The following is a 102,397-nucleotide window of genomic DNA, read 5'->3' as shown; positions in this document are numbered from 1 at the left end:
GGCTCAGTAGCCCCTGTTCCACTTCTGTGCTCAATGTCTTATCATGGACAGTATTGGAGCAATCAGATTGGTTTGTGATTTTATTATAAGATGTGATCGTGTTATTAATGGATGGTGCGGTCTGTATCTATCAAGCCATTACCGCACTGGGAAAGCTTTTGTTGGATTTTGTGCAGCTTGTGTCATTGAAGAAGTGAGTTATGACCTCGGCTCAGCTGAGGACATTGGAGGCAAAACTATTTTTCAGAACTGTGATGTGGGAGTTTGCTTCTTTCTGCACCCTTCATGATTTAAAGGCTGAACTTTGGAGGTAATTCAAATGTCTTCATAACTGTGTGTGTGTGTGTGTGTGTTTGTGTGTGTGTGTGTGTGTGTGTGTGTGTGTGTGTGTGTGTGTGTGTGTGTGTGTGTGTGTGTGTGTGTGTGTGTTTGTAGGACTCAGGAATCAGCATTGGTGATATCACAGAGAGAAAGCTCCTGAGGGAGAGGCTGCAGTGTAAGCCCTTCCACTGGTTCCTCCAGAATATTTACTCTGAAATGAGAACATACACCGACACCATCGCCTATGGTATGGTGAGTGCATGCTTTCATGTCTCTGAACAATGAGCTGATTTGTTATATAACTGGGCAGTAAGGATATCTGTACTGTTCAGATCATTTCCACTTTCAAGAGTCTAGATGCCTCGTTTGAATCAATGTGTTGCCAGGTAAATTTTCCTTCCCAATAGTGTATAGTAAAAAAAAAATTAAATACTATATTCCTGTCTGAAGGCAATCTCTATTAACATTTGTAGTTCCTCCATTTGTTACAATCGAAGGCTGGCAGGGAAGTTGGCTAATTGCCATTCTTTTGTGGGGTAGAATAATTAAGAGCTCCACAATGAGGACAAAGACAGGCTAAGCTCCAGGGCTTTCTGGATAGCATATTGGCCATTAGCAGGCAGAATGAGAGAAATGGCTTCAGAATTTATAATCTGCCCTTTTCTCTCTGGTTGTTGTGGATAAACAGAATTGGCCTGATCTGCTAGTTTTGACTGTTTGTGTGTGTGTATGTGTCTGTGTGTGTGTGTGTGTGTGTGTGTGTGTGTGTGTGTGTGTATGTGTCTGTGTGTGTGTGTTTGTGTCTGTGTGTGTGTGTGTGTGTGTATGTGTCTGTGTGTGTGTGTGTGTGTGTGTGTGTGTATGTGTCTGTGTGTGTGTGTGTGTGTGTGTGTGTGTCTGTGTGTGTGTGTGTGTGTGTGTGTGTGTGTGTTTGTGTGTGTGTATGTGTCTCTGTGTGTGTGTGTGTGTGTGTGTGTGTGTGTATGTGTCTGTGTGTGTGTGTGTGTGTGTGTATGTGTCTGTGTGTGTGTGTGTGTGTGTGTGTGTTTTTGTGTGTGTATGTGTCTGTGTGTGTGTGTGTGTGTGTGTGTGTATGTGTCTGTGTCTGTGTGTGTGTGTGTGTGTATGTGTCTGTGTGTGTGTGTGTGTGTGTGTGTGTTTGTGTGTGTGTATGTGTGTGTGTGTGTGTGTGTGTGTGTGTGTGTGTGTGTGTGTGTGTATGTGTGCGCACAGCTAAAGAATGACTTGAGGCCGGATCTGTGTGTGGACCAAGGGCCAGACTCTGACAACATCCCTATCCTGTACCTCTGCCACGGCATGACTCCGCAGGTTAGTGGTCAGTCTGCTCTGTATTGCCTGCCCCTGACTGCCGGCCCTTTCCTAGGTCCTTTCTTTGGCTAATCTGGGTGTCATTCAACAATAAACTTTGTAAAACTTTGTTAATGTCCTGAGATGCTGCCTCACTCTACCCCTTAATGGATTGCTGCTGTTTTGGGTACACTGTCAGTCCTAAATTGTACCCAACAGATCAGCAAGTGTAGAAAAGCACTGATTTTGTAGTGCCAGCAACTATCGAGCTTCAAGCGGAAAGCTTTAATCTTATGTGAATTTATGCCCTCATCTTATGTAAATTGACTGAGTGACTCTCAAATGACTCTGCCTATATCTGTCATATTTCATTGTGCTTTTTGGAAAAAGTGATCTGGTGCAAATTCACTGTCCATCAAGATGTTTGGAATGTTCAAAAACTGTGGAAAGAAGTGAAACCAGCAACACTCGGTGACTAGAGTATTCAAATCCACACTTCATTTTAAACCAACATGATTCAGCACATAGGCTTTAATCAGGGTTGAAGGGAATAACGGTGGCATAGTAGCTGTTGTAAAGTAAGAAATGTTGGTGGTTTGTCTTTTTATGTTTAGCTCTTGGCTCTTGACGATCTATTTTCCAAGACATGTAAGAACTAAATAACAGCTGAAAGTTGCTTATTTCAGCTCTGTATTGGCTGAATCTGTAACATCCTTAGTTCTGATTAGAAGATTCTATTAAGATGTGGATGTTGCACCCATTTTAGCGGTTGTTTATAAATTATATTTCCTATTCTTTGTGTATTTGAGTTTCTATGCAATCATTATTCCCTTCAAGCCTAATGAAGGCCTATGTGCCAAAATGTGTTGGTTTAAACTAAAATTTGGATTGGAAATCTCTAGTCATCAATTGTTGCTTTTGTTTCTTTTTTTCTATATTTCATCATGCTCTTAGTGCTGCTCAGTCATAAACATACACTTAATTTTGAATAATTGGAAGCATATGCATGGATATTATTTAGTTATTTCCACACTAACACATTATTAGTTGGAATACATTATGACGGCAGCAGAAACAATAGAAGTTGCTCTACCGTTCACTAGGCTGCACTGGCCCACGCATGTCTCAGCTGTGAGCTGGCAGGCTATTTTAAGCAATGCCATATAGGAATACTCCATATGGATTTAATATAGGTATGATAGGCAAATGGCATGGCATAAGGAAAATGAACAGAAAAACCACGAGTGTAAGATTAAGCCCAACACGTGAACTGCGCTGAACTAAAATAAGTGTGTTATTTTGGATATTTTATTATGTTGCTTTTTATCTGTAGTGATTACAGAGAGTGTATACTTACAGAAATGCATTCATATTGTCTGTTTTTGCTTCTTTCTGATTACATACCGATTTACTGTTGTGAGTAATCGTGAAAATAATTATCTTGCTAGACGACACATTATGTACCAGCTGCGCAGCAGTTACAGGCATTAAGTGGGAAAGTGTATTTGTACATCTCCATCTTCTCCGTACTCCAGGTAACAGTCAGTCTGTCATCTACAGCCTAGTTAGGGCAACAATATTATAAATTGTGACTCAGCATATGTCAACTGTTGCTTTTATGGAAAAGTCATTCACTAGAAAGCACCTCTCACTTTTCCTTGTGATGTTTTATATCTCCTGGACTTGCATTTCTGTGTGTTCCTTCCATATAACAAATGACTGCAGTGTTTCATGGAGACATGCAGGACATGTTTTCTTGTCGAAAAGAGAAGATAGGCCTCCTTTCACTTTAATCCATAAAGCAGTTCACTATTTGTCAGTGAAACTCCACTGGCCTCCTAGTGCTGTTTTATACTGCTTGGTAATACTGCATAAACTATCTTCGTAAATACCAGCACAACCATCACAAAAAGAGTTGCCCAGCACTCTGTCCAGTAGGGGTAGCTCTCGCTGGGAGATGAGGGTATATCCAGAGTTAACTAATGATTGTAGATGATAAGGTGCAGTCCAGCACTGCTTCCCCGTTATTGGGCCACAGCCAAGAGCTGTTGGTTCACCAGGAAATCAGTGGGAACTGAGGTGTCTAGTGTGATAGAAACAGAGAGAATTTGTCAGTATGATTTTGTCCGTTCAGCAGAAGTACTACCACCTACTGATTTCATGCATATGTCTACACACACATGCATAATTTGAGGAGACAAACTGGTGCCAAGCAATGCACTGCAGTAGTCCTGTAGCCAGCTAACAGCTTTTGAAAAATATGTGTGCATTATCTGTATAGCTTGTGAAATGCCACTGTTTGCCTTCACTAGTCCATCAGCTCTGTCCTAACTGCAGCCTGAAATAGCTAGATGGTTATCTGCTCTATGCTTATGCTGTTATATGCATGGCATGTACGGACAGAAGCATTATTGCTAACATTTGAGAGATGTACACTGTTTCTTGTGTTTCTCAAATTTAGGAGATTTCCTTCTCAGCAATTACACAGTTTTGGTTCATTTAAATGCGTCTTCTGTTTGCTCTGAAAGTAAAATAGCCATGGAATTTTAAAATATTGTGCATATAAACATAACAAATAGTAATGATTGACCGATATATCGACAGGCCAGTATATCAAGATAATATTGTACTTTTTCAGGATATCGTCATCACCCACCAAAGAAGAAGAGGATGATATCCAAAACAAAATCATGATTAAGACAAAGTTGACTCGTATGATGGTAGTGGCATCTATGCATCATTTAGTAACCGCATGTCAAAGATGGTGATAAACCTTATTTGTTTATTAAATTAGAACATTTGTTTTCTAGTTTCCATGCTTAATTTAGCGTTTATTAACATTTTATGTTAAAAATAACTGAACACAAACACAATTTTAAAATTTTAGTATACTTCTTTAGCTGTGTCTGATTCACAAATTGCAAATAGTGTTAGCTATTTCACTTTGCAAAGTACATTACCAATGGTTTCATAATTAAAACAGTTATTAAACAAATATATTATCAGACATTGCACATTTATGATCAGACAATCAATATGAATCAGTTCTGTTCATTTAAAAGTTAATTCAAAATTAATTTCTCATCATTAAAGTTCATTTAGCTCAGTTTTTGGTTTCAGTGCATCAGCTCTGTGTTGAGTGCTTTAACACTTTGGGTATGGTGAATGACATGGCTGTCGGGAATGATGTGCTATAACTACTACCTTATTCCCTCAGCTACAAAATATAGCAGAGATTCCACTGATGTTTTTATCCAAAGCAACTTACAAATACAACTGAGTACAAGTTGAGAGTTAAGGGCCTTGCTCATGGGTCCAACAGTGCCAGCTTGGCAGTGGTGGGACTTGAACCAGCAACCTTCCAATTACTAGTCAACTACCTTACCCACTGAGGTACCACTACTCACTGCCAGTCAAGTACCTTAACCACTGAGCTACCACTACCACATGTATAAACTGGAGTTTTGTTAATTTTTGTTATGATTGCTGTTTTCTGTGAAATTTACTAATGACTGTTGAAGAGTGACTTTTTCAGTTTTCTATGAACCTTTCTTTGTCATGTTCAAATGTTTTGTGCGACTATTACACTCGCTACACTGTACATCTTCTTAAGATGTGAAGAGCTCTCATTTAAAAATCTGAATGCATTTATGGTTCAGTTAGATGTTTCACTTACAAAAGCTGCAAAGCCATTATGAAAGGCAAATTAGTTTAAATTAATTTCTTATTGTGCTTTTTAAAATAGGGTTACTGTAGACTGGTGGTCACATGTTCAGGTGAAACGTTCAGAGTTATGTTCCTAGAAATCCTTTTGTATACAAGTAAAGCATAGCAGGCTGTTAGTTGTGTAGTAAGGTTGTATGAAAGCTGATGAAAGCTGTGTAATATTTGCCTTATATCAGTCATTGGCCACACTGATTTACAAATTGGCTTTGAAAAACCTTTATTGGTTGACAGCTAATGAATGGCATTTATCTTGTCTGTCTGTGGATTGTGATCTCCCTTTCACATACAGCATTTTCTTCCATTAGTTTAGCAGCAATAGAGCACTACAGCACTGAGCATAAAACCTGTTTCTAAGGCAAGAAAACTATGTGAAGTTCTTCTCTTTTGGCTTTTTAGATGTCTTTTTTTACTCCTTTGCCATTGTTTTACTCTTCAGTGTTGGTGAAAGGCTCAGAAGGATATGAACTGTTCATTTTGTGAATACACTGTTGCTGTGGTTTTCCCCTGTCTGTTTATCCTTTGTGTCCACAGGACCTTTTCCACTTAAAAAAACCCTTTTTAAGTTGAATTCGTACCTTTCCAGAGTCCACAGATTTAAACAGTTCCCAGGGGGGAGAGGGAGAGTGCTGAACATCTGCTGGTAAAAATAGCATACCATTGCAAGTATTGCAGAAAACATATTCTGCCTCTAGAGACACCAAGATCAATATCGACTCGCTTCTGTCAAGGAGAGCGCTCTCCGTGGGAACTGCGCTGCTGCTTATTTTAGGCAGCAATTCTTAGCGATGCTTCATATGTTTGCAAGTACAACTGTCTGTCTTTTATGAACAAAATCCACACACTCGATTCTTTTGCATATGTGGGCTCCTTTCCCAAAATCATCACCAAAATTAACATTTTCATATGGCAGAGCCACTATCATTGTTTTTTAGCACTTACAGCCAAGATTATCTGATTGCTCTAATGCCTCCTGGGGTTATTGTGGAAAATATGCCTAGAACCGGTCACATGGTCAGTGAGTCTAAAAAAAGTGACATGAAACCTAATGAAGGCTACTCCAATGCTTTTAACAACACAAGGTTTTAAATAACCTTACAAGCCTGAATATCCTGACAAGGCTTTAAATATTCCGACTAGCCTGAATTCTCCCAGAAGGGTCTTGTTTTCCAATTGGTACATGGACTAAAGTATCATTGTCAATGATTAAAGAGGCTTAGCGGGATGATATTTGCATTAATGATCCAAAGCAAGCACATAGCATGTTAAAGGATTTAAAGCTTCCAGTTACTATCACCACATGCTGCTCCTCAGATATCTTCATTAACACACAAGGCAGTTAATTCCACATGAATTTTAGCATCTGTTTTTGTAAGATATTGTAAGACCTGGAACAGGTCTTGTATTTCAGACCAAAAGGCACTGCCAAAAGCTGCGCTCTGATTATCATCCAGAGGACAAGAAAGGCGTAGGGAACGAACATTATCATTCAATAAATGTAACCTGTCTTGAACAATCAGTCCCTCATTAGCCCCATAGTGTCATAGTGACAGTCAGCTGAGTGCATGGCCTTGAGATTGAAAATTTAAGTCACTCTTTCTTTTCGTGTTGCACAACTGTATAATGAGTAAGATACCCACCAGTTAGTGAACATCTTTAAAATGTTCACACAGAAACACATCTCCACATTCACATGCACATTTTTTTTTTTTAATTCATGCTAAAATGTACTTTTCTACTTCTTTAGGTATGCATGTAATGCCTTTAAGTTGGAGAACTGAAACCTGCTTTCCTGGCTTGTTTCAGAATGTGTACTACACCAGTTCTCGGCAGTTACGCGTAGGCATGTTGAGTCCAACCATCGACGACGACGATAACAAGTGCCTGGTGGACGTGAACGGGCACCCGCGGCTTCTTGAGTGCAGCTACGCTGGGAACAAGCGTATGAAGCTTTCTTGGCTATTTACTCAGGTCTGCTCCTGGCCCACAATCCCCTGCTCCCCTTCAACATCCTACTGCAGGCTGAGATATGCTGCAGAGCAGTCACATGATGTCATATGTGCTTATCACACAATCAGCTGTCACGCTAATGTGTAGCACATTGCAGCTGTAATTCATTAAACAAAGAACAGTGAAAAAAAAAGAAAACATAAGCAGATAAACAAACCAAAAAATGTTTTTTCACTTTATGTTAATAGTAGGATGTAGTCTCCCCAAAGCTGTGAACTATAGTTTTAACTCAGAATTAATGAATCGTTGTACCCTGCAGAGTAGTTACTAAGGAAGCTAAAAGCTAGTGATGTACTGAACATGTTAAAGGGGTGGTGTGTATGGTCAGACTCTACAGTTAACCTGCAGTCATTTTTATTCCAAAAGGCCATCAGCATCCTCTTTACATTAAAACCCATTATTCTTCAATGAACCACTGCCTCCTCATACACTGCATTTGGTCTTGCCTGATCATTATAGCACTACTGCTTTAGTAGAAAATGTGGAGCTCTCTGTCCAAGTCAGAAAGGTTTTGTGAATGTCATCTTCCAAATGGTAATCATTTGCTTCTACTGACTGTGCATTTGTTTGTACCAGCTGTTATCATCCATGTCAAGATGAAACTGAAAAACATGAGACTCACTTGGATGTTTATCAAATATTAAGCATCTAGAAATCCAATGTACTTTCTGTGTGCTAGTGCTATGTTCTCTATACGTCATCTAATTAAATTCCGATTCTGGTCTGGAATATTGCAGACATCTCCACTTCCTCTGTTCGCCTCTCATCTACTTCCCTCAGTAACACGAGCGGAATAATGTCTGATCCATATATTGGGTCTGAGACAGAGATTAGTATTCCAGTCAGTTTATGTTGGGAGCTGTCATCTCGAAGGGTGTGAACTGCATCCCAACTGTTTATTGTGGCCATCCTCTTAAGGGAGGAGCTAGAGAGCACCAGCACAGCCCAGCACAGTCATGCAGCACTACTGGCAATCGCAGCCAGGTCCAAAAGACATCAGTCTGGCCCTGGGGGGAAGGTCTAACATTAACTCCTCCAGATGAGGTGACTGCGTCGCATGGCCTTTTGACACACGCAGCTCACGGGGCCCAAGGTGGAGAAAAAGTGACCAGTCCCAGACTCTGAATCGCTGATAAGGAGGCTAATGAGAAAGTGAGTAGTCTTTGGATTCAAGGGACACACTTCAAAAGGAGTTAGAAACAGCCTGTTTTTATCTAATGTCTGTGCATATATTTCTGTCTGCTTGACTTTATACCCAAAAGCATAATTGTGCTTTCCTTAACAGACCTGTTTTCTGCTGAGATATTTAGTTTAAGAGCTATTTAAGAACATTTGGTACTGCAGCTGGGTAACAGTAATGGGGATAGGATTCATCTGAAGAGTGATGTTAAAGTGAATGTAACATGAGCACATCACACAGCACAGCAGCAGCAGCTATGTGTGAAGTCTGAAGCTGGGTTACCCTGAGCAGGACTCGTGATGTAAAGTTTTGACATGCTACTCCTGCACTGCGCCAAGCATAGCCTAAGACAGGTGTGGCAGAGTTCAGAGGTTCCAAAGCTCAGAACAGCAGTCAGCCACTTTACTCTAAGTATAAGATATTTTTGATACTTTTGGACTGATGCAAAATATAGATCGACCTGTTTGATTATGGTCAGGTTACTTTAAAAAGTATTAGGTTCGGTTCGGATTGTTTTTCAGTTGATGTGTTGATAGATTTTAGGTAACAAGATCGTATTTGGGTTTGGTTGTAGTACAGTAGGCTGGAGCAAGCTGTGACCTCAGCATTCCATGGAATCTCAATTCCATTTTAACTATTAAATATCATTAAATATTTCTGTAACAAGACTCTGGCCCGTTCCATGTGGACAAACAGGAGAGCTAAACATTAGAGGGATAACATGGACAATACATAGGGTTGAAAAACTTTTATTCTAATTACACCGCTATTAGAAGGAACAAACTTGCCATTTGCTGGAGTTCTGTAAAATAATGATAATTGTAATAGTCTTACATTGTTCAGGGTGGCCAACTGACTATGAAGATAACGATTAAGTTAATGTATATGTGTATGTATAGATATATTTATTGTAATAAGGTAAGGGGAGTTTGGGTTCAAAGCATATACCTACTTTGTTCAGTGATTGTAAGGGTGACGACTCAAAAGAGTCGTGCCTAGAATTGAGAAGAATTTGTAGTCTTTGGTTCACGTTATTGGAGCAGGTAATTTTCCAAGTAGAAAGGGGGAGGATAAAATTGTGATTATTGGCTTTATGTGTCTGGATATGGGTATATTTATTTTAATAAGGGAATTTTGGATAATGGGAAAGTGTTTTAAATGATAGCCTTTATTTTGAACCATAGGGGAGAACTATTATGAATTTAGTCATTTATGTATCTGGAATGGTCCGGTCTAAGGGGCGAAGACTAAATATAAGGAGTGGCGTTGGAAAGCAAGAGAGAGACACGTTGATTGAATGCCATAATTGGAAGCACGTTAGGTTACCTTATTTGGATTTAATTCTCTGTTGACGTTGATGACTGAATTTATATATATATTTTGTCAGCTTTTGGCATCATGCTCCTGTCACTGGACTTTTTGGGGAAAAGAAATCTCCATCATAATTACTACCAGAATCGCCCTCTGTTTGGTCTCCCCCCGCTATCTTGTTACATTAAATGGTACTGTATATTATAGGTACTGGTTATTATAGGTACTGTATATTAAATGGTACTGTATATTATAGGTACTGGTTATTATAGATACTGGTTATTATAGGTACTGTATATTCAATGGTACTGTATATTATAGGGACTGGTTATTATAGGTACTGTATATTAAATGGTACTGTATATTACAGGTACTGTATATTAAAGGGTACTGTATATTATAGGTACTGTATATTAAATGGTACTGTATATTATAGGTACTGTATATTAAATGGTACTGTATATTACAGGTACTGTATATTATATTGAAAGCCTTTGGTGTTATTTCCAATACAAATCACTTTCATTTGATTTCATTAAGGAAGACTGCATATAAAGCAATCACACATAAGTGGAATCTAGAAGAGAATAAAACCCCTGTTGCACTGACTAGCTGGCTGGTTTGGATTAACGCTGTCTGCATAATTGCCCTGCAAAATCAATGCAATGGACCCCGAGGGGTTTTAATGGGGCATGCCTGATTGTGCTTTAAAGATAAGAGAATGGGTACTGATTTCTAAACAGAGAGAGGAAGTGTTTGTAATTTCTTGAAATGGCTTTGGGTAGGAAAAGGGGTACAAATCCATTCCTACATTCACATTCACTCACTGTCCATATTTAATTATCAATTATCGCAGCAAAGCCCTAAATAAGAAGCAGCAACTTTAAAGAGAATAGTTCTTTTTTTTCCCCTACTTACTCCAAATGTAGTTGATTAGACAAGTTTGGTGTCTAATCAACATCATCCAATTTTTCTTTTAGTTTTGTAGCGGAACTACAAGGTTAATGCAGTTAATGAGTAATATTATCTTATTACCCATTATTGTTAATTAATCTCAGATACATTATCTTATGTGATTTTTGACACTGTACAGCAGTTATCGATAAAAAATAGAGAAAAGTATAGTTAAATGTTGTACTTGAAACTACAGTCACTTTTTTGATTGTTTTTAATTTGTTTTATGAAACTGTTTATTACAAATATTATTAACCCCATAATGTCTTTTGAATGAAGTTTGTTGGGAATTTACCATGCAGTTATGCACAATGCTAATTGGTGGGTGTATGCTATATTTCCCTTACTAACTATAATTGCCTTGTAGCTCCAATGTAAAACGAAAGCAAAATTTGGACACCATACATGGCGTAGCTAAATGACTACATTTGGGGTTGTTAAAATATTGTGTAAATTTAGGATTTGTCTAACTATTCCTTCACATGCATGTTTGATCCTGAAACCATCACGTTCTAGCTCTTCAACCATAGTTACGCTCCATGTAGATTTGCACAGTAAGGCAGGAGGAATGCTTCTGTCTTTATGAGATTTGATTTTGGATGTGGGAACATCTTCGCCCATAGCTCTGACTTTCATCTCTCAGCTGTTCCCGCGAGGCCCCCTGAGTAGTGGATCATAGAAGATGCTTGAAGGCTCTCATTCTCAAGCATAACTGTTCTTCTGACATTGTTCTGTACATGGCTAAGGACTCCACGATTAAAAAACATGATTTTCAAGGTTCTGTTGCAGTGCATGATGTATTTACTGTCCATAAACTGTATATTTCAAGACCTTTAGACAAGATTTTGATATGACTCTGATTCAGTTGTTCAGTTATCCCCTAACCCATAGCTCTCTTCACAGAGAGCAGGTGCTGTTATAGATTAATTTTACAATATCACTAGTTCTGAAAACTTTTAATACTCCCACCTTTACTGATAGTTTGACAACTAATAAAAGAACACCACAGCAAGGTCAGGGAACCAAAATAAGATCTCTCATGGTGATCTGTCTGCTTATGGTGACCTCATCTCTCCTCCTGAAACATGAGGCTACCATAATAACGATTGAAGCATGGTGACCCCATGAGGTCATAACGACTTTCTGGTGACCTCATGAGATTTTCTGTCTCTTTTAGGGGGGATCCATACAGAACAAAGAGTCAAGCCGCTGTCTTGAGGTGGTTCAGAGTGGCGAAGCAGAGTACGGTTATAAGCTCACCTTAAAGAAATGCACTGACCAAAAATGGACAATTACCAACATACTGACTGGTAAATTTCTCTGAGATTGTGAAACAGTGGTGAATTTCGATATGACACTGGATTTTTGATTAAACAAGACTAAAGCAAACTTTTTCCCTTTATATACCAAGGCCATGTTTAGAAAGGCATTCAAATCTGTTTTTTCCTCATATCTAGTGCTATGTGTATCTTGAATTCTTAAGTAAAGTGTGACATGGATGACCTTGTCAGCCCAGCAACATTATGCTGACACAGCCCTTCCCACAAAGAATAACATGTTGATCATTTATGTAAACAGAAATCAAGCCACAATACAAGAAAAATCTATTCAAGCATCGTTGTTCTCTGTCTAAACATGGCCTTGGTGACTGGCGAGTACTATGTTATGCTACTGGAACCTGTAAGCACCTTGATGTCTTTGTCAATCAACTGAAATACATGGTAAAAATCTCTTTTATACAGAATTGATTTAGAGCAATTAGTGAGTGTTTTCAGAATTGCTTGAATGTATTTTAAGATTGTATGTCATACAGCTGTATTGAATGAGTATTTTTGCTACTGTGTAGCATGTGCTTGCAACATTCCCATGTTCGTTTTGTCTGTTTTTTTCCACCCTCTTGGCATCTCAGGTGCGTAGCTAATGCATATGATGAAATTCAGTTCTACAGTTTTGAGGGGCTTATGTCACAAAATGATATTTTGTAAATGTAAATAGTATTTATAAGAACTTTAATAAAAATGTTGAAAGAAAAAATATGACATTCTTTACTGTGGTGTTTTGGTTCTATATTGCTTTGTTCTGAGCCTTTTTTAACTTTTATCCTGGTATGGACTCTGCTTTGACGCCCATAAAAGGAGCTTTATGATGGGCAGAGATTAAAGATCCTCCTTAACAGTGCAGACAAAGCCATTTTCTGCACAGTGATAATAGTAGTTCTCCTTCTTTAACACCCTGGAGACAAACCTTCCACATTAATCAAAAGTAACTTGAGGGGTCATATACCTAATGGAGGCATTAACCCATTCTAGCATAAAGAGCATTAGATGATTGTAAAGCAAGAATGACTTTGAGCACTATCTTTAAAAAAATAAATAAATAAATAAATAAATAAATAAATAAACAATAAGATGAGATGTAGAGAGCCATTTAACCCTTTAGCTCCACCAGAATCATTTCATGAAAAATACACTCACTAACTTGTGAAACCAAGGCATTGAGATATAGCACAGGTGACTGTTATTGGTGGAGTGTATGAAGGAAAAAAGAGTACAATATTTGTGTATATATAGGACTGAACCCTAGGAATAATTGTAGCATCCGGAATCTTTTATGGCGAAAGTCAGATGGAGACAGGGCCAGAACAGACTACAGCATGGTACCTTTAGATGGTACGATACGTTGAAGTACATTTCAAACATTTCAAAAGCTCTGCTGATGACTGAGGCCAGACAAGCACCTATTTTCTGGCAAGTGAAAAGGTGAGTGCTTACTGATGCTGGTGTGCACCCAGCAGTATATGACTGGGAGGTGCCCCTCCACGGATAATCGCCATCTGTCTCCCTCACATGCTCATTAATGCTTCTGTGTTTTTTCTCTACTCAATAGCCCTATTAAGATTTTTTTTTAATCTGTGTTCCTGGTCATTATATTTGCCTTGGCCTAATGATCTTGTTGAGCAAGAGTATGTCTGTTTACTGTCTGTCTAGTCATATACTGAGATGTATTTATTATTTTTGATATCCTTCCAGATAATTCAACTTGTGATGACAATCGTTTTCATGGCCTCAATGTCCTATGAGTTCACTTTGAAAAATATTACACTGGATATGAATTCCTATACAAAATACTCTAATTGAAACATTTTAAATCATACAGAAGCACAGTGAAACTTCTGCAAGCTTTCTCACTGATGCTACAATCTTCATCACATCTAAAAAATATCAAAATTTCACATCTGAAATGAAAAGATCACCTTTGTCCTGATAGACCCTGAAGATGAAGAACTAAAATAGGAAATAGATCGTTAGGACACTGAAGGCCACTAACATGTTAAAGCCTCATTCAAAGCTAAAATACACAGAAGACCTTTCGGCTTTGTCAGAGGTTTAAAGTATGTGTACACTCCCTCTTGATTTGAAGAGGTTCTACTTTTGTATTTGTGAAAAATGTATGTTCCCTGCAGTATGGTTTGACCTCTTAAGGTCAGCACAATCCAAACTAAGCTTCTCCAGTAAACTGAGAACATTCTAATGTTAGAACATTAGGATGCTGAGAAAACATCTTCACAGAGGAGACCCTTCTAAAGACATCCCTAGAAACATACACAGGCTCACAAAGCCAGAATTTGGATTTTTTTCTGTGTTCAAAAAAAGACATCCCTGTTTTTGGGAGGGATGGGTGGTGTATTTTAGGTTTTATCTTATATGAGTCACTTCAGCAAAAGTAAGACATTGAAACTATAAAAAAGAGTATAGATATGCATGTGCAAAGGTAAACAGATTCACAGAGGGATGAATAGAAGCTTAAAACCAAGACCAAGTCTTAAAACCAAGACCAATTCTAAAGGTGATCTGCTAAAATACTACTGTAAATTAGTGCTAATGCCAAGGGAGATGTACATAGCTAGAGACACCTGATATTCAAAGGCTCAGTTGTTGATGACTTCAAACAAAAACAGGCCCAACAAGGCAAGGTTATTTACAATTAGCACTGACCACAGGGCACAACTGAACCTTGTGCCTGCCCTGATGATGATAGTGTTGAGCTCTTTCCACACTGGATTGTGTTTTATCATTGACTTACCAGATTTCATTTATGCCCCTAGCTTGTTAATTTTGAGCCCCTTTATAAATCAAGGTTACTGGGGTGGAAGAGCCTCCATTTTGCTGTTTATGTGATGACAATATTAAAATGTTTTTCACCAGTAAAAGCCAGGAGCCTCTTAAGTGATTGTTACCATTCCAGGGAAATGTCAGGTCAGCAGTTGCTAACCTGGAAGTTAGAAGAGGCATCACCTTCTGACATTAATAAACTACAGTATCTTCCAGAGAGCACACATTATGTGATTTTGTCTACTGTATGCAGCTCTGTAGATGGAGCAAAGCAATTAAGAATTATAGTGAATACAAAAATTACTTTATCAACCTCACATAGCAGCAAGGGAATTACTTTTGGGCAACACAGCAATTTGCTTAACCTACTAAGTGCAGAATATGCATCATATAATGTATTATAGTAAAAGTAATGTCAACTACAAAGCACTGCCCACTTTATTAGAAACAAAGTCTGTAACCCATCTGATGCCATGACTTATTTGAGTTATCCTTTACGGCCACAGGACCACTGCAGGGTTGTGGCACATTCTTATCAACATGTGTAAAAAATCTTTTTTTAAAAAGGAACACTACTGTTAACCATTTAACCAGCACTTAAATGTGCACACAGAAAACTGAAACAGGGATGAAGTGAAGCTAGGGAGACACAACCCTAAAAACACACATACATGCCAACAGTTTGTAACTGTATACTTACAAAATACACCTTTACAAGTACTTTAATACACAGATACACTTAATAGAATGTAGGTTAAAAAAAACTGGGTGTTTTAGTGGCTGGTTATCCTACATTACTGTACATAACATGACTATATTTTGTGCCAAAATATAGGCTTTAAAACAATAGCATTTAGTGGTGGCATATCCCATACATTTATTTTATTGGTTTATCTTAGAAAATAATGTATGTTGCTGTTATTTGATGTCCTGAAACGAACGCTCACTAGCTTCCTAGGGCATCGTCCCCATGAGTCTAAATATCTTTTTTTTTTAATATTTTTTAAGTTTAAAGAAAGTCCAAAGACAATGTTCACTAGAAAAACTGGTATTTGGAGAGCTCTGCTGTATTCCTACAGTGTTTTCTGAATGTCCAGAGCTCAGAAAACACAATCACATAAACCCACCAGACCCATTTACTTATGCCTCCAAGCCATATATGAAAGTTATTCTTCTGGCTCTACGTTGTTTGGAATGGGACCAGTGAGATGGACTGTATTACTGAAAATATTTGCAAATTGTGATACTTGCTGAGTCCCAAAGCACAGAAGTTAATTCTGGAAGGGACATATTTAGTTTTAGTGGAGGTGTTCATCTCAAACCTAGGCTACTGCAACTCGCTACATGCTAGTCTTCCTCTAATGGCCAACAGACCTCTACAACTCATCCAGAATGCAGCGACATGACTAATCTTCCATCTTCCGAAGTTCGCACGTCACGCCACTACCGCGTTCCCTGGCTTCGAGCAGCTGCCAACATCAAATTTAATCCCCTGATGATTGCCTATGAAGCCAAAAAATGAACCAGCCCCTCCTAATATGACTACAATGGTCAAAGACTTGTCTGTACCTTGAGTACTGCAAACCTAAAGTACGTCACTGTAAGACATTAATCGAAACTATTCTCTGTCCTGGCTCCCAGATTGTGAAACAAACTTCCACTGGCTGTCAGGAGAGCCTCTGGACAGCAAGAGTTTCATGCAGTTTCATGCAGTTTCCGTTTGTCGTATACTGGAAACTATACTTCATACTACTGCGGGGACCAGTATCTAGTATACAGTATATACTGAGTGCAGTATGTAGTATACAGTATACAGTAGACTATTTCAAACAGAGCCTTATTCTTATTATTTAGCATTTGGAAAGAAAATGTACTGTGACTGGCACCTAGTGGTCACTATAAAAGTCGCCTAGCCTGCGGGTAAGGGCGTGGTATAAATTACATTACAGCATAGTTATTTACAGAATATATGTTTTGGAACACTGGTCACTGGCTTCTAAAATATATGTATAATTTAATCCTACAGTTATCTAATCCTATTCTATACAGACGTCACTGCTTAACAGGAACGTATGCAGCCTGAGATTTTACTGTTCAGGAACAATATTTCCGACGCACCTTGTGTATTTCCGGTGAGTTAAACGTTTACGCAAAGGTTTTACTGGATTCGTTTTAGTTTTTAAAAGCCGTGTTTTGACATGTCTCAGAATGCACTAAGAATATTAGCTACAGAAATTTGTAGTTTTAAAAAAACTCTGAGTGTCGGGTCGGTTTTGCGAATAGTTCGACCTTTCCTGAATTACAACAGAAACTTCTGTGACGCTGGGGTGAAGAACAACGTTGAGCAGCCATTCGACGTTTCCTTACTTGAGTTCCTTGTATGTCCTCTATCCAAAAAACCTCTTAGGTATGGTCCTTAATGACTTGTACGGTACCAAAATTAAAATTCAATCAGGCACATTTAAAATTCCTTTTTACGGAGAATTGTTTCTTGCGTTTTTCTAACTGCAGCTTAACAACAGAAGTACAGACTAGCTTCATGTGATATTACACAGACCAAATCCTGCATACAAAACCGAGTTACGTATTAGAATACTTAAGCTAAAAAGTCAAAGTAAATGTGTATAGAAAAAGTATTGAAAGTTTATCTTAAATGTTGTACTTGCACACAAATGCATTTTGCAGTTGGAGAAACATGGAACTCCGGTTACACATTTTAACATGGTTTGGCTGTTTTTAGGTATGAGGAAGCAACAAATGAACTAATCAATGAAGAGCTTGGCATCGCATATCCCATAAAAGACGGCATCCCTAATATGATTCCTCAAGATGCACGTTTGATAAAGAAGGCAGGGGGAACTGAAGAACCCACTCAATCTTAGGTGGATTTACCACGTTAACCTGTTGTTGTTCTTTTCTCATGCACTAAACAAAAACTGCTACAATGCTGTTTTCACTCTCTACTGTAACTGTACTGGTACCAATTCTGTCCTTATTTGGACTCATGTACTCTGCGAGTGTGGATGACAATTTCCCCCAGGGTTGCACAAGCACGAGCAGTGTCTGTTTTTATAGTCTGTTGCTGCCAGTCACAATACCTGTTTATGTTTTTTTCCATATGTGGAAATGGATGGGAATCAAGCTTTTCCGACACAATTAAAGTATTGGTTTAGTTGCACGATAAAGGTTTATTTAAACAATATAAAAGTGGTCAAACTTGCATTCCTGAGTATATCAAGCTATATGTAAAATCTTGAGAACACTTAAGTGTACTAATAAAGAAATTATCTCTGAATAGCTATGGGTTACACATTTTTTATTACCTCTTCATACTATAAATTATTATAACAATTCTGTGTGTGTGTACTGAAAACAGTCAAAAGAACACAAAGTTCAAGGAACTTGAAGTTGAAACATTTTTCATAAACAAATACACAACCTTGAATTTTGGATGGAGTGGTTTCTCTGCCACCAATGCTGCTTACTTCTTTGAATTCTTCTCCTCATTCCTTGTGAGCTTCATTAAAGGTGACCTTGGCTTGGGTAAATCCCCCTCTCCCTTTACCTTAAAGAAAAAAGACTCATTAAGTCGTGTCTGAACCACCTTCAGTTGGGTCAGGTCAGCTTTGGCCTTTGAAGGAAAACTACTGTCATTACTTGATGTATCATCCGTTATCTTAAGTTCTGGATGACCTAGGTATTTGGCAGGTTTACTGTCGTACTGATGTTCTTGTCTGGCTCTGTTAGGTAGACTCAAGTCCATTGCTTCCTCCATGCACATGGACCCTGTGTTCTGATTATGAAGCCTGAAGGAGGTAGCAACTGCTGGGGTGAAGAAGTTTTCTGTCTGAGTTGAAGCTTCAACTGTCTGCTTGCATGATGGCCTCTCTGGTGTTGATGACCTGCACAGCATGCTCTGCTGGTATGTTGGAAGAGCAGCAGCTTCATTCATGCTGGAATTGCTGCAGATGTCTACATATGAATCACAGAAGGACTTCTGTGTGATGAATAGGTCTTGACTGTTGATGTCCTCACATGTACTTTGGGACTCCACACCGTTTTCTTCAAATGGCAGCTTATTGCGGCTTTCACTGTGAGAGTACACAGTGTAAAAACGGGCAAGTTTGTCTGTGGAGGAGGACTGTGCTTTAATGTCATCTCTTACTGCGAAAGGATCTTGAGATGTTTGACGTTTAGGATGAATTTCCTCTGGAAGCAGGTTGAATATAACCCTCTTCTTTTTTCTTACCTTGTCTTTTGGTATTAAGCTTTCATGATATTTATCTACAATTGGCTGCATGTGCTCCTGTTTAATTGATGCTGATTGGACAGCAAACTCGAGCTTGTGTATGTCCACAGCATGATTACCGTCTTTTGGCTGTCTGCGTTGCTTTGGGGCTTTTAGTTTCTTGTGCTGTGTCAGCAAGAGTGGGACCTCTTCATTCAGTTTCAAGTATGTTTTTTTCTTCTCTTTTCTCTTCTTAATCATGGGCATTTGTGTAAAGATATTTGAGTCACAGCAACCTGCATCATCTTTCAGACACTTGCGATGTTTTGTCCTCAATTTGTCTTTATCCCACTTTTCCTTTTTCAGTTTCTTGGACTTTTTCTTAGCATGTTTGTGCTTTTTGCTGTCTTCAAAAGTATTAGCTAACAGAATGCCCCCTACTTCTCTCATGGGAGCCATCTCCTTCTGAAAGATAAAAGCAACAGTTTTGTACAGTGTTGACTTTGTCATCCACTTCTGATTTAGTTATAGTATAACATGTTAGTCACATTTCAGTTGTGATGTAAGTTTAGTCACATTATACTCAATTTTAGCTTTTTCAATTTTAAAATAACTAAAAAAAATGTAAAAAAAAAACAAACAAGTTTTTACTGGAGACAATTAACCGTTACTTTGAAATGTGAAATTGCTGGCCTCTTTATAACCGACATAAAATGCTGCCATATGAGAAATGACGAATTTTAAACTGACAAACGAAGACATTCAGCATACGAATAATCACTCTAACTGAATATGGCCAAATAAATGCTGCTTGCAATGTTCAATACTGTAACTTATCATGCTGCTTTTACTGTTAAAAACAGTAATATCATGTAGGTAAAGCTCGGCGTTAGCTAGCTAACGTTAGTTACGGTAACGTTAGTTACTCTACCAATTTAACACTTACAATAATGAAATGCAACGAGGCACAAGTTAACTTGACTTTTTTTTTTTTTAGTTTTTCTGTTTCATTTTAATAGAAATTTACGGAAAACTTAAGCTAGTTAGCTCACTTACCTCACCTGTTGACTATTGCGGAACGATAGCAACTGGTTAGGTTTAAAAATGATAAGAAATGAAAACTTCTTTAAGACGTTATATGTGAAATACTTTTTAAGTAGCTATGTAAAACCTTTAATTATTTTATCCGGATGAAGAAACAAAGAAATTACCTGGACAACGCCGGAAAGGTGACCGCCTCTCCTTCTATACTGATTTATTTTCGCGCACTTCTCTTTTTTGTCCGGATACTTTGAGCACGCACGTTGTAGCGGCGCAAGCTATATTTGGGCTAAAGAAATGGATAACATGTAACAAGATGGTAACACGTAGCTATATGGTGTTAGTGGGGTCAGCAGGCTAGTTTATGAGGAGAACAACGCAAAAAATGTGATTTTGTCCATTAATTTGGCTAATGTCTATTCACCGGTTGCCCGGGAAATGATGGGTAATTACATGAACTCTCTGCCCTCTGAATCAGTGCTACAGTCCTCTTTGCGTCACCAGAGGGTCGACAATGTTTCCTGACTGAGACATGTATTTTCTCACAAAAGGGGGCACCCTCCCCATTGTGGTTTGTTGTGGGAAAACGTCTTAAAACCTTTTTGAGCTGTATCACGTCAGCAAACAATAGTCAAAGTGATTTCTAACCTCTTTTAAGGCGGGGTTCAGTGAAGATATTGCTCTGAAAATACCTTTCCAGGGCACACTCACCGACGTCTGCACTGGTCTGACTCGGAGTCAAAATATAAAATCTCACTATTTTACACGGCAAACATCACTATTTTACATGGCTAACATTGCTGGACAGATAAAGTGACATGTTCAGCCACACTAGGTAGAGCTCTTGATTTCCCAGATTGCCCTCACAAAAATGTATAGAATTTTATTACTGGAAGAATACTAGTCACAAAACTAAATCCATTATTCAATTAGCTGTAAATACCATGGTATTTATGCATGCAAGCACATTATACATGTAAGATGAAAGCTTCAGGAAACAAAGAATATGATTACTTAAGTTTGTACATTATAGTAATTGAATAGTTGTGTGTCTGTTATGAAAAGCAAGATATTTATGTCTGCATTGAATTCGGTTGCTGACGTGTTCACTGGGCACAGCTCACTGTTTCTGGAGGCACAGGCTGCAGGTTCAGCTAAGATGGTGCTTTGTGCTGTGCTGTTGGCAGACATCACCATGGTGCTTTGTGTGGGTGATGTCAAGCAGATTTAACATTACAGCCTGTGTGTCGTCAGAATGCGTATTTACAGGTGGGTGTCCCACAAGCCTCTGCAAAAAGTGGAGGGCTTACTCAGTAGTCCCCTTCTATATTGTTCTGCATTGCAGCCAAATGTGAAATATTGTACTCTATGAACTGAAAAAGATCCATTCCAGAAATTCACATGTACAATTTTTATTTGTGCAGTGTTGTGTCTTCTTCATTATGCACTTTGCATAAAGAATATATTTTACTTTAAATTCAGTTTTAAAGTTCCCAAAGCACTGAATCAGATGCAGAGGGAACATTTAGATACTAATGCCTGACTGGTTGTCTAGCATGCATTACTTCTGATGGAGAGTCTCATTTATTTTCCGCTTTTGATGCCCCATTCCCCTAAGGCCTACACTATGTCTTTTTCCTGAATTCCTTCCACTACATTCCATCTGACTGTGTCATGGAGGATAAACCTTAAGGTTTTCCGGTGTTTTAGAATGTGTCAAGAGCACTCACACCTAATGGCTATGCTAGTGATTCTATTTTACTTATTATTATTAATTTATTTCAAAGTGTACGTTCAATAAAATCTTTGTGCAATTATATAGTCTTTAGTATATACAACTTTATTAAATCTTTGTTTATTTTGTATGTCTGGAAATATTAATGTCTACAGCATGACACTTTGATGGTCTTCTGACAGCTCTCTTATGTGTGCAGGTTTAGACTCACTTCAAACAGCACAGTCAATAATTTTAAATCCACATGGAAATCATCAGTCCATGACCCGGTCCACAGGTTGTCATTGAATCTGCATTGAATCACATAACATTATTACATAGGTGTGCATTCACTCAATGGCTTACATGTTACATGTTTGTTACATGTTATTTAAATCTAGCTGCTTTACTTATGAGTAAGATGGAGCTTACTGGAAGGCTATGTCTGGTCCTTGAGGCTTCTGGAAATAACTAAACCCTCCCTATATGCGTCTTGCCAATTGGACTGACATTGTACATGAAAACATTGAGGATATCTGCAACGTTGCTGGACTTCAAGGCCCATCTGACTCAGAGGAAGTGGAGCTTTTCGAAGATTTCCCGGACAAAGCAATGTTATTTTTGCTTACTTGTGCTTGAATCTTGCCAAAGCTATTGCAAGTAGTCTGTTATTTCATATCTGCACTGCAAGATTTTATTTTGATTTTGCTGAGCAACCTCCATGATGTTCAGGGAAGTTTAGGCATATCCTCTCATTGTCAATACTGGCCTTAAATTACATGAAAATTTTTGAATGTTGTAAGACACGCTTCAATTTCATTTCCTGTCTTTTTGGTAGATGAAGTTAGGTACCAATCAGCCACAACATTAAAACCACTAACATGTGAAGAAAATATTGATTATCTTGTCACATTAGTACTTGTCAAGCAGTTTGATATATTAACCAGCAAGTTAACATTCAGTTCTTGATGTATTTGAGGTTGTGTATGACAGAGGTAGGCTGGTCAGGGTGCTCATGTTGGCCCCTGTCCACTGTCCAAAGTGGCTATAATGGGTATGTGAGTATGGTGAAAGTGTCCTGGTCTGATCAATCACATTGACTTTAATATCATGTGGATGGTCAGGTGTGTGATGGTCACTTACCCCAGGATGCACTATGGGAAGAAGGCAAGCCAGCAGAGGCAGTGTGATGAACACTCTAACACATATTGTTTGTTATTGTTTTCCATTGCACTTATCGTCTGATATAGAGCTTATGCTTATTTTGCATTTCTAGGTATCAGCAATAATTCCTGCAGTATTCTAGTTCAATGGTATCTTGAAATCTAACCTACTGTACTGGCTAGAATACGTTCTATGAGAACATGACAAAGCACTTTTGTAAGTCACTCTGGATAAGAGCATCTGTTAACTGCCAAAAAGGTAAATGTGTTCTGCTGGGAAACTTCGAGTCTTGGCATTCATTTGGTTACTTTACTTTAACAAGTCTGATCCATGGAAGCCTCACCTCACACCATACAGGACTTAAAAGATTTGCTGCTAACATCTTGGTGCCAGATACCACAGGACACCTTCAGAGGCAGGTGGTTTTAATGTTATAGCTGATTAGTGCATTAAAATCACCAGTGTTAAAAACTGCAGTGCAGTATTACTTGTACTTAAGTGTACTGCTTTGCGATTTTTATATGTTCATCCTTCTTGGTGCCTATTTTAGATGATAGCTGACCATCTAAATAATACCCTATTAATCCTTAATAAAAACATACCTATACTGCTGTGCTTCATGTACTCTTTGTCACCTTATTATTATATATACATACTTTGACACATTTTACAATGTTCTGCCAGAACTGAGTGACTGTGGTTGTTGGGTTTATGCTGAAATTCTTCTTTTAATCCCTTTTAAACTACCATATATATTAGTTAAACATACCTCAAATGACATGACTTGCATTGGTCAAACATGAGGCAATGAGAACTACAGTTTCAGGGTTGAAAGGTCCCCTTTGCTCTTTGTAGAGCTACATAATGACTAAGATTGCATCAAGACAAGGTTTAGGATCTCATGCAAAGGTCAAAGGTCTGTTTGTTTTGTGGGTTTCATCTAAACAGGCTATGCCCACTACTGGCCATAATAGCACCACAGAGTCCATGAGGGGGTCAACATATTTAACACAGGACCCACTGGCTCATAAATCTTGTTAAAATGATATCTTAACAACTTAAATTGCTTACCACCTGTGAAGTCTATTTCACTGAGTGTGTGTAAATCACTGACTAAATGCATCAACAGGTGCAGTGTTGTAGATCAGTAGATCAGAGAGGTGCATCTCCGGTAAATGGTATTGCATACATTTGCAACCCCCACTGGTGCATTAAAGCCCCAGATATTGGGTGACAGCTTCCTTGTCTACTGCATTCCACATCTTGTAAAGTTTCTGGGGCTTCATGTGACATCATTGGATTGTCAGAACTCAGCTATCATCTTTTTTCTTTCTCATGCGTGTTCCATGGCCCAGACAGAAACCCTAACCATACCATGAGGTAAGCTCTATGGGTAGGACCTGTTTGGTTCCTTCTTCAGATGTGCTTGCTCTGTCATGACATAATCATTCCAGTTCCACATTTAGAAAACTTTGCTCATAGTTAGCTAGTGTGTCAGCTTGCATCCATAAAAGTCAGACAGAGATGCTGAACTCCTGGGGGCCCCTAGGCTTGCCACCTGTATATGCACAAATGGAGCTCTTACTGTGACATACACATTATTTGAAACAGAACTATAATATTACTATAAATTGTGGAAGGCAAAAATAAAAGCATGGAGATGGAAAGGAAGTGCATTTCAGTTAGTTCCAAGATGTAAGGAGTGAGAATCAAAACCATCCAGTCATACCCACTTGTCAGTTAACATTTAAATAAGTAATCTAATAAACTTTGAGCTTCATTTGTATTACACAAGATTGTTTGCTGGAAAGGTTTACATCTAATTTTGATATGATTTATACCATGTCTATACTCATTTAGAATGTAAGTGGCAGAACATAAGCAGGTTCACATAACAAAAATTATTGTATATTATATCGAACAGAGAAACTAAATTACAAAATTGTTATGTATGTTATAGGTGTTTAATAGAAAATGTATTATCCAGACACACAACCAGCATTGTATGGTCCTCTCAGAATCGTTTTTATTTTTTCATTCATGAATAATCTTTGTCTCATTATTCCATTCCGTTTTTGTCTCTCTTGTCGGACTGATTTTGGCATCACTAAAAAAGAGCGGAAGTTCAAATTCGGGAAATGTCCTACGTAAAGGTGACGAAAGCTGAGTTCTAGGGTGCGCTGTTGAAGTGTTGCCGCGCATGTCTGCCTCTGTCAAAGGAAAAGGGGGTGACATCAATACCAATAATAAAGGCGGCTCATCAATGGACAGAGAGCTATAAAAGGAGCTAACACTAATCTCAACTGATAGGCTCAAACTGGATTTTACACCTCTAAGAGACCACACGTTAGTCTAGTCCATACCTTTACCAAGGAAGAACTGTACTAGCAAAAGTAAGTAAACTTTTATAAATCCATTAATATCGGCTTCAGATTACACCAGAATTTCATGAATCATATAATATTTCTAGAAATGTTATATATTATGTAGTATAATATTAATTTGTCTCAAATTATGATAATATTGAAATTAATGAGAAAGATTATAAACGATAAAGTATGTTACTTAAACGCATCGTTCTGTTTTCACAGGTTCTAAAAATGGTTTCCATCAAAAGTGTGAACAAAACGATTGTGTTTTTGTCCATCTGCGTTATGTACCACACAGTACAAGGAGACTGCAGACCACTGAGGTTAGTGATGTATTTTAATGATTTTCCAGCCCTATCTTTTAATTCGTGCTCTCTCTAATAATACGTAAGAACTTGACATTTATTTAAGGATCCTTTACCACTAACTAACCATTCTATTTTTTAAACATTATCAGGCGGTCCATTAGTGAGGTTCAACTAATGCATAACGTCGGGGTGCGCAAACACGTGCAGGAGAGGCAAGACTGGCTCGAGGCGAAGATGCGCGACATCCATACTGCGTCTCTCCGAAACGCCGAAAGCGTGACAACGCGGCGACTTCCTCAAGACATACCAGATTTGAAGGACATCACACCAAGTGAACTCGCATATATATTAAATATTTTGGACAAACTAAGTTCAGAATGAATACGGGACGTTTTGCTCTGTTGTGTTCAAGATGATTACTATTTATTTTTCTATTTAAATATTTATACTGTATAAAACCCTCTTTCGTAAGAGACTGAACTTTGAAAGCACTTTTATCAATTTGACTTTTTTTAACTTTAGGAACTTAAGTTACAATTACTGAAGCATACAATGCACTGAAACCAAGCAAGCAAAAAGTAGAGCAGGACCAAAATCTTTTTTTTTTCCCGATAAACTGCCAGACGTGTAGCCAAGGTCTTTTTATGCTTATACAAATATCGCGGGAAAGTTGTTCTCTGTGTTATAGTTTTAAAGCATTCAAACAGGTATTTGCCTAAAGTATGCATCCATCTGTTGCAGACGTATCGGGTGTACAGTGCATTGGATGATGCGCATTGGTTGAAGCAACTTTTTTTGTTTGCACTTATTTGTATTCTTGACTAATATCAGAAAATAAAAGAGGAAACTGTTTGAAAAGGTGCTTTCAATAGTATTTTTTCATTATTAAGTGTCAAAGGCTTCGAAAATTGAACGCCCCATCAGCCCACAGACAACATATTCCTACATTGTTGGTTCGTGTTTGGCTCATTTCATACTTCAAAAGTGGACTGGAGCGAGGTGGTTACTATGGTAACTTGAGTATATCCTCGCGGAATACGCATGCGTGTTGCACCCCGACGTGTTGGCGGCGGCAGCTTGCTAGCTTTTTATTTCTCGAACAAAGTCGCGGTCAAAATCCGAGTTCTGTGCTGAAAAGGCCCGGGTGGTTTGGAATTTCATGTGAGCTTTGCTCCTTTTCGAGAAATAAATAAACAATTGTATTGAAGGCTTATAGAAGCTTATTAGCTCGCTAGCTAACACAACCAGCCGTTCAGCCAGAGTAACGTTAGCTATAGTCCTAGCTAAGATAACGTAACTAGCTCGTTGATTAGCTAACCTAGCCTATTTTTGGACACTAGTGACCTAGCTAGCTAGCTAATGGCTTGTGTTGCATATTTGTTTCAGAGTGTAACTTATGGTTTTGCAAAAGTGCATATTGGTTACACAAAACAGACAGTACATGTGTGCAACAGCTAGCTAGCTAGCTGCCATAAATTAAGTTACGCTTCTGTAAAAGTAAAAGTTGACTTAAAAGTTGACTGGCTATACATGGATCACCAACGTTAGCTAGCCAGCTAAGATCGCTAGTGTTTAGATGTTTTGGTGGAGCCATAGCTGCGTATGTTAGTTAGTTAGTTAGGTTAACTGTGCGATTGACATTTGGGGATCCTTGGTTAACTAATGTTGATTCAGTTTATTAGTTCTCTAGCTAGTTAGATCATTTGACATAAGGAAAGTATGTGAGACCACGATGAAGGCGGATATGTAGATATCTGGCTGTCGTTGAGCTGACTGCGTTTTTCTGTCATTGATAGGGTATGACAGTTGATGACCTGACCACTGCAGTAAGAGCGTTTTATGTGGGACGACATGGCTGCACGCCCCGTCTCTTATGACAGCAACTCCAGTGACACTGAAAATTGTGATCAAAGAACGAGTTGTAGAGCTCGCCGTGTTTACAGACACTCAAGGTAAGAGGTTGCCTTAATGTTCGCGATCGATTTGGATGTAAATTTGTTCATCTAGCTCATTTTCTTTACCCAAATCCATTCCAAAATGTCGGTTTGAACATCCTGCTTTTTGTTACTAGAGAAGGTTTTGAAAATCTTTAAAAATATATATTGTTTGTTGTATATACATCCATAATCATTAAGCTTCACAATAATTCTTCATTTTTTTTCTTGGGAAATTCATGTTTCCTTAAACAGTATAATTAGCCTAAAAATTGTGGATACCAAAATCATGAAAAAAATGTCATAATGGTTGTAGTTGTTTAACTTCGCAAGCCTAGAACTTTGAGGGTATTCCACATATGATCCCATGAAATACTTTAATCCTTTACCATGGACTTATTGAGTAATAACAGTTAAGTTTGTCTAGGTTTTAAGTTATTGTGGATATATATAATAAATTGTGTGCTTCCCACATCTTACATTCTTTTCACTCACTGATATAGATATGTCTTCAGTTTAACTTCACTGACTTCATAGCTATAAACTGTACTATGTACTGAAAAGTTTATTTCATTAGTCCCAAGAGGTGACCAATAAATATTTAGGCTAACTATGTAGCAATGCAGCACATCAGGTACAGGGCATTGGGCATGCAACAATATACAGAATAAGACGCTGGGTGTAATAACAGTGTAACATAGAACTGCAAGATGAGTGCATGTACTGTTGTAAAGTGTATGGCGCAGGTAAGTTATATAGTGCAGTCAAATTCATGAGTCAAGGACAAGCATATAACAGTTTTGTCGAGTCACAGCTTTGTAGTGCACAATGATTGGATGTATGTAGACGTCATTAGTTTGATGGTTGCATGTAGAAACCTGTTTTTGGGGTGTTTGTGGAGACATTTGTATTTGAAATGTTTTATAGCATTTTGCACATTTAGAATCACACTGGTGACCAGTGGTGCTCAACCTTTGCCACTGGACCATTTTTTTAAAAATTAAATAATACTTTTTAAAAAAATATGGCTTTTAGTAAGATATATTTATGGAAAGAAATTCAAGATTCCTAGTGCATAAACAGTATTATACTTTCACTCAATTCTCACTCCTCTCTGAACTGGCTTTATTATCATATCTTCATTCTCATATATTCTGTAACCCATGAGATTAGTCAACTAACTAACTAGTTGTCTCATTAATAGCAGCATATACAGAGTATGATCTTGATGTCAACTTAAAGTGTTGTCATCTAGCAGTTACAGTAGACAGCTCTTGGATTGCTCACCCTTAAAAGATGCCACTCCATTGCACCTAAAGCAGTGTATCTTAGTGTGATCTCAGCTCTAATAGGTGTTAAGATAACAAGTGTTAAGATAACAACTTATCTCTGATGAAAACTACGATCATTTTGGAGAACAGGTTTTTGGGGTTTTTTGAAGAGTCACTACCTAGACAATAAAGAGCTACAGGCTAATTACCACTGCTTTAGAGCTTTTTCATAGTTCTCTTCTGCATGTACTAACAATTCAGCAAAACGCATAACCAAAAGGCACATGTACAGTCAATGATCTGATTGTTTCATCCTCTAAAATGGTTAGATTTTCATTCCTACAGGGTTACTCATGGAAGAACAACCCATGAAAGACTATTTATTTTAGTAGATGTGTTTTAAGCAGAGAAAACACTTTCTTTTTCAGAAGCACTGGGTCCCTAGGATCAGAAATGAGAACCTCTCTGTAACAGCTTAAATGCACATTTTCTGGTATCCTGAGGAATAGGTTATGTATGCTTTCCTCAGACTAGGTTTTGGTTCTTTGTCATGTAGACACAACACTGCCACCTGCTGACTCAGGCAGCCTTGACAGAGCGATTTTTTTCAAGGCATGAATTGTTAGGATTTTTAATTAAATTTGGTATCTGATCATGCATTTTATATTAAAATATTTTGGAATCTTGTTTACATTAAAAATAAAATAAATTATTTTAAATATAAAAATTACTCACTTAAAAGTTATTTTACTTAGTGGTGCTGTCATTATTACTATGACTTTCCGTCTGTTGTGGGGAGCGTTGTTGTTCATTTCTTTTGACTTAGCTTTTGCACAAGCTTCCTTTTAGTTAGTAGTTTACTAAGATTAAAGTGAATACATGTAGTTTTTGTTTGCAGTGGAAACTGTTGCATACACGTAGTTAAAAATGATAGTACTTTATCATGGGCTTTTACAAATATTTGGGAGGTATATAGCCTGTTAAGATGTAAGAAATCCATATGTGGCTCTAACTATATAATGCAATATCATTTATTTACATGATTTACAAGTGTATGAACTTCAAGGTCATAATGTTAGATCTACTGTCCTGTGATAGATAGATAGATAGATAACCCTTTTTACTACTGTGAATCTGTGAAGACATTTAGTTCTGTGGTATTGCAATTATAGGTTTGCTGTTTAATTTTAGGATTAGACGAATCACGGACGTTTGCCCTACATGGCTCCTTATTCATTAAAAGACAAAGAGATATTATTGACCTTGACTAGTGTCTTTGCACAGTCTGGGTCATTTCTTTATCTCATGGCATTTTCCTCTTCCCAAGTAAGTTTCAAATTCGGCCTCCATTTGAACATTATATACTAATGATTTAATTAGAGCTCGGGCTTTCGTTTGTTCTGTCTTTTGTCTTATTTTCTCAACTTCCATGACCCTCGCGCGAACAAAATGGCTGTGCAGAGATGCATGCTTAAGCGGCAACTCCTATCCACGCGCTTTCTCCTCCCCGCGCCGGCAACCTGCTTCTTTCATTATCAGTGTGGCGTATCTCGTTGTCATGCGGAATGTTTGGTGCTACAGTGTCAGGAGATTTTTTTTTTTTTTTTTTAGGGTGTCGGACTACGTCAGCAAGACTGCTCTCCCGTGTCACAGTAGCGAAAAAAAAAAAAAGCGAACAGCCATTCATGCTGGAGCTTTTCAGTCAGGTTACTATGCCATTGAATGACTTGTCCAGTGTCTCACGCCGATGCTTTGGAAATTCAACCTCGGGCTGTGCTCACAGCGAGTTAAATTGGAGTACTCGAAATATGCTGAAGTTTGAAAGTAATGCCCAAGGCTGCTAGGTCGGCTGAAAAGCCTTCATTGTGTGAAGGAGCGCGAGTCCTTTGTGCGTGCATCCCCCAGCTTCTTCCTTGCTGCTTTGTCTTTAATTTGCCGCGCGAGACAGACGGGTAGGTACACGCGGATTCTTTGGTGTGCAAGAAACAAAGGCGATGCTAATAATGTTTGATCTAGTCTCGTATGTGTTTGAAATAAATGAGCATGGTGGCAAATGGAGCTTGGAAATAAATAATTTTATCCCCAAACACAAATTTCCCAGTAAAATGAATTATTGACGCTCCATGTTCCTTTTTAGTGATTTAAGGCTTGTCTGGACGTTCAGTCGATCCGTTAAACATTAAACGCAGTAGACTTAGCGGTCCAATTAATTATTAATGCTACTTTCTCTTTAAGTAACAGAATACATTTTGCCTTTTTTTTCTGATCCGAAAGAATGAATGCGGAGGTAAAATAATTTTCTAATGAAACCACAGTTCTAACTGTTTGCTTAATCTGTTGTGTTGGTGATTGCCATACGGAATGACGTGTCCGACCCAGTCGGGTCACTCACTTAGTGCGACTTTGACACCTTGCGGGTGACGACTGAAGGACCACGCGAAGGCGTCACGGCACAGTCCTATAAGTAGTAACAACAGGGGGCAGCGCAGCCTGGTGTATTAGGCGGTGCTGGTGTGGGATACACATTCAGAAACAGCATCAGTTATAGTGTAACCGGTCCTTTTGTTGTTTGTGTCCCTGGCTTGGTTTAAAAGTGAGCTGGTGGAGGGGCAGGAATGTCAGAGCTCACTGTTGAGCCTTCTGGAGGTGCCATGGGCTTAATTCAGCAGAACACCAACCAAGGGAGGTGCCTACCTTAGAGGAGCTTGCAATGTTGTGGTTGCTGGAATGAAGTGAGTGGGCAGGGCCCCATGTGAAGCTCTAATGTATTGGCATAGGATATTTTTACACCTTATCAGAATAAGTGCAGTGTAAATGTCGGACCACTGGAGTGGTGTGATTGTATAAAATTTGTCATGAGCTAAGGGTTTTCAATGGTAGTTAGAGTGGAAGGAGATTGGATGGTATAAGGGTGCTTTTCTGTGTAAGCTGGGCATCAGGCAGGAAAAAAAAACGTTCAGTCTCAAATACAAAAGCATTACATTTAGATACTGTACATAAAAAGGTTGTTTTAAAAGAAACTGTCAATCACTGATGGAGTTATTTTTTTAACTAGTTGGTATTAAAGGTTAGTGGAGCATGTCATGTAGCTTTTTACAGAATAAATATAGCACATTAATATTTTGAAGTACTGGCTGTTGTGTGCTACAAAGAATAACTTCTCTGAGTGCAGATGAGTTAATGTCCAAATGCTTAAGTTGGTTAATGGGATCACATGGCAGTTGGCTGTTTCTGCAGCAAGTGGAAGCAGGATCCTTAAAGTCTGCATGTGGAAAGTCTGTGTCTCCACTAATACTGTGTTTGGTCTATTAATTTATTCAACCATCAGAAAAACTGGGTCTCTTGAACATTTGAGTGGGTTTGCAGTAAGATAGCACTTGTGCTAGCCAGAGCAGAAACAAACAGATGTCTCTCTTTAAGAGGATGACGAAGGGGAACTGGAGTCTCTTTGCCAGAGCTGTCTGTTTCCGCTCTCTGCTCCTGCTCCTGCTCCCTTGTGCCCTTTTCACTGGGTCAAAAGCATCATTAGATGTTCTGATTTGATCCCTAAAGAGGGAGTTGCCTTTTATTAAAAAAGGAACGTGCAGTTGCCCTTTTGGGGATTATCCTAAAAAACAAGTTCTCATCTAGACATGTTTTTCATGCTGAACCATTTGTGTTGGAATAAAATCACAATATATGCTTAAATTTACTGATTAGCCCTAATTAATTTTTGCAGTATTATCCTAGGCAAAAACACAGTAAAATGGATCAGTTATATCTTCAGTATCACCATCATATGAATTCTCACATATTTTACATTTACTTTTATATCTGTACCTTTTGTCATATCTTAATGATGTTTCCGCCCCAATTAACTCCCAGTAGATGGCTGCAATGCAGTCTCTTTATGGTCTAGACTTGCTCAAGGACATATTAGGTCAAGTCCATAACCACTAGGCTCCAGCCACCACCGTTTTCTACATTTCAGTTTTTGTTTGAAGCATCCAGTATTTGTGGAACTGCATTTCACTGTCCCACTCTTGCTGCTCTCAGCAGATACATGTATTTTGTGCAGGACAGTTCCTTCCAGTTTACTGCAGACTTTCATTGAGACTGCAGCTTTGCACTCAGTAACTTTCTGCGTTCTCATTACCTGTGTGTGTGGGTGCCTGGTTATCTGTGACATGTCTTTTGTTCCTATGTGTGTACAATCCTGACTGTGTGTGTGTGTCTGTATGTGTATACGTGCCTGTTCCCTGCAGCAGCAGCCAGCTGCGGGGGTCTCAGCAAGAGGCCGGGGTGGTGAGGATGAGTGTGCACCGGGCTGGAGGCCTTGAGGGTAGCAGGGAGAGACGACGCTCTGGTGACCGCTCCAGGGATTCATCTCATGAAAGAGCCGAGGGCCATCTCACACCATGCATCAGGAACATTACCTCGCCTACACGACAACAGCTCAGCGGTGAGATGGGCTGCAAATGTTTAATGTATCTGACTCTCTGTGTATGTGTGTAATATATATCACCAAGTTATTACATGGACAGTGCAGTCTTTTTGGACAGTGTACAGTTATTTGCTGTTGGATTCTAGATCCTCACATCTAAAATCAGCTCTTTTGTATTTGAATTGATGATGTGAAGATGAATTGAAGATTCTGTTGTTTAGTCTAATTGCCACTGTTTCCAATCCAGTTTAAGAGGTTAAAGAGCCCAAACTACAAAAAATGTTACAGTCCAATTATTTACTGTGAGTAGTGAGTATTTAAGGGGTTTAAGTTAAATATATTTTCTTGTCATGTATATAATACAGATCGTGAGAGGGAGGTGGGCTCTTGGTTGAGGTCAGTGAGCCCCAGAGCTCAGAAGGGCTGCTCTCCTGGCTCCTTCTGTAAAGCTCATGGCTCAGACATGATCTACGTCTATGAAAGTGTGAAGGAGGGCTCCCGCAATGTCAGGCCTGCGGAGAGGGTCACCCTCATTGTGGACAACACACGCTTTGTGGTCGACCCTGCCATCTTCACTGCTCAGCCCAACACCATGCTTGGCAGGTGAGGCCTGCAGTTAAGATATCCTGCATTAAAGGTTTGTATTTTGAATAGAATTGGTTGGTTAAGTGGAGTTGCACCAAAAGGCAAAATGTGTCTTCCAGAATGTTTGGAGCTGGGCGGGAGTACAATTTCACGCGGCCCAATGACAAGGGAGAGTACGAAGTCGCAGAAGGCATCAGCTCCACAGTGTTCCGAGCCATTCTTGTGAGTGTATCTTGCTTCAGAAATGTTCTTCTCATTAAGGTTTTGAATAACATAGACTGGCCGTGTTTACGGTACATCGATTAAGTGTTGGATTAGAGTACAGTATTACAAGGCTCATGACTTCAGCAGAAATATCATTTAGTACAATGTTTCCTACAGGGTATATATGAAGGAGAATTTTACACAACGTGCTGATGGCAGAGTCTGGCCAAGCCTAAACCTTAAACAAACCTGCTCACCTGTACTTGGCCTTGAATTTAGATTTAGACATTCAGTATGTTTTTTAAAACAGCTTTTTCAGTGTTTTGTGTCCAAGTATGTGTGGGACATAATTAGTGTGACCGGGAGAAACACTCAAACAGCACAACAATACACTACCTATCCAGAGATGCTCTCAGTTTCTGTATTGTTTTGTACACTTGAGCATTCTCCACATTTTGGCACATTTTAAAATGCATGAGTGTGCACAAGGGGGTTGGGCAGAGTCATGCAGCTGATGAGCCATTTGCCTCGCTTGCTTGCTTGCTTGTGTGTGTGTGTGAGTGTGAGTGCGCATGCGCGTGCAGTACCGTTGCAGTAATGGCTGCTTGTCTGTTATCCCCCTGCGTCTCTCTCTCTCTTTTGCTCGACAGGATTACTACAAATCTGGGATAATCCGCTGCCCGGATGGGATCTCCATTCCCGAGCTGAGGGAGGCGTGTGATTACCTCTGCATCTCCTTCGACTGCAGCACCATCAAGTGCAGGGACCTGAGTGAGTATTTATTAACAGGCGTTGAAATCTGAGCAGCCTTTCCTGAGTAAAAGGGGTCTGATGCGGAGTGCTGATGGCCGGATGCCTGCTGGATCGGGCTGTTGCCATGGTCTCCCGAACGTCTGCGGCTCATGAATGGAAATAGGTCAATAGCTTCTGGCGCACTTGTCTGCTATGGGTGACTGGCTGCAGTTCTCATTGATTGGATTGTCTTCGGTGTTAATTTATGCCCTTCTCTGACCTTTCTGTTCACATGTCAGTGAGGGTTATGGACAGGGATTCTTTCACTGTCTGTGTCTGCACTCAAGATGCATGCATGCAAATTTGAATAGCTGAGTAATGTGTTATATAATAGCTCTATTTAAAGATTTATTATCTAACTACAAACGATACATGTCTATGTAGAGATTCTTAATACAGCGTTTGGCAGCTACTACTATTGTATCCGTTAATGTCTCAAATAATTGGTTTGTTTCCTAATTACATTTACATTTACATTTATGGCATTTAGTAGACGCTCTTATCCAGTGCGACTTACAAAAGTGCTTTGTCATTTACTCATAGAATATATCCAAGTACAGTATAGTAGGTTACAATTAAACATACCAATGAACTAGAATACTGTAGAATACAGGGATGAATAATAATAATTCCTATAATAATGTTTTTACTCTAATAGAAGGTTTTTTTATGTTGAGCAACCTGATTCTCTTGTGTAATATGCACTGGTAAATATTGTGCAGTTTGGATGAGGTGTGATTCGTCATTTATTTACATGTCTCGGGCAGGCGCACTCATGCACGAGTTGTCGAATGACGGTGCGCGGCGGCAGTTTGAATCCTACCTGGAGGAGATGGTGCTGCCATTGATGGTGGCCAGCGCACAGAGTGGTGAGAGGGAGTGCCATGTGGTGGTGCTGACTGATGATGACGTGGTGGACTGGGACGAAGAGTACCCACCTCAGATGGGCGAGGAGTACTCTCAGAGTCAGTGCTTCTAGCAGTGCACTTGTTTTCATGCTCCTCTCAGAAAACAGCTCTGATTTAGTCCTTAATGTACACTAAGCAATATCATAGGGTTTGTTAGGTTTAAGATTAATTGGAGCTGAAACAAATTGATATTTTTGTCATTGTGAATGTCTTTTTTTTTTTTTCTTTTTTTTTTTTTTTTCTTGTGTAGTTATCTACAGCACAAAACTATATCGGTTCTTCAAATATATCGAGAATCGGGATGTAGCCAAGGCGGTCTTAAAGGAACGAGGCCTGAAGAAAATCAGATTAGGCATTGAAGGTAGGAGATTGGGTTACAGGTGGTTGAGAATCATGCTTGCAATGCAGTGCTAATGTACTTACCAGCAAATTATTGAAACTGGATCCCCAGTATTACTACCACCACTCCCCTTTCCCATTTGCCAAAGGAAGAAATTTCTTTTCTCACATGCTGTATTATAAATTACATTATTGTTGCAGTTAAATTTTGTTAGAACATTTCAGAGGTGCCTAATCCTCTTTGGCAGTGGTTACAAATCTGTTTGTGGTGCTCGGAGCCTCTCGCTTTGTTCCACCCTCTCAGAGCCCCCTGCTTTGCTCCGCCCTCTCAGGTTACCCCACCTACAAAGAGAAAGTGAAGAAGCGTCCCGGCGGCCGACCTGAGGTCATCTACAACTACGTTCAGAGGCCCTTTATCCGCATGTCCTGGGAGAAGGAGGAGGGCAAGAGTCGCCACGTCGACTTCCAGTGCGTGAAGAGCAAGTCCATCACCAACCTGGCGGCCGCCGCTGCTGACATCCCCCAGGACCAGCTGGTGGTCATGCACCCTGGGCCTCAGGTGGACGAACTGGACATCCTCCCCAACCACAACCCTCAGCCAAGCCACCACTACGAGCCTGATCCAGATGCACCATCCCCGGCCGTCTGACCTCCAGACTCTCCCCTTAGTCCTTCCCCGTGATCTCTTCCCCCAATCACACACACCAGTCACTGCAGCGAGGAGCCAACCCAGACTGGCAGACACAACCACGTTGCCTTTCTGACCCTTCCTTCTGCCTTATGAGTTTCAGAGAGCTGTCTGCCAGAGCGGCAGAGGAACATAGAGCATGTAGTGATCTTGGTTCAAGGCGGTTTAGCATATAGAGCAGAGGCACTTGTTTTCAAGCTGTTTAAAGGTTTTTCCACAGCAGGGGGAATACCTGAAATGTAGCCACTTTTGCTCCTTTGATGCGTTTAAAGAGGAATGTCATGTCATAGAGAATTGCTGTTATTATTTGCGCACAATCACAGTTGTGGCTGGCTGAGTTCTTTATCACAGATCAAGATGTCGCAGCTGGACTTGTAGACTCCCCAGAAACAATGCAAACTTAGGGGACGTGAACACAAGACTCAGAAAAAGTACCAATTTATCATTCATCATCAAATTCTTAGTGCAGCCTAGTCCATATATGAAGTAGACAACTGAAACAACGATAATACAGACATTTCAGATTCTCTACAAAGTGGTTTGTCCATTTAATCCAGTGGCACCTAATCTAATGTAAAGGTCTTGGCTGCACCCAGAATGATGTAAGCAGTAACTAACTTGTGTCTTGACAACAGTTTCGGCCCGATCAGTTGAATGCTGTGTTGGGAACAAAAGCTGCATCAACACCAGCCCTGAGAAATAATAAAGACCACTAGCCTGGTTGTTTGATTGGAGAGAGATCAGTATATGTGCCATGCTTCTGTTCAGACTGTAAAATGGGTGAGTGGCCCACTACCGTGGAGTCCCTGTGGAACCACTGGTGCCTGGCCTGGCAGTAGTGGACGCATATGCGAGTGATGTCATGTTTTGTTGTTCCATCCTTATGGATTCCTTTTTATTTGCATCGGTGGGTGGGCTGCCACTGTTCCATGGATGAGGGTTTTTTAAAGGGCAGCTCGTTTTTTTTATTGCTTAAAAAATGTTATTTTAATAAAAGTATTTGTTAGACTGCTTTGTTTTCAAGTTATTGACATTACTATTATGTATGCTGTGGTTCTGTTGATATTTAAATGAACTTATAAGACACACAAAGCTTCACGTAAAACTTGTTGCCTTTCATTGGGTGTGTAAAGCAATTCTTTTCCCCCCATCTGTTGCAACGAATGAATTATTGTTTAAGATTCTGCCACTGGATGGCAACATAGAACAAAAATATCACGGCTTTGGGCCAATAGAGAGCTGAGGAGAGCAATGCCAGCAAAAGAAATGGCATGAACACGCCACTTAACGTCACACTGTGACTCACCACAGAGCAGTACAATCTTAGATATTACTAATGAAAATTAATATGCTCCCCATCAATATCAAAACCTGCAAAAGATCATAGCATTATCTAATGGGTGAGCATAATCTGAGAAGCATAACTCTTGCTAATTTTTTATTTTATTTAAAAAATATCCACTGCTGTTACAATACATCTTTACCATATATATTTCTGCATAAAGAATTACATAATAGAATTACAGTATTTGTTACAATCTGCATATGTAATATTTAACATTTATACCATTTGTAGTGTAAAAACATCAAACCACAAACAAAAAAAGTATACATAATAGATCTTTTGTGTGTGTGTCTGTGTGTGTGTGTGTGTGAGAATCAGGTACCATACTGATAAGTGCAGTATATACAGAGACGTGTGCGTGCTGGATAATGGCTGAAACAAGAGGATGGTGGTGTGGAGCTGAACTGAGGTGTGTGTTTTGAGTGGGAGTTTCTATATTTAGACAGAGGTGGTGCTGTTTTTCTCTACACTCCACTGCACATGAGTTGTAGCGTGATTCCTCCTCCAACTGTCCCACAGAGAGGCTGAAGAGGCCTGCGTTGGGGGGCCGGAGCCTGAATCAGGATATCAGTACCCCCCGGATTGGGGGCAGCTCCATGGGGCAGCTAGATGCTGTTGTGCTGGTCTCACAAGGGCCAGGGCAGGTCGCTGAAGTCCACAGGTCCACCCAGGCCGGCATCGGCTTCCAGGAGACTCATGATGACAGCCATAGCTGCCTCGTCATTACTGGGGCTGCTGGAACCAGGTTCGTCCATGATGTCAATACTCAGATGGGAGTTGTCACCTACAGCAAAACAGTGACTTAGTGACAGACCAAAGCAGGGATGTCCAATTCAAAGCCTGTAGATACAGTGCCCTGCAGTGTTCAATACCGACCAGACTTGACTCTAAACATCCAAATGCAACTGAAAACCAAACCTGGTTGCTAGAGATTCCACATACTTCAGTGTCTCTAATGGATAATCTGCTATCCAAAATGTTTAACCAACAGCAAACCTGTGATATGGTATCACTGATGGAAGACCTGGACAAGTGCTAACACAAATCACATCATTTATAGCCTCTAACTGTAAACATTTTTATTTAATGACATTTAGCTGACACTTTTATCCAAAGCGATTTACAATTATGTAAGAGGTCAACTTGAGCAATTGAAGTGAAGGGGCCTGCTCAACAGTGGAACTTGGCAGCAGTGCGGCTTGCTCTGGCAATCTTCTGTTTACTAATCAAGAACCTTAACCACTGAGCTACCGGCAACTGCCCCTAGAAACCTAGAAAAAGTGGTGCATCACAAAGATACTGCACAGTGCTGCAGTGGAAACTAGGCAGAAAGAGTAGGGCTGGGTGTGGTTGTATTTCTCATATGCTAGTGTATGGTGTCAGAGCCAGGGTTTTACATTCTATCATATAGAGTCCAACAAGACTGTATCCGCATCTGTCAGAGCAGGTAAACAGACGAGCACACAAAAAACAATCCCAACTCCTAATAATTCTGCTTAGTTGTCTAACAAAAATCAATGTACAAACTATTTTCCCAACGCCATCAATTTGTAAGAAAGAACACTGCAGTGCAGATAAGGAACACTCCACTAGTGAGTCCTAATCCATGTACAGTCTAATCCAAGGTTATGGTAAAAAAAGAAACTTACTCATTATGGAGTTGTTGGAGTAAGGGTAACCTATTGAGTCTGGTCCAGGCACAATGACAGTAGAGGATAAGTCTGGGGGGATTCCATTTTGAATCTATAAAGGAAACAGCATTAGAAACATCTCATTGCCTTAATTAGCAGTGTAGGATCTGAAAACAAGAGCCTACATCTGCTCCACAACTCAATTACAAGTCAACAGCACATTATATATGAAGGAAATATGGAAGCTGATCTTTATTCATTCATGTAGGAGTTTCTTGAAAGGCATTATCAAGTTTATTAGCTAATGCTGAGAGAAAACAGTGAACATTGTTTGACACGTTCAAAATAGTAGGAGGGAGAGAGGGAGACAAAGAGAAACAGACAGAGAAAGAGTGTGAGAGAGGAGTAATATGGATGTCCCCTTACTTTCTTGCCCCCTGGAGAACAGGTGTCCGGAGGTGGAGTACTTGTGATGTTGAGGGGGCTGGAACCACAACTGGAGGGGGAAGAGCCTCGGATCCTGGAGAACAGCAAGACAAGGGCAGAGGAAGGGAGAGAGACGTGTGTGTGTGTGTGTGTGTGTGTGTGAGACATTAGAGCTCAGGCCTCAGCGTTTGGGGCCAGGCTTCCTCCGCTCACCTCTGGATCTCCATCACCTCCTCAGCAATCATGCGACCGATTTTGCCTGCTCCAGCTCGCGTGCCCCCGGGGATGCCTGGCACTGTCTGGAGGGTCCGCTTTCCTCCACCTGCCAGACCCACCAAAGTACCAAAGTGCAGACACCACACACACACACACACACACACACACACTTCCTCACTTCGCCGAACCTTGCAGGTGTGTGCAGCCAGAATGGCATTTCCGTGATGGCTCTACTGCTGGTTTGTGCTCCTTATCTGAATCCCACATTGAGCCTACAAACTTTTAACCTCCACTGAGTGCAGTGTTGTAGTTCTAGGCTCCTAGCTTATACCCCTGCCTCGCTGTTAGCTTTCTGTGTGGGGAGTGAGATAGTGGCAAGTGATCTGACCGTCTCCGGAGGTGAGCACACTGTCCATGCTCTGAGGGGAGGCTGCTGACTGCGGGTAGCTGGGGTCAGTTCCTTCCAGCACGCTGCCTCTGGAACAGCAGACAGAGAACCACCAATCACGCACTGATAGCACACTGCCTTGGGAGGCAAGGCAGGGTGAGGCGCACTGCATATGGACGAGTTCTACCTGAGAAATGGCACACAACCTTAGGGGTACTGCTCTTGCTTCAGCTCCCTCCACCATAAGGAAACAGGTACTAAAACGCCCAGCCCATGAGGACCCTGACTGTGAGGTCACTTGGTCTTAAAGAGAAGGGACTTACGACACCACAGTGTTGGTGGAGACGATGTACTCCACCTCTTTGGTCCAGGGGTTCATGAAGCTGAACCATCGGCTACGCAGAGTGATGAAGGAGCCGTCTTTGATCTTAAACTTGTAGCAGTTTGTATTAATTTTTTCTCTCATCTGTAGAACTAAGAGCAACAGAAGGTTATTTTACTAATTTGTCAGTCATTCATAGCCAGCCTAAGGCAAGCAAGCAATTAATTTTACTTTGAGAAAAAGCCTGACAGCAAATAAATTTTCTGACTAAAACACACACCTTGTCTGTGGCACTCTGCGAGATGACTGATGTCATCCTGATGAAAATACTCGTAGAAGGATGTTCCCAGTAGCTCCTGGGGTAAATACCCTAAAATGGCAGTTGCTCTAAAAGGAAACATCATTTATTTATATATTTCATGTATGCATAATTTATTTATACATTCATGCGCATGTTAATTATTTAATACCTATAAGAACCAATATGTCTTCAAGGAGCAATAGGTATACAGCCTAGCAGTATAAATCCATTAAAAGCCCAACTAAGTTCATATTTGGGTTTAACAAATTAGAACTGCACAAAGCATGGGGTGCTTTTAGCGTGACGAGCTGTAAGCAAGTATTACCCACTTAAGAGGTCCTACCAAAGGAGATCATGGACTTACTGGACAGGATGCTTGACAACCAATAAGGCTTCTAACTTTCTCACCTGCATGTTTTTTTTTTCCTAAACAATTTTTAGTTAATCAAAGAATATATACCATATGTATTCTTTTATGTGGTTAAGGTGCTTCAAGTTCATTTAAAAGTGATAAAACCTCATTGTTGTTATTCCATGAAATGAAAGAGTGTAATGTGCAAACCTGACGATATCAATTTGTAAGTCAGTAATTAAGAATGATAACATCTATTTCCAGGCATTACGGCTGCAGCGTGGTGAAAGAGCCCTCACCTCTGGTCCACGAAGACGAACTTGCCGTCGATGGCGTGGCGGGAGACGTACTCGGTGGGCTTGACGCGGATGTCGCCGTTCAGGGGCTGCGCCACAATGTGGGGGTGCAGGCGGCCGATGGCCACCAGGCAGCTGAGGTTACAGCCCTCGTTGTCGGGCTCGCCGTCCTCGTCCAGGCCCATCTTGGTGGGCGGCCAGCTCTTCAGGTAGCCCGTGCTGTGGATGGTGCAGAAGCACTTGCGGTCGGCTGTGGGGAGAAGAGTGTGAGGTTATAACAAGCACCACCAGGCCACACGGCCTGGTCTTCATGTCACGGGGAAGGCCGATCTATCCAAAGCTGCTGTATCAGACATTAATGGACTGGTTGTGTGTGTCATAACAGCTGCTGTTTAACTGTTGTTTAGCATTTCACTGGATGCATTTCTCAGATTGAGCAGCTTGGGGGGAACATACACACATTCCCTTATTTTCAAAATCACTTTTGATGAATCATCTTTTGCAAGTGCCTGCACGGGAGTCCCAGCCGTCTGGCGGGCCCTGCTCCCACTGCTGCCGCGCTGGAGAAAACATGGCTACCTTTCTTCTTGGAACAGGTGGAGGGAAAGTCTTTGTCTTCCAGTTTGACAGAGGGCCGGTTGCACTTCATCCGGCAGAAGAAGGAGCGTCGTGCTCCTGAGCACAGCCTGGAGGGCCCTGGAGTGATGTCAGTCTTCACAGGCAGACCAGCTGAGAGAGTGACAGAGAGAGAGAGAGAGAGAGAGAGAGAGAGAGAGAGAGAGAGAGAGAGAGAGAGAGAGAGAGAGAGAGAGAAAGGGGAGAGCGACAGAGAGAGAGAGAGAGAGAGCGCATTATTTATCAGCCAAACCATTTCATTTATTCTCTGAACTAATAGTGACCTTTGTCTAAACTGAATGGAAACTGTGACTCAACAGCCAAGCTTAAAAGCTTAGCTGAAAACAGAGCCCAGTATCTCTAGCCATCTCACTTTACTCTGCATTTTATGATGCGGTGGAATACGAGATATGGATGTACTTTTGGCATCGATGAGTCGTTCTCGTGGAGCTGTATCGGAAGATGACAGTTGCTCCTTCACTTTGGCAATGTCCTTGGGATGCAGGTAGTCAAACAGACTCTGGCCTATCAGGTCATTCTAAGGGAATAATAACAAACAAAACAAACAAAAAACACTTAAGTGCTGGTAAAAAGTAAGAAAAGGTATGTATGACAGATTTAAAAAGCCTTTAAAAACACACCTGACTATAGTTGAGAATTTTATAAACTGATTCTGACACAAAGAGAATCTTGCCACGATCACAGCCCACAACGAAGAGGAATCCATCAGCAGCCTGTGGAGAGGGTTGGATGGGCGATTACACCAAGCACCAGTGCTCATCTTGCACTCAGTATTCAGCAACTATGCACAAAGTCAAAAAACAGCCTGAAACCTACCCTCAATATCAAATGCTTCAGCTCATCATCTGATAAGAATGCTGGTTTATAGTTTGCTTCTGTGTATGGATTTGTAGCCCCTACGATGAAGAGAAACACGTGAACTAAACACGCGAACTTCAACATGCATGACAAGAACACAAAGGCAGCCAGGAATGTGGTCCTGGTTGCATTTCAGAGGGTGGCGGTGGGATCCAAGGGCACAGTGGTCTTCCCACCTCGCAGCGTCTTCATGTGCTGCACGGCCATGCGCAGGACCGTCAACTTGTCCAGCTTGCGGGACATGGCATTACAGGTGGGCACGAGGGAGGCCAGTTCATCGATGAAGCTGTTCATCTTGTCCCTGCGTCTCTTCTCGATCTGACTGTGGGCTTCCCTGGAACAGAGAGGACAGCTACTTGGCTGACTGCGTTCACCCATGGCTTCACGCAAGCAAAAAAAAAACCAAAAACACAAAAAAGAGAAAGAAAAAGGAACAAAAACCCCAAAACACCTCACAAGGGATGCGAATACAATAAATGTGAGAGAGAGATGGGGGTTCAAGGCGACCGCCTGGCAGGAATTAGCTTCCATATGTTGGTGAGCTTCCGTGTCCTGCAGGCTTTCCCATGCCTGTGGAATGAGGAGAGGCCTGGGTTCTGGGTCCTCAGGGGTCCCGTGTCAGGACGTTACCTGGCATTTTTCATCCGGCCTTGCTGCTCGTCTCTGGAACTAGAGGAATGGGTTTGCGTGAGCCCAAAAACATTCTTCAGAATAATTTATGTGAAATTAAAGGGGAAATGTTGGAGGATTTACCTTCCAAGTTGTTTTTCCTTATCTGTGTCCATACTATCACTGTGGAAATAAAAATATGTAAAGATTATCAGAAATGGGGGATGTATGACTTGAGATTTGTGTTTGTACTGTTTGACTCATGAGATCGGTTTGGGTTGGTCTGTGTGTTTGTAAGTTAGTACAATATTTGCAAATTGTATATCCGTTTTGAAATGAGGGTGTGAATTTATGATTGTGGAAATGCAATTTGTCCCTTGTGTGGTACTGTAGTTTGCACATGGGGAAAGGAACTTCTTTAAAGTAGCTGGTGGGTCTGGATGTCTACGTTTATAAGGTTTTGTTCAGCTTTAGGCAATCACTGGCATTTGCACAAATTTGTCATTTGAGCCTATCTGTTGTTTATTTTTAATGTGACTAAATAAGAGAAGATTGTGTGTTGTCATATATTCATTGTCACGTTTAATTAGCTAAGTAATTCATATAACATACAGAATGAATTGTCGAGAGTTTTGATGCCGTTACTCTTTATATTTATGCACTGCTATTTTGATGTTCTGAATTTGTGAATGATGTAAAATGTTTGTGTTGTTTGTATGCCTTTGTGTCATTTTCACAGTGCTAAAAGACACTAAAGGCCTAAATAGTGCTGTATTTGTGTTTGTACTTTGTGCTGACCAGTGATGAGTGATGAATTAAAGAGACATACTGAGCACCAGTCGAGACTCTTATTTAAATTACAATGACTATACATTTAAAACATAACAGCCATATTCCCTCTTCTCATATAAGTACATTAAGTAGTACATTAAAGACAACACGTGATCCCCGATCAGCTCTCTTTATCTCAGACATTTGATACACACATGCCCACTACTTTATGGGAAAACAAAATAAGAGATTGTAGGAAATAGTTATACTTACTCAAATGAAAACCCATCAATCCTGGAAAATCAAAATCAAAATAATATAGGGTTACAAAAAAAGAATGGACAGAAATATGGTGCCACACTGGCTACTGGTCATTACTGGTGGAGCAGGTGTGTGGGTGCGCTCACTGGTACTCGGTGGTGCTGCCCTTCCTTTTGCGTGTGTAGTCCAGGCCTGGCGTACCCACAGAGCTACTGATCAGGTCTCTGGAACTGGGAGACATGAACTCGTTCATAGTGGAGGAGATGTCCATTCTTTGGTCTGCCATTGGATCTTCTAGAGACGAGAATTCATGTTCATGTAAAACCAGCCCTTTAGTTACACATACAAATATGCAAGAATGTGTCTGTGTGTGTGTGTGTGTGTGTGTGTGTACAGCTTATTTTGTTCATGAATGTTACTGTAACATCATGCCTGGAATACCAAAATATATGAGCATAGACATCTGCTCCAGACTGCTCCAGGTTGGTTTACTAAAAACTAGTTGATTGGGCAAGTATTAATGTAACCACAACTGAAAAGGAATTTTAAAATTTGTTACATTCTGCTTTCCCGTCAGTATGTTCAGCAATTATTCAATGTATCTGATACACATTACATTTCAAAATGGATGCAACCAACAATTTGGACTAGAGAGCTGAGACCTCACTGCAGTTAAAACACAAATAAATTCTGATTCCTGAGTGTAATATTAGCTTAACACACTCACCACACAAATTCATCCAGATAGCTGTTTTCAACACAAATCCAGCAGCAATCTCCTGGAATCAGAAAGAACAGGAGATGACTGGTAAGGATCTGGATGGGGTGAGAACAGGTACAACCAAGAAGACCACCAACAAAGCCAGCTTTGTTGCAAAGCCTGGTGGGAGCTTTAAGCGAGGGTCCCTGTGTGTCTGCTGGATCCCCACCTAGCTGCCTTCACCACTGCACAAGACTTCTGCATTGCTGGCATTAGCCACCCACAAGGATCTTAGAACTTTTCCTTGTTTATCTTAATTCACTTTTTGTTGCCCAAAGGCAGTTGCCATTAGAGTGGCAGTACAGTTTCCAGGACAGTGGCAGTACAATTGCCAGTACAATGGCAGTACAAAGGCAGTCATCATACTGCACAGCATGTCTAGCCAGGAATAAGAACAAATTATGACAGCTAATTACAACTACATTCCCACCTACTGAGACTGTAATGTTCTTTGCAATAAATTAAAGTGACACTGGTGAACTGTTCCTGAGACAATCTTAATGACTGGTCTGTGTTATTTTGACTCCAGGTATCTACATGCTTGATCTTGTGAATGTTGTAATTTGGTGAAATGCTGACAAAAACCTGCCTTTGGAACATCTGTGGTTTGTGAGGAGGCTCAGAGGACAAATTTGAATATTACAGCCTCCTGCCATATCAGTACTGCAAAGGCCAGACTAACAGCTAAGAAACTTGTTGTTTAGCCCTACAGTAAAGACATCTCTGCACTCTCAGGAGAGCTGATTCTGTCTTGCAAACATGACAATATTCCTCAAGTCAAAGAGCAACATCACATGGGCAGCATTTGTATTAGGTTTCAAGGCTTCACAAGCAGAATATAAGGCCTATCACATGGAAATCAGGACTGATCAGTCAGTCTGCGAGCTGACCCAGGACCAGATTCATCAGCTGTATAAGGTGTTCTGCTCAGTCACAAAGGCTGATCCTGTATCAGCAGTGACCCTCCAGGAGACCCAGCTATAGCACACTTAATTGTTAGCACTATGGTGTTGAATTAAAACTGCGGCTCAAAGTTCATTGATGCTTAATTTTAAAACTAATCTTTAAATTTACCAAACTAAATCACACAAATTGTCTGAAATACTAATGCTTTTCACACACATTTTCAGGTCTCAAGTATTTTTAGCAATATAAAATATATTTTATCAATATGAATCAGTATTCTTATGTAAACAAAAATAAACCTGCTCCAAGCATTGTTTGTCTTGTTGCTTGTAGCAATAGGTAAACTGGACATACCAAATGTTTATTTCCTGAACACAGCAATGTTTAGGCAGTCCAAACTGTGAGAAACATTTGGACTGCCTAAACATTGCTGTGTTGATTTCAGTGCCCCAGTCCTTACACTCCCACGGCCAAACACTGAATGGTATTTGCCAGTCAGACAGAGGTCACTTCATCAGCAAAGCCCTCTGGCTGCCAGTACATTTCCTGGAAAGCATGTAATCTAGGTCACATTTAGATAAGTGGAAGTGCTGTTCTATCATAGCTCAAAACAAACTGTGGCAAAAGTACTAGACGTTTAGTCTTCCTAAACTTAAAGCTTGAACTCAGACACATGGCAAGCAACTCCAAGCACACCTCTTCTGTTGGTCTCCATCTTTAAAACATGAGGCTGGGTATAGGTAACCACTATAAAGTGAAATGTCAACAGCTTTCCACAGACCTTACTGGGCATAAGGTTAGAAATATGAACTGGCTATGTTAATTTATATATGTGATCTAAATGGCCTGCAGAGTTGTACTCTAAATATAGGCCTAGTCTTAATCCACTTGTACGCTTGAGCTACTTTTATATATTCAAATGTGAGTGAAGTAAATAGACAAAGAAAGCAGGAGAAAAGACACTGAAACTAGGTCACCCCAAAACTGCTGGTTAAACGATCATACTGTGAATTAGAGAAAGAATAAGGAGGATTCCCTGGCATTCTCGGGCTAATGCACAAGATAACCACCTACTGTAAATATCTTTCTTATTCCAGAATCCATGGATCACCATTAGCCTAAAAAATAAGGCTTCTGAATGCGTTTGTTTGCACAGAAATCTGTTCGACCTGCAGAGTTTGTAGACAAATTAGTTTGATTTTCTAGGCCCATTTGGTTTTAAACATGAAAACAGAGGCTGACACTGGAAAAGTCAGCTGGGTACATTAGCTAGCTCTATAGAAAAATATATCCACCAGCCACGTTACCATAAACGCTTTAAAGCTGTGGAGTTAGACTCTGTAGCCCATCCGTCCTCATTCACAGTGTGCGTTAGCCATTCTCTTGGCTTTCGTCAAGGGTCGGTTTCTTACCACAGCAGTACTACTGGCTGAATATTCCTGGGTGGCAGACCACTGTTAAGCAGCAGTGGCAATGACACATTTAAACATGTCTGACAATCTTGTACTAGCCAAACACCCACAAACGCGGTGCATATTATATCAGTATAAGTGCTGTGTAAATGCTGTCCACCATGCAAACAATATTCAGTCAACAGTAGTTCTGTCGTCTACCAAGGGATGAATGAACTTGGTAGAAAGAAAGATGACAAATTATTCATGGGAAACACAAACATACAAAACGCACCTACTGAAATAAGGAGTGCCTAAAGGGACCGTCGATTGTTGGTACATGGCAAGCATTTATTTTAAATTCAGGTTGGGAGGGTTGATCTTAAGTTACATACAGAAAGGAATGAGAAGCAGAGATGAATCAGTGGTAGGGAGACAACCCTATAAAACAAGAGTTATTATAGAATGCTGTTCACACCCACTAACAATAGCGTGGTAGGGCAATGGCAGCTCAGTGATTAACGCCATAAATGCAACTATACATTCATGACTCGATGAATCACAAAACTACACCTCGGTCATTATTTTTTACACAAGTGTGCCAACTTGTGTCCATCTCTATGTGCCCTAAAGCCACGTGAAGAGCACAGTGTGTGGCTGGGTCAACGACGTTGACAAGTAAGGCTTAGGACTCCGTGTGCCCCTAGCCTGGTCTGAGAACAGGACTGACAGGACGTGAAAACAAGTTAGCGACCATTATTTGGCTTTGACACCAGTGGAGTAAAAGCCCGTCAAATGGACATTTTTCTATATTTGCTGCACCTACCCAAAGACACACATTAGTCACAGCGCGTTCACCAGTCTGGAGACAAGAGCAGGCGATTAACCGGCTTGATTTTGCACAGAATCCTCCATCAGTTGTGTGTTTTTGCGCGAAGGTGTGCCGCGTTATGACTCGACCATAAAATAATTTTGCCAATCCTTTAGCCAACAAAATACACGAGAAGGAAGCGGTCACACTTAGTAGGTCTGGCTACTTAGGTAACGTTTGCCAGAGAAATGTCACTAATGCCCCTCCTCCCAAAAATCAATAGATACCATGCGGGAAAAACACATAGTCTAAACGACAAGACCCGGCAACACTACACATTGCCTAAAGATAGGCTAATGATTACACATAAAAACAAGATACTTACCAGAGGAATAAAACAGCATTACACTTAATTCTGCTCGCTTGACGGTTCGTGGGTGAGGAACTATGACATAAACGGAGTCAGTCTGTGACCTACTTTTCTTCTTTTCGTGTGACTGTCGGGCCACTAACCTACATTTTCAACCAATTACGTCGTTGGAATGAGCTATGCAGTTTCTCACACCAATCAGGAAGAAGTTTGCAAACCACAACTAGGAAATGGACACATGCATTAGCCAATCAGAGGACATACTGGTCGTCACGATTTGGAGACATGGCCGACAGTTCCAACATAGGATGGGTGTTTTACAGTGTAGAAATGTAATTACACGTTGTTACATTGTAACTCATATTAATATTTCAGAATGGCTGGTGCGGTTACTTTTGTATCACATCTTAAAAGTCTTTGGAACGAGAAGGGCTACTGCAAGTGACGGACAGTGGTGGCACTCAACAGGAATGGAAAGCAAAACAATAAAAGAGAAACAAATAAAAGCGCGTTTGTCAAGAATAGGAAATGTATTTTTAACGCGTGATGATGAAAATTGTTATAAAAACGTTTATGTAGTGTGGCAATTTGTACATAACATTTAAAGGTTATTTAATTATTAAAGGCAATCACTGCACACTGGCACATGCAATTAATGCACAAATGCACATTGTTTTTCTACGAAGTTTAGTGAGCACAGATGATTGTGTGTTCGCAGATATAATGCGCTTGAATTTTCCTGAGTCAGGGATAGGAAGCGTTATTCTGATTTTATTACAGTCAGCCTTAATTAATACACCTTTTGATTAATTTAATCATTGCTGGTATTGTAAATTGCTTTATTCATAGGATAGCTTTAATAATATATTCTAAAATTTAACATGCAATGACCCATACCTTCCTGATAAATGCCTTAATGACTGTTGCATGTTATACTTGCATTTAGCGTTATTCTGAAATCATGACAGAAAAACATTACATTTGTCATGAATGAAAATGAAGTCTTTGAAGGAGGCAGTTAGTGCTAAGTCGACTGTTTGTTTGCTTGCTTGTTTATTTATTTTTGCAGTAAACCTTTTATTATTTAATGATCTTGCAAGAAATACAACACACGACTGTTTTGTTTTTTTGTTATTTTTATTTATTTGTGTGTGTGTATGTGTGTGTGTGTGTGTGTGTGTGTGTGTGTGTGTGTGTGTGTGTGTGTGTGTGTGTGTGTGTGATTTCTTTTGCGGGAGAGGGGTTGAACCACGTCATATGTCAATCGTTTTGGTCATCATTCTGCGTCTGTTGTAATCCCAGCTGGAAAGGTATCTTAAACTAGCTAGCAGCCTAAAACCTCGAAGATTGTGATAGAAACAAGGTCCTCACAGCCTTACAGCTTCTAGATCGCTTGAACGTTGGGAGTTGTTCCGACTCCAGTGAATGACACAAGACTGAGCATGTCGCGGACACGACAAAGCTAATGCTAATGACGAGCTAATGCTAACTAGGCGAATATAACGGCGTCATTCAGCAAAGCGGAGCATCTCGGATAGCTAACAGCTGTCTAGGTGGGCAGAAAAACGTTGCATCGGTCATTGCAGTAGCAAGTAGATATCTAAAATTAAAGTCAATCTATACGGTAAGTCGGTGATTGTTACAACCAATCTTTCCGACTGAGCTGTTAAATCACCCAAAGGAACGCAGTATACATTATAGTTAAACAGTACTTTATTGGATTTCAAACACGCGCAGTTTGTATCTACATGAGAATAATAAAAGATCTCGTAAGTGTGCCGGAGGACTAAAGCAGAGTTGTTTCACAGGAAACAACCAACTATGGGTGCGGAGCAAAGTGGTGATGCTGATCACAAGCATTCCGACTACAGTTCTTCAGGTACGTTTTGTATACGAGGTCCCTTCCTTCATTAGGATTTACTTTATGGCTTCCCTGTTTTTGCATGTAATCCACGATTAATTGTATATAGATCTGAATGTATAAATTTGCCACTCATTTTATTAAAAACCTATACTTTCCCCCTCATTCAGTGATCACTGTATTAGGTCATTTCTTATAGGGAGATTTTATTGATGTAGTTACAGATTTTAGCCCCGTTGTTATGCACCATTTAACAGCCACCTTCTAAATCGACATCTTGCAAGAAAACTGAACATTGTTTAAGAGCCTTAGTGTGGATTATGAGATGGGCTAAAGGCTCTAACTGTGTACTTACAAGTCACTAATTCATAAATGATCCTAATAAAGTGAAGGTATATGCAAAATGTGTGGTTTTACAAATATTGTACTTTATCTTTTTAGGTCTGGTGGCTCTATAGAATTTACATAGTAAAATGCAGAATTTCATTGATACAAAATACTGTGCTATGTTATTATGAATGATTAACTCCAGTAATTTTGTGTGTGTGTGTGTGTGTGTGTGTGTGTGTGTGTGTGTGTGTGTTAGTTGTCCCCTCACCAGCAAAACAAAGAGCGAAAATGGATGACATAGTGGTGGTTGCTCCAGGAACACAATCATTACGCAACATCCATAATGACCCTGATGTCATCAAACTTCAAGAGATCCCCACCTTTCAACCTCTGTTGAAGGGTAAGAGTTCATGTGATTGACTGCAGTACATCAGTACATCAAGTCTCACCTCTGTGGCCTGGCAAAAACAAACAAACAACCTGTGTGCCCTTGCTAACTTTCCAGCTTCTACTGAAATAATTTCTATACGTCAGTTTTTGGTTGAGACTTCATGGACTCATGTAAACGCAGTGTTCGATTTCCTTGGCGCATCAGCTTTTGTGGTCCCTCCACCTCTGGTGCACAGGAAGGAAAGAACGTGTGAAATGTAGCTGGAAACAAAAGCTCCAATCTTGTCAGGTGTCCTGAGTGGACAGACGTCTCCTAGCACAGTGTCTCTGGAGAAGCTGGACTCAGCGCAGGTGCTGCAGCTGTGCTTGCGCTATCAGGACCACCTCCACCAGTGTGCTGAGGCCGTGGCCTTCGATCAGAACGCCCTGGTGAAGAGGATCAAAGAGGTACTGCAGCACTGCCCTTTAAAAGCCAGCGATGGTGCTGACTGGCCTGTGTGTGTGTGTGTGCAGTCTTGACACTTGGCTTTTAGACAGCAACTACGCACCAAGATGGCACCCATGAAAATGTCACTGCGATGGTTTGCCAGTTCTAACACTGGTCAGGTTTATAAATCTGTCTGATAGATTTAAAAAGAGCATTGTGTTGTTTTTAAACTGTACATTTACCCTACATACTGTTAGAAAATGTGCTTCATGCTGGGTTACACATTTAAAGATATAAATATATATGATTTTTTTTTTTTTAATTCTATTCGACATCAGCGTCAGTGTTTATTTCAGTGTGTGCCTGCTCTGCTCGATGTGCAGATGGACCTGTCTGTGGAGGCGCTCTTCAGCATCATGCAGGACAGGCAGAAGCGCTATGCCAAGTACGCCGAGCAGATCCAGAAGGTGAACGAGATGTCGATGATTTTGCGGCGCATCCAGATGGGCATCGACCAGACCGTTCCTCTGATGGAGAGGCTCAACAACCTGCTGCCTGAGAGTGAGCGGCTGGAGCCCTTTAGCATGAAGCCTGAGGGAGAGCTCAAGTAGACCCACACAGGGCATGACGCTACCCAGGGTTCAGCGCTTGTTCCCTGGGATGAAAGAACTGTAATGCGCTTAGCCTGCATTCTCAGGATATTGCCATCAGAACTTTCAGCAGAGGTCTTGCAGCAAGCGTGCATGATGCATGCATGCTCTGTGAACCTAGACCAGGAATCAGTTTGATGTTAAAGACTATAAAAGGTGCATAATTGAACATTGATAAAGTGACACTTGAAATGTGTATAATGAAAAATCTTATGTAAATAAATCAGTGTAAAAAAACTTTTAAATACTTTTTTACAGTTTGTGTTCTGATTTTTAAAAAAAGTTAGATTTACATGTCAATGTTTTATTTGCTACTGTTGCAACGATTCCAAGGAAGAAAAAAAAACATTTTTGATGAAAAACCCACATGGGCTATAACTTAAGTTTCTGCTTTGATTCCAGAATATGGTTGAAGAAATAAAACATTTTTCATTGGGATATCATTATTGTGAATTGTGACTGGAATTAACACCACACGTATTTTTTGGTTTTGAAAATAAGATTAATTCGGTTCATCTTTGATCATTTCAACATTCAGCAATGTACCACTCCAATCCAGAAGGTGGCAGCAAAGAGCACCCCTTTTGATTTGCCGTCAGATCAACTACTAGCTGGCTAGTTAGATAATCTAGTCTGCACGTTTATTTTTGCCCAGGCGATTGGGAAATAAAAAGATCTAACCGTTTAGTGATTTAGTGGACGTTAAGCGCAAAGATCATAATGCGGCGCCTGGGTTCAGTGCAGCAAAAAATCCCTTGTGTTTTTCTGACGGAGGTAAGAGCAGAACCATCCAGAAAACGCGACTGTCAGGTAAATTAAAAATAATCGTCGCCTCGCGATTGTGTGCTGTTACTGTCATTTTGTAAATTACAAAATCATTTGCTTGCAAATGTGCTATATAGTACAGTTTTAACTCTCTATCGTTTAACTTTGCTTTGTCGTTGACGATGCTGATGTCGCTTGTGTTCAGCAGTTCCAGGTGGTCGCCACTGACAACGTGAACCCCGTCGCCCTTGATGCGAACATCGACTGCGCTGTTGCCACTGAGAAGGTGGATGGCACATGTTGCTATGTCACAGCACACAAAGGTACAGTTCGCCAAAATGAACAGCAGTGTGAACCGTATTGCGCTTTTGTAAAAGAAAAGCTGGCCGCCCAGGGGAGTGAGTTCACGTGGTGTTTTATTATAATTTCACGTAATATCAAGGATTGTGAAGATTTGCTAAAGCAGTGAACAACTAAATGGATGAAAGAGTTATTGTTGCACTGTTAACTGGTTGTTTTGTTTAAGAGACAGTGGTTAAGTTAGTTGACTTGTAATCAGAAGATTGTGGGTTCAAGCCCCACCACTGCCAAGTTGCCACTGTTGCGCCCCTGAGCAAGGCCCTTAGCCCTCAATTGCTCAAGTTGTACTCAGTCATAATTGTAAGTGGTTTTGGATAAAAGTGTCAGCTAAATGCCATAAATGTACATGTTTACGTTGAAGGTAAACCATACCTCTGGGCTCGCTTAGATCGGAAACCCACCAAGCAGGCAGACAAGCGGTTCAAAGTATACCAGTACTCTCAGAAGACCTGTAAAGGTATTATTTTCATCTCTACACTCAACATGACTCACCATCCCTCCCTTTGTTATTGGTAGCATGTCAGATGTTACTGATCTGTTCTCCTGGCAAACAGTTTGGTTTCTGTTGTGTCTCACTAGGTTTCACATGGAATGTTGAAGAAGATTTCAGAGCAGTGCCAGATTCCTGGATCCCTGCACATCGGGTTCAGCAGGAAAATGGTCATCCCATACCCGATGAACATGGGCACATCCCTGGTACATTAGTATTAGCCGTGTACAAAGCCTTTCAGGAATAAAGCTGCTTTAACTGATGTCTGCAGACTTCTGTCAGACATGGCCACCTCCCCCTTTAATTCCACACCCATTCTCTGCACCTTTTCCAGTACCCCTCTTTACAAAGATATACATGATTTTGTGCTTCGCTTACCCTTCTGTGTGCTGCATTCGTGCATGAGGTAATTGATGGGCAGAGAGGACTACAGTTTTGTTGAGAAATCTTCTGAAGTTTCTGAGTAACTACTTTACTCATGGCCAGCAGGAAGCCAGGACAGTTTAAAAGTCATTTAAAAAAATGGCCTAAATCATGTTTAACTTCAGGTAATTATAAAGCCTCTTAAGCTGTGATGGTTGTATTCAACTAAGGTGTACAGCATCGAGGGATGGCAGGGAGAGTTAAAACTACTCTGCTTTTGGCTTTGAAGGATGGGTTCCAGTTGAGAAAACCAACAAGCAGTACTGCTGGCATGCCTCTGTAGTCAGTTACGATGCGGAAGTAGCTCTCGTTTTGAGGCCCTACTGTGAGAATGAAGATCTGCTGGAAATCGCCAGTGTTCCCCTGGCAGACCTCATGGAGCAGACGCTGGAACTTATTGGGACAAACGTCAACGGAAATCCGTACAGTAAGCTGACCTCCAGCTGTCTGCTGCTGAAATACACATAAGTGTTAAAAACTAGTGCCTCAATCTTGTTTTTTCATTAAACGTAACTGTGTTACTTTTTTAATAGGCTTAGGTAGCAAGAAGCATCCGCTGCATGTTCTGGTGCCTCATGGAATCCTGAGGGTGAGGAATGCGCCGCCAGTGGTTTACCAGCAGCTCTACTCCTGGTTCCAGGAATGCCAAGACGGCTGTGTGGAGGGCATAGTTTGGCACTGTAATGATGGGACTCTCATCAAGGTAATGTAATCTCTCAGTATAGGGTTTTGTTTTTTCAGAGACCAGTCATTGCTAGATGTTTTGTTTATCCATTTGATTTATTGGTAGAACCTTTGTTTGCTCATTATAATTTTGTACTCCATCTCTCAGACTTGGAATACTCTATATATTATTTTTGTTTTAAAATGTTAGTATCGTTTTATCTGATGTTGGCTGCTGTTTCAGGTTCATCGCCACCACTTGGGTCTGAAATGGCCTAATGGTGATCCCTTCCTTAACTCCCGACCTGTTGTTATTCACATGGACATGATGGAGTATAATCAGGACAGTTTGTCTGACTCACAGCAGAACTTACTCAATGCCCTGTCAAGATTCAATGGTCACCACTTCAACTCTTTACGGGAGATTCATCTTGATGCCTGATCAGTTAAGGTGGACCAAGGAAATGCAAAACATTCCTACTTCAATGGTTCATTTTTAATTTACATTGGTTCATCTCTGCCAACCCTTAAATGTTACCAAGATCTGAAAGTTGTCTATTGCAATTCTTCACAAAACATATTTAAAGGCAATTAATGATATCTCTGCATAGCCATCAAGTGCCTAACCTAAAACTGTGGATTCATTCACTCTCAATTTTAAGAGGGGAAAATGGTAGAAATTGTCAGCGTTTCCATCAGCACTGATAAAGCAAACACATGGAACTCATTGGGATGTCAAAAAAATAAAGTATTTGATGAACATTAGGTGTGGTGATGATACTATTTAAACGAAATACATAAATGAACTGAGTCATCTACCCCCATGTAAACTGATGTAATAAAATAGTTTTAACAGTTTGAAGTAATAGTTATTAATTTAACAGTGGGAAGTTGACAACCAAAACATGTAGCTCTATTCAGTCTGACTGAGGCAATGATGGTTACAGTACTACACATGCAACAAACCTATTAATTCTAAATCAACATATACTAAAGCAAATTAATAAGGCCACAACTAACCATCACAGAAAAACATGCATCTTTCTAGTTTAAAAAAAAAGAATTTACAATGTACATAAATATATCACAAAAATAAATTGACTGTAAAAACATTACGTCATCCATCTCCCATAACGTCTGTGTACCAAGTTTTAACAGATGTACATTGCAAAGTCACACATGTTCTGCATTAGCTAAACGACCCATGTGTTGGGATGTCCACTGGTACTCCAAATTGCTCTGAAAGTTTTTTCAGCTGTTCCTCCAGAATTATGTTTTTCTTTACCTCCACATTATAATTGAACTTCAGATCTTCAAGCTCCTCAAAGAATGCTGGGTCAAAGTTCGCCAGCTCTTTGCTCATTTTAGTCACTTCTTCCTATAAACAAATCATTACAGCTCTCAGTAATGTAGCCTGAAACATAACATTGTAATTAACACCATTTTAAATTTAAGGATACCTGCAGCTGACACTTTTCAGCATTGACTGCCTCTAATTTTGTCTGAAGGTCTTTATATGCTAGCAAGAGATCACAGTATGAGGATGAATTAGTCTTGTAAGCCTGTTTTGTATACATTTAGTTGAATATTTGGCATCATTCAGTATAAATGGTACCTGGTCCATCCAAGCTGGTTCCATACTGCTCTTCATATTTCTGGATCTGATGTAAAAGATGGGCCTTCTCTTTTTCCAGTTGATGGTTCGCAAGTCTGAAAAATGATGGTGGCATATTGAGTCTAATGATTTGTAACAAAGTTATAGGAAATGAATTACAATTAACTCTTAGTCCACCTCAGTCCATTATCATTTCTTATAAGTTCACATTACCTAATGGTCTGAAACTCCTTAGCAAGTCCCTCATCTGTGGTTGCTTCAATGGGGATATTCATGAGTTCCACCTGCAAGAAAGAAACTACAGATCTAAAGTTGCTTATTTAAAAAAGCAACAATGAAAACTCTTTGTTTCAACACACTTGTTCCTTCAGCTGGTCGATGATGCGCTGCATTTTCTGCTCTTCCTCATGGGCCTCGGTCAGCTGGGTTTTGAGCTGTGAGAGTTGTGTGTCTTTCTTGGCATTTTCACTCTCAAGCATCTTTATTTTATTTTCAAATAACCTGCAGGACAAACAGTATGATTTTTACATAAATTGGTATTTGATATGCAAGACACGTCTTCAAACACACATCTGATGTTGCAATGAAATTTCTTATCTATGAACTCGTTTTTGCAAAAGATTCTCCACTTTTAAAAATGAAGATACTCTTATTTTTAAAGGAAAATGAACTGCAGTTCACTACCTTGTTACAACCATAGATTTCCAGCTCTTACTGTCTGCCCCCTCCATGGATGGCCCCTTGGACTGCACCATTAGAAACTTCTCTTTAGTCTCCTCAAGCTCCATCCTCAAGTTCTCATTTTTTACCTCCAGACTAGCCTTTTCTACCTTCAGTTTCTCTGTAGTCTCAAATTCCTATAATGGAGTACACAAGCCCTTCTTACAATCCAAGATACAGGTTCATTATTGAAAATTGCTTTAAATGTACTTTTCTGTGGTAAATATGCTGCCCAGTTTTATTAGTGTCATGAACCTTTTTAATCTCCTTGCGCAATCGTTCATTTTCAATTACAATTTTCTCCATTCCTTTAGTTTTTGATTCAAGCTTTGATGCCAGCTGAATCTCCATTTTCTCCTTCATCCTGTCACACTCAGCCTAGAGAAATGTTTTGGTATAAATGAAAAAGAAGAGGAAAAAAGAAAAGTGTCTATAATGGGGGGCAAGTAGAAGGGTTAAGTTCACCTTGAGTTTTTCATGTTCCTTCTCCAGAGTGGTAAGCTGCTCTTGAGTGTTGGTGGCCGAGTTCTTTCTCAGACTCTCGTTCTCTCTTTGCACCTTCTCCACTACTCTCTTCATAAGCACAATAGTCTTCTCCAGCTCAGGAACTGTCTTTCCACTTCGTCCGGACTGCACAAAAGAGAGCCAACGTTTGAAGCCAGATGCTTTTAAATTAGAATGTGAACTAGAAAGTAGAATGTGTCCTTTCTACATTCCAATTCCAGAGTGATGGATTCTGTGACCTACTCCACGGACATGACCCAGCTTCTTTTCCACCTCTGTCTTTTCGTTTTTAAGCACATCACACATCTCTTTGAGGTCAGACACCTGAGCCTGTTGAAGAAGAACAGCCCTCACTATGCCACTTTGTTATATATCCAAAACAATATTTTGCTGTTATAATGTTTCCAAGGGCCTGTTATGATTGTGTTTACAGAAACAGTTCACCCACACATGCTACCATTGCTAATAATTAAAAGAGGTTAGCAAAGATTAGTTAGTGTTATACAAGTAAAGTCATGATAACTAGCTTTTTTAGCAATGCATCCCATTAAGGGATAGATATAAGGATATAAAGGTAAGCGATATACCTTTAGACGTGGCAGGTCTTTGTTGGCTTGCTCTAGCTGAAAGTGAAGCTCCAGGTTCTCAGTGGATAGCTTGAGGTTTTCTTTCTGCAGCTCATGTTTTCTCTGTGATGGTGAACCAGAACCCCTGCCAGATGTCTGTGCAGTAAATGACATCACATGTTAAGTGATGACAAATGAATGTAAATAAAGTTAATAAATAACAGTCCAAGACCAGAGTTTGGCGAAGATACATGGGTACTACAGCACATCACAATTCTGGGAGTGCAAAGGAACATAAGCAGGAAGCCTACATAAATATCTATTGGGAACTGTGTTCTCTTCAGGACTAGGGTCTCATACTGGGACTAAAATCAAGTATCTTGCGAGACTTTTGTGGCGTAATTTCGCTTTGCCTCCACTGTTTACTTGCTCTTCTTAGCAATGATCTAAGACCTCTGTTTTTAAAGATACCTTTGCTCTTACGTGCATCATCAGTGCCATGCTGCCTTGCAAAAGAGCTCTGGATGTCATTTGGATCCTATCTGGCTCTAATGATAAAGGTGTCTCCAGTCTTTTCCATGGCCGTTTCTTCAGATGTGACTCCATCCTCCTCCAATGGTTTATCAGCTGAGAGAGCAGCCATTTTGCAGCTGAGAGACCCCACAGAGATCTGCAAGTCATGCTTTAGCCCCGTCAGTGCTGATAGAAACATCCTTGACTGAGGATATATCACCTCTCCAAAATGGTCCGTTTCACCCTGCTCTTGCTCTCTTTGTTGTAGCCTTAACTTATGTCCTCTCTCTTCAGTCTTCTCTTCTGGCCTCTCTGGTTCTCTTTGTGAGCAGGCATTTTCAAACATTTGAGAGCTGAGTTCTCTTTGTCCTGCTCCATCTTCATAACGCTTGTCCTCTTCCTGAGCCATGTTCGCACATGTGAGCCATGTCTTTTCCCTCTTCATTCTCATAATCTTTTATTTCTCTCTCATTATCAGGCTTGCTCTCTTGGTCATCTATTATGTCCACTCTTGCATTTCTACAGTCTTAAGTGTTCCATCATTACCTCTTTTGGCATCTTTATAATTTACATCTCCATCACGCTTGTCAGTTCCCACCACATATATCTAGGTTTGTAACACTCTCTCTTTCAAGGATTATTTGTTCTCCTTCCTTTCATCTCCACTCTCCTCCGGCACTGCCTGTTATAGAGTAGTGATTTTGGTTTGAGGATTAGGCACTTGTATGTGCTAGAATCACCCATCATCTCCTCATAATCTTCTTGTTCATGGCCACATTTTCCCAATGGTCATTATGTCCATGTTCACTGGTGTGACCTCAAAGCTCACAGAGCAAATTCCTTGAGGATGCAAGCTACGCTGGGTAGATGAATCATTGTGTATGAGATTGTCATGAAGAAATAGAGAGCCACTTACAGATGGCCTTGATGAGGACTCTCTTGCCAGCTGACTCTCCAGAGAGTGAAGCTTCTCCTCCAGATAGAGGTTCCTGAGGTTCATGTCTTCCATTGCGGCATCTCGAGGTAAAGCTTGTTGCTGTCTGAAACATGCAAAGTTGAAAAGAAACTCAAACTTTAAAACTAACTTCCACCCAAACTTGTAATACATATTATACCAATTCAGATATAAATGTCACCACTACAACAGACTAGATCTCTCATTTAACTGGTCTCAGAATACTATATAACAGAAGACTATAAAGGTGTGAAGGCAAAACATACTTAATTATCTCCATCTGCTGTTCCAGTTCAAAATTTATTTTCTTCAGTTCCTCAACCTCTTTTTCGGCCTCAAGGGTTCGTGTACCTACAACCTGATCTGCTGTTACACCACGACTTTTTAACTTCTTTTGCAGGGCCACTTTCTCTTGCTCCAGTCTACAAAGCACAAGACAAAGACAAAGTCTTACAAACCCCTGTTTTCACAATCAAACCTTTCATATTTTGAGAGTAAATACAAAGCTTGTCTTTTGTGTTGTGCTTGTGACCTTCCGTAGAGCTCTTTTAAAGTGGCTAGCTGTTTGGAGAGGGAGTCTGTTTCTTTTTCCTTCTCTTTCAGAATGTTCCGGACTTTCTCCATTTTGGCTTGCCACTTCTTACCCTCCTCCCACCTCACCAGCTCTTCTCTGTGGGACTGCAAGAAAATGCACAATTATTAAATTATCCAGAAAATATCTAAATAGAACATTCTATACACTCAACGTTGTGTTAATGTGCATAAATATATGCATTTCTTTCAGAATTAGGGTAGAATTATCTGGTCATAACTGAATAATTCTTATTTTGAGATATCTAGTATAAGCACTTAGCTACAAACATAACATCCTATGATCCTATGACATTATATTGGTTCATAGTTAGCACTGTGGTATATCATAGTGTGTGTGTGTGTGTGTGTGTGTGTGTGTGTGTGTGTGTGTGTGTGTGTGTGTGTGTGTATCAGAATTTCCTCAAAGACACTTAATTTTATCCTTAACAAAAATTACATTACTGGTTGATTTATTATTAATTTAGTAATTATATGTTCACCTTTTCATCCTTTACTGTGGTCTTTTTCTCAACAGGTTCTGGCACACTCTTCTTGTCAAGCTCTGTCTCCAACCTGCGTATCTTCTTCTGTAGAATCTCTATGGAGGGGCCCTTAACCTCACTTTCAGTTTGACCCTACATCTCACACACACACACACACACACACACACACACACACACACACACACACACACACACACACACACACACACACACACACACACACACACTTTTATCTCCTGTATATATTGTATATATGTACAGACAGGCATGTTGTCTAAAATTTAATGACAGTCCACTGCCTCTACACATATTAGAGAATAAAGAGGAGCCTGTACTCTTAAATTCACTTATTTCTTTTCACACTTCAGTATATAACTAATCCAATTCCCTTTTCAGACTTATAAAAGTAGCAGGTGGGGTTTTGCTTTTGGGATTGGGAACTTCCTGGTGCCTTCTCCCTGAACATGTCACTCTTAGAACAGGTCACTGGTACTGCTGCTTAAGCCCTCTACACTCATATATAGCTACAGTATGAATGAGGCCAGACCTAGGAACATTAGTTTGGTACTGTAAGTTTGTTGTTTGTCCATATATTTTAACATCACCAGTGTGTCCCAGAGCTGAGATGATGTTCCCCCTAACCTGAAAACCACTGCTGAGCCTCTTCACTTTCTGCTTGAGCTCGTCCAGCTGTTCTTCCAGAGCTTCTCTCTCTTTCTGCAGTCTGCTCTGGCTCTTCTGGCTCCTCTGCAGCTCCTTGCTGAGGCTCTCCAGCTCCTCCTTCAGGGAGCTCTCTCGAGCTTTCCCTGCTCGCATGGTCTCCTTCATGCTGTGCAGCTCCTCGCTCTGTTCCTTCACACGGCTCTGTCATGTAGCAAAGTTGACAAAATAAACCAATACAAAGTACTAATAAAACTAGTATACCTGAACAGTTTAACATAATATAATGCAACTTTTTTGCAGTGGTGGGGTTCTGAGTGTCATTTGCATAAAATAATGCTGACCTCCTAACCAGTGTTTTTCGCCTTTGTATGAACATGTCTGCATAAAGCCTGGATGAGCAGGCCTACCCTGTGTAAGTGCTCAGGGCCTGAGTAAGTATTTAGAGAAAGTGTTTATGGCAAGCGCCCAGGGCCTCGGTGTGTGCTCAGAGCCTGAAGTTTCAGAATGCTGACCATGAGCTCTTTGGTTTGCTTGTCCACGATCTGCTGAATGTTGAGAGACTCCTCCTTCTGGGCTGCATTTGCAATGATCTGCTGCTCAGCGTGGGATGTCATCTCGGCCCGAAGGTCCAACAGAGCTTTGCTGAGAGCCTGCAGACAGAGGAAAACATCAGCTTACAGCTGGTACTGCTTTATGCAAACATGCATGTTGTGGTAACCAGAGAAAAACACTGTAAAATGTGAAACACATTCCCTCTTTTTTAAAAAGTGACAACAGGCTGGTTTCCCTAACTAGAAATAATCCTAAACCAAGACGAAAAGATATTCAATAATGAATCACCACAGACAGTCCATTTTAGTTCATTCCTTTGTTTCCATGTCCAGGAAACTGGCCCTATGTGACAAAGTATTCGTATGACTTTTTCTCATAAGAGCTAAACTACATGCTTTCTTGGTACCTTCTGCTGCTTCTCCTTGAGGGCCAGTTGGGCCTTTAGCCGCTCAACAAGGTTCTTCATGGTGTTACTTGGCGAGCGCATGTTAGCTTCTTTCTGCACCTCCAGCTCGGTGTGCAGGTACTGCAACTCTTTCTCCATCCGGGACACCTGGGCTCTCAGCTCTTCTGCCTCCCGAGAGACAGTCTTCATCTGAGAAGCATGTCTGTTCTCCAGCCTGCAAATCAAACGGAGGCATGGAAAGGGTAGAGAAGTTCCATAACTGATGCAATTATCTTTTTTTGTGCAGCATATTAGTTGATGCATGTCAGTGACTTGTACAGATTTTAATAATTTTGTAATTTTGTAATATTTGATGTTATTAGCTTTGAAACAGCATTTAGTCAGGGTTTTGAGACAGCAAAGGTTTGGGCTGTTATCCTATGCCATCCTACAGTCTGACTCACTTGGCCATTTGTGCCATGTGCTCTTGGGCCTGTGAAGCTGTGAGCTGTCTCTCTTTGTCCAGCTCAGCAGTCAGCTCTTTCAGCTTGAGTGTCAAAGATGAAAGGGATGTGTCCTGCTCCGCCACCGTCTGCTCCATTTCAGCTAGACGTGCCAGCTGCTTTGTGGTTGGCACGGAGATGGTGGGTTTCTTCATTAGGTCCTATGGAGTGCAGTCATTAGAGTGGTTTATCTGATGTCTGGTCTGATTTAGATCTTTTAATGGGTTAACTCCCTTAGTATGTGCACTTAAGCTTTTCTTTTTGAAATCTTGGCTTTATTTGAAAACTTATTTGATTTTAAGTGGAAAAATATAAAAACTGTAAACTCAGTTAACTTTCTCTGCATGTAATTAACAGCTATGATGGATTTCAGATTTTGGCATAAATAGGGACAAGTGTTTTGCACATTGAATGTTCTTGTGAATATTTAAAGCCTTATGGTGTGTGGAACTTGCCTGCAACTTTAAGAGCAAGAACGTACGCTTACCAGAGCTGTCTGTCTGAAGCTCTTTAGAGACATGTCTGTGTGCAGGTCCAGCTTCTGGTGCAGGCTTTTCAGTTCCTCCTCATGCCTTTTGGCTGTTTGCTCTTGCTCCTATTATGCCACAGGAGGGAGAGGAGGTGAAAGAGACAGATTTACAGAGATGTGTGCACTGGTTATCCCAATTCTTTTTACTTTTCAGGTTTTCAAGATCACTTGGCTTAACACTACATTGGGGGAAAAAACCTTGGTCTAATATGACATCATATGCAACTAGCAGGACAACTGATACAATGAGGATGGTCCTACAAGTTATTACATACAAGTTTGCTTATATGTAAATATCTGAACTAATCAGAGCCCTGCTTCCCAAAAGCATTAGAACATCTCTCTTAAATAATGGGGGTGAGTATGTTCATGGTGATACTTTTACCATGTAGCTAGCTTTTTATTACATAGATTTTAGGAAGCCCTGTCCAGATGACTTAGCTAAAGGAGATGTGGGTTAAATGCAACTTCTTCCAAAAACTGTACCCATAGTTATATATAGAAACATCACCAAAATGTTAGAAACAATTAAAGTCATCACTATTATGCAAATACATTAAGTACCTGTCTGGCCTTGGCTAGAAGGTTCTGGTACTTCTTGAGGACCCCCTCTTTCTGGTCCAGTCGGCTCTGCAGGTTGCTGATCGACTGGTGGGCAACCCTCAGCGCTGGCTGGCTGTCCAATTCGTCCTGCTTGCTGAGGTCTGCGAGAAGCCTCTCCCTCTCGGCGGCGGCTGGGAGGCGGAGTCTCAGCTCGTTGATGACACGGTCCCGTGACAGCACGTTCTGCTCTGCCTGCCACAGTGCTGCCTCCTTTTCTTTCAGCTTCTGCTCACACAGGAAGCATAGGCCTTTCACCAAATGGCACAAGAGGTGAAGTCCTCTAAAGATAAGTAGATATGCTATTGAGATTGGTTTATGAGCTTTTTCCCCCCAAGCCTCTCACTTTTAATTAATATATAATACAACTGACTGCTGTACCTCCTCCAGAGTTTTGCAGGTGGCTTGTGTGCCCAGGATGGTGCGAACATGTTCCTTAATTTTACTTAGAGCATGGTCCAGCTGGTGGGCTAAAGGTTGGCTTGGGTCTGGCAGTGAAGCTGTTGCTTCTTCAAACTAAAACCAACCATCCAATCACACAAAGATGCTTTTTCAGTAAGAAACAACTATTTCAGTCACCTGAAGTAACAGAAAGCTAACTAACATCACCAAAATACTGTTGGATCAGAGATGGGCCATCTAAAACATCACCGAGCAAAACAGTTCATATTAAACATGATTCACTTGCGATGTGGTTAGCTGCAGGCTCGGGGAGTAGTGTGCAGTACCTTCTGGGCAGAGCCAATAATTTGGTTCTGCTGCTTCTCATAGGCTTCCAGCTGCCGCTCTAGCTCCACCTCCCTCTGATCCCAGGACAACTGTTGCTCCTCCAGCATCTGGATGGCAGCAATCGAACTTAATATACCACTGTTATCGCAAACCTTTAACCAGCAAACCTGAAACCAACACTGAATATTCAGTAGACCTCTGATACAAATTTTTTAAAGTGATGTGTCCATTAAAAAAGCTTTGTATTCTTTGAAGTTCATTTTGTGACATTACTATCCATTTTCAAACATTATTTAAACTAAATTTAAGATGAATTTGATCTGTTTTGCACCAAGATAGTCTCACGTTGTTCTGCTGCACCAGCTCCTCCTCCAGAGTGCTGACGGTGTGCTCCTGCTCAGCAACCATGTTCTTCAGGTACCGGATCTCCTCTCGCTGGGCCACCAGCTCACGGTTCTTTCTCAACTCTTGCAGACGAGTCTCCTCAAGTTTCTTATGCCACTCACTCACCTGGGTGAGAGGCAAGTAGAACAGATTACACTTACACTTCAAAAGAAGGTGTCCCAAGAACAGAATGCTTCAGAGTTCACCAAGTACCTGTTTTTAACTTTAAAAAAACATATCTATTTGAAATTTAAATGGTTCTCACATATGCTTTTAAAAATGGTAACATTTTACATTATGCCCTACTGTGACAGTAAAACTATGCTATATAATTAATTACAATATTATGCAATTAATTAGAATGTAATACACTGAGTAACAATAGTGCAACATTTATATAATGGAAGAAAGTGTCAGATTGGTCAGCGTAAACAAAAGGCGAGCACAGAGTATGATTAGATTGTTACACTAATCATTTTTAAACTACATTAGAATTGCATTAATTAAATTGCAGTACAACAGTGCTCTCATGTAAAGTGTCACTGACCGGCAGCGTACCTTCTGTGCTCCTTTAGCATCTTTCAACGTGGCCATGAGCTCCTCAAGACCCTTGAGCTGGAGCTCCAGCTCCTGGGCCCTCCCCTCTGCTGTCCTACGCTCCTCCTGGGCCCCACGTGCCTCCTTGCAGGCCCTCAGCCTGTCCGCTTGCAGCTGCAGCATGGTGCTAGAGAACCTCTCCTGCTGGGCGAGGGGCAGAGCCCCGGAGAATTGCCTGCGGAGTGCCTGCAGGGCATGGCGTAGATGGCGAGCGCGCTGGCGACCCTCCTGCCGGGTCTGCCACAGAGCCTGCCGCTGGGCGTCCAGCTGCTGCTCCGCCCGCAGCTTCTGGGCCTCCAGCACGCGCAGGTGGGCGGCTGAGGCCTCCAGCCTGCCCACGGCAGCTGTCTCGCTCAGCTGCAGGGCCACGATGTGCTGGTGGAGCTTGGCAATGAGGGCCTTCTCATCGGACTGAGCCTGCCAATGGAACACAGTGTAATTCACAGAAGTAACTTGGCTCTCTTACCTGTAAAACAATCCTTAAATATCAGAAAATAAAACTAGTTTCTTAATTATTGTCTTCTAACACCCAATTAACATGTGCCTCAACCTATTTTGTGATAATACAGCAGAATCAGTGAAACAAGCAAACAATGTATTAGATGTACATATTAAATACCATATTCTAGCATCTCACAAAAGAAGCGTCTTACCTGATAGTCAAGCACCTGTCTCCTGAGACTCTCCACCTCCTTCTCTCGAGACTTCTGCCTGGCTTCCAGTGCAGAAACCTGCATTTTGGCCACGTCTGAAACCTCCCGCAACCTGAGCACAATGTTCAGTCAGCACCTGTGGCTACCCTACGTACGACTACTATAGCTATCACTAATGAGATGAGAAATGTGGCCATGACAGGAAGACGGAGCTCACTTGGACACTTCAGTCCTGAGCTGCGCCTCGCTTCTCTCCAGCTCTGCAATGCGTCGCCGGTCTGCATCACTGACTTCTTTACTAACGCTGTCAGCGAGCTCGTCTCGAAGTTCCCGCTCAACACGCTGGGCCTCCAGATTCTGTTTTGCCATCTTTAACACACACACACACAAACGTATATGTTACAAAAGATTTACAAGTGTGTTATTACTGCTATTCGAAGGTATACAGTGTAATATTTGAGTTTTAAGGTTCTAGCGCTATTTTTTTTTTTTTTTTTTGAGAGACAGCTGTGAAGATTGATGCTACAAATGCACCTGGGCAAACTTGTCCTCCAGCTCAGAGTTGCGCTCCTCCATCTGTGTGAGGGAGCTCCTCACGTGCTCATACATTTTCTGCGCGTGCTCGGCTCGCTGTCTTTCATTCAGCTCTTTCATCTCCAGTGTGGTGATGCGCTTGGACACCGCCACAAGCTCGCTGTTGGCCAGAGCCTTCGCTGCTTTGTCCATGCTGCTGTCTCCACCTGCACATGGAGACATGCACATCCGCTCAGCAAGCACGGCCTTCCTTGACAATCAGACTGTTCTATGGACACTCCTGCTCCAATCGGTGGTCCAAAGTTTCAAGAAGCTCTTAGTATTTATTGAGGATCCACTTACCTGTGGCCTTACATGTGCAATTATTAAGAGCTAAAAGTCAAGATTAACAGCTAACTGTCGATTCTAAGTCTGAGTCTAAGTCTAAGTCTGTACCAGTGGTGTTATTTTCCCAAGCTTGTTCTAGAGTGTGCAGCTTCTCTTTTGTGATCTCAAGCTCTTTGGTGACAGAGCTAATGTGCTCACGGAGGGAAATGTTCTCACTCTGAAACACATGAAAGCAGTGCAAGAGGCTTACTTTTGTCACATGCAAAAGAAAAAACACCACCATCAACAAAGATCACTCCTTCAAAGCCCCATACCTCCAGATGTTCCAGCATGGTGGTCCTCTGAACAAGGCGATTGTCTTTTTGAAGGAGGTCTCTGTATTTGACTGTAAGCACATTATATTGCTTGTTTGCCCTTTCCAGCTCTGACAATGGAACACTGTCATCCAGAGATTTCTGAAGTACTGCCATTTTGAACACAGCCATCTCCTGCCAATGTCAGGAAATCAATTATACAAAAACAAAAATTTGAAAAAATGAAAACAATGGCTACTGTTATTAAAACTAGCTTTTAATAACTTGCACCTTGAACCTCTGGAGGTAGCCAACTCTCTCTGTGACTGCAACCTCCATTTGGGTGAAGTCGCCCTTCAGCCTATTGTTTTCCTTCCTCAGATGCTGCTCCTGCTCCATCAGAGTAGTGTAACGACGGCTCAGGGTCTTCTCGTTCACTCTGAGCACGGTCATCTTTCGGGCAGCTTCGGACACCTGTCTGCGGATCTCAGCCGGGTCCTGCTGCATAGCCTCCAGCCAGCGCTGAAAGTCCACACACAAAACAACATGGGAGTGAGTTCACTGTGGAAAGAACAATGGCATGTTGTTGGTTGTACTAAAACATATGCCCAAATGTCCAAAACCATCCAATAAAAACAAGTGCAATGGATTATAGGCAATGTATCCAGTCCTTAGTATGGATAAATAAATATGGCTCATATGGTTCATATCTTACATTATGCTCTGTGATCTTAACTGCATCCAAATCCTTCTGTTCCTCCATTTTGGCCTTCATCTCGGCAAACAAGTCTCTCTCCTTCTCCCAAGACTCCTTCTCACTGAAACAAAAAAGTGTGCAGTGCTCATGAATAAGCAATATTTATATATACACATTTAGATATATCTAATATTTAGACCTTTTACTATTTACCACATGTGCAGCACAAACCTTTGATACTCTTTATATAGTAGCCCCTGTTGATGGCGTAAAATGGCAAACTTCCTTTTGTACTCCTCCAAAGCCACATCGAGCTGCTTGACACTCTCTTCTTTATTTTTCATCTCCTGAAAGTCATTTGGCACTTTCAGATATTAATTAATCTTTCAAGTAATTAAGACAAAAATGTTTTATTTTATCACAGTCAGATGCTCACCTGTAACAGGTGGATCATGTACTCGTTGAGAGAGTTGACGATCTGCACACTTGGTGGCGCCATTTCCTCAGGTAATGGGAGAGTCTTGGGGAGAATGGCTGTGCCAGCTGACAGCTTCGCCGCCTCAACCTCACCCTCCAAACGCACAATCTGCCCAGAAGAAACCAGGAAAATAATCCAGCACTGACGAAAATATACTCTTTAGCCATTATCGCTTTTCAACTTCAGTTTTCCATGTTTTTTTTCTAAACGATAATGTTCCCAGTTAGCAGGTGCACCAAAAGTACAACCTTGTCCTGGGCTTTCGCCAGGTGAGCGAGTGAGATGGCTGCTTCCTCTCTGGCTGTCTTCATCTCCTGTCGCAGTTCCTCATTCCGACCGGTCAGCTGATCCAGCTGTGCCCTCAGATGGGCACTTAGATCAGATTTCCCATTGGAGTACTTAATCTCCAGGACCTGGATACAGCAAGGCAGAGAGACTTCAGTACACCCCAAACACAATTATTCAGGCAATGTAGAAGTTTAATATTTGATGAACGCAAAAATCTGACATTCTTTCTATAACTCTGTTACAAGAGGCAGAAAGCAGAAAGATTTAAATATAATTTTCCAAAAAATGGACTATATAATTTAGTCATCTTCTCTGTCATCCTGTTGCCCCAGCAAATCTCAGCAACACCTATGGTGTTTAAAAATGTCACTGTACATTTACAGCATGTTTACACGGGCTCCAAACAGAAGCCTGTAGGGTGACGTGGATGCGCCTACGCTGACGAGTCGCTCCAGGCTGGGGATGCTGAGGGCGGTGGGAGAGTGAACTGTGTCCTGTGCCTCCTGGATGGCCTGATGGATCTCCTTCATGCCCTGCTCCAGCTGCTTGTTCTCCTTCATCATCTCGTTCACTGCAGAGGGGGAAAACCACGACGATGTGGGAACATGAAAGAAAATAAGAAAGAAAGAAAAAAAAAAGTATAGAAAACTAAATGTAGACAGTTAGCGCTGCAACAGGTGTGTCCAGTCTGGCACTGACGTTTGGCCTTGAACTGGGAGGATTCTGCTATCTTCAGCTCCAACTCTTTGTCTTTGCTCTTCATTTCTTTCTGCAGGAAGTCATTCTGGGGAAACAGGGGCAGGAAACAAATCCCAGATTTGGTGGCTGAGCTCATGCTAGGAAGTCCTTTGGTCAAGATCGAATCATTTGGTTGTTCGTCATTTACAAACAAAAGAGATGGAACATGACTTCATGCTGCTTTTTTGGCTGCATGCTTACTGAGCTTCAGCTATCTGACTCTTCATTGAAACCCACCTTCCATTTGACTTCCTCATGAGCAGACTGGAGGATGGGTCTCTCCCCAATGGACATACTAGTTCCTTCCTCAGCACTGTCATCAAGCAGTGAACTACTGACCACTGTGACACCTACAAGAGAAATTTACAGCCAGCATAAACAGCTGTGCACTGGGTTTAGGCAATGCAAGAATGCCCATGTTATGACATGATGGAGGTACTTAACTCTAGCCACAAACCATATCTGGGCCTGTTATTTCTGTAGTATTTAAAATAACTAATTTTTAACTGACATTCAACTGTATAAAATCACACTAAACATATGTAAAAGGATTCTAGATAATCAATGAGGACTGTGAACAGAGAAGGCACGGTTTACAGTCTTTAAGTCCTGGGTGGCTGAACAGTGCTTTACCTTTGTCCTTTACCAGGCTACGGATACGCTGCTTCAGCTCCAACCTCTCCTCCTCGAGACGTTCAATCTACCAGAGAGCTCACTAGAGTTAGAAAGGCTGACACACAACACAAGCAGATATCAAAAAGACACACATTGTAGTTGGCCACTGAATTTGAAGTAAAGAAGGGATTAGAGCCAACTGTCCATTCATAAATGTATAATCAGAAGTAGAGAAGTAGGAGCAAACACTAAAGTTATGAAGCTTTAGTTGAAGAGTTTATAAAGGAAACAACCCCAACAAAAGCCCTTGTTGGTTTAGAATTGAAGAAGTTGTACTTATCCTCAAGAATATATGTATAATGCCCTCAATAAACGGTGTAAAGCTTTAGGTCTCGCTACCTCCTTCAGCAGGACCTGATTCTCCGCTCTGTACTGCCTCTGTTTTAATGCCTTTGATCTCCGGAACTCGGTCAAATCCACTTCTTCTTTTGCATTTAGCCCTGATACAGACAACAGGCCAAAATATAAATCAGTGGAGACTCCAAATCCTGAGAGGCAGTGGAACGTCTGGAATGCAGATACCAAGAGTACTTCACGTGACTCACCCAGGCGCTCTCTCAGCTCTTCGTTTTCATCCAGGAGGTCGTTGATCTTCAGCTCCAGTTGGTTTATCTCCCTGGTCATGGCCTCTATCTCCCGGTCCCGCATCCTGAGCTGGTTTTTGCAGTCTTTGATCTCAGCTATGGCAGCCTCCAGCCCAGCCGTGCCCTGGAATGGAACCCAATGCATACATGTTTCGTCCAGCTGCAAGCTGAAGGAAAGAATGCTTTTCAAAGAAAAGACAAAACATTTGTCTTCAAAGAAAAACATTTGTCTGCACGTCAAGCATTATGTACTGCAGCATAGGCAGATGAGTTTGGAGGTGTGTCTGACACTTTTGTGTTTCCTTAAGGCAGCTTAAACCTTGGGGTTGCAGGTTCAAGCCCCGCCCAGAATGTTTTATGACAGCACCAGGTTTGCACTGAGCCATTACAGAGCCCACCCTGCACAAAGCCTAATCTGGTTAACCTCTTGTAATGTAAAGCTGTTTCCAGCCTGGCTCCAGCGGTGTGGGTAACATACAGCCCGTCTGCTCACCGACTCGTAGAGACGGATGCGGCTGAGGCTCTCACTCAGCTCCTTGTCCTTGTCGCGGGCGTCCGTCTCGGCGAGGAGGGCCGCCCGCTCCGCCTGCTTGGCCCGCCGCTCTGCTGCCTGCAGCCGGCTATTCAGTTCTTCCAGCTTCCGCTGCTGCAGAGTGGAGCCGAGCCCTACAGGGACCCAGCCGCAAAGCCCAATAAGAGGAGTGGTGCACGCTGGTTTGTTCTTAGTTTCTTTCATTCTTCGCATGGCCATAGAGCAATGCGGGCAGGTGGCAAATGCCAGGAGGCAGGCAAAGCATCTCAGAGCACCTGACACCTTCAGCAGGGCAGCACAGCCAAGCAATTCTGTGTGCTCAAAGATGAGTTTTTAACAGCTAGCCATGCAGTACTTGGCTTCATATAGGTCACTGACAAACTGGACATTCATTCACAACTTTAGAGCTGGTCACTATTGACTTTTTATATTTGAGTAACCTTCCATTCACAATATGGAACGGCAGGGATAGGAATCTCAAATCCAGGAATCTCAAATCCAGGTAGCAAAAAGGCAAATGCCAGAAAACCAGGTTAAATCCACACCCACCCTCTGTTAATGAATGGATGGTTATAATTCATGATATCTACATAATGGAAAAAGCTCTCCTCTTCTCTTAACCTGCAAAAGGAATCATTTAACCAGATTTGGGCAAAACTGAGTACATTTTGTTGTTGTTGAACTGAAGAATGTATGAAAGTGTGATGTGTACTATTTATTGTTACTCTCTTGTATTCTGAGGTAGTATTCTTGCATTTTGTCAGTGGGTTGTGCCATTTCCACTTCTTTTTTTTTTTTTTCTTTTTTTTTTTATTAAAGAGCTGGTCATCATCAACAATGACAGACAACTGTCAACAGCAGCAAACGGGGGAAAAGGACGCATAATTTCACGTGTTGCCCCTGTATATGGCAGAAGCATACCCTTGTCTTTTTTTATTGGCTTCTTCAGCTCCTCTATGAGCGAAGCATTCCTCTCCATTTCACCAGTGTACTGCTCCACTCGTTCAGACAGCAGCTTGATCTGATGGTCTCTGTCCTGTACAGCCTTTGAATAGCAGAGGTGCACACAAGCACCCGCACCCGCACCCGCACCCACGCACACACACGCACAAAATCACCCATGAGTGTATTCACACACATGCATTTTTCTTCAGTAGAAAGTAAGCAGACTGTAAATTGTAAAAAAAAAAATTTTAAGCAGAATGTAAGAAAGTACTGTGAAATACAAAAAAGTACAGAGACAAAAAAATAAATATTGGTTTGTTCATTCATTTAAAAAAAAAAGCTAAATTAAAAAGACGCGCTTACACCGCAGAGTTCATAAATGATCTGCGGTACATGAGTAATAAGCCACAGAGGAAAAAGAAAAGTGAGGGAAGCTTGAAAGTATGAAACAACTGAAAGGAAGCACTCAGAAGAGTCAAAGGAAAAATCAAGCCCAAAGTTCCCAACCACAGTGTGAGAAGTGAAGTCTTTGCCAAGCATTTTTGCATGAGTGCCAGGGCCATTGCTATAGTTCCTGTCCCTTATTCTGGTTTAAATCTCAAGTGATTTAATTTCTGCTTTTTATTTTCTTTCTTCCAAAACAGCACTTTTATGGGGCCTCGTGTATTTGGCCCACACTGTGAGAACTGATAGGTTTGCATATTGAGCCAGACCTGCTGCAGGATAAGGATGTTGCTTTTGTCTGAATCGGTCTGGGCAGTTCTCAGCTTTTCTCGCAGCTCATGAATCATCTGCTGGTACTCAAGGATTTCTGCATCTTTCCCTGATAATACACTCTGCAAGCATATGAGAACACAGGCACAAACAGAGATCATTATATAAAGTACACAGGAAATCACAGGGAGCCAAAAAATTTAATAACTGTAATTTAATAGCTGTAGCAATTATTTGAAATTTGCATATAACCACAGTTGGCAGAAGTTGGATTCTGGCAGTAGAACAGAACACTTAGGTAATTAACTGTCCCAGGCACTATGATTCAAGATTCAGATCCGTGTGAATGCATTTCTGTCCATCCTCCCAAACCTATACCTGCTGCTTTGGCGCCAAAAGCAAGGTGAAAACAGGTGCAACTAGAAGGCTAATCTGAACAAGCATTCAACCTGATTTCAGTAGATAAATACTTTAATTCACTATAGCTGGCAGGAATAACAACAGCTGCAGGGATAATTTCTTGACGTGATTTACTAGAGGGTGGAACCAATGCATGTACACACATGCTACATTACCTTCCACTCTTCCACTTTAGCACTGACTGCAGCCATCACAGGATCGTCCTCCTCAGCCCGAGCTTGGATCTGCTCTGTTAGCTCCCTCACCTACAGACGTTCAGTCCATCAGTCAGTCAAACACACATTCATCACAAGTGTCTTTGGGTTCTTGAAAAGTGTTGCGTATACAGCTCTGGAAAAAAGAGACCACTCCAATTTTTCTAAATCAGCATCTCTACATGTACAGCAGCCATTCCATCCAAGTGTTTGTTGAATTCCTTTACAGACACTCGTCATTTAATCAGATGCTGAATAGGTGATCACCTTAACAAAATCCTATTCTAATGAGCAACAGTATAAAAACCACTGCTGCTATCATCACTATTCTCTTGTTAAAGGACCAGCTGGATAGGAAAAGCAGTGCTAGGATTACCCGAAAAGTAAGTGTAGTCAAAATACAGCTACAGTCCATGCGAAAAGAGCTGAAAAGAAAGGGTTCAATTATAGCTTTAGTGGCAGAGGGATACAGTGAGCGTCAGGTATCTTCTATCTTAGAAATTTCAAAAACTATGGTTCATAAGAACAAGGTCAAGCTGCAAACACATGGGACAACAACAGCTACAGACTGGCAGAGGTTGAAAACAACTCTCTACCAACCGTGATGATCACCACCTCAATCGAATGTCACTTAACAACCGTAAGATGACGTCAAGTGACCTACAAAAAGAATGGCCTGCAGCAGCTGGGGTGAATTGCACAGCGAGGACGGTTCAAAACAGGCTTCTGGAGGCAGGGCTGAAGTTGTGCAAAGCTAGAAAAAAGCTTCCATCAGTGAGAAGCAAAGAAGAGCCAGACTGAAGTTTACGAAAGACCATAAGGATTGGACCGTAGAGGATTGGAGTAAGGTCATCTTCTCCGATGAGTGCAATTTTCAGCTTTGTCCAACACCTGGTCATGTAATGGTTAGACGGAGACCTGGAAAGGCCTTCAAGCCAGAGTGTCTCGCACCGACTGTGAAATTTGCTGCAGGATCGGTGATGATCTGGGGGTGTTTCAGTAAGGCTGGAATCTGGTAGATTTGTCTTTGTGAAAGACACATGAATCAAGCCACTTACAAAACTGTGCTGGAAGAAGACTTGTTTTCTTCTGCTCTGACAATGTTCCCCAACTCTGATGATTGTTTTTTTCAACAGGACAATGCTCCATGTCACACAGCCAGGTCAATCAAAGTGTGGATAAGGGACAACCAGATCAAGACCCTATCATGGCCAGCCCAATCTCCAGACCTGAACCACATTGAAAACCTCTGGAATGTGATCAAGAGGAAGATGGAGGGTCACAAGCCATCAAACAAAGCCGAGCTCCTGGAATTTATGTGCCAGGAGTGGTGTAAAGTTACCCAACAGCAATGTGAAAAACTGGTGGAAAGCATGCCAAGACACATGAAAGCTGTGATTACAAATCAGGGTTATTACACCAAATACTGATTTCTTGACTCATCCCAAGTTGAAATATTAGTACTGTGTTGTTTATAAATGAATATGAGCTTGTTTTCTTTGCATTATTTGTGGTCTGAAATTTCCGTAACTGTTTTGTTATTTTGACCATTATTCATTTTCATAAACACATGCTCTAAAATACAATATTTTTATCTGGAATTTGGAAGAAATGTTGCCAGTAGTTTATAGAATAAAACAAAACTGCTCAGCCTGGTCAAACACATACCTATCAATTGTAAAACTAGAGAAACTGATCATTTTGTAGTGATCTCATTTTTTTTTCTGGAGCTGTATATTCCATGTAATATTACTTTTGTGCACCCCCCCGCCAAAAAAAAAAAAAAGTGAGAAAGTGAAAGTGATATGAAAAATGGAAGTGAAGACATGTGATTTAGTCTCATAGGTTTTCATGAGATGTCACAACACAGTTTTTTTCATAAGTCGAAAAGTTTAACACAACTTCAAAATGGCATGTATAGATTTATAGGCTAATAAAAAAAAGTCCAAAAAGGAAACCTGCAGATTGGCCTGATCCCTCTCTTTCCTCAGCTGATCCATGATACCATCTGTCTGCTGGACTACAATTTTCATCTTGTTATATTCCTCTGTCATCTTCTCCATCTCCTTGACTGATTCCTCCAAATTCTTCTGCAGGTGCTGGTTTTCACTCTTCAGGATGGCATTCATGTCCTCCGAATTCTGTGGAATGAACATGAAAGATGAGAACCACAGTGACAGCAGGCAAACTAGAGTCTGACGAAACTTAAAGTTTAACAAAGTGATAATAAATAGCAACATATATAGCAACAACAATAACTATAGTAAAACATGCATACACACAAACAGCAAAAAAAATATATAAACAAGATGTCAAAATCAAGCCATTATTTAAACGGCCTGACATCATTCCCTTAGGCTTGACCATACATTTATGTACATGAAGACAGCACAGATAATGGAGATTAGATTACAGCAGAAAGGGAGGATTCATGTTTGAGCAGACCTGCAGGCACTCCATGTAATGGTAGGCCTGCTGGTTGGATCTGTTGATTTTTTTTTGCATATCGTTGCTCTCCTCTCTGGTCTGGAGAGCATCTTTTTGCTCCAGTTCCTTTCTGTAGAACTCCACATCTTGTTGGAGCTGCTCAGTCTACAGTAAAGAAAAACAAATAAAAAGCTTGAACACTGAACAACACTGTGGACAGCTTAGACGTCACACATACTATTTAAAACAGTGAATTCCTGTTACTAATTTCTTTTCTTATGCAAGCTTTTTACTTTTTATTAAATTCTCCAAACATTTCCACATACGCGCACACAATCACATATACACCCAAGGCTGTTTGCTGTAACGGAGACAGTCTGGTTCCTGTCACTCTAGCAGTCTTACCTTCTTCTTAAGATGCTTTATCTTGGAGATCTGAGCAAAGCATGTGGCAGACATGTAATGTTTAAAAGAAAGCAACGTGCACAGAAAGAAATAAGGCAACATGCAAGATGCATGAAAACAAAAAACAGAGTTAAGAGAGAAGAAAAAAAAAACTATCCGAAAATAAACAAAGCATATGATAACATTTATCAGCGCTAGAGCTAGGAAACAAATGACCAAAGCACCTAGAGATCCATATTAAACACTCTTATGTTCCACTGAACTGCAGTAGAACCTGAAGAGCTCATTCAAACACTGTTAAATGCACCCATGCATTTTTACATGCATGTGGACGGGGACTTGCGTCTACCTCTCTTCTCAGCTTTCTGTTGTCCTCTTCAGCCTCCTCTGCCCGCAGACACAACTAATGGATTCAAAATCAGTCAGAACAGTCAACGTGTTTGATGACTTTCTGTCACAGAACAATACTCTTACACTTTTGTCAGTGTAGATAAAAAGAAGGTTGCAAAATAGAATTTTAAGTGAGACCTTAAAACAGTAAAATGTTTCCTCAGTGCATGATGCTGTTAGCTACACTATGCAAAACATGCCACTATCCATTACTTGATCTGAATTTCAGAGTAGGGGTGCAGATATCAATCAATGGATTGAGTTTGGAATGTATGAATGTGTCCCATGTTTCAGAGGAGCAACGGTAAGAAATATGCTGAAAAAATAGCTGAATCAAACTCTCTCTGTCTATATCTATATATTATCCATCAATATATCAATCAATACATATATATAAAAATAAAGAATGTTACTAAATGTTACAGATGGATATAGATAGAATGTTACCAAAAAAAAAATGTTGTCAGCTAAAACAGCTGATGGAGATTAAAAGGTGTATTTTTCTACACACCTGTATTAACGCAGTGGTAGATAGACCGTGCAAGCAGGGCAGAGCTGTCAGGTCATACCTCCTCATTTGTTTTCCTCTCTTTGCTCATTTCCTTCTCCAGCTGGACCAGCTCCTTCTCTTTGCGCTCCAAGTGACTCTCCAGCTGGCGGATTTCATCCCGGAGGAAGCGGGTGTCTCTTCCCCCCATCGAGCGCTGTGCCATCTGGCCAACCACAGGAGTAAAGAAGTCTCCAGACATGCGCAATAAACACTGGATCTCCCTCGACAGGTGTTTACAGGCCTTTGCACACTACCTTGAGGTCATTTATGTTTAGTTAGCATAACATGTCAAATATTGTAAAGGGTCCCTCCATAAGGTAAAAAGGTAGACAGATGTGACAACAACGTGCAGTCAAAAGGGATTAGACAGCTAATCTACTTAAGCGAGTCCCTCTCTAGTTTCTGCTCACAACACAAAACAAGACAAGGCTAACGAGTCAAATGTAGAACCATGTCTAGGGTATCCTAGTAGACTAGCTTTTGTTTCTCCGAAGACAATAAAGATAAGATTCTAATTCAGAGAGTTTTGGTTGTAGAATCACTTATTTGTTTTGTTCTCATGCTTACCTTGAGGTCATTTTCCAATTGCCGTATCTTTTCTTTGAATTCTGATTCTGTTTAATGGAAGAGAAAGGTCCAGGTAAATAAACTCTGTCACAAGCCATGGTTCAAGTCTTTCTCTTAACAGCCTTTCAGCAACCGTCAAAGGCAGACATACCAATTTTCGCTTGCTCAGTGCCAGCATTGTCGACAACTTCATAGGCACAGGATATTTCCTGCATCTTCATCTGCAGAACAAAATACAACTGTTAAATATGTAATTAGTACCTTAATAACATCATCATGTTCAACATCAGAATTTTATAGCAACAGCTTTGCAATTACTGCAGGGATTAGGTAGGTCATTGAATATGTTTACATACTTACCGAAGAGCAGCTGTATGTCAAATACAGTCAGGATCGAAACAGCTTTTCATAAGCAATAGCTTTTTTCCACATACAAAAGACAAAGAAATAAAGGATAAACATCTTTTTTCCTTCAAGCTCAGGTCCTGTGTATTATCTTAGCTGTTCCTAGGACTGCACTCTTCTGGATGGAGATTTCAGATGTTATTCCTGGGATCTGCTGGAGCCACTCTCCAAGCTTGGGGGTCACAGTGCCTAGTGCTCCAGTTACCACAGGAACCACTGTTGCTTTCAGCTTCCACATCTTTTCTAGCTCCACACACACTGACTAGCAACTTTATTTAGAAGCACCTGCCCTTTCACAAGGAGGTAGGAGCATCCCTGTATTGAAATTAGGAACATGACAGAGAAAGGTGTGATTCAGGAATAACATCCAGCAAAAAGGATCCTGTGGATACAAACAACTCCTTGACGAAAAGGGTCAGAGGACAATGTTAAGAATCGGTGCACAGTCAAGTAAATTGCAGCCAATGCACAGCTGGTTCAAAGCTGAGTTCTACAAGGTGTGTCCAAATTCACAGTTCATTGTTCCTTATTACAGATGGGCTAAAATAGCAGACAACCAGTCTGTCAACCAGAGCACAAAAATTGCATCACTGAGCAGTGGAAAAACATCGCCTGGTCCAGATTTCTGTTATACCATGCTGATGGGAGAATCATAATTTGGTACAGTCAGCATGAATTGAACAGCTGTTCCTGTCAGGTGTTAACAATTCATGCTGGTGAAGGTGTAGTGAAGGTGTGGAGAATGTTTTCTTGGCACACCCTGGGTCCTTTAAGCATTGTGGCTGACCACATTCATCCCTTCATAGCAGCTGTTTACCCTATAGCAGAAGGACACTTTCAGCAGGACAATGCACCATGCCAGAAGGGACATAGTGTCATGGATTTGTTCAGTGACAACAACTTTTCCTTGCTTCCCTGGCCTTCAGAGTTCCCAGATCTTAACCTTGTAGCACATCTCTGTGAAAAGGTAGCACTGGCTGTACAGAGCATGCCGGTAGCTCCATTTAATTTGCGGCAACTGTGAGAAGCTATCCTGTCCAAATGGGTCAAAATTCTTGCAGGAAAATGTCAGCACCTAGTGGAATCTATGCCAGAACAAATTGCTGTAGTTCTGAAGTCCAAAGGAGGTCAAACATGCTACTAGATGGGTGTCTCTATTAAAGTGGCCATTCAGTATGTGTATACATCCCCATCATTTGTTTGCCTTTTGCGTATGTAGAAAAAAAAGCTATTGCTTGTGAAAGGCTGTTTTGATCATGACAGATATCTGTGTGTATGTTTTGTACCTTTAATAAGGTCTGCGAGATTCTCAACAGTTGAATCATTTTCTCTGTTTCATTCTCCTTCAGCTCTTGGGGGTTGATCTGCAGAAAACAACCATGTTTTTTAGTGACACTCATGGCATAGATTGCTGTTATACCAATCATTGGTCTCATGGATGACAAGCATCAAGACTATTTTCTGTCCTGGCTCCAAGATGGTGGAATGAACTCCCACTTGCTGTCCAGACAGCAGAGTCCCTTGCAGTCTTCAAACGCAGACTGAAGACCCATCTATTTGCAGAATATTTAAAGGACAACTGACCCTGCTCCCATATTGACTGACTAAATTAGTACTTATTGTAGGGTATTGTTTATGTTTTTTAACAAACTCTAGCACTTATTGTTTATTGCACTTATCATTGTCTAAGATAAACCTCATGTATCTTTTACTTCTAGGCAACAGCATTGATCCCTGTATTTCTGCAGTATTCTAGTTCATCGGTATGTTGGACTCTAACCTACTATACTAGGCTATATTCTATGAGTAAATGACAAAGCACTTTAGTAAGTCACTCTGGATAAGAGCCTCTGCTAAATGCCATAAATGTAAATGCATTGTTCAGTTCAACTATGAACACAGTTCCTATCCTGCTTGTTGCAATGAAGCTATAGAGAAACATTATTTGTGCTTCACTATGTAGTTGTATGAATAGGATATTCATTTCTTAACTTATTTACATAACATGTAATGAGGAAATAGCACATAGGAACATACACTAAAGGGGATTATTTTAATATTTGAAATCCATATTTCAAATATAGAATTCCCATATACAGATTTAAATCTGACCCAAAATAACAATGTGCATAAATTCATCTCAGTTGTGTCTGAGAGTTTTAAAAAAGTTACTTTTGGTAATTATGTTCCAACTCACCATTTCTATAGTCTACAATTCAAACAACATGGAATACTGGTAAAGCACAAATGGCTGAACTATGCAATGCATTTTTAGACTGGTATTATTTCTGACCTAAGTTATCTGAGGCCATGAATCTTGTTTAACAAATTTAATAAATGACAGATTCCATAATACACTGTACCTAAACAGCTTTATCTTATGAATGTGCATACTTTGAGGTTTACCTGCAAAAACATATTACTGATGTTTTCTTCTTCTTGTCCCAAAACCTCAGGATCAACCTCCATCAATAATATCCAGTCTGTACTAGCAGGCATCTTGCTGAGTTTTAACACACAGGTCAAAAAAAGCTAGGCAATTGTGTGGCCCACATAAATGACAGAGGGTGTGATATCTCTTCCACTACAGCTGGCTATCTACAATTCTAGCTAGCACTTCGGTACGAGAGCAAATGAATAACTGCTAGCTGGCTAGCTAGCGAACGAGCTTGCCCGTTAGTGAGTAAAGATGACAATACATGAATTCCACAATTTGAGAACCAGGATAGACGATCGCGAACTAAAAAGGTTAGTCAGCCGAACTGATGATTTTATAACTAGCTAATTAGAGAATTCATTATAGTTTTATAAAATGTCGATATCTTTAGCAAAAGCGTTGAGGGACTCTGGCATTTATAGCAAAGTTATAATGGACTAAGATACTGCCAACAATTAAGATAGCTAGCTACTTTAATACACTTAAATGAAGTTTAACGTTTGGACGTTATCATTTGCTTGTAATTAACAAAATAACTAGCAAACGCTAGCAATAGTTAACTAGCTAACAGGTTCTTACGTGCCAGCTTCTCGCGCTGTTGCTAGGCTACCACTGAAAACAGTCGTATTCCACATATTGCAAGGCTCGTATTTACGACATCTCGTAAATCTGTTAGCTACCAACTTCTCAAATTTATTGAGGTTTCAGCAATAACGCCTCTTTCAAAAACGTTCACATTTTAAATAGGAAACAATTTACTTCTTTCCAATGTTGCCGCTTAATGAATAGCGCATCTGCACAAAAAATTTCCAACTGGCGAGGTAGAGTTGCGCTTACTTTTGTGACCCGGAAACTATATTTGTCCCTCAACTGAAAAAAATGTTAGCTAGTTAGCTACCTAGCATGACAATCCCGGCGTCGTTATCAAATAAAACTTTGTCGTCCGCCTAAAATATATAAACTACACGGTCTCTTTCCGAATAGTTTCCTAAAGATATGACAAGGTGAGTTTTAAACATGCCATGAAGTCTTTTCCAAACAGCTTATTTGAACAAGTTTTCTTCATGGGCCGTTTGTAGTACTTAACTAGCTGTTCCAGCCTTCCCTTTTATACAGCTGGATGAATTGTCTTGATTGAGCCAATCGCTCAGTTAAAAACCTCTTGAGATTATGACTAGTTGGATAACATTAATAGCGTGTTAAGATGAAAACATAATACGTTAACCAGTTTTAAAAATATTTACGGGTGGATAAGTTAACGCTTAAAATGGATTAATTAATATGCAGGCTGCATTTGTCAAATACGTACCAGTAGTTTAGATAGTAATGAGTTGTATTTTTTTTCAGCAAACTTGTCTTTATACTAGTCTAACTTAAAATGCATTGTGAATATTTTTAGTACGATTTCGTTTTCTTAAATGACACCGAGCTGCCCCTTAAAATCTAAAATGATATTTTGGGTGCCTGTATTTCAAAATATCAAGTTATGACAAGGTCAGTTCCGAATATGGAAAGTTCATTGTCACCAATTATACACCCTGTAGAACTCAGGCTTTGAACCAGTCTTGTTTCTAATTTGATAACTGAATCTTGTTTGGGTACTTAATTTCAAACCAGCTATTGACTATGCATTTAGCAGTAATAAAGCATGTGTGTGAAGCTGAAACATGGCATTATTATTTGTACAATTTATTAAAGCCTTGATTGATATTGTAAGTTTGTCCCTTGAGTAGATGACTTGATTTTCACATGGGGAATCTGTTTTCTCATGTCTACAGTGCTCAATGAGGTCTCATATCAATGATGGCTGTAGTGTCATGGAAGGAGACGAGTCTACTGACTGGACTGGTGGTGTGCTGCTACTGGAACAGTCTGTTGTGTGGCTTTGTATTTGATGATGTTTCTGCCATCTTGGATAACAAGGACCTTCGTCCATCTACGCCTATTAGGAACCTGTTTCTCAATGATTTTTGGGGGACCCCTATGTCAGAGGTAGAATACTCGCAAAAGTTACTTGTTAAATGACCATCTAGATTTCTGGGTTGTGATTTAATGAAAAAAAGGCTTTAAATGAGTTTTGACCTGTAGCCTGTCAGCTAGGGTGTGTTTTTACTTTCAATCAAAATAACATCACAAATATATTCATGAGCACATGTCAGATTTTAATAAATTTGCGAAGTGAAGATGTGGTCCATGTCAAGATCTTATTGTTCATTGTTAACCTACCTTCAGAACTAATTTAATGTTAGCCCCTTAGTTATTATTGTGATGCTTCAGATGACTAACATGCTGTGCCACATGTTTAAAGCTTGTGGTCAAAACTAGACCAAGCAGGCCAACAGGTTGTGTATTGTAGGCTGGAGCACTTTTGTATGATTCTGCTCGCCAATGTCTTTCCGCGCAGGAGAGGAGCCATAAATCCTACCGGCCGCTCACTGTCCTCACCTTCCGGTTCAACTACCTGCTGAGTGAGCTGCGGCCTGCCTCCTACCACATGCTCAACGTGGTCCTGCATGCTGCCGTCTGTGTCCTCTTCCTGCGTCTCTGCCGGCTGCTCCTGGACCACACGACCAGCCTGGTGGCAGCACTGCTGTTCGCGGTGCACCCCGTCCACACAGAGGCGGTGGGTACAGTGTGTGTATAGAGATCTATATATAAACACCCATCTAGTATATGTTCATACATACGCACACGCAGAAAGCCTATGTACAGATAATATGTACGTATCTAGAGGAGGTGACTCAAACGATGGATTTAAAGGGGAAAATGTCAGAATTTTGAAGTTATTAGAACTATAGGTATTAGAACTAGTTTGCAGGCTACACCTCAGTTCTTTATGGACATTCCAGTCAGGAAATGCTGAGACAGACTCATAGTTGTGCTAATTACAAATTTTTGCTAAGATGGTGAGAAATGTATTGTAAAAAAAAGTTTTGGTATGTTTTTTGTATGTGTAAAATGTTGAAAAATTGTGATGATAGAACACTAAATAACAGACAATGCAGTGATTTGTGGTTGAAATATCAGACATCCAGCTAATTAATAATAGAATTGGAAAAAATCTCACGGATGCCTTTTCTGAAGCAATGTGGCCGCTTTTGAAAGAGGTAAAATAGTACCTAAATTTCTGAGACAAAAGTCATAGAAATGTGACAGCTAATGTGTGAAGAAGAGCTAGCAGTACTAAAACCCAAATGAGGATAAAAGCCACAGAAGTGGGATCCTTCAGCTGGTTTATCAGCTGGATAGCACAACAAAGTCACCTTGGCTTAATGTGCACTACTACTGGGTGTTCCTGTAAAAAAAAAAAAACTATTAAAATGTATTTAACCAATTTAAACCATTTTCCAGCGAGATATATTCATTGTAAATATTGTTTTAAACAATGAAGATTGCTGGAAAAAATAAACTTTTGGTAAATAGTTTCACCTCAGTTAGGTGTTGTTTTTTTTGTATCTGCTAAAAAATGTTGAAAGGTGTCTGCACTTTATTTATGTTTATGCTGTTCTGTTGATTTATAGCTGTGATTTTAATCAATAGTGTGTGGATCAAAAGTGGTCACCTTGCATTTTGATTTTTAGATGTAAAATTCTAATGTAAAATTTCATAATTGTTAGAATTCATTCATCCCTCTCAAGCTGTCCCGACCCTGAGGTGGTAAATCAGCTCCACGCCATTTTACCGCCACAGTCAGGATGAGGTCGGCATAGAGTGTTCTGTTTTCTACCAAAATGATACTTTTCATCACTTTTCTCATCCGTCTGCAGAACACTGTTCGAGTGGTGATGAGGAACATGCAGGTGTTGTCTAGTAAACTAGAAGTGTGCGGCAGTGGTTGTTTTTTTGCAAAGTAGTGGTTTGTTAACATCTTCATTGTCTTGCACTCCTTAAGTGGATGTCTTATTTGTGCTTCGCTGTCTCACTGGGGTTCTGTGTCATTTTTCATTTTTGTCTTTTCCCCCATCCACTCTTATTCTTTTCCCCTTTGCTTACTGTGTACGCAAAATGAACTCGACAGGAACTGAGCTTTACCAGAACCAAAGTATGCTTTCTAAAACTCAAAAGAAAGATGGTGTTTTAGTGAACAATTTACCTTATTGAGTGGCGAAGGCATGGACTTCATTTGCTAGGGTTGTTCTTTTTCCTGAATGCTCTGATAAAGGCTAGCCTGTGTGTTATATTTGTGTCATTGGATGAGTCGTTTTCCGCCTCTGCACAAAACTGGCTTTAGCTGCAGACGTGACGTGCCCACAAGCCTGGTGGAGTCTGGAAGCTGTCTGCCTAAATTAATCTAGACTTCCTTTTGTGAGAATACACAGACAGAACGGCATTGTGTTCAAGACTCCCTCTGTGTGTGTGTGTGTGTGTGTGTGTGTGTGTGTGTGTGTGTGTGTGTGTGTGTGTGTGTGTGTGTGTGTGTGTGTGTGTGTGTGTGTGTGTGTATGTTTGGAAGCTTGCCTTTCACTGAGCAGAGGGCCGAGTGCTATAATGCATTTGTCGTAAATAAATAAATTGCATCATCTAATAGTGGAAAGGAGTCTTGTCATCATTCCTATTGCAACTATTGGTGTAATTTAGTTATAGATTGGACTGGGCATCTGCATATGTTTAACTGTCTTTGAGGAGCAGCCTCTTGTCGTTGCCGTTGCAGGCACTTCCATGTGGTGGCAGTAAGAGATGGCGTGTTGTCTGACTCATTAATGTGGATTGTTGGGCATATAGCCAAAACCCTTTTGAAATCTTGTGGTTTTGTATGGTGAACTTTTTAAATTTACCCGCTTGCTTTTTGTCATGTATCTGCTTTTAACTTGGCCTTTGTTCAAATTTTGGATTATGGCTACTGCATTGAAATAAGTAAAGAAATATGAATATTTCTTTTCAACAAAGAAAGTGCAATATTTCTTACATTTCCCTTCACCCATCCGTGATCATCTGCTCCCCTTCATCTATTAGCTATTGTCACAAACAGGAATTCTACAACCTTGTTGTTTGTTGTTTGGGTGGGTTTGTTTTTTTTTTGTTTTTTGGTATGCAGACTCAGCAGAAAATTTGGTTGTTGCATGTGGCCTATGTTCTTGCCAGTGGCATTCCAATCAGAATAGTTATTTGTAATTTACAATGTATCGATCCTCTTTATGGCATGCAACCAGTCTGCAGATGGAATTCCAATCTGTTTTCCTTGCTAGTGTCCAGCGCTTGCTGTGTGAAGAAGAAAAATGCCCCTTGACATTTCCCTTTGTCTCCCAGGTTACAGGCGTGGTGGGCCGAGCTGAGCTGCTGTCTTCTATCTTTCTGTTGGCTGCCTTCCTGGCCTACACCGAGTCGAAAGGCGCGGAGCACTCCGTGGGTGAGTGCTCTTGTCTTCCGTCTCCAGCAAGCAGGGCCGTGCATGAACGTGTGCGTGCCTGCTGGTGCAGGTTCACGCTGCACAGTGCAGTCAGAGCTCCACACAGGCTCGGTAACACCTCCCAAGCCTAAGGAGTGGGAAGACTGAGTACCTAAGATCACACTTCAGATGTCAAATTTGCATGCTTTGTTTTGGCTCCCTTGGATATCTTGTATTTTTGCTACAATGATGAACGCACTCTCTGCACATGATAGTAAATTATTTTGGTAAACCATATCTTTATTGTCGAGTACAAATTATAACAGAGGTGTTGGGGAGTACAGCATTGTGCACATTTATATGCAAAGTGTTATTTAAACCCCTTCCAGGATCAGGAACCCCTAATCAGGATCAAACACATGTTCAAGCACGTGAATATTGTCTTTTTCTAGGAAACCATCAAATAAATACCAAACCTTTCAGTTCAGGAGCCTGTTAACTGGAAGTAGTAGTAGTAGTAGTAGTAGTAGTAAAAAAAAATGTTAAATAAGTGGGTTTTGTCTCCAGTTGCAGTACAGCCCTAAGAGAAAGTGTGTGGGCAGATGTATGCTTTTCATGTCTGGCTTGTTGTAAACATGTCATAACAGAGAACCTGTAAAAATTAGCGAGGCTAATGCTTAGGGTTCAAGCTGCTTTTCTATGGTTCTGGCTTGAAGATGCTTTCAGAAGTCATGCATAAATGTTTTTCTGAAAGAGTTTTTTTTTTTTTTTTTTTGCTCATAATTGGTGTGTTCATGTGTTGTTGTTGTTTTTTTTTTTGTTTTTTTTTAAGCCAGTTCATGTTTTTATACCAGGCTCTGTTCTAAGATAAACAATAAGATCATCTAAATTTGTGGGGTGAATATTCATTTGCTGATTGTTTCTGCTATGATGCTTTTAGAAAATGAGGTCCAGTGCTGTGGTGCTGTACTACTGTCCCAATACATGTGGGACGTGTGCAGAAGTGTCGCTGTGCCGCAGCTGCCAGCACTCATGCTGAATCGTAACGAGTAGCGACACTGACCTTCCCTTTCAGCCAAACATCATGGGTTGTGGTTCTCTGTAACTGGTGAAAATAAGAAAAGGCATTTAAAAAAATTAAATAGACAAATGTTTGTAATGAAACAGCTAACCACTAGTAACCAAATTGTGTTTTGACAGGTTCAGTAAGTCCACCCCCAAAAATTGGTTTTGTTTTGATAATGCATGATCAAAATGGTTTGGCACATCCAGTTGGTTAAGTTTAAAAATCAGTATATACAAGTATACTTTCTGTTCTATCTTTTCATCTTTTTTTATCTCGGTGTTGGTTATGGATGCTTTTTACACATCACATCCGTGAAAAGACTTCTCTTTTGGAAGTATTTCATAATAGTTTCTTTATCTCTGCATCTTATTGAGATAAACGTTACTTTGTTGTCTCTTTTTTTTTTTTTTTTTTTTTTTTTTTTAAGAAGTAAACCATTCTGGAGAATCCCTGTCTGATTAAATTACAACCATTCTCAAATAATTTTGGCCTGAAAGAAAACCCAGGATATTCACCCCAGCTGTTAGCAGAAATATTGAAAATGTCATCCTTTAGAATAGTGCAACACACGCAAATACAAATTCTGCAAAATCCTGTGTTTGGCAATTAAATATTAGCACTTATGAACATCTTCATGTGGACCCCCCCCCCCCCGGGTCAAGAACCCAGTGATAGACTGGCAGATGAGGTTCTGGTGATGAGTACAAAATGGCCAGTCACCACATTTGATTGTTTTTATTTTTGTTTTTTGGTGTGTTTTTTTTAGCATGGAGCCCCATGGTTTTGACGGTGTTTCTCGTAGCGATTGCAACATTGTGCAAGGAGCAGGGCATTACCGTCATTGGGATCTGTTGCGTCTACGAGGTGTTTGTTGCCCAGGGGGTAAGACTATCCACCTTCGATGCCGTTTTTCCAGCAATTATACTGTTTAATCCACATTATAAAGCCGAGATCCTAACTTGATGTTTCTTTGAAACCCTGAGGAATGGGTACTTTTGACCTAAATCAGCAGTATTTGCTTAAAAATTCTGTGTGATTAAACCCTGAAGGTTGCATGTTTTTAGTTTTAGGTCTTTTGATGAATGCTTGATGCTGATTTTCTTATTGAGATTCTGCTGCTTTTTGCCAGTGACAAGTTTAGGATTCCATGTTTCCAATAGCTGTAGTAAGCCTGTTTCTGAGACAAAGTGAATTTGCATGTGACAGCTGCTTATCTCCAGGGTAAATCACTTGCTCTGCAGGTAATTAAAAGGGCAAATGGCTGGCTGACACAGATCACTCCTCAGCAGGCAAGTCTGCTGTTGTTGCTCATTGTATTTGTCTGCCTTAATTGCACCTTACCATTTTCAGTGATCCACACTGTCATCAATAGTCAGACTCCACACCCGACAGTGTGCGCCCCCACTCTGGAAAGCCTGTGAGTGTCCTGGGGCTGTTCATTACGGGGCTTTAGTTTTTCTTAGCCACACTGGGGCCTTGTCTTCTACTCGCAGTCCACCGTGCCTTTTTGGTTATGTAATTGGGCTGCATTTTACATAACGGGCCCCATTGTAATCCTCTTATGCTCAGCAGCTGCTGAAGGGAGTGAGAATAAAGTAGGCAGCTAGTGGAGAGCCTTCAGAGCCTGTGGCTCTTGGCCTCAAAAGGGGACACACTTAACCCCAAGTCTCAACGGCTCCGCTCTCCCTGCGTCTCAAGTGCTGCCTGTACCAGACCAGTCGTGAGCACCAATGTGGATTCCGTCCAGAGCCTGACTCTCTTGATAACGTATGGGTTGCATGCCGAGTGATTGGTTTACTTACAGCCATTTTTTTTTCGAGGTATTTAAAAAATAATAATTGTATGTGCCTCTCTCTCTCTCTCGCTCTCTCTCTGTACATCTCTGCCTGTCTGCCTCCATGTCTGTGTGCGTGGGCAGTTCACCTTGCCCATGCTGGCTGAGACAGTGGTGCAGGTGTTGCGGGGTAAGGGCGGCTTCTCTCACACCCTGCTGCAGACCCTCCTCAAGCTGGTGGTGCTCATCATCAGCACACTGCTGCTGGTCGTCGTGCGAGTGCAGGTCATCCAGTCGCAGCTCCCCGTCTTCACCAGGTGAGTTGACACTGGCTTTCACAGCTCCCCCCTGTGCAAAAGGGGAGTCACCACACATCCACACTGAAACATGCGTGAGACTAAGGTGGAGCAGCCACCTCATTACTTACAGTGGTGCAGTAAAGTCGTAGTAAATCCTTTTTCAGAGTCAGATAAGAATAAATCTGCCTCAGGTCCTAAAGAAATGGGATCTGTGGCACTGATGTCTGCTTCAAGCACTTGGAACAGATCCTCTGAAATATGTGCAGTCTTATCTGGACATTTGAATGACATTTGAAAGGTGCATCAGCACAGCCATCTCTGGCACTGGCTGTGTCATGGGGCCTGCAGCAGACTGTAAAGCCACATCCTCAGCAAGGCTGTGACTCTGTGACTCCCCACTACCACAGTAAATTGAGATTAGAGAGGAGACGTCCTGTGGATTTGTCAAGGAAGTCATCTCTAATTCCTAGATGTAATTCACATATGGCCTCCAGGCCTAGGGAGGACTCTTATCAGACAAATCTCTGGAGATGTGATACACTGGATTTGCATAGCTTTTTGTGTATTTAGTCCCTAAATTCTATTATGAAATATTTTGGAAGACTTGAAATGTTATAACCAAAACTTCGCAGCCATCAAATAAAGGGCATTTTAGTGGCATATGTGTGTGTACTTCTTGGAAAACAGCCTTATTGCAAAAGCCTCATTGAGAAAATGTTGAGCCTTTGGCAAATATTCATATCACCTTTTGGAATTCTTTCCGTTGGAGGGTACCGCTTTATTTCCTTAGAGTATGCACATCTTTGCAGTTTAAATAAGAAGCCACATTCTCTCAAGCATCATTGTTTTAAGGGCTATCTTGTAATGGACAGATACAGCTCCCTCACAATTTATGGATGCATGATTGTTCTGGATATGTGACTTGATTATGAACAACATATTCATGTTTTTGGGGTGGTACTTGCTTGCTTCAGGTCAAGGTAGTCATGGACTGAATTCAAAGTAACTTGTAGCCTCTATTAAAGGAGCCCTACAGCTTCTGAAGATCTCTCCCAGGAGTTTTCTTAGGGCCATTGCATGACTGTAGGAACTCATCAGACCTGCATCTGCTCTGTCCAGGTTTGATAACCCAGCAGCGGTCAGCACCACGCCTACCAGACAGCTGACCTTCAACTACCTGTTGCCCGTGAATGGCTGGCTCCTTCTCAACCCCTCCGAGCTTTGCTGTGACTGGACCATGGGCACCATCCCTCTGGTGGAGACCTTGTTGGACCTGCGCAACCTGGCAACCCTGGCTTTCTACACACTGCTCAGCCTGCTGGCCTATCACAGCCTACGCCACACCCACAGCTCTGCCAAAATCGTTGTCATGGTAAGGCTTCAAATATCAATATTGTGGTGTTAAAGGGGCTCATAACTTCACTGTCTCACAGTGGATAGCTTTGGCCCTTTGGCCCTCAGTATTACAGAAATCAAGGACTTATCACACAGTCAAAGCGACACTTTGAATCAGTAATACCCATAACAGCATGCCTTCACTGTTGTCAGTTGCTCAGGCAGCAGTCGTTCCTTGCATGGTGAATTGGACCGTGTAGGCCTGTACCCTCAGGAGTTTGAATTTAAGGTGGTATTTAAGGTGCTATGGAAAAATAGCCTGCTGCTGTCTTGGTCACAGTTTTTAGGGACAGGGCCGGTTTTTGTTTGGCACTTTTTGCCCCCACCCTGTTCTACTGGTATCTGACATTTTCATGAACATATCAGAATGAATATGTAATATTTTATAATGGATTTTCTTGCTTTTTTATTTTCTTCCTTTCAAGTAATTCCCCACTTTGTAATGACTATTAGCTGCATCTGGGCTGGGGAAAAGCATTTTAGACTGTTCCCACATAAATGTTAATGGATTTGCCCCTTGACAGTTTGGGGGGGGGGGGGGAGGGACTTCTGGAAGCTGCTTAATCGTTGCATTTCTTCTGTGCTGATATATAGGTTTCTCCCTCAGTCAGTTTTCCAGCTTTTTGTATTTGCCATTAGTACAGTCTGTGAATCAAATGGATTTTCTTGCTTTGCATTCAAGAAATAGCCGTTTTTGTTTTTCTTTTCCATTTCCTATGTTGTTGGGGTTATTTTCATCTGATATTCCATCTACACTGTTGGCCACATATGTTTGGTCTTTAACAGCTTCCTTGCTTGCAGAAGTTCAGAATGTCACTGCTCTGGGCTCAACGTGTGTGTTCGGAAGAGGGGGAAAAAACCCCTAAGTTCTGTTTTTTGTTAATTGTGTATCTCTCTCGCTCTCTGGAGTCTGCAGGGTTTGGTGAACTTTCTCAGTCTGCTGGCAGTAGCTGTCCCTTTGAGACAGCCTGACCACAAATCATCTTTATTGGAAAAGGCATAAAACGTTTGCGGTGGCCTGTGCTTTTTACACACAACGAGCAGGTCAACCTGTTTTGGTTTTCCCTGCATCATTCATTCTCCATAAACATGAAACATTACCTATCATTTAAACCATTGGGCCATTGTCACATAATATGGCTCTTGTTGGACCCATGGTGTGACACGCAGCTTGCAAATTTTTCCTAAAGGCAGATAAAAGCTTTAACAAGACAACTATGTCTTTTATCTGGGCTGCTCTTGGCTAGACAAACAGAGTGGTTGGGGTGACGATGAAGTTGTTTGCTCCTTTGCACCTATGTGTGTTTCGGCTCTGCCCAGTCCATCTTTCAAAAGCACCTCCTGATGGTCTTGTATATAGTGTTCCTTTGAAGCCTTTGCCAGAACTAATCTTGCTGTTCACTTTTAAGACAACATCCCCAGTTATGGGAAATGTACATGTCAGAATTCCATTTAGCACCCTATGGTTGAATAATCTTATAAATTTAGTAAAATTGCAGAATGAACTTGCGCTGTTTGTAAAAGGTGAGGCTTGCTGTAGATAGACATAACAGAACGGGCTATTTCTCAAATCAAATATCACATAAGAGTGCACAGTGGATAGCTTTGGCCCTTGAGGCAATCAGCATTACAGAAACCAAGGATTTATCACACTGTCAAAGGGACACTTTGAATCAATAACACCCATAATCCTAGCACCACGAACTATTGGCCTGGCTTTCATTGTGTAAGAGAGTTATATTTATGTGCAGGGTCTGACAAAAGACAATGTTTGAAGAGAACTGCAGTGACGTTCTTTTTTTTTCCCGTTAAGTAAAGTACATGTGGTTTATACTGGGAGAGGATCTCGTGCAACCTTGTGCACATTCTTGTGCATAGGTCTCCACCCTCCCATTTAGGGTCATCTGATTTGGTTGGGTTTGCTCTGAGATTAGTTGTCCTCATGGACCAAGGTTTCAGACAAAGCTGTGCCATAAAAATGGCAGAGTGGAGTGATTAGCACTGAACATGGCACACAGTTGAACCTGAACAATGAGAATATTTTCCTGCATCACTGCACACAGCTAAAGCCTTATTTTGTGGCCCATTGCACTTGAGAGCCACTTCTCAGCCTGAACCCCGATTTGATTCAAGACTGATTGGAGTTTCCACTTCCTTTCAATAGGCTACAAAGGCTAGGGTAATTTTTGTTGGCCTCTAATCTAGTGCCAGCATGTAAAGCAGCCCTCCTTCTGGTGGCTGTTTTATGTGTGTTATAAATGTGGTTTATATTTGCCACTCAACGACATGAAGGGTTACCTTCAAATATATGATGACAGCAGCATATGTCTAGCTCATGCGTACTGTTAGGCGTACTCGTGCGTACTCATGCTGCCTTGTGTCCTGCCTCTGGTGTGCTCACGCAGGCTCTCTCTCTGATGGTCCTGCCATTTGTCCCGGCCTCCAACCTCTTCTTCCCGGTGGGCTTTGTGGTGGCTGAGCGAGTGCTCTACGTGCCCAGCATGGGTTTCTGCGTGCTGGTGGCTCACGGCTTCAAGAGCCTGTCCTTAAGATGGTAAACTTTCACACACTCTCTTGCTTGCTCTCACTTTTGCTCCCCATTTCCCCACCCCCGCCATCAAGCTTTTTTTATTTTATTTTTTTATTTTGCAGTGCCTCGCAAATCCTGGATCTTTTTGAGGCACTCTTTAGATCATAAATAACTTTGCAATATTATACCTTTAAAGCATCTGATTGACAAATACCTGTTGTTTTGTAGGGGCCTAAAGAGAATCTCCTGGATCTTCATGGGGGTTCTTCTAATGATGCATGCTGTGAAGACATTCAACAGAACCTGGGACTGGGAGTCGGAGTACACACTATTCACTTCTGCTTTAAAAGTATGAAGAAACATGGGTCACAAATAACATCATATCTACATATCAGCTGGCACATGTTCATACTTAAAGAACACCCAATTTCCCAGTAATAATAACAGCTTTTCATATCCCGGAGTACCCTCATGTGTCAAAATTGTCTCTTTTTAGGTAAACAGGAACAATGCTAAGCTTTGGAATAATGTTGGCCATGCTCTGGAAAACCAAAATAATTATGAGAGGGCTCTGAGATATTTCCTTCAGGCCACAAGAGTACAACCAGGTATGATTCATAATGCCATCTTCTCTCACAGGCTTCTCTCTAGTATTAGAAAAGCATGTCAGCCACATTGGCTTTGAAGGTCATGTCCACAGCACTTTGACCCCCATTGGGTGTATTCTTAAGATTTTCCGCAACCTCGTTACAGGTCGAGGATATCCTGGAACACAGTTATCTTCATGTGTCATTTTTCTTCTAATATTTTAATTAAAATGGCTTCAGTCCAGTGTAAAGGCAAGAGAAGATTCTTCGAAAACAATTGTGGGGTTATTGGTTTCAAACATTGTGGTAATACCCTTAGTTTGTTGGTCAACAACTCCCTGGTGCATGCAATTGGATAGTGACTTGTCTGAACCAAATGATCAGAGATCAAGGTATTCCAAATCATCTTTCACTCTAATGGTTGGTCAAGTTCTGTACACCTTCTGAAGTGCTTCACTGGTATGATTGCCATATCTTTATCAGATGTTGCATTTCTTTCATCTGTATATCGGACTCGTCCTTTGATTTCCCAAATGTGGGAATTGGAAATAAAACAGGAATGTCATGAATTTTGAAAAAAATGTCCCTGTCCCTTTTAAAGATGATATTGGAGCCCATATGAATGTTGGAAGAACATACAAGAACCTCAATCGATCCAAAGAGGCTGAAGAGGCATATCTGGTTGCCAAATCTCTCATGCCGCAGGTACGAGACTTCCACACAACCCTGAGGGTAACTTGTTTTTGCAGAAAGTAATCCAATTAGGTTGTGAACTTCACTGGAAGTTGAATTACAGTTGTTTTAGAGAATAGTTTTTTTTTTTTTAAAGATTTATTCATAAACCTCTAGGATTAAAGCAGATAAATGCTAGTGTTTCCTCAACTCCTGGTTAATATTTTAATGGTTGTGTCAAATCGTGACTGTCCTTTAGAAAAGTTACTTAAAATGCAAATGTAACTTTTGAATGTATTGAAATCACAATAAAGCAAATTAAATTATGAATTTAAGAGGCTATTTATGAGAAAAAAAAATGTTAACAAGCTAAATCTTCATTTGCCAACAAAATATTCTTTTAGAATATTCAATGACATTCGCAGAAGTGAGTGCTGACCAGGTGCTTGGCATCAACACATGACAAACAACAAAATTTTTAGCCAAAATAAATAATGGTTTTGCTCTTTCTTAGTTGTGAAATGCAGCCTCACGGAAATCAGGCTTAAAGGAGTGGGAGAGCTATTTAGACACAGTAACAACAACAGTGTTGGAGCAGTGCTAATGTAATTGATTACGTTTCCTCTCTTTTGACAACAACAGGCATGTCTTTGTTCCAGAGTTAATGTCATTGACCTCTTAGTGATCTACAGCCACTGTTTCACCATGTTTATGCTAGTGAAGAACGTCTCTAAATAAACTTTATGGCAGTGCTCTCGAATTCCGGTGTTGGAGGTCCGCTGCGCTATAACCTCTAGTACAGAATCAGCCTGAAACAAGAGAAGGAACATGCATACCCGAGAACCTTATTTCAGTTTGCGTATGACCTAAAGTTATATTTGCAGGCTCACTTGGCTAAAATGAGCCCAATAGTAGAAGAAAGAGGATGAGGTAGGGAAATGAAATCTTAGAAATGTAACTTATTTTTATGAGTACAGAATAGTGGGAGGAAGTAGCCTGAAGCTCCGCATCGAGGTCATTAGAATGACGTATGCAGAACAAGCTGATTTTCATCTTTGTTTTTCACATTTGTGCACTTATTCAACTTGCAGTGTCTGCCAGCTTGTCTGTAACGTCTGAATAAACAAACAAAACCCTTTGGTATGCCAGATAATTCCAGGAAAGAAGTATGCTACTCGTGTGGCCCCTAACCACCTGAACGTCTATATCAACCTGGCCAACCTGATCCGTGCCAACGACTCGCGTCTGGAGGAAGCCGACCAGCTCTACAGGCAGGCCATTAGCATGAGGCCTGACTTCAAACAGGCGTACATCAGCAGGCAAGTTGCTCCGGCCTGCTTACAAACTGCCATCTATACAAGAATAGTTATTGAATCACAAATTTCGCCTCCTTTTCTTAATAGGAGATTTGTTGATAAAAGGTTTAATAATTTAATATTCATACATAAGCCAGGTAATTGCCTCTAATGAACAACTGATCTCATTTGTTGATCATGGGAAGTCATGCCCCACCCGTAACCTTCAGAATGATTTTAAAGGCTTAACATTCATCAGTGGTTCTTTGGAGTCTAGGCAGTCTATGTGCTCATGGCCATGTGTAGGCATGCAAATATGACTTTATTCTTTAACTCCCTGCTTTGTTGGGCAGGCTTTTACAAAGCCTCTTCTAACAACAAGGTCACGATAGTTGTACATATTGTATATTACATTATGCTTACATGAGCATTTAAATCCTTAATATTGGTCATCTGGGATTTATTGTTTGGATATTTGATTTTGTAATACAGAGCTGAACCTTTTTTTTATTTGTTTTACATTTTTTTTGTTACTAAACTTATTTTAAGTCTAAACCTGTGGTCAATGCATTATTAATTGAAGTTTCTAGATCACAGAAAGGGCTGGCAGAAGCAGCTTGGACCGCCGAAGTCTGACACTGTTATGTGTATCTGAGAAGTGATCTTTCTCTTTGTACTACATGCAGAGGAGAGCTCCTTTTGAAGATGAATAAACCCAGTGAGGCCAGGGATACCTACCTGCGGGCATTAGAGTTGGATCGTACCAATGCTGACCTGTGGTACAACCTGGCCATCGTCAACATTGAGATGAAAGAACCCTCTGAAGCCCTGAGGAACTTTAACCGTGCACTCGACCTGAACCCTCGGCACAAACTTGCCCTTTTCAACTCTGCTCTTCTCATGCAGGAATCTGGTGGGTGAGACTGAGAACAATGAAGCTAATTAAAGATCTTCTGCAATGATAAATGTCCCAGCAAGCTTGATACCAGTGAAATGGTAGAAACCTTAGATATGTTGAAGGAAGAGATAACCAAGATGCATTGACTCACATGCTTTCACATTACTGGGAGTAAGATTTTATTTATTTATTTATTTTAAAAAACATGTTAGGATGTCCTGAGTCTTATAATTATGTTCAGGTATGTCTGTGTGCTAAGTACAGGTAATGCTGCATGCGACCCCTCACCTATCTTATATAAACTCTAATCACATGTTTTCCTGCCTTGGAATGCTGCCTATTGATCCAGCAGTAGTAACACAAATCTAAATTGTGGTTCAACGGCTCAGAAGTGCATGCCTCTTTGTGAAGGGCTGAAAAGCTGGATGGATGTATATGTTTTAGGGAGCTTTAGCTTTCATGACTTTGTCATTTGCTCTGCATTCACACACCCACACTGCCGTAATGCAAATAACGAGAAAACAACGGCTCTTTTGTCTGTTGGTTTACATGAGTTTGATTTGCACCGCTTTCTTTTCATTCTTTTGGGAGTTGTGTGGGCAGGATCTGGAATGATCACTGTAAATATTTACTATGTAAATTTGCCAAACATTGGCTTACAAACCTGTGTTGCTGTGGCAAAAGTGGAATTAAAGTATGTAGCCTTTTATACCTTCTGTGACCACCGTTGTCACGGATTACTGAAATAATGGGTAGGTTTGCTATATGAATTAATCATGAGGGTTTAAGCACTTAGCTCATGTTCCTGTGTTGCAGGCGAGGCCAGACTTCGGCCCGAAGCCAACCGGCGGTTCCTCACATACATAAAGGAGGAGCCAGATGATGCTAATGGCTACTTCAACCTGGGCATGCTGGCCATGGACGCCAACGAGAATGAGGAGGCGGAACGTTGGATGCGGCAGGCCATCCGGCTGCAGCCGGGCTTCCGCAGTGCCCTCTTCAACCTGGCACTGCTCTTCTCACAGTGGGGGCGTGAGCTGGACGCGCTGCCCGTGCTCGACGAGCTCCTGCAGCACCACCCCGGGCACATCAAAGGCCTCATCCTGAAGGGCGACATCCTGATGAACCACCACAAGGACACGCGTGGTGCACGGGCCTGCTTCGAGCGCATCCTGCGCACTGACCCAGCCAATGTGCAGGCCAAACACAACCTGTGTGTGGTGCACTTCGAGGAGCGCGACTTGCCTGGTGCCGAGCGCTGCCTGGAGGAGACGCTGGCCCTGGCACCCAACGAGGAGTACGTGCGCCGCCACCTCGCCATCGTCCGTGGCAAGATGGCAGCCGCGAACGCTGCCGGCCAGCCACTGGGGCCAGCAGATGGCACCGTGCTCGCCAATGAGCGCCAGTCACAGGGGAAGGGCCGCGGAGAGGAAGAGGAAGAGGAGGACGACGAAGAGCGGCCAGCCAAGGCAGGAACAGGGGAAGGGGCTGGGAGAGAGAAGAATTTGCGGAAATCCTCCCCCGCTGATGGCTCTCACAGCCCCGCCCAGGTCCAGGACGCGAGGCTGGACGCAAGCCAGGCTGAAAAGCGGACTAAGAACAAATCCACAAAAGAGATTAAAGACATAGAAAAAAAACGAGAGGCAGCCTTGAAAAGACTGGAGGAGATTGAGCGTATACTAAGCAGTGATTAACCTTTCTGTTTACCTGACGAGCTCCTTTTCTCCGGTCATTTGAAGCACAGGGAAAAGGCTCACTGGGTTTCCAAACAAGACATTGTTTATGCATGTGTGTAGACTCCAAGAAGACCTTGTTTATGTGTATAAAAACTCTGAGAGGAAGCTGTGCTTTGTTTGTTTGTTTGGGTTTTTTTTGCTGTTTGTTTTATTTATGTTTATTGTTACTGTATGGGGTACACAATTCTTATGGCTTGAATCAAGAAAGCCTTAATTGTGTGAACTCAGTGTGGCAGTAGAAAAAAAAACAGAAAATAATATACTGCTTTTTTTTTAGTTGGAAATTCCTGGCTGCAGAAATTTTTCAGTGATGGTGTGTGGGGGTTTGTTTTTTGGTTTGTTGTTGTTGTTGTTGTTGTTTGGTGTTGGTTGGTTGTTGTTTTTTTAAATCACTGGATCATTTTTTTTTATCTTGGAAGACTATTAATATTTGTCAATAACGGGCAGTGGAATCAGGGTCACAGACAATTGCAGGAAGTGTGTGCATGGAGGGCCCAGTGTGGGCAGGGTGCTTAAGGCCTCCTCTGTCCTGCCACTGGCCCCACACACTCTGCCTGGTTTCCTTTCCAGTGGCGTTTCCTCACTGCGGCCTCGCCTGCTGTTTTGTCTCGTGCCTCACATGGCCACACCTCCTGGTATGGAGGCTTTAATTCTACCGCCCTGACATCATCGAGCACGTTCATCTCACCGCCGTTCGGGGTCAGCTCCCCTGGCTAGTCGGCCTCCACCCCTGCCGGCCTGAGTGTTTGCCTCCGGGCTACAACGAGCAGCCTGCGTGCCTCTCTGATCCTGTGTCACTGGCTTTCACAGAGCTGTCATACCTCGGCGGTAGTCCCTTTGACTGGGGTGTTATGGCCTTGGTTTCACAGGGCTTGCTCCTGTTGCTTTGTTCTTGCTGCTCACATCAAACAGGAACTCATAATGAGGCACTGAGGGAGAACCAATCATCTTCCATTTTGATGTGTGTAAATACTCCAGAACACTTTCATCTTTGAGGCTTGTGACTTTCAGGTACTGTAGTTATTCAGAGACCAGCAGGTGAATAGGTAATAATTGGTATGCAGAGAAAGAGAAGAGAACATTAGGGTTGTGTGTGTGTTGGATCTTTTTGGAATCATTTATTGATTAAAATGTCTTGTTTGTTTGTTTGTTTTGTTTTTTCTTTTAATGTTATAAAGCACTGTATATTGCAGAACAGACAATGACTTCTTAATGGACTTGAACAGTGGAGACCTGCACTCTTGATCTCCTGTTCACACCCACAGCCTCTCACTAAAGTAGACAGTAGATCCAAACTGACATTGCTTATAGTTCATCCACATCATTTTCCCTGGTCTTTCACTGTCATTCATATCTGTCCATTAGTAAATGCTGTGAATATTTTTGCACAGTGTTAACAGTAAAGCTTGGTTTGGGTTGCCATTCTGTCTAAAGCAGCAAAGCAGTACCTGATGGTCCTGTAAGTGCTTGACACCCCAGAGAGCAAGGTGTGTACACAGACGTTCATCCACTAACACTAATGATACCAGAGGCCTCTCTGCACTGCATGTCTGTAGCACATTCTGGACTGGGCTTTCTCTTGCCACATTGAAACATCACGGGTAATAAATCCACTTGGAGCTGTACAGAGAATGACGTGCACTAAGGCTCACATTCAGACTATTATCCTTTGGTGAAGGGCCAACGTTAAAATGTTTCATGTGAAATACCCTGCTACTGTATCCATAATGCACCCTGACAGTAGCTTATTGGCTATTTTTTTGCCAGTGTACTAAAATAATTTTAAATTGATTTGTACTCTGTTTATTATATGCACAGTTGCTGCAGTATTAACCATGTCATGTCATGTCATTGATCGTATTGCGCACCAATTAGCTCTAAAGCCAATCGGCAGACATAAAAAGGCTACCAGTCATATTTTAACTCCCCTTACCTAAGGGTGACACCTGGGAATGTGTGCTTTTTGTCAGTAAACATGTTTAGTGCCTCCTTTAAGGATGCCCTGCCCCAGAGTTCTAAAACAATGGCCTCACTTACTGCTGTGCTGTCACTGAAACCACTATTTTGTGTGTGTGTGTGTGTGTTGTTGGGGTTGGTGCTTGGTTTTTTTTGTTTGTTTGTTTGTTTGTTTGTTTTTTAATCAAAAGTGATTTAACACTTTTACTTTCACTTGTAATCCAGAGTGTCATTGGTGTCTGAGCCTACATATTTCCTCAATAAAAAATATTTACAGGAATGCACACTAAAGTGTCACTTTTTGGCTCTCCCTGTTAGGAAGGGCAGGTCAGTCCGTGTGTCAATGAATAAATGGTGCGTTGGGAAAGACACTCTGGGTGCACTCCGTGTGCTTGTGTGTTTGCCTGCAAAGTGACGCCTTAGCTTCATTCAGCTGAGTGACGAGTGCAATGTGTTGATTTAAGTGTGCTCAGAAGTCTGAGAGCAACTTTCAGGAAGTGGCTCAGAGCCAGTATGACTACATCTGGGTTGCACGTTTTAAGGTTCACTCTAAAACATGTTTCCATGAATGAAAATTATAGAAAACATTGTCCAAAGCTGACTGAATCTGTCACATTTTTCTTTTAAAATGTAACAACATTTCCAAGTAATCCCTTGCCTCATTTCAAGTGCGTCAGCGAGCTGATACTTTTAAAATGTAGTTAACTATATGTTATCTTGTCTCTAAATTATTACTTAATGTACTTCATTACTATCCCTAGTAAAGGTTCCAAGAAGACTGACCATTGAAAGAGGTTCATAATAACAGATTCACTGGCAGGTA

At 41.0% G+C, this 102,397-nt stretch overlaps 8 protein-coding genes across 16 annotated transcripts in view; 6 read left to right on the top strand and 2 right to left on the bottom strand.

Moving 5' to 3' along the window:
* Positions 1 to 12,757, top strand: part of galnt18a (UDP-N-acetyl-alpha-D-galactosamine:polypeptide N-acetylgalactosaminyltransferase 18a) — a 43,178-nt gene extending 30,421 nt beyond the window's left edge. Inside the window, exons 8-11 of one of the 2 annotated variants that reach the window (XM_035531931.1) lie at positions 436 to 573; positions 1,555 to 1,650; positions 7,159 to 7,323; positions 11,985 to 12,757. In XM_035531931.1, the coding sequence (XP_035387824.1) occupies positions 436 to 573; positions 1,555 to 1,650; positions 7,159 to 7,323; positions 11,985 to 12,131 (546 nt within the window). In that variant the 3' untranslated portion in view covers positions 12,132 to 12,757. The remainder of the gene's footprint in view (positions 1 to 435; positions 574 to 1,554; positions 1,651 to 7,158; positions 7,324 to 11,984) is intronic. The other variant, XM_035531932.1, reaches the window with a different exon arrangement.
* A 5,020-nt stretch (positions 12,758 to 17,777) lies between these two features.
* On the top strand, positions 17,778 to 18,216 carry zgc:162634 (Trm112 family protein). Its single transcript, XM_027019652.2, has one exon. The coding sequence runs from the start codon at positions 17,864 to 17,866 to the stop codon at positions 18,077 to 18,079; it is 216 nt and encodes a 71-aa protein (XP_026875453.1). The 5' UTR covers positions 17,778 to 17,863; the 3' UTR covers positions 18,080 to 18,216.
* Positions 18,217 to 26,786: 8,570 nt separating this feature from the next.
* btbd10a (BTB (POZ) domain containing 10a) lies at positions 26,787 to 37,899 on the top strand. 3 transcript variants are annotated; one of them, XM_027019648.2, is made up of 9 exons: positions 26,787 to 26,904; positions 27,540 to 27,695; positions 33,196 to 33,389; positions 33,737 to 33,974; positions 34,076 to 34,178; positions 34,811 to 34,931; positions 35,720 to 35,917; positions 36,111 to 36,221; positions 36,532 to 37,899. In XM_027019648.2, the coding sequence occupies exons 2-9, from the start codon at positions 27,583 to 27,585 to the stop codon at positions 36,846 to 36,848; spliced, it is 1,395 nt and encodes a 464-aa protein (XP_026875449.2). In that variant the 5' UTR covers positions 26,787 to 26,904; positions 27,540 to 27,582; the 3' UTR covers positions 36,849 to 37,899. The 3 variants fall into 3 exon arrangements, with proteins under 3 accessions (XP_026875449.2, XP_026875448.2, XP_026875446.2); XM_027019647.2 differs by having other exon boundaries at positions 33,193 to 33,389; XM_027019645.2 differs by lacking the exons at positions 26,787 to 26,904; positions 27,540 to 27,695 and adding an exon at positions 30,621 to 30,900 and having other exon boundaries at positions 33,193 to 33,389.
* Positions 37,900 to 38,308: 409 nt separating this feature from the next.
* arntl1a (aryl hydrocarbon receptor nuclear translocator-like 1a) lies at positions 38,309 to 49,667 on the bottom strand. 2 transcript variants are annotated; one of them, XM_035532120.1, is made up of 19 exons: positions 49,553 to 49,641; positions 46,027 to 46,078; positions 45,446 to 45,593; positions 45,312 to 45,332; positions 44,412 to 44,450; positions 44,289 to 44,327; positions 43,835 to 43,992; positions 43,617 to 43,696; positions 43,421 to 43,513; positions 43,200 to 43,317; positions 42,744 to 42,893; positions 42,168 to 42,414; positions 41,496 to 41,602; positions 41,217 to 41,367; positions 40,894 to 40,982; positions 40,503 to 40,611; positions 40,290 to 40,383; positions 39,882 to 39,975; positions 38,309 to 39,016 (listed from the first exon to the last, which is right to left on the bottom strand). In XM_035532120.1, the coding sequence occupies exons 2-19, from the start codon at positions 46,037 to 46,039 to the stop codon at positions 38,859 to 38,861; spliced, it is 1,908 nt and encodes a 635-aa protein (XP_035388013.1). In that variant the 5' UTR covers positions 46,040 to 46,078; positions 49,553 to 49,641; the 3' UTR covers positions 38,309 to 38,858. The 2 variants fall into 2 exon arrangements, with proteins under 2 accessions (XP_035388013.1, XP_026875445.2); XM_027019644.2 differs by lacking the exon at positions 46,027 to 46,078 and having other exon boundaries at positions 49,553 to 49,667.
* Positions 49,668 to 50,760: 1,093 nt separating this feature from the next.
* On the top strand, positions 50,761 to 53,638 carry borcs5 (BLOC-1 related complex subunit 5). 3 transcript variants are annotated; one of them, XM_027019626.2, is made up of 5 exons: positions 50,761 to 50,847; positions 51,346 to 51,416; positions 51,985 to 52,128; positions 52,408 to 52,565; positions 52,929 to 53,638. In XM_027019626.2, the coding sequence occupies exons 2-5, from the start codon at positions 51,359 to 51,361 to the stop codon at positions 53,154 to 53,156; spliced, it is 588 nt and encodes a 195-aa protein (XP_026875427.1). In that variant the 5' UTR covers positions 50,761 to 50,847; positions 51,346 to 51,358; the 3' UTR covers positions 53,157 to 53,638. The 3 variants fall into 3 exon arrangements, with proteins under 3 accessions (XP_026875427.1, XP_026875426.1, XP_026875425.1); XM_027019625.2 differs by having other exon boundaries at positions 50,795 to 51,090; XM_027019624.2 differs by having other exon boundaries at positions 50,795 to 51,161.
* A 156-nt stretch (positions 53,639 to 53,794) lies between these two features.
* c12h12orf29 (chromosome 12 C12orf29 homolog) lies at positions 53,795 to 56,751 on the top strand. 2 transcript variants are annotated; one of them, XM_027019660.2, is made up of 7 exons: positions 53,795 to 54,005; positions 54,169 to 54,283; positions 54,682 to 54,777; positions 54,900 to 55,016; positions 55,463 to 55,660; positions 55,767 to 55,936; positions 56,141 to 56,751. In XM_027019660.2, the coding sequence occupies exons 1-7, from the start codon at positions 53,916 to 53,918 to the stop codon at positions 56,336 to 56,338; spliced, it is 984 nt and encodes a 327-aa protein (XP_026875461.2). In that variant the 5' UTR covers positions 53,795 to 53,915; the 3' UTR covers positions 56,339 to 56,751. The 2 variants fall into 2 exon arrangements, with proteins under 2 accessions (XP_026875461.2, XP_026875460.2); XM_027019659.2 differs by having other exon boundaries at positions 54,166 to 54,283.
* Positions 56,371 to 82,118, bottom strand: cep290 (centrosomal protein 290). Its single transcript, XM_027019661.2, has 52 exons — positions 82,010 to 82,118; positions 80,890 to 80,967; positions 79,350 to 79,419; positions 79,199 to 79,245; positions 78,651 to 78,794; positions 78,041 to 78,094; positions 77,305 to 77,451; positions 76,818 to 77,000; positions 74,821 to 74,910; positions 74,245 to 74,367; positions 73,508 to 73,631; positions 72,548 to 72,720; positions 72,016 to 72,178; positions 71,810 to 71,910; positions 71,429 to 71,495; positions 71,033 to 71,145; positions 70,757 to 70,841; positions 70,495 to 70,628; positions 70,018 to 70,182; positions 69,728 to 69,877; positions 69,523 to 69,638; positions 69,310 to 69,412; positions 68,886 to 69,116; positions 68,616 to 68,789; positions 68,410 to 68,518; positions 67,975 to 68,180; positions 67,658 to 67,809; positions 67,441 to 67,552; positions 66,749 to 67,204; positions 66,152 to 66,316; positions 65,806 to 65,913; positions 65,459 to 65,593; positions 65,042 to 65,305; positions 64,436 to 64,543; positions 63,910 to 64,109; positions 63,467 to 63,680; positions 63,021 to 63,158; positions 62,488 to 62,709; positions 61,843 to 61,977; positions 61,302 to 61,447; positions 61,036 to 61,191; positions 60,731 to 60,854; positions 59,323 to 59,457; positions 58,979 to 59,065; positions 58,697 to 58,861; positions 58,487 to 58,609; positions 58,196 to 58,368; positions 57,871 to 58,012; positions 57,725 to 57,795; positions 57,512 to 57,606; positions 57,357 to 57,415; positions 56,371 to 57,274 (listed from the first exon to the last, which is right to left on the bottom strand). Exons 1-52 carry the CDS (start codon positions 82,100 to 82,102, stop codon positions 57,086 to 57,088), a joined length of 7,317 nt encoding a protein of 2,438 aa, XP_026875462.2. The 5' UTR covers positions 82,103 to 82,118; the 3' UTR covers positions 56,371 to 57,085.
* Positions 82,119 to 82,286: 168 nt separating this feature from the next.
* Positions 82,287 to 101,858, top strand: tmtc3 (transmembrane O-mannosyltransferase targeting cadherins 3). Of its 2 annotated transcripts, none has more exons than XM_027019658.2 (14): positions 82,287 to 82,351; positions 83,819 to 84,032; positions 84,445 to 84,663; positions 87,288 to 87,387; positions 89,199 to 89,314; positions 90,351 to 90,523; positions 91,625 to 91,877; positions 94,306 to 94,454; positions 94,659 to 94,779; positions 94,927 to 95,038; positions 95,619 to 95,722; positions 96,839 to 97,008; positions 97,671 to 97,897; positions 98,699 to 101,858. In XM_027019658.2, the coding sequence occupies exons 2-14, from the start codon at positions 83,841 to 83,843 to the stop codon at positions 99,574 to 99,576; spliced, it is 2,814 nt and encodes a 937-aa protein (XP_026875459.2). In that variant the 5' UTR covers positions 82,287 to 82,351; positions 83,819 to 83,840; the 3' UTR covers positions 99,577 to 101,858. The 2 variants fall into 2 exon arrangements, with proteins under 2 accessions (XP_026875459.2, XP_026875458.2); XM_027019657.2 differs by lacking the exon at positions 82,287 to 82,351 and adding an exon at positions 82,366 to 83,044.
* The last annotated feature ends 539 nt before the right edge of the window (positions 101,859 to 102,397 follow it).

This window comes from Electrophorus electricus, chromosome 12, assembly GCF_013358815.1.
Source record: "Electrophorus electricus isolate fEleEle1 chromosome 12, fEleEle1.pri, whole genome shotgun sequence".
Lineage (NCBI taxonomy): Eukaryota > Metazoa > Chordata > Actinopteri > Gymnotiformes > Gymnotidae > Electrophorus > Electrophorus electricus.
Note: the sequence above shows the minus strand (reverse complement) of the source record. Positions and strands in the feature narration are given on the sequence as shown.

Excerpts from the sequence above, each read along its gene's own strand:
- zgc:162634 (XM_027019652.2), top strand. The coding sequence starts at position 17,864 with ATGCTGTTTTCACTCTCTACTGTAACTGTACTGGTACCAATTCTGTCC.
- btbd10a (XM_027019645.2), top strand. The coding sequence starts at position 30,776 with ATGCCCAAGGCTGCTAGGTCGGCTGAAAAGCCTTCATTGTGTGAAGGA. Across the intron at positions 33,975-34,075 it reads CCCAACACCATGCTTGGCAG|AATGTTTGGAGCTGGGCGGG; the intron begins GTGAGGCCTGCA and ends TGTGTCTTCCAG. Across the intron at positions 36,222-36,531 it reads AATCAGATTAGGCATTGAAG|GTTACCCCACCTACAAAGAG; the intron begins GTAGGAGATTGG and ends CCGCCCTCTCAG.
- arntl1a (XM_027019644.2), bottom strand. Across the intron at positions 42,894-43,199 it reads ACGACTCATCGATGCCAAAA|CTGGTCTGCCTGTGAAGACT; the intron begins GTACATCCATAT and ends TCACTCTCTCAG. Across the intron at positions 41,368-41,495 it reads CGCAGAGTGCCACAGACAAG|TTCTACAGATGAGAGAAAAA; the intron begins GTGTGTGTTTTA and ends TGTTGCTCTTAG.
- borcs5 (XM_027019626.2), top strand. The coding sequence starts at position 51,359 with ATGGGTGCGGAGCAAAGTGGTGATGCTGATCACAAGCATTCCGACTAC. Across the intron at positions 51,417-51,984 it reads TTCCGACTACAGTTCTTCAG|TTGTCCCCTCACCAGCAAAA; the intron begins GTACGTTTTGTA and ends TGTGTGTGTTAG. Across the intron at positions 52,566-52,928 it reads TGGTGAAGAGGATCAAAGAG|ATGGACCTGTCTGTGGAGGC; the intron begins GTACTGCAGCAC and ends CTCGATGTGCAG.
- c12h12orf29 (XM_027019659.2), top strand. The coding sequence starts at position 53,916 with ATGCGGCGCCTGGGTTCAGTGCAGCAAAAAATCCCTTGTGTTTTTCTG. Across the intron at positions 54,006-54,165 it reads CCAGAAAACGCGACTGTCAG|CAGTTCCAGGTGGTCGCCAC; the intron begins GTAAATTAAAAA and ends GCTTGTGTTCAG. Across the intron at positions 54,284-54,681 it reads CTATGTCACAGCACACAAAG|GTAAACCATACCTCTGGGCT; the intron begins GTACAGTTCGCC and ends TTTACGTTGAAG.
- cep290 (XM_027019661.2), bottom strand. The coding sequence starts at position 82,102 with ATGCCTGCTAGTACAGACTGGATATTATTGATGGAGGTTGATCCTGAG. Across the intron at positions 69,639-69,727 it reads ACATGATCCACCTGTTACAG|GAGATGAAAAATAAAGAAGA; the intron begins GTGAGCATCTGA and ends AATGACTTTCAG. Across the intron at positions 58,862-58,978 it reads AGCTGGGTCATGTCCGTGGA|TCCGGACGAAGTGGAAAGAC; the intron begins GTAGGTCACAGA and ends TCTTTTGTGCAG.
- tmtc3 (XM_027019658.2), top strand. The coding sequence starts at position 83,841 with ATGATGGCTGTAGTGTCATGGAAGGAGACGAGTCTACTGACTGGACTG. Across the intron at positions 84,664-87,287 it reads ACCCCGTCCACACAGAGGCG|GTTACAGGCGTGGTGGGCCG; the intron begins GTGGGTACAGTG and ends TTTGTCTCCCAG. Across the intron at positions 87,388-89,198 it reads AGGCGCGGAGCACTCCGTGG|CATGGAGCCCCATGGTTTTG; the intron begins GTGAGTGCTCTT and ends TGTTTTTTTTAG.